Here is a 117,852-nt window from a genome sequence, read left to right on the forward strand (position 1 = left end):
GATGAAATTGGTGTTTGAGATAAATTATGGAGGTAGGTTCGACAGAGCATATGGAGTCATCTATTCGGGGGGTGAAATGGTTGTTCATGCTCAAAGTGTTGATCCGGATAGTTTTACTTTTTCTATGCTTGAGTCTATTGTGGAACATTATGGGTACAATCCGGGTGACTTAATTTACTTTAGAGACCCCAATAAAGATCTAGTTGTGGGTTTGCATCTAGTGTCCTCGGATTATGATGTGCATTTTATGTCATTGGTACATGTGGAGAACAATGTTGTTGAACTGTATATTGTTTCTTTCCAATATGATGGGGATGGGGAAAGTGGGGAAGGTGGGGAAGATGATAAAGAGTAAGATGTTCGAGGTAGGGTTGCTCTTAATGATCCATAGTGGGATGATAAAATTAGCGATGATGAAGACGTTTTTTAAGTTAATTATGATGTCAATAGGGCTGGCCCCTCAGCTTATGAGTATGTGGAGGGTGATGAGGATAATGGGGATGGGAATGGGAATGGGGATGGGGATGGGAATGGGAGTGAGGATGGGGATCAGAGTGGGGATGGGGATGGGAATGGGGATGGGGATGGAGATGGGTTTGAGGGTGGTGCTGGAGTTGAGGGTAGGAGTGGGCCATCTACATCTGACCACGGCATGCAGTCATTTGAAGATGTTGAGGTGGTTGACAATGTTTCTGAAATGGGTAGAAGTGACATCCTGTTGTTACCACCTGTTAGTGATGAAGATTCTGGTGGGATTTCATCTAATCTTGGTTCGGAGTTCCATGCGATGGACCTTGTCAATCCAACCTTAAAGCTGAAGATGAAATTTTCTAGTTTACAGCTGTTCAGAGAAGCTGTTAAGCAATACAATGTACAAAGGGGCAAAGACATACAGTTTGTAAAAAATGAAAGAGCTAGATGTGTTGCTGTTTGTAGAGATCCCTCTTGTGACTACAGAGTCTATGGTAGACAGATGAGTGATGAGCAGTCTTTCGAAGTAAGGTCATTAAGACCTAAACACTCTTGTACTTGTGTATACAAGAGCTCAATTGTAAATTCTAGGTGGATATTAGATAAGTTGTTTGACAAGTTTAAGATTCAACCAGACATGCCACTTGAGGTGATAGAAGTGACCAAGAGCCAAATGTATAAGGGTCGAAGAAGGGCAGGAAAGCAGATTTTTGGTAATCTGGGTCAACAGTACAGCAGGTTGTGGGATTACTGTGAAACTTTGAGGCAAACAAACAAGGGCAGCTGTGTTATGATGAAGGTTGAGAGACCTACCTCTGCCTCGGAACCTATGTTCCAAAGACTTTATATGTCCCTGGCAGCCATGAAGTAAGGGTTCTTGGAGGGTTGTAGGCCTGTTATCGGCCTAGATGGGTGCTTTCCGAAGGGTCCATACAAGGGAACACTACTAGCTGCAGTTGGTAGAGATGCCAACAACAACATGTACCCTATTGCAATTGCTGTTGTGGAAGCTGAGATAAAAGAGAGCTGGACTTGGTTCTTGGAGTGCATTGTTTCAGACCTTGGGTCCCATGCGAGGCACGTTAGGCCTACTTTCATTTCTGATCGGCATAAGGTTAGCTTTATTACTTACATAACTTTTTTTTTTAGATTTTTAAATAATTTTACATTTTATTACTTACATAATTTTACATTGGAATGATGCAAGGTCTTATTACAAGCTTTGATGTTGTTATACATACGGCAGACCATCGGATATGTGTAAGGCATTTATATGCCAATTTTCGGGATAAAGGGTTTAGAGGGTTGGCACTGAAGGAATTATTGTGGGCTGCAGCATCGGCTTACACTGATATTGAGTTCAGATATCACATGGAAGAGATTAAGAAGTTGAATCCTGCGGCCTTCGAGTATCTATAGAAGATTGACCCCAGTGGATGGTCAAGATCATGGTTCAATGACTATCCAAAGTGCGACCTTCTTGTCAACAACATCTCTAAGTGTTTCAACTCATATATCCTTAAGGCTCGTGAGAAGCCGATTTTGACAATGTTGGAGATGATTAGGAAGCAACTTCAAAGAAGGTACCAACTAAAAAGAGATGGCATTAAAACTTTGAAGGGCAAGTTGTGCCCTAGAATTGTTGACAAGCTTGAGGCGATTGGGGAAGAGGCAGCAAACTATCTTTCCCGTTATGCTGGTGATGACCTCTTTGAAGTAGAGCAGGGACGTAGAACGTATGTCGTGGATTTGGGGAAGAGGACATGTGGGTGCAAGAAGTGGGAGATGACTGGGATCCTATGTGCACATGCACATTCTGCAATTACCTTCCATGGACACAAACCAGAGGATTATGTGGATCATTGCTATAGCATTGAGATGTACAAGAAGGCGTATGCTCCCATTATATATCCAGTTCCTAGTGAGGAACAGTGGATTCAGACCAACCACGGTGTTTTGGAACCGCCTAGATTACGAGTGACCCCAGGCAGACCTCGAAAGGGTAGGACAAGAGCTCCTGATGAGTCAAGAGATCCCAAGAATCCTTACAGGAAGAGGAAGTTTGGATTGAGGGGTAAATGTGGTTATTGCAAAATGTTGGGCCACAATAGCAGGACTTGTCCAAGGAAGAAGCAGCCCGCGACAGAGGTTGAGTTGCCTACTCCACCCCCGGCCAGTGTGAGTTTACTACCCAATTGTATTGTTGTTGTTGTTGATGCTTACATGGTTTGGATTACTTACCTTTGGCATTTTTTTTTCTTCATCATGGTGGGGTTCAGCCCCAGAGTGAAGGATGCAGCAGTAGTATCAGGAGGGGCACAAATCCAGCGAAGAACAGTAAAAGGGGAGGTGCACAGCCACATAACAAAAGAGTAAGCATAGGGTCCCATTTTTTAGTAATATATTGCACACTTGCATGATATTGATTAATCCTATTTGTTTGTGTTTATTAGACAAGTGCAAGGAAAGGTGTAAATACAGGTGTGTCAACACCTGGTTGTAGTAGGAATACACAACAACCCACTGCACCACCTTTTTCATCTGTGCAAAGAGATGTGGTATTTATCTGCTACTTTACTTTATTCTTGTTTTTCTATAACTTCACATGTATCAGTCTTTTGACTATTTATTTAACATTCTAACTGGCACTAAACTGATGGCAGGAAAATACTAAGGAATTAACACTGCCAAGCTGGAATAGGCAACCTCCTGCACCTGCACCTAGACCACCTCTACCACCGAGGAGGATGTCAGGCAGATTGAAAGTTTCAATATATCCCAAACCACCAGTTTGGATTGACCTTACTGAAAGAACAACAGATGGATGCGGAGGGAAAGTGTATGGTAAAAACCCAGCAACCCCAGCTGTGATATCATCAACGGTTGCCAAGGAGAAAGGGAACGGTAAAAGAATGGTGCATTCGATTGAGAAAGGGATACAGATCATGGACTCAAAGATGAAGAAGAAAAGGCCAGAGTGGAAGCATTGATTAGCTCAATTTATTTTTCTTTTTTTGGTGTAATGTTTTATTTTGGACAATGAAATATATGTGTTTGGAGGTAGGGTTGCATGGTAAAAACTGCATGGTTTTTTGGACAATGAAATGTGCAAGTAATTATAAGGTTGGAGGTAGGGTTGCATCTTTTTTCCATTTCTATGTGCGATGTAATTATGTGTTTAGAGGTACAATTTGTTTTTAGGTAGTGCATTGTTGATTTGTGTGAAAAGCGTGATGCAATTGTGTTTGATACCAACAGTTTTGTTCTTAGACTGGTATGACAAATATGGAAGATTAGATGAGGCTAAGAAACTCTATGTTGAGACTAGGAGACGGATATTCTTCTACTTAATTCTATGATTTACCTCCATATGACTGCTTGCAATAATGCAGGATTTCTCTTGTTCAAGAAAAATGAAAAGGGACTATGGGCTGGCTCCTTAACGCTGCCCTACTTGTAACACACATATTTATGCAATGGCCATTGGGGATGAGTAACACACATATTTATGCAATGGCCATTGGGGATGAGACTAAACCTGGCTTGTGTCTTGAGAATGGGAAAGTATGATAAGTTGATAACAAACCATAGCTAATAAACGTTGTCATTTGGTAAGTGATGTGTAAAATAGTAACAAAAAATAACCAACTACCAAATCACATACATCCCTTCATGTTTAGGTTACAAACTTGTGTCCAAAAGATCAACAATTCTAGGGCACATACAAAAAATAACCAACTACCAAATCACATACATCCTTTCGTGTTTAGGTTACAAATTTGTGTCCAAAAGATCAACCCTATACACATACAAAAAATGGCCTACATTACAACATAAAAATGGGGCCTACATTACAACATAGCATGGCATACATTACATCGAAAAGGTCTACATTACAAAAAAAAAGGCCATTGTCTTTAGGGTAACAACATACGACCACGTCCAACTTCAAACGCACCCTTTGAAGTTGATCCTGCCATTAAAAGATACGCCACGATCAATATCCATGTACAAAGAATTATAGTCCTATAATTTTTCTTCATTGCTTGATACTTGATTTGCCCAATCTCGATTTCTTTACGAATGACGGCATTTTCAATCTCCATCTTTGCCTCCGCCTTTGCAAATTCAATTTCAACCACTATACGACATTGTTCAGCTGCTTCACTCTCCATCTTCTCCTTAAACTTTGCAACTTCGGTTTCAACCATTGTACGACAGCGGTCGGCTTCTTGAATCAAACTTACATGCTATTCCCGCAAACGGCCTACTACCCTCTCTCCATATTGACACATTTTAGGATCAATCCATTCCCAAAAACCACATGCCCGATTTATCTACAAAACTCCCCACAAAAAAAAAAAAAAAAACAGTAAATAAAATAAGAACATTCCCTCAACCCAAAAAATAAACCACAACACCAAATGTACCTATAAATTAGAATAAAATTGCACTTAAAATGTTAAACAAAACTGCACTTAAAATGTTAGAACCATTTTAATAAACTACATTTTAAATAACTATAACTGCTAAGAAACCTCATTTTCAATCATCTCTATTCTTATGCATTAACGATCATAATTTCATGCAAAAACTCATACCTACATTAACAAAACAGTGGATTCGGACAGTTCATTAACAACTCAGTATTTCCCAAGAATCTCCATCAAGCCTCCCATAATTCGGCAGATTGGTTGTGTGCGTATTTTAATTTTTGTTTCCTTTAAACAAAAACTCATGAAAGAATTGATTTTCATTGTTCCAAAATCAAGCAAACCCATAAATGCGAATTAATTTTCCAAATCCAAAAGTCATGAACTCTTCCCACTTTAACAATGGGCACAACCTAAACCCTAATTTTCAAAATAATGAAAATCTGCAACATCCCCATCATATAAATTTACAGTTAATGAGAGTTTTAGTTAGACTTCTATCTTGTAATTCTCGCATTTTCGAAACCTTCTACCGAATTTATTTTCGGTGTACGAGGTTAACACACAAGCCGGACGCTCGCAATAACAAAGTGGCTTCACTGCAGATGCTGCCTAACTCATTGAAGAATCCGACTCTGAGGTAGCAGTCCCCGACGATCGAGACGGTTGCATATCGGCAATAGCAGGACTTCGAAACCTAATTTCTCCAACTCCTACGGTCTGTTTCGGTGTGGGAGAAGACAAGAAATAAGCCAACAAGTCCCCACAATGGCTCGACAATATAAGTGATATTTGGGTTGAGTAGGTTAGATGATGTCGGGGGTAATTTGGGGATAGAAACTGTGTTAAACGTGACTGTGCACTGCACGTGACACGGTTTCCGTCTACAATGACGGGCATGTGGACGGAAGGTCCATGGTGACACACAGATACAACTTCAGGGGGGTCATCTACCAAAAATTAAACATTGGACATCAAATTGCTAATGGGTGGATACATAGGGGGGTAAAGTGTACTTTCCCTTTTTTTTTTTCTTTCATTTTTTTAAAGTTTTTAATACTTTTTTTTTTTAATGTTTTATTATTTTCAGTTTTTTTTTAAAAAAATTTTAAATTTTCAAAGCTTTAAATTTTTCAATGTTTTAATTTTTTTAATGTATATGACACATGTCAACTCCTAAGAGTAGACACGTGGCCTACTATTAGTTTTTCGATGGAAATTTGGGCGGAAGTACCATCTTCGTATTTTTTCAAAGCCAAGCTATCATCTGTGATACAAACCACATGGGCTAAAAAATAAAAATATTAAACCCCAATGGGCAAAAAAGTGTATAACCCTAATAATAATATAATAATTTTATTTATTTATTTTTATTTTTCAATTTGGAACAATATAAAATTTGCCAAACCAACCAAATGTATCATTACTCTTTATAAAACAAAAAAGAAAAACTGTACTTAATTTTATTGAAGTTTCATCATTTTTGAAGTGTCTTTCATAAAGTTCAAAAATTTTCAATTTAGTGTATTGCACTTTAAAAAAATTTCAATCACTCATCTGTTAGACTTTTCTATTAAATTCTAACCTACTGGATGCCATTGAAATTATTAAAATATGTAATTTTATAAAGTTTTTTTAGGATATAAAAGTTATTTTATCTTTTGACAAACTCTTTTAACTTCAAATCCTCATCATGGAAAGAGGTGCGATTAAAAAAAAAAAAAAAAAAAAAAAGTTAGATAGATTAATTAAGGGTTTTTAAACTTGAAGGGACATTGAAAAATGATGAAAGTGAAAAGTAGTTTAGAAGAAAAAGAAAAAAGAGGCGAATTCCTAAAACCCGACCCTTTGCTTTCATGCAATCGTATTCTACCGTGGCATGGACACCCAGGACCAGGAGATCTTAGAGGAGCTGCTTCACGTACAGGTTGAGATTCAAGATGTACAAGGTTCCTTTCCTCTCTATCTCTCTTGGATTTTACATGTTCTTTATTTATTTATTTATTTATTTTTTTGCTTTACGTTAAATTTTGTTTTTACAGCTGCTTTTCACTTTTGTTCTTAATGTTCTCTGGTTGCTTCTTAATATGTTTCTGAACCTTCAGTTTTCTGTTTAAAAAATAAAAGTCTTTGGTGTAAAATAAAAGACTGATTGAGGAAGATAACACATTCACTGTTTTGCTTGAGTTCAAAAATAAAAATAAAAGAAATTCCATGACAATGATCGTTATATATATATATAAGTTTGTGATCATTAGATCATAGGCATTATTTAATTTAACGATTTGTCAAGACAGAATTTGTTTGATTTAATATATTAAGCAATTATATTTATTTACAGAAAATGAGAAAGAAGAGATAGAGTAATAATCCCAGAATCCATAGACCACAATAATGGAGCTCCACAAGATAAAAATGTATTTGTTTTGTTTGCTCAAAAATACAAATATTCGGGAAAGGTTTATTCGTCTGAAGCATTTCTTTTGGCTGTATCTCTTCTCTTGCTTATTGTTTATTTCTTCCTACTTGTTGATTTGGGAAAATTGCTGAAGAAAGGAAAAAGTGTGGGTTAAGCCCATGAATCTCACTTGGTTTTCATAAAATAAAGAAGTTGTTGACAATAACTTTGAGTGATCAATAATATCTATTCATTCTTAATTCATTTTAAAAGAAAAACAAGTACTAGTGATGAGTTTTTTTTAAATTAATATTGATGATGCTGAAATCCACACTACCAAGTCCACGGAAAGGAACACTTGAAATCACGAGACAAATTAGTTCAGAGGCATGCTGGTGTGAGTCGATGGAGATACCTTTGATGCCTAAGTCAGTAAGTTGATTCTACTGAAGAAAGGTTTCTCTTTTAGGAAAAAAGTGATCGAGTATCTAATAGAATTTTTTTTAGCAATAAATGGGGTGAGTGGCTTACCTTCCTTTTTGGTCTTCTCTCCTTTCAATCGAAGGCCATTATCTCCAAGTACAATTTTGCCAGGTGTCACCCCTTGAATGGGTTGTGTGTGGGTTGTCCATGATTTGTTGTTACCAACTATTTCAAGGGACGTCCTCGATAGGGAAAAAGAGAATTTTTTTTTGATAAGTTGAACCTTAGAATATTCACTTACCAAAAAGGAAAAAGAGATAGAAAGTGATCCTTAGCAGTTTACAATTAGGGAGAGGATTTTGTATGGAATTTCCTCATGGCCGCTAGGCTTTAGGGTGGATCTGTCTTGCTAATTCAATTCTTTGATATTTAGTCAGTTGTAATATTTGAGAATGTTGGGTACGTTTCTAAGGTATTGTCACATGATGGTTAGCAATTAATAAATCCAACAATCACTAGATAAGAACCTCAACACTCAAATAGAGAACAAAAATAATGGAAATATTACAAGAGGAACTTTGTTTTTTTAAAAGTTTTTTCTCCAATTTCTCACAGAATCTCATTCTTCTCATTGTGTGTGGATTGGTTCCTCATTTCTGCTGATATTTTTTGAAATAATTTTGAAAGTGGGAAGACATGGCTTGGTGGATCAGTGGTTATGCTGCCATCTCTAAGGAAAATCTGATCAACGAATTTCTGTTTTGCAATCATTATCTGCTCTATAAAATGTAGACATGATTTTTTTCTAGTTTCTTCATGTTGCGTTCTGAGTTTCCTTTGTGTCATTGTCTAGACCAAATACAGATGTTGCTTGAACAGCAAGAGAAGTTGTATGAAAGACAGTCTGAACTGAAGGCCCTGTTGGAAGCATGTAGAGGATCAGGAGACCCAGTTACAGATGATACTTCAACTACTGTTGAAAACTGGTCTGGGCAATTTGAGTGGGATTCTGAAGCTGATGATGTTAGGTTCAATGTTTTTGGCATATCCACCTATCGTGCAAATCAGAGGGAGGTAAGTTCTCTCTAGGGCATATTTGTTTTTATGTTAGCTAGTTTGTGCACTGCTCCGTCTGTAGTCTAATCCTATTTAGTTTTCAGCTAAAAAAGGAAAAAAAAAAAGGTAATCCTATTTCAGCCTTCTTTTTTGGTGTCACCTTATCATATAAAAAATAAGTGGATGGTATATAACCTCCTGATTACTTCGTCACATCTCCTCTTTTGGATGAAAGCTTTTTGAGTTTGAAAGGAATTTGAAATTTCTCAAAAGACACCAAAGATGCGGTACCCAAGTGCACTAGAACTGTATGGCCTTTGACAAAAAGAAACAAAAGAAGAAAAAATTGAAATGAAGATCAAGAGGTGTAAACTGGAAACAGTATTAGAAGTGGGAGAATGTATGGCCGTGTGATGTAGGATGCCCATCTAATTCAAAGAGAAGGGGTTACTTACAAATACTATAGGTGAGCTTAAGGCTTTAATTTTATGTTTTTGATAAAGAAGGCTGGTTTAATATTATGGATGGGAAAAGTGTTTAGATGAATTATGTATCTAAGCTCTTTATAGATTGAAAGGGTTGAGTGGGTTATGCCGCGAAGGGTGCTGGAATTGTTGACTAGTTGGGGTGATTCGTTTGGGTGTGGTCCAGCTAAGGAAGTTGGGTGGTTAGTTCCATTGTATTTAATGTGGTGTCTTTGGCGGGAGCGGAATGCTCGGCACTTTGAAGATGTAGAGACATCGATGTTGGAGTTAAGGAAGCTTTTGCTTAGCACGTTATATATTTGGAAGCAGCACATCATAGTTTGGGTGTTTTTACTTTTTCAGATTTTTTAAATTTATTTTCTGTTCTTTCCTATTAGGGGTTTTCTTGTATACTCCTTGTGTACTAGGGTTGCGCCCCTCTGCACTCTATTAATGAATTGACATTACTTGTATAAAAAAAAAATTGAAAGCTTTAAGTTCACAGCTTTTTTTTGAGGAAATGACTAATTAGGGTTTTAAGGAAGCTAAAATTATTGTTTGATATGGGAAAAGGTTAAGAAAACTTGTTGGTTTTAGGGATTTAAAAGTTATAGCAAAAAGATATGATTTGGGGTTTATGCAAGAAAAAGCTTAGTTTAGTAGTGATATTGTTTTAAGGCTATGGATACACCCTTAATATTAATTTGAATATTCGTTTGGGCTTTGTAATGCTATTGGTGGTGCATTTTTTTGGACCAAAAGGGTAGCGGGTGACCAAAGGTTGGAACTCGGGTTTAGGGTTTCTTTTGTTGGTGTTTCTCTCTCTCTCTCTCTCTCTCTCTCTCTCTCTCTTCTTTTTTTTTTTTTTTATTTTTTTATTTTTTAACTTTGATATTCTTTTGGGTATACTTCATGTGTACTTAGGGATGTCTCACACTTTTTTTTTCGTATAAAGACTTCGTACTTTTCCACATTTATATCGTATCTAACGATTAGGTTCAAATCCCCATTTTAAACCCTATGACCTTTATCAAACCCTTGAATCCTCAAACACCTCAAAAATCCTCAAGAAAAACCCTAATCTTTCTATTCTAACTGAGCTCGGTCGACCTAGGATCGACAGAGGGTCACTGGAACCCTATTAGACTTTCAGCCTCAGGCTCAGTCGACCAAGGCTTCTCCCGAGACAACATGAACTTTTTGTAATAGGCTTACTCGACCGAGGTGCTCCAGACAACAACCGAAATTTTACAAATTGTCTCAAAACCTTGTTTTTCGACCTCTTTTCACGTCAACGACTCCATTGCATTGTATACAACATATGTACAAAGAAAATTACTGATTGAAAACGTTAGAAAGTGTCTAACTTTTATATCTAAAGACAAAAACCCTAGTTTTGTAAAAATAACATTTTTATGCTTTGCTTTTATCCTAACAAGATTTGAGGAGCGAAATGACGTGTTTACGTACGTAATCAAAACGTATGCAAGCCCTTTTTAGGTGGGTTTTAAGAAAATAACTATAAAAACTCCTTTTATTAAAACTATTTCTTAAAAAAAAAAAAATAGTTTTTATTAAAAATAAGTACAATAATACAACCACTTATGTGGTTATCACAGTATTGTCAATATTCTTATGTGATTATCACAATATTTTCAATATTTCTATAGTATAACTGTATATACATAATATATTACGCCTCACGAGCATCATAATTATGCTTTAATGACTGTAGCATATCCACATATGAATTCATATGAGCATTACTACGGTACTATAACGACATTTCATTACTGCGTATTTTTATACGGGCATTACAACTGCGCTATAATTACGTGGTTAAGCCACGTATAACCTTATACAAGCCTTACAACGGCGTTCTAACAAAATACACTAAAATGAAAAGCTAGAGTTTAGTCATTATACCTCAAGAACTTAGCTTTCCAAAGAACTCCTAAACTTTTTTGATAGGTAAACAAATTGCATTAAAAAAGCGTAAAGGCGCCCCTAAGCATACAAGGAGTATACAAAAAGGACACCAAAACAAAAGAAAGAAAAAAAAAAAAAAAGAAGAATAAAAAAGAAGAAGAAGAACACCCGAAAAACCCAAAAGACAAAAGAAAAGTTACATCAAACCCCCAGCTTCTTGCCTCTAACCCTACTGGAACCCACACCCCTAGCATCGAAATTAATCGAGCATTCTAAATTCTTGACCTCTCTTTTTCCCTTTTTCCTTTTTATCTTCTTTTCCTTCTTAGGAGGGGAATCAGAGTCATAGCGTTGATCCTCAGTCCAAGTCAAGAAGTCCAAAATACCTTTCTCATAAGATCCCAAGAACGAAACCCCCATCGTTCGAAAACAAGATCTAGCATCTTGCACAACCCTGGGGTAAACCACATCTCTTTCCTCCGGACCGGCCCTCTTTGAAGATTCCCCCACATCAAAGACTCCCGACGACGCAAACTGGGGACACCCATACACAGGGGAGAACAGCCTTGGCCACGGAGGAAACAAAACCCACTGAAAAGGAGGAAAGGTAGCCGAAACCCCAAGAGGACCTCCAAACTTCCCAAAGTGAGGACCCCCACCAAAAATCCTTACCAAGGCAGGGGCATCCGAATGCATCACTGCCTGTCGAAGGAGAGAACCTGAAGGAGTACTAGAAGCAACACTGCCTACCGAAGGACGCCCAAACTCTGCATGCTCAGCACCGCCAGACGAGGCACCATGCTTACCATCGAGAATCCACTTCTACATCGAGAATCCACTTCCGCAAAGTTTTGCTACTCAAGAACCCTTCCCTCACTACTCACATGTGTATGAGAGATTCTAGAGAGAGAAGAGAGATTTTGGTGTAAAAGTCAACTGAGCTTCGGCCTTTATTTATAGGTTTTTTGAGTAGCTACAATGCTCGGTTGACCAGGACTTAGAGCTCGGTCAACCAAGCCTTTGATGAGTTGGCTCAATCACATCTCGCCATGTGTCCTAGTTAAATCAAGTTTTGGATAAGTCTGACTCCACCTGATCTTAGTCAATAGATATGTGTCTCCGTTGATTGAGGTCCAAAATATCATGTGTCACTTGTATTCAGCCCTAAGTTTCAAAATCCTTCTGCCACTTGTCTGTTGTTGGGCTCTCTGGGTTGTTTCCGTCTGATGTGTTGCCGGAAGTCACACCGGAAGGTGTTTCTCGTTCTGATGGGTTTGGTTTGTCTCTGGCGATTCTGTCAGCTGACGTTGGTGGGTTGAGCCTGCGCCGGTCAGCCTTCCCCTTTTATCGTTGGAGCTAATGGTGGTCCTTGATTAGCATGGGGTTCAACACGAGGAGTTCGGGGTTCAGCATGAAGGGGTATCCGAGATTGTGCAACATGGGGTGGAGATGGGCCCTTTTTTGGGGATTTCTTGTGCAGGTGATGGGAATTAGTTACTGAATCTCTTGACAACCCTTGATAAGGACCATTGTTAAGAGGTCTCAGCTACTCCTTCTAAACGTGGCACAAAAGGCAAAAGGGAACTCAAAAACTTGAAATGTTCCATTAATTTTGAAGGCTCTAGTCATGGCAAAGGGAAGAAGGCTCTGTTTGTTTTATGAGGTTTTGGGTTGGGTTGTGTTGTTGGGGGTGTCTTCTTGTAGTTATACTGGGTTTCAAGGGTGAGGGTGGGGGGTTGCATTGTGGGCTTTTGTGGGTCTTTGTTTCCTTTTTGTTTTCTCTTTCTAGGTGTTCCTTTTGTGTATTTAGCGGCGTCTCCTGCTTTTAATAAAATTTGACATTTTACTGATAAAAAAAAAATAAAAATTTTGTAGCTCTACTAAATAACATCCAATGGCCTCTTATTTTGTGTGTTTTTCCACAATGTTAAATTCTGATGAAATGTAAAAAATATATGCACTAATTTGCCCTATAAAAGATAGGGGTAATTACCTTTCCTCCCATGAACTATCAAAAAATGCGCAATGCCCCCATGAACTACCAACTCGACCAAAATAGAGCATTCAACTACCAAAGACAACCATTTCCCCCCCTTCCGTCAGTTAGAGGGGTTAAAAAAAAAGTCAACGGGTTATGTGCCGTTTTACATGGGGGCATGTTGGAAGATAGTGGTAGTTCATGGGGGGAAAGAGGAAGATGGTCGTAGTTCATAGGGGGAAAAGAGGAAGAAAATGAGGGTAAAACGGCGTGTGACGGTCACGTGACCCGTTGACCGTTTGTTTTAACCTCTTTGACTGACGGAAGGGGGGAAAAGGGTTGTCTTTGGTAGTTGAATGCTCTATTTTGGTCGAGTTGGTAGTTCATGGGGGCATTGCGCATTTTTTGATAGTTCATGGGGGGAAAATGTAATTACCCCAAAAAGATATGAGTCCATAGGAATTCTAAAAAGTTAAATGTTAGGATAGGAAATTCCATAAATATAAGTTTTATTAAAATTTCATATTCCATAACAACAGGAAAACCTTTTAGCACATTTAACTTAATTTTTAGATTTTACACACTAGTATATAGTTTGCAATGTTAGGATTTCTCATTGTAGAGCAGCATATCGCTTCAGTTTGGTTGATATAAAGGTCAAGTTGTTGCCTTTAGAGCTCCGAGTGGCTTGCGTCGATGTTGAAAGTGTTGTTGGGTTTCCCGGAAGAGCAAGATTTTGTTAAATCGTTCAAAGAAGGATCGGAAGTTCTGATTGCTCGGAGAGGTGGGAATAAAATTGGGTGCTTCTTAGAGGCGACAACGTTCGGGTTGGGCGATCGGAAAGGGTCCATTCTTATCCCCGAGGGCCGTGAAGGGTGGGGATGGCTAAAATTCTTCGACGAGCTGAGAAAGGTTTTAGATTTTCTCTATGTCTCGGTGGGTTGTGGGCTTGGTTCCTCATCTACTTCGGAGAAGAAGGTTGTGAAGGGTGTTTGGCCGAATCTGGGTTTGGCTCCAAAGTGGACGGGGCCTTCTTTTGCAGAGGTTTTGAGGTCGAATTCGATCACTACTGTGAAGGCGTTGCCCATCGTGGGTGGTGGTCGTTCCTGGTTAAGGGCTTCGTTGGCAGATCCTTGTGAGTTTGATCTTCTTTTGGCGGTGTGGCATGTAGAGGCTGATCCGAGATCGGCGGTTGATTGCTTCTCTTTGGAGTCTCATTTGCTTGATCTGTTGGACAAATACCAGCATGTTCATCCGCAAGGTAAGAATTCTCGTTCGAATTTGAATTTTGAAAATTTGAGACTACTGATGTGGGGTAAGTTGGGTCCCGGTTTTTATTTGGCATTGGGTCGGGCTGTAAGGAGACTTCTGGACCGATTTGCCGGGTCGGGGTTGAATCGAAAACCCTTAGGTTTCCATGTGGCCTGACTCATGCGGAAACCTAAAGTGGAGACGACACCGGAGGTGTCTTCTGTGTTGGTTCTGAATCGGCTTCCTCCTAGGGGTTGGAGATTCCAGCTTCGTCGGTTTTTGTTGGGGATTCTTTTAGGTCAAAGCCCTCGTCGGCGGCAGTTACAAGCACCGCTTCGTTTATGTCTTCTTCCGGGGGTGAGTCGAGCAGTTCCCAAGTGTTTTTGATGTCTTCTAGCTGGACTCCAGCCTCTAAAGAATTTTGTTTCCCTCCTTCGCCAGCATCGGATCTGGGTTTTTCGACGGATCCTGCTCCTTCTTCGGCTCCTATCTTTAAGTTCACTCCATTGGGGACGCTTCAGATTCCTAAACCTTGTTTTGCCCCTCCGTCGCAGCTGTATTGGGAGAGAAGCTGCGTTCTCCCCTCCCCGTGGTGGTTTCTTAGCCTTTTCAGTGTTACTACAGGAGGACGAAGAAACTGAGGGAAGGGCAATATGTGAAGTGGAATGATGTGCTACTTTCTGAGTCCCTGGAAGCTGCGAAGATGTATGTTGGCTATGCTGATAAGAGGGTTACGGTTGCAGAGCCGCCAGTGGAGAAAGTGGCAAAGCTTCCTGCAATGAAGAAGACAGAGACGCCAGTGAATCAAGGCTTTTTTAGGAAGTGGTTTCTCAACCTTCCCCTGATAGTTTCAGTCCCTCCCGCGTTGCTTCAGGAGGTCAACAATGGTGGGGTGGTAGGTCCTTCTTCCTCTTCGAGTGGTTGCTTAAATGGTTTCTCCTAATCCTGGAATTGGCCAGTCGATTTTGATCATAATAGGGAGATTGTGGTGTGGGAGGAGGAAGAAGATGATTATTGGGATGGATTGCCCTTAGATTGGGCGATGGATGAGGATTTTGGGGAAGAGGCCATGGCTATTCGGGATGCCATGGAAGAGGAATTTTAGTTGATTGCGCGCCAGAAGTCTAAAGGAAAAAGGGAGCTTCTAAATTTGCATAGCTCCATCAATTACGGCGACGCGAAAGATCCCTCTAGGAGTAGGAAAGGCAAGGCACACATGTTGTAGGTTTGTTGTGCCTTGGCTGGTAGTGGGTAGTCTTGTTCTTAGTTGGGTCCTTTTGTAGTTTGTTTTTGGTTTTTTTTTGTTTTCTGGGGCCTTTGTGTTGTGGGTTTTTGCGGGTTAGCTTTGGTTGTTCCTGTGTATACTTCCTCTGTACTTAGGAGCGCTTTACGCTTTCTTTAATAAAGTTTTCTTACTTATCAAAAAAAAAAAAAGTTCTTGCCTTTAGGGTAGCTTTTCATATGTTGGGGCATTGTATGATGTCCAATTGAAGCAAGAGCTATAAACTTCCAAAGCTTATTATACATGTGTCCTTGGGTTAAAACTAATTTTTAACTTGAGTCACTAGTCTATAAGTTATGGGCGCGTTTATGTGCAGGAGCAGATCGAATTTCATAAAACTCTTGCGGTAACTTTATTTTTGGAGTTATTTTCTTAATTGTGTTTGATCTAGATTATTCTAGAACTTTTAATAGAAGAGTTAGGAGTATTTTATTGGGTTTTCTTAGGCATTAGTTTGTTGGTCAAATTAGGAGTACGAATGTTACTAGTACAAGAAAGAGTTCTTATATATTTGTTATTAATGTTCTCAAAGGATTTAGAGATTTTGTTTTATTGAATATTAAGTGATTATATATTTGTTATTATTGTACAAAATTTTCTCTTTTCTTCCTTCTTTGTAGCCCCAAATCAAGCCTTTTCCTTACCTATCAAAACCCTAGAACACCATAAATTTTCCCCACCTGTCAGCTACCAAATAACTCATCAAATACACAATAAAGTACCAAATTTGGCTGCTGCTTAGAATTTCTTAAACCTGTTATCTTTGTTTCAGCTTCAAAATTTTGAAAGTCAGATTCAATCTACAAACCTTAAACCTTTTTCCTCACCATAACAAACCTCAAGACCATAGGTTGGTGTCTAAGGAGGTGGGGGGACCTTTTGGAGTTGGAATGTGGAAATATATAAGGAGGGGATGGGGAGTTTTTTTTTTACATTTGTTAGATACAAAGTGGGAGATGGAACCAAGATAAGGTTTTGACATTATTTATCTTGTGGGGCTCAGCCACTGAAGGAATCTTTTCCAGAGTTTACTATTGCTTGCTGTAAGGAGGCGTGGATGGCGGATCATTTGCAGTTTTCTAATGGAAATCTTTAGTGGAATTTATCTTTTATCAGACCTTTGCAGGATTGGGAGGTTGACTTTGTGGTTGCGTTTTTTAGTGTGTTGTATTGTCTCAGAGTGAGACATGGTGGTGGGGGACAGTATTTGGTGGATTCCATTCAAGATGCGGAAGTTTGAAGTAAGGTTGTTTTATCAAGCGTCATCTATTCCGGCTACTTCATCAAGGAAGAAGAGTATTTGGAGAGTCAAGGTTCCATTGAGAGTTTGTTTCTTTGTATGGACAGCGACTCTTGGGAAGATTCTGACTTTGGATAACTTGAGGAAGAGGAAAGTCATAGTGATGGACTAGTGTTGTATGTGTAAAAGGAGCGGGGAATCCATAAATCATCTTTTTCTCAATTGTGAAGTGGCAAGAGAATTATGGACTTTGATTTTTTGTCTTTTTGAGTAGAATGGGTCATGCCTACAAAGGTGATAGAGTTGTTGGCTTGTTGAAGAGGTCAGTTGGGAAGTCATTCTGTTTTAGTTGCTTGGAGGATGTCCCATTTGTGCTTAATGTGGTGCATATGGAGAGAGCAAAATGTAAGGTGTTTTGAAGATCGAGAGATTTCGGTGGAAGAGCTAAAGAATATCTTAGTCAAATCGCTTTATATATGAACATGGGCGTTTGGTGATTGACGCCAAATTTGGGAGCCTAAAGGGTGGGTGGTGCTCTATTGAGGTGTCGGGTTCCTATGGAGTAGGGGTTTGGAAATATATCAGGAAAGGGTGGGAGAAGTTTTGCAATTATGTTCGGTTTGTGGTAGGGGATGGGTCATATATCAGTTTCTGGCATGATCGGTGGTGTGGGGAGAAATCTTTGAAGCTTTGTTTTCCAGTTCTGTATAGTCTGGTGAGGAACAAAGCGGCTATGGTGGTAGATAATATGGCTGTTCATAATGGCAATATTCATTGGAATGTTCTCTTTACGCGGCAACTCCAGGACTGGGAGATGGAGATGGAGATGGTGCTCTCTTTCTTCGAGCGGTTGTACTCCACTCCGATTCGACAAGGAGAGGGTGACAAGTTAGTTTGGAACCTCTCTACAAGGAGCTATTTTGAAGTAAGGTCATATTATGAAGCACTTAGTAGGAAAGAAGGTCCATCATTCCCGTGGAAGAATATATGGTGTGCTAAGGCTTCGACAAGGGTGGCGTTCTTTGTATGGTCTGCAGCTTTAGGTAAAATTTTGACTCATGACAATCTGCGAAAGAGGAATATTGTGGTTATTGAGTGGTGTTGTATGTGTAAAAAGAAGGGGGAGTCTATTGATCATCTGTTACTTCATTGCGACACCGCCCGTGAGCTTTGGAGTTTTATGTTTTCTTTATTTGGAATTGAATGGGTCATGCCACAATCGGTGCTGGGTTTGTTGACTACTTGGGGTGCTTCTCAAGGGCATGGCCTAGCAAAAAATGTTTGGCGTTTAGTTCCTCACTGTGTTTTGTGGAGCATTTGGAGGGAGCGGAATGCGAGGCTTTTTGAAGATGTCGAGACTGTAATGGTAGTATTAAGGAAGCGTCTTCTTAACATGCTATATCTATGGATAGCACCCCATCTTTGCCACCTAGGTGTTTCTACTTTTGTAGACTTTCTTAATTTATTAGTTGTTCCTCCCGTTTAGGGGCTCTCTTGTATACTTCCCGTGTATTAGGGTTGCGCCCCTCTGCGCTTTTTATTGAATTTTAAATTACTTATCAAAATTTTTTTTTCTAACTCTTCTGAATTTGTGGATTTTAGTTCTTCTTTTTTCTCATTAAAGGGGTTTTTTCTTTTACACTTCCTATGTACTAGGGTTGCGCCCCTCTACAAAATCCAATAGTTAAATTTTCCTTCTTGTTCATCAATCGGAAATCAAGACAAACCGGGCACTCTTTTTTACAGGTGTTCTTGGATTTCTTGTTTGGGCGCAAAATACCTTTATTGTAAGTTTCGACAGAGAAATCCGTGCCTTCTTCGCCACAACTACCATAATGGTAGCTGTTCCCATTGGAATCAAAATCATGAGGTGGGCCCTTGCTATTTTACGAGATTCTAAAGAGTGCCATAACCTAATTCATTCTTCCTTTTTATGTTTTTTTGTACTTTTTTGCCTGGTCCTTTTGGACTATGCAGGAGTTATAACCTTTGTGGTCATTAAAAGTGTAGAGAGGCCCAACCCTAGTATACAGGAAGTATACAAAAGTGCCCCCTAAAGAGAGGAAACAAAAGAGCTAGAAATTAAAAACTCTGCAAGCGTAACACGACTTGGGCTATGATGAGCCGAGACTCATATAAATAACATATTAAGTACATTTCGACGCAATTCCAACACCGGCATTTCTACATTTTCAAAATGTCGAGCATTCTTCTCATGCCAAAGACTCCACATGACATATAAAGGAACCTGCTTCCAAATTTGTTGAACTTGACCAAGACCCAACGAATTGCCCCAACTACTCTACAAATCCAGCACCCGTCGCGGCATGGCCCACTCCACCCCAAACAAACTATAGAAAAAACTCCAAATATCCCATGCAACGTCACAGTGAAGTAAGAGGTGGTCAATGGATTCCCCACTCTTTTTGCACATATAGCACCACTTAACCATTACTATATGACGCCTACGCAGATTGTCATGCATCAAGATCTTTCCTATGGCTGTTGTCCACACAAAAAACGACACCTGCGACGGGTCCTTAACATGCCAAATACTCTTTCAAGGAAAAAAGACAACCTCTGGACTAGCTAAGGCTTTATAGAAAGACTTCACTTTAAAATGCCCCCACTTAGAGAGATTCCACACTAACCTGTCAACCGCTCCATGCCGAATCCGATGAGAATACAAACGCACATGTAAGGAAAGGACCATCTTCACCTCCCAATCTTGTGCAAGGCGCGTAAAGACAACATTCCAATGTGCAACTCCATCTAACATAGACAAATTATCTACTACCCAGGCGTCTTTAAAACGAGCAATACTGAACAAAATTGGATAACAAAGCTTCAGCGGCCTATCTCCACACCAAAGATAATGCCAAAACAGTACATTATACCCATCCCCCACCTCCAAGCACAAACTTATAAAATCCCGTCCCCTTCGAATATACTTCCAAGACACTCACACCATAAGACCCCACAACCGCTAATGAACACTAGCCACACCTCAAACTCCCATACTTAACTTCAATCACCGATCTCCATAAAGCTCCCGCTCCTTAGCAATTCTCCACATCCACTTTCCCAATAAAGCTCGATTAAATTGAATCAAATTTCGAACTTCCAAACCACCTTCCTTAATTGGAGTACAAATTGTGTGCCAGTTTACTAAATGAAATTTTACCTCATCCTCAATGCCACTCCATAAGAAATCCCGTTGTAGTCTCTCAAGTCTCTAAGCCACGCTCAGAGGAATGGAGAACAACGACAAATAATACGTAGGAATGTTGGATAGAGTACTTTTAATCAGAGTTAACCGACCACCCTTAGACAAATATAATTTCTTCCAACTAGCTAACCGACGTTCCACTTTCTCAATGACTCCATTCCAAATAGAAGTAGATTTAAAAGACGCTTCCAACGACAAACCCAAGTAAGTCATCAGCAAAGACGCAACTCAACACCCAAGAAAGTGAGTCAAATTATCAACATTTTCCACCTTGCCTATGGGAACAAGTTCTGATTTTCCTAAATTGATCCTCAACCTTGATGCGGCCTCAAAGCATAAGAAAATACACCGCAAATTTTGAACATGTTCTACTTGCGCACCACAAAAAATTAAAGTGTCATCCACAAACAACAGATGATTCACCACTAATTCTTCATTATCCTTCGATCCGACGGAAAAACCTGTCAATAATCCTTGGTTCATCGTCGCATTCAACATCCGGCTTTATGGCTCCATAACCACCACAAACAACAAAGGAGAAAGCAGATCCCCTTGCCTTAGTCCACAAGAACTCTTAAAAAACCAGGAGTGCCATTCACCAAAATGGAAAATCTTACCGTAGATATACAAAATTCTATCCAATCCCTCCACTTCTCCCCACCATATAGAGCAAGAAATCCCAATTAACATGATCATAAGTGATGTAATGTTTTCTTATTAATTAAGTTAGAGACTAATAAGGGGTAAATCTCCATTTATTTTGTAGTCTAGTCTAATAAGGAATATATATTCCAAATAAGGTTATAGGCTATTCATGAGTATTCTTTCTAATTAGGGTCTAAGTCAATGACGACTAAACCTAGCCTTGTAACATGTAGCTATTATTCCTCTAGGGTTCTTGCATGATGTAAATGATGGCTAGACCTAATGGTTATGTCTTATGACCTAGCCGTCTACTATTTAAGGATAATCCTAATGATTAAAATATCATGTTTGAGTATCATCAAAACCTAGAACATTTTTTGGTGTCTTGGAGGTCACGGCTCTCTCGAAGTAGCCCATATCATTTTCCTTTGTTATTTTACTATTTGATTGCATCAAGTGGTATCAGAGTTAGGGTTCCTCTTTGTTAACAAGCAATTGTTAATCATAGAGGCCCGATTGATTGTTTTCTATAGCAATCACCGATCTTCACCATTACCATGTCTTTCCAAATCTTTTTGGGTGCAAAGCAACAAGTAAGGCTAGAAAAGATGCGATTAGATTTCCTAGTGTGGAAAGATAAATCTAGCAAACAGATGGATGAGCATATGAGAAGAATTAAAAGTTTTTCTCCACCACTCACCTCTCTAGCAAGCCAATGCCCGCCTATAACACCTACCCCACTGGCACCACCCTCAGTCGTAGATCAGTGCTGTTCAGTCCACCAACAGCCACCATCGTCCTAGATGCACCGGCCTCCACATATCCGCCGTTCCTTTCACAGACTCGCCATAAAATACCGCATCAAGCAGCCACTATGGTTTCCTTGTCAACCTCGCGTAGCCCACTCAACCGCACATCCAGAAATCACCAACCTGGGCTTCTAGATGCGTCGTTAACCACCACGCCGCTAAAAAGTTTCTCATTATCAAGTCTTTCGCCATTGCTGGCCACCCCACATGCAATAGTTATTGCATCACAGCCCATCCGTGACACTCTTAGAAATAAAAGAAAGAAGAGACGTGTTTTTGCTTGGTTGGGTTATTTTTGGTGGGTGGTGGGGTGTATTGTTCTTAGGAGGGTGGTGGGTTGTTTTGCTCTTGTTGGTTCTATTGGGTTTTTGTGGGTTAGCTTTGGTTGTTCCTGTGTATACTGTCTGTGTACCTAGGGGCGCCTTACGCTTTCATTAATAAAGTCTTTTTACTTATCAAAAAAAAAAGAAGAGAAAGAAAAAAAAGAAAAAAAAAAAAAGAAGTTGGTCAAAGACTTAAAAGAGAAATTGCATACTATGCTGTTCATTGAAGCCGACAAAGGCTTGGGTTAGTTTTTAATATTTGTTAAGTGATAATTTTAGAAGGGGGTTACTTTGTATCTTGAGTGTTTGTTGGAGGGTTTCTATTGTATCTTGGGTTTCATGTGGGTTTTGGGTGTTGTGGGTATGTAGTTTCTTATGGGTTTTTTATGTGGGCTAGCTGGGTTGCTCCTGTGTACTTAGGGGTGCCTTACGCTTTTTTAATGAAATTTTCTTACTTATCAAAAAAAAAATTTAGAAGGGTTTTAAGTGATTTCAAGAGTAGTTTTTAGAATTTTCCTTGGGGACAAGGAAATTGTTAGGGGAAGGGAATGAAGTAATCTTTTCTTATTAGTTAAGTTAGAGACTAATAAGGAGTAAATCTCCATTTATTTTGTAGTCTAGTCTAATAAGGAATAGATATTCCAAATAGGTTTATAGGCTATTCGTGAGTATTCTTTCTCATTAGGGTCCAAGTCAATGCGCTAAATCTAGCCTTATAACATGTAGCTATTATTCCTCTAGAGTTTCTGCATGATGTAAATGACGGCTAGACCTGATGGTTATGTCTTATGACCTAGCCGTCTCCTATTTAAGCATAATTCTAATGAATAAAATATCATGCTCGAGTATTATCAAAACTTAGAACATCTTTTGGTGTCTTAGAGGTCACGGCTCCCTCGAAGTAGCCTATATCCTTTTCCCTTAGTTCTTGTGCTGTTTGGTTTGCATCAATAAGCTTTCTCCAAGTCCAATTTGCACAACAATCCAGCCTCCCCCGACCTAATTCGACTATCCAAGCATTCATTTGCTATGAGAATTGAATCCAAAATTTGCCAACCTCCAATGAAAACATTCTAAGAGCTGGAAATAATCTTGCCCAATGCTGATTTGAACCTGTTAGCAAGTACCTTGAATATGAGTTTGTAGACCCCTCCCACTAGACTAATCAGCCTGAAATCCTTTACATCCACAGCTTCTGTCTTCTTTGGAATTAAAGAAACAAATGTTGCGTTAAAACTATTCTCAAACTGGCGTCAATTATGGAATTCTGAAAACACACCTTAAATCTTTTCCCTCACCATAGCAAACCTCAAGATCATAACTTTCTCGTCCTAAAGCTCTGGTTGGCACACATGTCAGATTTCCTTAATTTGTCCTACATCAAAGAGAAAAAGTCCTCAATTTTACCTACCTATTATTTCTTCCTTGGTAGATTCTTTGCATTAACATTCTTATGGGCCTATACATTTATGGATTAAAAAAAAAAAAATCGAAAGCACAAAAAGTTGTCATATCTCTTCTTATTGATAGCCAATATTTCTTCCATTGTGGATTCTGGGTATAAACATTCTTATGTTATCCATTCATGGATAAAAAAAAAAAAAAAAAATCCAAGAGCACAAAAGTTGTCATTTCCCCTCTTATCGACAGTCTTTTAATATTGCTATGATGCTATCACTGTTCTCTTTTAATTGACACTGCTAGCTATTACTGTCGGCTTCTAGAGTTGTTAGATATATGCTAATTTCATAATTATGATTATTATTTTCTTCAAAATTGAGATAGAGTTTGAATTATTTATTTCTTTGTAAGAGTACCATGGATTATAATTATTTTCTGAAGTAAAGAATATCAGTGCATGTTGATGCCTCTTGTTTACGTGGTGTTTGTAGCTTAAAAACTTTTTCTCCCATCCCAATACATATATTTTTACTAATCAGTAATCAGTGGATGCCAGATTGTTAATGCAATCATGAGCGGAAGAGATGTTCTAGTGATTATGGCTGCAGGTGGTGGCAAAAGCCTGTGTTACCAGCTTCCAGCTGTTCTTCGTGATGGAGTTGCTCTTGTTGTCAGTCCTTTGCTTTCCTTAATTCAGGATCAGGTGCCCTTTATTATATACTATTCTGCTTTCTAACAAATGTGCTACATGGAAAACCCCTATATGAATATAATAGCTTCTTTTGCAACTGTTACTTCAGGCGATGGGTTTGATTGCTTTAGGCATTCCAGTGTATATGTTGACATCAACTACTGGAAAGGAAGATGAGAAGTTCATATACAGGGCTCTTGAAAAGGGTGAAGGAGATCTCAAATTATTGTATGTCACACCAGAAAAAATATCAAAGAGCAAGAGATTTATGTCAAAACTTGAGAAGTGTCATCACGCTGGTCGTCTCTCTCTAATTTCAATTGACGTATGTTTGTTTTAATATAATCTTCCTACTTGGTTCCGGAGTCAGACCATGCATCTTGTTTCCATCTTTCTCTTGGCTGTCAATAGTTGTTGATTTGGCGGTTCTCATTCAAATGTGTTAAAATGGATGATTGCCCAACCTTCATTAGCACGTTCTTTATGGACCTGATAACTTATTTGAGAGGCAGTAATAGTTTTTAGAAAATTTATCCTTCATAGTTTGGGGGATAAACCATAGACAAAAGAAAATATAAAAGCAAAGTACACCTTTTTCATGCATTACAAAGTATGTAATGTACAGATGTATATGTGTATGTATCTTTGTATATACACGTACATGTATTTTAGATGAACACTATTTATTTGTTTTTTTCTGAAGTAATTGAAAGAAAGTAAATGAGAGCCACTATTTTCCTTCATTTAATTGTACGTCATATGATGCACATTCTTATTATTCTCATGTACAATGTGTTGTAATGGTGATCTATGATACCAAGAATCATAATTTGACAATTGACTATGAGGTAATCAAAGCCTTGTTTGATATTAACCCTTAACCATGGTGTTTTCCATTTCATTTATATACTAAATGGTGTGACTCTTTACTGTCTGCTATTTGATTTACTTTGCAGGAGGCACATTGTTGTAGTCAGTGGGGTCATGACTTTCGACCTGACTACAAGAATCTTGGCATCCTCAAGACTCAGTTCCCTAATGTTCCTGTGGTTGCTTTGACTGTATGTCTTCATTCTTTCTTTTGTTCTTTTTTCTTAATTAAAGCATAACAACCAAGGTCAGTAATTCTTATTTCTAATATGCCATTTTTGAGGCAAGTTGATGACAATGCCATATCTTTGTCAGGCCACTGCAACACAGAAGGTCCAGACTGATCTGATGGAGATGCTGCACATCCCAAAATGTGTTAAATTTGTGAGCACAGTCAACAGGCCGAATCTCTTTTATATGGTATGATTTTTAGTATAATTTGTTTGCCTTCGATATTTTCTGGCTTATTAATTTATGAGCTAATATTATATTTTCTTAAACTGCAGGTGCGAGAAAAGTCGTCAGTTGCTAAGGTGGTTATTGATGAAATTGCTGGATTCATTCACGAATCTTATCCAAATAATGAATCTGGGATAGTTTATTGCTTTTCTAGAAAGGAATGTGAACAGGTCTGTCTTCTAGTTTTTTGTGTCCTTGTCTTCATTTCATTAACTGTTATTTTTTTTATAAGTAAATTTATAGCTTGATTAGAAATTGTTTCTTGATTGAATTACCATGTATTTTTATTTTATGTTAGATTAGGAGATGTTTGGATATCTATCCAATTGTAACGATGTCATAGTGGTTTAGATTGCATTTGTGCTCGAAGTTTTTTACAAAAGGTTTTATTACCAAAATAATGATAAAAACAGATAATTGTTAAAATCTTGAAATGATTGTGGCTATTTTTTTTAACATCTATTTTTTTTTTCCTCAAAACAAAAACATTAACAAATAACCCAAAACCCTCAAAACACAAAAAACACTTTTCACATTTATGTCACATCTAAACACTTTCAAATCAAAAACAAAAAACATCTCTCAAAACACATTAAAAACATACCTTGTATTTTCACTAGTTCTAAGCAAATTGAATCATTATATTTTATGAAAAGGAAGTTTTAGGCACTATTTTTTTTTTTTTTTTCCATCTGTTGCTAACTTTATCAATTATTGGAAGGCTAATAGAATCTCTTGAAGTGGACGCTTGTCCCCTAAGTATCTAAGATGTATAGTTTGGTTTGAATTTGTTTTTACCAGATAAATAATCATTCACTAAAAACAAATCAGAAGGGACAACTAAAGTACATCGAGTTGAATAATATAGAAGAGAATAAAGGGAGGAAAGACTTGGGGAAAATTGGGGAGTTTTTTCCAATTTTGTTTCCTATAAGGTTTGGGGATGGTCTTCGCATTCACTTCTGGCAAGATATTTGGTGCGGTGATAGTGCTCTAAAGAGTTCTTTCCCTGAATTCTATTCCTTAGCACGTAACAAGGAGGCTTTGGTGTCAGATTACATGGATATCTCCAATTCCCACACCCTTTGGAATCTTAGCTTCACTTGAACGACTCATGATTGGGAAATTGAATCTCTAGATTCTTTTCTTACTCTTTTATACTCCCTAAATCCCCTTCAGGGAGTAATGGGTAGTATGGTGTGGACTCCTTCGAGCTGCCATGGTTTTGCAGTGAAGAGCTACTACATTATGTTACAAATAGGTAAGCATAATTCTTTCCCTTGGAAAAGCATTTGGAAGGTGAAGATCCCTCCTCGCATTGCTTTCTTCTTATGGGCAACGACTTTGGGTAGAATCCTCACAGTGGACAATCTTAGAAGGCAGGGGTTCCAACTGATTAACCGGTGTTGCCTCTGTAAGAAGGATGAGGAAACTATTAATCATCTTCTCCTTCATTGTCAGTATGCCGCTGACATCTGACACTTAGTTCTTAACAGATTTTGGGTCTCTTGGGTCATGCCTGGTAACATTCTTCAGCTTCTCCATTGTTGGAAATTTCTTGGGCAGGGACATCCCAGCAGAGGTGTTCGGTGATGTGGGGAAGAAGAATGAGGAGTTATTGGAAGGTATTCGAGAATTGGAGTGTATTGATGAAGGTCACGGGTGCGGAAGACAGACATGATTGAGGAGTTGGAAAAAACTCTCCTCTTTGAGGAGGTAAATTGGAGACAGAAATTTCGGGCTTTGTGGTTGAAGGAAAGGGACAACAATACTAAATTTTTCCATAGGGTGGCCAACTCGCATTGTAGATACAATCATGTGGGAGCATTGAGGATAAATGGGGCTATGTCTAGTGATCCTGTGGAAATCAAGGAGCATATTGTACAATGCTACGACAAATTGTATATTGAGCAGAGTACGTGGCGGCCTAGGGTGGATGGGCTCTCTTTCTCATCCATTGATGCGAAGGAAAGTATTTGGTTAGAATGAGAATTTGAGGAGCAGGAGGTGTGGGATGTGGTGCGGGATTTGAATGGTGATAAGGCGCCAAGTCCAGATGGGTTCACTATGGTTTTCTTTCAAAAGTGTTGGGGGGTATTGAAACAAGATATTATGGGTGTGTTTTCAGAATTCCATAATAGACGCCAATTTGAGAAGAGCTTTAATGCAACATTTGTTTCCCTAATTCCTAAAAAGGCAGATGCTATGCATGTAAAGGATTTCAGGCCTATTAGCTTGGTGGGAGGGGTATATAAACTCATTTCTAAGGTCCTTGCTAACAGGTTCAAATCAGTGTTGGGAAAAATTATATCTAGCTCTCAGAATGCTTTTATTGGAGGAAGGTAAATATTGGATTCAGTTCTCATAGCTAATGAATGCTTGGATAGCCGAATGTGGTCGGGGGAGGCTGGATTGTTGTGTAAATTGGATTTGGAAAAAGTGTATGATCATGTTAATTGGGACTTCTTGCTCTACATGCTTCAAAGGTGTGGTTTTGGGGAGAGGTGGAGGGATTGGATAGAATTTTGTATTTCTACGGTAAAATTTTCCATCTTGGTGAATGACACTCTGTTTGGTTTCTTTCAAAGTTCTCATGGGCTTAGGCAAGGTGATCCGCTTTCTCCTTTGTTGTTTGTGGTGGTTATGGAATCGCTAAGCCGGATGTTGAATGCGACTATGCTCCAAGGTTTGTTGACAGGTTTTTCTGTGGGAACCAGGAATAATGAAGAATTAGTGGTGAATTACTTGCTGTTTGCGAATGATACTTTAATTTTTTGTGTTGCACAGGCAGAACATGTTCACAATTGTTCCCATAGGCGAGGTGGAAAATGTTGATTCTTTGGTTCATATTCTGGGGTGTCGAGTTGCGTCGCTGCCGATGACTTATTTGGGTTTGCCATTGGGAGCATCTTTTAAATCTATTTCTATTTGGAGTGGAGTTCTTGAGAAAGTGGAATGCTGGTTAGCTAGTTGGCAGAAACTTTATTTATCCAAGGGTGGTCGGGTGACTCTAATTAAAAGTACTCTCTCTAGCATTCCTACTTATTTATTGTTGTTCCCCATTCCTATGAGTGTAGCTAAGAGACTGGAGCGACTTCAACGAGAGTTCTAGGAAGCAGCCCACAGTCTCCCGGTCATCCACAGAAGCGGAATACAAATCCATAGCCAATACTGCAACAGAATTACTTTGGATCCAATCTCTCCTGCGGGATCTCGGATTGAAACTATCTTCTCCACCAAAACTATGGTGTGACAACATTGGTGCCACCTATTTATTAGTCAATCCCGTCTTCCATGCATGTACAAAGCATGTGGAAATTGAGTTCCACTTCGTTCAGGAATTAGTTGCTGTTAAGTCATTGGAAATCCTCTTCATTCCAAGTTCTAACCAGCTAGCCGATGTACTTTCCAAGCCTCTAGTCTCCAAAAGATTTCATCTCCTTTGTTTCAAGCTCAATGTCCGTTCTCCCTCGCTGAACTTGCAGGAGGGTATTAACGCACAACATGTTGAAGTGTCCCACATTGTTAAGATTTCCTTCACCTGGGCACTTTATAAGCCATGGTGTCCCCTCCTCTCTTATTGCGTCTTTTGAGGGTGAGTAAGGCCCATAGACTTTTACATGGTATCAGAGCCACAAGTTTCTTGCGATGATGGGTCTTTCCCTTTTGTTATTGTCCACGGGTTTGGCCATTAGTTGCCACACGTGAGGGGGCGTGTTGAAGTGTCCTACATCGCTAAGATTTCTTTCACCTGGGCACTTTATAAGCCATGGTGTCCCCTCCTCTCTTAAGGTGTCTTTTGAGGGTGAGTAAGGCCCATGGACTTTTACACAACAGACTTCTAGTATGTCTAACTTACTTAAGAGTCCAAGTGAAACTCTTGCTGGAGGATCCAGTTGATAAGGATGAGTAGATAAGTTTAATATGTAGAGTTCTAGTTGTAATCAGAATCCTATCTAAGTTTGTATCAGATTTAGTGTTATCTAATCTAGTTTATGTCTGAATTAGAGATAGAGTTAGCTTGTAAACAATTATATCTTGTAATCTCTATATATATATCAATACAAGCTCACTTAGATGAGCAAGTGAGTATACTGATTTATCAGCAGAGTATTGTGAGTTTCTACACTCATGCATTCATTCCATTCATTCAAATATATAGGACAATACCACTCATGAATTGACAACTAATAGGACACCTCACTAGGGACACCTCACCTATAAGTCTAGAACCTTCTAGTCTTATCCTTCTAATAGGGTTCTTACTCTACTTACATTTCATTTATACTAGCGTCAAATAATAAAATTACATAAATGCCCTCCAGTTTTATAATAATATAGAAATAAATGTAGCACATCAACGCATAGGTGTTATCCCAAAAGACCTCCCTCTCCCTTCCCCCCAATAATTGCAAATACATTGTAAGAAATCCAAAAAATCTGAAAAGATGGAATGCTTCCATCAACGGGCATCAAGCAAAAAGCAACGTTGAAAAGAAAAAGTTTGAACCCATTTGGGACTGCTCAACACCATCAAAAGTTTGCCTCTTTCTTTCATGCCATGTTGTCTCTCTTTTATACTTTTCTACGACTTTGCCTGTTCTAATATATTATTATTTTTATAAAAAGAATCACAATGGCACTACATTCCACTCCGTTAGGTTCTGATAAGTTAGTGTATATATATATATATATATATATATATATATATATATATATATATATATTATCATGTTATAACTTATGTACTACCTCTGCATTATTTCGCTAATAGTTATTTATGCTAGTCCTTGTGTCATGGATATGTGGCTGAAGCTTCTAGTTTTTGGGTCCAAAAAAAACCCTATGCTTTTCTTATACTGCCAAGAGACGCAGGTTGCAAAGGAGTTACGAGAGAGAGGAATTTTAGCTGATTATTATCATGCAGACATGGATGTAAATGCTCGTGAGAAAGTACATATGCGGTAAAGTCATTGTTTTAAGATGAAAAGTTGTGGATTGTAATGTGTTAAGTGGTCTGTACCTTTGTGGTCACAAATCACCTATATCTTTCAAAAAAAAAGCGATCACCTATATCTTATATTTCTTAGTTTCCTTCAAAATACCTTGCATGGAGTTGAATCTGGTAACACATATTATTATTATTTTTATCGTTCTCTTTTTCTTGGCAGACTGGAATCAAGTATGGGGGTGGGTTTTTGAATTGATTGTGATCTCTATCTTATTCGTCTTGAAATTACAGTTGAACAGTGTTTTGGGTTTCTTTTTTGTGAATTGTCTCGTGTCCACTTAAGTTTATGCTATAGAATATCAAATGACCTCCATTGGAAGGGTGCAATAGTATGTCGAGCATCACCTTTCCCTTCTAAAATGGCTTCAAGGCAGTCTAATTTGGGATTTAAGGGATCAAAATTCCCAAGTCGATGACTAGGTAATTTAGTGTTGAAGGGCCAATAGAAATCCAAGAAGCTTCAGGTTTGTATAACTCAGAAAAACACCTAATCATAAGAAGAAAAAAGATCAAGAAATTAACGAAAGCTAGAAAAATGAAAGCAATCTAGGACAACAACCCATTGGTAAAGGTTATTGAAGGAAAAAGCTTTTAATTCCACCATCGTCTTCTCGCAGTCTTCAAACATTTCTCTCTCTCTAGACACCATAGTATGGTGGACCAATCACACGTGTATGGACGCCGACGTCGGAGGATGGCCCAACCTATTACTTTGTGGTTGGGTGATTGAAAGCCAAAGATTTTGTTATTGGCACTTTTGTTATTTCACATTTTATTGTTTGTTATTTATTTTTCAGACTTTGGGTTATGTTATTTTTTTGTACTTTGTTATTTTTAGTGGGCTGTCAGCCCAAGTATGATTAGGGTTAGGGTTTCTGTCATAGTCTATTGAAACCTAATTTTGTATTTTTGTTAACAACTTTTGATGAATTACAGTTTGACGACTGTTTCTTTCCTCGGTTTTCTCCCCTTGCTTTTTCTCTTTCCTCCCGCTTCTCTTTTCTCTCTTCCCCACTTCTCTCTTGCTTCAACTTTCTCCTTGACTTCATTGTTGTTCAGCATCAAATTTGGCTTCAGAGCCTAACTTGATTGATTCCTATAATAATCGTGTGATCCACGACTGTGCTACCCCAATTGACCCAACACCATGACAACCACCATTCCAACACAATTGTTGTCTGCCATCCCCAGCCTCTCTATTGTCGGCCAAATCAAATTGTAAAATCCCACCAACTTCCAGACATCCACGACAGAGAGAGTGGCACAGGCCCTTTCATGAACATGCTAGGCATGCCCATGTGAGGAGGCGTGCATGGGCAGCCCCATGGTCTGGCCATTGAGCTGCTTGCATGCCTCCCTAAAGATCACTTAGGTCCATTTCTCATCTGGCAAGAGGAAACATCACTTTGTTTGAGGAAACATAAAGGCATTTTTTGATGAAATCCTTGTGAGTTTTGATGAAATGTTTTGCAGACATGCTTAGAAAAATCATACCTTCAAGTAAGGGCAATTTCATATTTTTCTGAAAACCGGAGTATTTTTTAAATTGTGAATGGGAGTTGAAGCATGGGAGACATTCCAATTGTCCTAGAATGAATTTAGAAGCCCAATTTGGGTGCTACAACACATCTCAGAAAATTCCCAAACATACCTTTGCGACCTGCACTACAACCATCAACCGACAGTGATCCGCTCACCCCATGCTACCTCATCGCCGCCACCCACCACCGTACTGCAGCCAATGACCTTGACAAAGTCCTTCGCATGACCTAGAGCACTGCCACCCAAACACCCAACATCCCACCACACCTCAGACCACCAAACCACTATTATGCCATCCCTAGGCTCGATGATATGTTGGACATGATGGCAGGAGCCACGATCTTTTCTTGGGGTGCAAAGTCGGCTAGTAACTGGGTACCAACTGGTAGCCAGGTTACCGGCCAACCGGTTTGGTATCCGGTTGGAAATAACCGGTATCTAGCCCTACCGAAGCGGTTACCGGTTTTAGAAAATATTGAAACCAGTTATAACCGGTAATCGGGTACATATATATAAAATACATATTTAAATGTATTTATTTATTTAAAAAAACTAAAATAAAAAAATTTAGGAGTTTACACTTTTACTTCCATTCTAACTTAGGCCAACATATTAGGCCAAAAAAAAGTTAAAAATGTTTTTTTAAAGGGCTAAAAAAGTCTAATTAAGCTCAAAAAGTAGGCCCAATACCCAAATTAGGCCCAAATGACCTCATTTTTTAAAATTTTAGTTACTGGTCCGGAAAACCGGGTACCAACCGGTAACTGCCGATTATTAAATAATTGATTAACCGGCTACCTGGTTACCGGAGCCGGTTGCAAATTTTGGCCAACCGGCTACCCCGGTTACAGTTACAAGTTTTAGCCAATAACCGATAATCGTAATCGGGTTTTCACCCCTAATCTTTTCCAAGATGGATCTAAAGAGTGGGCAACATCAGATCAGAATTCACCCCGGAAATGAATGGAAAAACCACCTTCAAGACAAAAGATGGTTTATATGAAGGGATAATTGCAAAATTAGTTTATGTGGTTGGCCTAAATTACAAATCGTTTCTTGTGTTATAAAAAATAATTCAAAGGTCCTTGAGGTAAGCCAAAATAACAATTTAGTCACTGCAGTCAAATTCCGTCACACGTCAGCACCAATAGAATGATGACACGTGTTACTCTTAATAAAAAATATACAAATTTATTAAATATATAAATATATAAAAATTAAAAACTTAAAAATATTACTTTAATTTTTTTTTTCTTAAGAAAAAAAGAAGAAGAAGAAAGACAAAAAGAAAGAAGATAGGGGAAAGGGGGTGGCCTGCGAGCCACCTCCAGAGGTGGCTGGGGGTGGCTTCTCGCCACTCTAGAGATGGGAGTGGCCTTTGAGCCACCCCCAGAGGTGGCGCCGGCCTTTTGACAAATACATCATCTTCCATCACCAAATAGTGCTTTATCTTCTCAATAATGCCATTCTAAATAGTTATTTCCTAAAACGAAGCTCCTAGTGGAAGACCTAGGTTTTTCATAGACAAAGAAGACACCTTGTAACCCAAAATACTAGCCAGTTCATTAACATTATTGACATTGCCAACATGGGGACTAATTCTAATTCTGCTATGTTAATCTTCAAACTTGAGATAGCTTCGAATCATAAGACAAGCAATGCAAGTAATGAAGGCCAGCTGAGTTTGCACCACAGAAGTTCAAGGTGTCGTCCACAAACAAAAGATTGGAGATTTTAAGCGTACCGCCCCATAGAAAAGCCTGATAAAAGACCCCGTTCAATGGAATAGAAATCATTTTACTTAAAGCCTCTATAACGAAAACCATTAGCAGCTTGTTTGAGTGCAAGGTAGTCTTGCATTTTCTTCAGACTTGAATTACTCAATATCTAGGTTGTCATGCTCCTTTGTGTGATTTATACAATATTGTAATGGACAATTCTCAGTTCCTTTAATGGGTTGGATAATTTTTTTTTGAGGTTTTTCTCAATAATTAATACTATATTTAATGGAAATTGAGAAAGATCTGGCTTTTTTTTTTTGGTCGGCTTATTTTGATTCGTAAACCCTTTAAGACTAAAAAAAATGTGGTGATGATGCAGTTTCTTTCATACGTTTACATTCTAAAGCCTCTTGTGTATGTTTGATGACATAGGTGGAGCAATAACAAATCGCAAGTTATTGTTGGTACGGTATGTATGACTTCAATGCGCAATTCTTTATTTGCTTAATGCCGTGTTATGATTGTAATACCTTCACTTGCATTTCCAGGTGGCATTTGGTATGGGAATCAACAAACCAGATGGTTAGTATTGTGAAAGTACATGTTTGTCAGGGATAGCATACTATAGATTCTTTGATTGCAATAGTAATAATGAGATTAATTAGTTCATCATACCAAAGTAGGTGGACTCTTTTTTTTTTTTTTTTCCAGTAATTAAAGTAGCGTGGACTCAAACAATATATTGTTGCTATTTTTTCAACCTCCCAATACTGCCACAAGTCAACACTATTTGAATTCGCTCAACCACCATGCAGCTCATCATAAGCACTCAGACAAGGGCAGGGTAGTGCCAGCATGTGGCCACTGCCTACAGCTACTAAGGGACCAACCAACAGCAAAGGAACCAAAGGGCTTGGGCCAAGCCACAGCCCACACAACATCAATGCCTCAAGGTCAAGCACTTTGACAGTTATTGGGCCAACACCAACTGAATCTGTCAAGCCTTCCAGCAACACCAATCTAGGCCAAGACATGTCTCCCTCATGCCTGGGCATGGTGGCAAGCAAGGCATCCCCCCTGCTGCCACCATTACATCCATTTCACAGTTGTGCCACCTACACCACTTGAAGTCAACAACCTTGTCGAGTAGGTAGCCAAATAATCCTGGTCTTCATCTTCAAACTGCCACAGGGTGGTATCCCTTTCCCATGTAGCCTTTGCAGCAGGAAGAGTATTCCAGTGAACCAGAAAATAATTCCTCCAGTTATTCTTGTGCTGGCCTTCCCTCTTGTGATCCAGAATCTTCTCAACCTTTTGCTCAAACTCCTTCTGAACATTAGGTGGTGCCCTCATTGGTTTATTTCAGGCAGGATCCTCAACATCTTCATGGTGAGGTTTGAGGAGGCTCACATGAAAGATGGGATGCAGCTTCAATCTCTTAGGTAACTTCAACTGATAAGCCATCTTGCCCACTCTTTTCACTACCTCAAAGGGCCCATCATACTTTGGAATCATCCCTTTGTGGATCACACCTCTACGAAATTTCCTTAGAACTTTGGTTGGCAATTTTAGCATCACCTTATCACCAACTGAAAATTCTAAGGACCGCCTCTTTTCATTAGCAAATTTCTTCATACGACGCTGCACCTTGGCCAAACTATTATTGGCTTGTTGCAGCAACTCCTGCCTTTCTCTTGCAAAACGGTAGGCAGCAGTGCATTTGCCCCCAATCTTTTGTGCAACAATCTCATGAGGGGCTAATGGTTGCTGACCAAATACCAGCTCTGAAGGACTCATGCCAGTTGCAGAGGACTTGTGCGTATTGTATGCAAATTGGGCAACATCCAACAGCTCTAGCCAATTCTTATGGCTAGTGGAGGCGTAATGCCTTAAATAATCTTCTAGCAATGCATTCACCCTTAGTTTGCCCATCTGTTTGAGGATGATAGCTTTTGGAGAACTTCAAATCAGATCCCATCATATTGAACAAGGTTGTCCAAAACCGTCCAGTGAACTAGGGTCACGATCACTCACAATGTCTTCAGGTAGGCCAAAAATCTTCACTACATTTGCAAAGAACAGCAAGGTATGTTGAGTAGGTGCTTTGCACAACAGTGAACACAACATACTTGGAGAATCTGCCCACAATCACCGTTACAGCTTCCATCCCTTCCACTTTAGGGAACCTCCCAAGAAAATCCATGGAAACCGAAGGCCATGGCCTGTTTGGTACAAGAAGAGGTTGCAGTAATCCTGCCTCCCTCCTTTTAGTCTTTCCTTGGCCTGGCCAATTATTACCGAAAATTTATAGCTGCCTATTCTAAGAAGGCTACTCCTCTTACTGATCTGTTGAAGAAGGAAGTGAAGTGGCATTCGACAGAACAGTGCCAAGCTGCATTTGAGAAGCTCAAGTTGACTTTTGCAAGTGACCCAGTCCTGCACCTATCTAATCTTGAGCTGCCATTTGAAGTGCATATGGATGCCTTAGACAAAGCCATTGGTGGAGTCTTGGTGCAAGAAGGCCATCCTGTTGCCTATGAGAGCAGGAAGCTCAAGGAAGCAGAAGAGAGGTATTATTCCCATGAGAAAGAAATGTTAGCAATAATTCATTGTCTACTAGTGTGGAGGGTGTACTTGCTGGGGACGAAGTTTGTAGTCCGCATCGACAATGCTACCAACATTTATTTCCATTCTTAGAAGAAGTTGTCTCCAAAGCATGCTCGATGGCAAGAGTTCCTGCACGAGTATGATTTTGTGTAGGAGCACAAACCAAGAATGCATAATCAGGTGGCTAATGCACTCAGTCGCAAGCAGATTGATGTGGTAGTGGCTAAGCTGTCTCGGGTGGAAATTGACTTTCTGGATAGAATTTGGGAGTTGTCCAAAAATGATACTGCCTACTTGAAGTTGGCAGACCTTGTGAAGGAAGGTGTTGTGCGTCGGTATTGGTTGGAGGATGACTTGTTGTATGCTAAGGGTCGTCAATTGTATGTCCCTGCTGGTCCTATTCGACGTGAGCTATTAAGAGAGTCCCATGATTCCCAGTGGGCTAGACATCCTGGTAGAGAAAGGATGTTTGCCCTCATGTCCCGATCCTATTACTGGCCCCATATGAGAGATGATGTGGAGCTGTATGTGAAGACTTGCTTGGTATGCCGGCAAGATAAGGTGGAACAAAGAAGGGAGGCAGGATTACTGCAGCCTCTTCTTGTACCAGACAAGCCATGGGCTTCGGTTTCTATGGATTTTCTTGGGGGGTTCCCTAAAGTGGAAGGTATGCTGTGTTCACTGTTGTGCCATGCACCTGCTCAGCAGACCTTGCTGCCAGGAAGTTCTTTGCAAATGTAGTGAAGATTTTTGGCCTACCTGAAGACATTGTGAGTGATCGTGATCCCAAGTTCACTGGATGGTTCTGAACAACCTTGTTCAATATGATGGGATTTGATTTGAAGTTCTCCACAGGCTATCATCCTCAAACAGATGGGCAAACTGAGAGGGTGAATGCATTGCTAGAAGATTCTTTGAGGCATTATGCCTCCACTAGCGAGAAGAATTGGATAGAGCTGTTGGATGTTGCCCAATTTGCATACAATATGCACAAGTCCTCTGCAACTGGCGTTAGAGCTAGTATTTGGTCAGCAACCATTAGCCCCTCAAGAGATTGTTGCACAAAAGACTGGGGGCAAATGCCATACTGCCTACCGTTTTGCAAGAGAAAGGCAGGAGCTGCTGCAACAAGCCAAGGATAGTTTGGCCAAGGCGCAGCGTCGTATGAAGGAATTTGTTGATGAAAAGAGGCGGTCCTTAGAATTCTCAGTTGGTGACAAGGTGATGCTTAAGTTGCCAACCAAAGTTCTAAGGAAATTTCGCGGAGGTGTGATCCACAAAGGGATGATTCTAAAGTATGATGGGTCCTTTGAGGTAGTGAAAATAGTGGGCAAGATAGCTTATCGGTTGAAGCTATCTAAGAGATTGAAGGTGTGCATCCCACCTTTCATGTGAGCCTCCTCAAATCTCACCATGAAGTTGTTGAGGAGCCTACCCGAAATAAACCAATGAGGGCACCACCTAATGTTCAGAAGGAGTTTGAGCAGAAGGTTAGGGAAGGCCAACACAAGAAGAACTGGAGGAATTATTTTCTAGTTCAGTGTAAAGGTCTTCTTGCTGCAAAGGCTACATGGGAAAGGGATACCACCCTGTGGCAGTTTGAAGATGAAGTCCAGTACAATGGAATTGTGACTCTCTCTCTCTCTCTATCTTTTAGAGAGAGAAGCTCTCCACCCTTTTTTCAAATTCCTTTGCTTCCCCCCTCTTTCTCCTCCTTCTGTGGCTGTTCCAGTGGAGGAGGGAAGAGCTTTGTCTTTCCCCCTCCTCCCTTTTCTCTTCTTTCCTCACGTCTTCTTCTCTTTCCCTTTGCCTCTCTGGGTTCTTAGGGTTTTTCTTTTTCTTGGGTGTACTTCTTGGTGGTTGGGTCTTCTCCGGCTCATTCCGGTCTCTTCCGTCGACGCTGTTTTCGTGGTTGGCCTTTGTGCTGTCGTGCATGAGTTTTGGTTCTTTTACATCATGGGTTGTAGATCTACTGTGTTTGGGTCCTCCTACCAGTGCACGTGCTTCACCGGAGGTTTCGCTGTCATGAACCGGCTTTCCCCGTCGTTGGCGCTGCTGCTGGTGGACGCCACGAGCCGTCCCAGCGAGCGTGGCCGAGGGTTTTTTTTTAAAGTTTGGGAGTTAGATCTACAGTGTTGGGGACCTCTTCACCGAGCACGTGCCCTTCCGGCGGCTTTTCCAGCAGATTCTGCGACTTCCGACAGTTTTTCCGGTTGGTTCAGAGTCGCGTTGGCAACAATAGCGCCACGCGCCACCGACTGTAGTTTCTTCTTTTTCTTTTGTACTTGGGGTTTGATTTGTATTTTGGGTTTGCTTTTCAAATGTAATTCGGGCTTTTTTGTATTTTTGGGTTTGTATTTCTGCTGGGTTTGGGTGCTTTTGGGCAGATTTGGGTGAATGTTGGGGGGCTTTTTTGGTTTTTTGGGTTTTGGGTTTCTTGTGGTTCCGGGTGTTGTGGGTGCTGCATGCGGGTTTTAGGGTTGGTTCTTATGGATTTGGTTGGGTTTTTCTTTTTATGGGTTAGCTTTGGCTGTTCCTGTGTATACTTTCGGTGTGCTTAGGGGCGCTTTACACTTATATATAAAGTTTTATTGCTTATCAAAAAAAAAAAAGAAAAAAAAGATGAAGTCCCAGATTATTTGGCTACCCACTCAACGAGGTCGTCGGCTTCAAGTGGTGTGGGTGGTTTGTTACAACCGTGACATGGTTGTAATGGTGGCAGTAGGGGGATGCGTTGCTTGCCTCCATTCTCAGGCATGAGGGAGACATGCCTTGGGCCAGATTGGTGTTGCTGGAAGGCTTGATAGATTTAGTTGGTGTTGGCCCAAGAACTGTCAAAGTGCTTGACCCTGTGGCATGGATGTTGTGTGGGTTGTGGCTTGGCCTTGGCCCTTTGGTTCCTTTGCTGTTGGTTGGTCTCTTGGTTGCTGTAAGCAGTGGCCACGTGGTGGCACTGCCCTGCCCTTGTCTGAGTGCTTATGATGAGCTGCATGGTGGTTGGGGCGAATTCAAATGGTGCTGACTTGTGGCAGTATCCCAGGCATGTGGTTGGCTGAATTCAAATTATCCATGTGGGCATGAACGACGTGATTGACTTGGTTGGCTGATGCTGAAGATTAGCTGGGGAAGCAAAACAGGCAGTTGGTGCAATTCAAATTGGCCCAGGTGCTGAGGACATGTGGCTTGGCTGTAGGGGCTGATTGTTGGTGGCTAAAACTGTTGAGTTATTGTAGCTACAGTAACGGGTTGCAGGAGATTTGAACTTACTGCAACATGGTGTGGGCCAAGGCCATGTGGCTGCCCACATTGCCAGAGCTGAGACTTACTGGTTGCCTATAAAAAGCAGTTGCTGGAGCTTCAAAAAAGGGGTTGGGTGAGTCTTGTATGAGAGCTGCTGGTGAGGAAACACTGAGTACTTGTATTTTGTGTCACTATTGTAAGCCTTGGTGGCTGTTCGACTCTGTGTTCCTATTGTAAGCCTTGGTGGTTGTTCGACTTTAGTGCCATTGTGTTGTAAGGGCCCTTGTCATTCTTGTGTACATTCATTGAGATAGAGTGTAAGGTTGGGATTGTTACCCTGTAAAAGCTGTGTGTGTTGTGGTATGAATATCCTTCCCTAACCTCTGTTAGTGTTGTTGGCTACCTAAGAAGTACCTTCATTATGACCATCACGTGGCTGAGTTGTGCTTGCAAGCAAGAGAAAGTTTTTACCCGTAATGTTTACTAGTCTTTTTACGATAATAGTGTAGATGCAGTTAACACTTCCTTGAGTCACGACAGTTTGGGCATGTGGACATGGGCAAAGGCGTGCGTGAGCCTGTGTGGGTGCATGTTTGAGTGCTATTGCTTGTGTGTGTTTGCACACGTGTGCACACGTGCGTGTGTCTCTTTTTCTAGATGGAAGGGCCGCTGCAACTGCACAAAGCAATCATCCCATCCCCAGTGCGAGTACTGGTGGCAGAATTATCAGTTTGAGGGCTGTCCTAGTTATGTGTTGGCATAGAAATTGAAAGCTTTGAAAGGTGATTTGAGAAAATGGAATGAAGAAATCTTTGGGGATGTAGGGAAGCGGAAAAATGCTTTATTGGAGGGTATTCAAGAGTTAGATGCCACTGTAGAAGGGAGAATGTTGGTTGAGGAGGTGAGGAAGGAGGAGTTTGCTAGGGATTTGGAGAGGTTGCTCTGTGAAGAACTGAGCTGGAGACAGAAATCTTGGGCTGCTTGTCCGGCCAACCTGTTAGGATCAACCCGAACCCGACACATTTAGCTAAATGGGTCAAACGATTAAACCCGAACACAACACGCTAATTTGCAAGGTAACCCGACACAACTCGCCTGACATGACCCGTTTCTTTCACCGAAAATACTGAGATAAAGCCTAGATGCAACACTTGATTCATTAGACTCTCTTACAGGTTAACTCAATTTTTGGCTCACGAGAAGACGTGGACTTGGATTTCCTTTTTCGGATATCACCAATCTTGAGCTTGTTTTCACGTTCAAAGGCTTTCAACCCTCCAGAAAGGACATGGTTCCACCCATGACTCATATAATTCGCTTCCCAAGATTTATCTTCTAAATTCTTTAGAACAATCTTTGCCATGCCTTGAGGAAGGTGTTCTTTAGCAAAAACAGCTGGGACTCGTTGCATACAAACAAATAAGACCCCTTTTGTAAATTAGCTTATACAATCAAATATCAACAGAAAAGAGAAAGAGAGATCTGGTGGTTCAAGCCCCAATTTTTTTATTTTTCATTTTTAAAAAAATAAAAAATAAAATGACCAAAAGCAAATTAAGTTGAAACAAGAAAATATGCTCTTAAATAATGGCAAATTAGCGTTTATAAGGGTTAGGTTTGTAATTTTTTTTTTTTAAAAGGTTGATGGGTCAACCCGCGGGTCAATCGGGTTGACCCGTTTATGACCCAAACCTTATAACTTCGTGTCATGTTCATGTAGGATTCGTGAGTCATGTCACAAATTCTCAGCCCTACTTATCGTCAAATTCTACAGAGATAAGGTTTCATATAGTACATTTATTCAAAACAGTATAGTTGGAGGCCAAAGATGAATGGACTCTCTTTTCAAGCCATTGGTGAAGAGGAGGGTTCTTGGTTGGAAAGAGACTTCGAGGGGTGAGGTTTTTGAGGTGGTTATAAATCTGAATGGAGATAAAGCCCCGGGGCCTGATGGTTTTTTTTGGATTTTTTTTTCAAACATGTTGGGAGATTTTGAAAGAGGATATAATGGTAGTTTTTATATAATTTCATAGTAAAGGACAGTTTGAGAAAAATATTAATGCCACTTTCATATCTCTCATACCAAAGAAAGTTGGTGCGGTGGATATTAAGGATTTTTCGTCCTATCAGCCTCATGGTTGCTATATACAAAATAATTTCTAAGGTGCTAGCGAACAGATTGAAACAGGTGTTGGAGAAGATCATGTCAAATTCACAGAATGCATTTATTAAGGGGAGATAAATTTTGGATTCAGTTCTGATTGCAAATAAGTGTATTAATAGTCGACTCAGATCAAGAGTATCAGGTTTCTTATGCAAATTGGATCTCGAAAAGGCATATGATCATGTAAATTGAGAGTTCTTGTTATACTTGTTGGAAAGGATCGGGTTTGGGGAGAAATGGTGAGCATGGATAGCCTTTTGTATTTCTACGGTTCGCAATTCAATTTTAATAAATGGAGCTCCATGTGGAGCTCAATTTTGTCCTAAGGGTTTAAGACAAGGGAATCCATTATCACCTTTATTTTTTGTAGTGGTTATGGAGGCTCTGAGTAGGATTATGTCGACCACAGTGGATAGGGTTCTTTTGGATGGTTTTATAGTGGGATTGAGTGCTGTAGGAATGGTTGTCGCACTTGTTATTTGCAGATGATACTTTAATCTTTTGTGAGGCTAATGGTGAACATCTTTGTAACTTGAGATGTCTTTTTTTATGTTTCGAAGCGGTCTTTGGGTTGAAGATTAATTTGTTGAAGTCAGAGATTATTCCTATTGGCGAGGTGGATGATGTAGAAAGGTTGGCTGGTATATTTGGGTGTAGGGTGGCGGTGTTACCAATGAAATATTTGGGACTTCCTTTGGGGGCGCCATACAAGTCAGTTATGATATGGAATTGTACTTATCAAAAATGATATGGAATTGTATTGTAGAAAAAATGGAAAGGCAATTGGTGGGTTGACGTTGATCAAAAGTAAATTATCCAATTTACCCACTTATTATCTATCTTTTTTTCCTGTTCTTTTGGGTGTGGCGAATGGGATTGAGAAATTGCAAAGAGATTTTTTATGGGGAGGTATCAAGGATGAGTTTAAATTCCATCTAGTTAAATGGTTGACCATTTGTTCTCCTATGCAATATGGTGGTTTTGGAGTAAGAAGTTTGTTTAAGTTTAATCAAGCTTTGTTAGGTAAATGGTTGTAGTGTTATACTACGAAGAGGGAGGTATTATGGCGGGTGGTTGTGGAAGCAAAATATGGTAGTTTGAGTGGTGGTTGTTGTTCTGAGGTAGTAGGGCCTTTTGGTGTTGGAGTGTGGAAACATATTAGGAGGGGGTGGGATGTTTTTTCAAGATATATTAGATATGAAGTGGGCAATGGATCTTAGATTCGTTTCTGGCATGATGCTTGGTGTGGGACCAGCCATCGAAGGAAGCTTTTCCGAAGTTATTTAGTATTACTCATTGTAAGGAGGCATGGGTTGTGGACAACATGATGTCTTCCAATGGAGTTATTCTATGGAATGTGTCTTTTGTCAGATCTGTACAAGATTGGGAGGTAGGTCTAGTGCTTGCATTTTTTTGGTGTGTGATATTCACTCAGATGGAGACAAGGTAGTGAGCATTGTATTCGGTGGATTGCTTCAAAGAGGAAGAAATTTGAGGTGAGATCGTTTTTTAATGAGTTATCTACTTCGGGGGGGTTCTTTTCCTTGGAGTGTTTGAAAAGTTAAAGTCCCTTTGAGAGTTTTTTTTTTTTTGTGTGTGTGTGTGTGGGGACAACAGCTCATGAGATGATTTTGACATTGGATAATCTGAGAAAGAGAAGAGTCATAGTGGTGGAATGGTGTTGCATGTTTAGGAGGAGCGGAGAATCTATTGATAATCTTTTACTCTATTGTGAAGTGGCAAGAAAATTATGGAGTGCGATCTTTACCCTATTTGGAGTCCATTGGGTTATAACTGCAGGGGTGGTACATGTGTTAGATTGTTGGTGAGGTTAGGTGGGTAAACACTCAGTTCTAGATGTGTGGAGGATAGCCCTGTTGTGCTTAATGTGGTATGGAGAGGGTGGAATGCTAGCTGGTTTAAAGATCATGAGAAGACGAGGGAAGAGCTCAAGACCAGGAACACCTTGGTCAAATCACTTTTTAGTTGGACTTTGAAGTATAACATCTTTCAATTTTCTAACTTTTCTGAATTTGTGGATTTTTATTCTTCTTTTAGCATGTAAGGGGGACTTCCTTTGTATGCATCATGTGTATTAGGTTTGCGTCCTTTTACGCTCATCAATGAAATGGATTATTAATAAAAAAAAAATTATATATACATATATATTCCTCTTTCATATGCCATTTATATAAATTTGCAGTTGTTTAGACCTATAAGTTCTGACATTTAATACTTAACACCTGCTTGTAGTCAGGTTTGTCATCCATCACAGCTTGAGTAAATCAATGGAGACATACTATCAGGTTTTTCCCACTTTTTTCTCCCAATGTTCACCTTCTTCCTAAATGCTGTTCTTTCTGTAACCTCTCTTGCTACAGGAAAGTGGTCGAGCTGGACGAGATGGACTCCCTTCAGAATGCCTACTCTACTTCAGGCCTGCTGATGTTTCTAGGCAGGTAAGATTCGCTTTGACATTCTTTGTTTTTTATGATGTGTTTTGATAGATACTTTTGCAGACTATTCTGTAATCTCGAATTTGAAATTGTCTTAGCAGAGTTCCATGGTCTTCTATGAGAATTCCGGATTGCAGAATCTCTATGACATAGTACGATTTTGTCAGGTACTGTTCTCTATTATTGACATCAACACTATGTTTTGTTAGGAGGAAAGAGAGAGGGACAGGAAGGGGGAGGGAAAAGAGGCAGGAAGAAGGTTTTCTCATATTTGGTTGGGGGGAAATGGGAGAGAGGAAGGGATGGGGAGGGATCTCTTTCCTTCTAGGCCTATCATTTGGCTTCCTCCCAATTTTCCAAAGAAAAGGGAAGGAAGGAAGATGCGAGAAAGAAATATGACACATTATCTTGAATTTTTTCATTACAGAGGGATCCACTTCTATAAATCCTTTTCGTGGATTTTCTCTAGCCAACCTAACAAACTAAGAGAAAGAGAGTATTTGTTTCCTTCCCTTCCTTGACACTCTCTCTTCCCCTCTCCTTTTCCTTTCTCCCTCCCTCTCTCTGTGTTTATGAGTGGTCCCTTTGAAATTTGCTTGAGCCTTAATGTTTTGTGAAAGATCAATCTGACTCGAAAACTCTTAACTAAAATAGATTTTCAAAAACTTTTTTTGCTTTTCAAACGCTGAAAACTCTTCTCAAATATCAGTTATGAAATGGATTTTCAAATGTGGCCTCCCACTATTAACACATTTTTCAAAACAATTCACAAAACTCTTCTAAGAAAGATAAAACACTTTTCACAAATCACTATTCAATAAATAAAACACGTGACATTTCTCAAAAAGTAACTATACACTCATTTTTTCATGTGTGGACTATCCTTATTACATATTGAAAAGAATTATTATTTTTTTAAAGGAAAAACAGCAGCTAGCTGGCATGGTGGCTGTCCACCCAGTGGTGGCCGACAGATCACCACCGCGGTGGCTACCGCAGCACCATTTTTTTTTAATTATTATTATGTTGAATTTTTTTTTTTCAGTTTTTTGTTTATCACAATTTTTTTTGTGGGCCCTACATACAACTATTTTCAAATGTGGCCCCCACCAAATCAGTTCTCAAATTTTACCTTTTTGTAAACTCTTTTCAGAACCCAAAACACTTACCAAAATTTTACCAAACCAACCCATTTCTCTAATTTTCCCTTTTGAAGATACTTTCTGCATTAGTTTTTCATGGCAAAATATATTTCTTTGGAATTGCTGGACTGAAAACCTCAATCTCTTAAATTTTTAGACATACTCCAGGAAGTGGAGGAGAGGACAACTATTTGCAATAGACCCTTTTCCGTTGATGTGAAAGTTTTCTCTAAAACTAGTATTGTTTTATTAGTTCTCCATCTCATCGATCTAAGGACAGCTGCCAGAACCCTGTTCTGTATTTAATATTTAAAGTAACTTAGTTCAAAGTACAATTTTGATCATTGAATTATGTATAAAAAATGTCAATTGTGTCAATTTTGTTTTGGATCTTATGAGAACGCTTCAATGTTGCTTTTCCGACCTATCTTTTTATATATTGATATGACATGTTTGTCACAACAGTAGGGCTCATGAACTCAGGGAGGTTGACGCAATGCGACATGCACGTGATACTACATCACCATTAGCCCTAAGTGAACCGCGTGCATGTCATGTGACTTTCCCTTTCATCTTGTGAGCTCTACTGTAGCCTAACGTGCCATGTTATAATAAAAGTACAAGTGAGAAAAGAAGTCTACCACATCAGCAGTCGTCATTTGTATAATGACAACAAGACCGGACAAGGGTAATATTGAAGTGTTTTAAAAAAATCAAGTACTTAATTGAAACAATCTATAGTTTATGGACGAAATTAGAATCTAATACATTGTTCAGGGACCAAAATTGTATTTTAATCAATAACTTGCATTGCTAGCAATAATTTAGCACAAGATTGCTTCTAGTTCATTTCCAATTTTATGTTTAGTAATGAAGCCTGGTTGAAGTGCAAATACTTATAATCAGCCATATCTGCTCTACTGATTATTGAACTAGATTGATGCCTTTTATGCAAAATTAGACCAATTTTTGGCTTTTATCCATTACCTATTGGGGATAAGTAAGTGGAAAAATCTGCCTACAAGGACCTTCAAACCTTTATCATCCCTCTCCGATGGGCAAACCAAAACTTTGAGCCTTTTCTTCTCTCTGCAGTCATACCAGCTCTTTTAATGTTTCTCAACACTCCTGGCCTAGTACCCAAATTTGATTTTGTTTGATACCAGACATATGATTAATCTGCATGTGGAAGACATCTTAATCAATTCCTCTTTTTAATTGCAGTCTAAAAGACAGTGCCGGCGGGATGCCTTTTTCCGACATTTTGCTGAGCCATTACAGGATTGCAATGGTACCATTTGGTGTTTGTTGTCGATATTAGAATTGCTTTTCATCCAGTGTGCTGTACTGATTCTTAAATAATGTAAAATTTAATTTATATTGTTCCAGGGATGTGTGACAATTGTGCATTCTCAAGTGAAGTTAAGGAAATGGACGTCACTCGTATGTTCCATTGACTTTTGTTCAAAAGAACATATTGCACTATTCTGTTATTCTCAATCAATTTTGGTACTGTTTTAAGATATTCTTGTTTTGTCTATGTAAAACAAGGGTTATTTGATATACTTCACTCCAAGCGGATCTTCCACAGGTCGGATTCGTTACTTGTCTTACAGCCCACGTCCAATGCACAATCTCATGAACTAGAGCTCTTCTTCGTCACATAGGAGGCTACTAGAGTCTCCTTAGAATTTCCACACTTCAAATTCTAGGGCTTGTGATGGTTAACCTAGAGATTATGGATGTAGAGAGAGGGACATAATTTTATTTTATTTTCAATTTTTTGAGTGTTCTAATGATATGCAGTTCAGTTTCTTTGAAAACCAACATAGTGTCTCTCTACTAGAGTCCTAAGAAGGGAGAAGTTCTAGTAGCGAGAGATATATCAATTCATGATAGTAGAGTTTTATTCCAATCCAAATTGGTTGGGAGTTATCAAATAACCACCTCACTTACTCTTTGGTCTCAATTAGGATTCTACTCTACTAACCCATGTGGATGTTCCATTAATTTCCATCAGCCTCATTGTGGGGTTTCTCCTTACACAATTCCGTCATCTTTCCCCATTACATTTTGACTTTGTGCTTGAGGTACTCGAATTTTCTTCAATAGTAAATAGCATCTCTTTGACTTGATTCTTACTCATTATTAGACCCACTCATGGCTGGGTGGCCCATTTGGCCCATCCTGGCCTCTTCTTATCAACCACATTAACAGGCCACCCCACACAAACCACTCCTACCTTATCATATACCTTCTAAGCAAACATAATCCTTCCGCACAAAATACAAATGAACCATAGTATTCTGGACATTAACATGGATTAGTTTTTTTTTTGATAAGTAAGAAGAACTTTTATAAAAAAGCGTAAGGCGCCCCTAGGTACACAGGATGTATACACAGAAACAACCAAAGCTAATCCAAAAAAACCCACAACACCAAGGGCCCAGAACACAAAAGAACCAAACAAGATACAAAAGAACCCAACTAAGAACAATAAAACCCACTACCCGTCAAGGCACAACAGACCTACAACATATGTGCCTTGCCTTTCCTACGCCTAGATGGATTAGTTGAAAGAAGAAAGATTGTATTCTTCTTGATGATTCAACCATACGATATCTACAAGCTTAAATAGAAAAGTAATTCAAATTATTATGAAAATATAGTCAACTCATATTACAATAGTAATGACAATAACTTAGAGAATAAAATCAGATCAAGAATCACATGAGTTTTTCTTCATCAACACTCCCTCTCAAGTTGAGGCAAAGATATCTCACATGCCCAACTTGCATTAGTGTAACACCCCCGACCAATTTAGGTCGACATAATATGTTAGAATATGTTTCCTATATTGAAATTATTCTCCCATATCATTGTGATTGAATGATAGAATATATAATATGATAGTATACTTAACTTTTTATAAGATTGATTGTAATAAGGTTTGATGGTAATCAAATCGATTGGAAAAAATAAAATAAAATAAAAAATAGAAGGCCCAAGTTGCCCATATTTTTGACCATTTGTTGGTCCAGTTATTTGGTTTATTGTTGGTCCTGTTGTTGACTCAGACCCATTTTTGGCCCATCCTTTAGCCTTTGTGGTATTGTTTGATGACCTACGCCCATGGTTGGCTTCATCTTTTGGCCCAATTTTGTTTGGCCTTTGTGGTATTGTTTAATGCTCCAGGCCCATTTAAGGCCCATAGTTGACCTCATTTCAGCCCTTTGTTGGATCTAGTAAGTAAACACAATCCCAACTTCAGGAATAGGGGATGCTTCTGGGGGCTATGGTTTTGCTTTGACTGCTTTGGTGTAAACTAAATACAAAACTAGGAAAAGAGCCTTAAGCACTTGATGCTTAGGGTTTTGTATTGATCTATATTTATAAGGATTTACAAGTACATGTATGCCGTGTACACTGTCATTTACATAAGGTAAGAATCATTCTATTCTAGGAAGGTAGATATGGTAATATAGCCGTTGAGGTACAATAGGAAAGTTGCAAGAGAATAATGCTAGCTGTAGGTTTTATATGGAGAGAGTATCCGAGTGTGTGATTGTTGGAGAGGATTGCCTTGATTCACGGCTGATTGATCTAGGATTTGTGTGGCGGCTGCTAGGGTTTGTGTGTTGACCATTATATCCTTAACACCCCCCCGCAAACTGAGGGGAGGGACGACCGGAAGTTTGTCACGCAAGAAGCAGAAGCGATCGGCCGGGAGGCCTTTAGTGAAGATGTCGGCAAGCTGGTCGATGGTGGAGAGGTAGCGGAGCTGAATGTCTTTGTTGAGAACCTTGTCCCGGATAAAGTGGACATCAACTTCGATGTGCTTGGTGCGGGCATGAGAGACCGGATTGGAGGCAATGGCAAGAGCGCCAGAGTTATCACACCAAATTGTGGGAGGAGATGGCAAGGGAAGCTGTAATTCTTTGAAGAGCATGCGGAGCCAATAGAGGTCAGCAGTAGTGATAGCCATGGCACGGTACTCGGCTTCGGTGCTGGATCTGGAGACGACAGTTTGTTTCTTAGCGGACCAGGAGATGAGGTTGGAACCAAAGAAGATGCCGTAGCCAGTGGTGGAGCGGCGATCGTCAGGGTTGCCAGCCCAATCGGAGTCACAGAAGCCGTGGAGGGTGAAGGAGCCTTTGGTATAATGGAGGCCAAAATCGAGGGTGCCTTTGAGGTAACGAAGAACTCTTTTAGCTGCTGTCCAGTGCACGGAGGTGGGAGCTTGCATGTGCTGGCAGAGTTGATTCACTGAATAGGCAATGTCCGGGCGCGTGAGAGTGGCATATTGGAGGGCCCCAACGAGTTGTCGATAATCAGAAGGGTTGGGAAGGGGTTCACCATCATTTTTGGACATCTTGGAACCAGAGAGGCAGGGGTTGCGGTATGGCTTGGAGTCAATCATGGCAGCACGGTGGAGAAGGTCCTGAATGTATTTGGATTGCCGGAGGTGTATGCCAGTAGAGTCCCGGGTGGTTTGAATGCCAAGGAAGTAGGAAAGAGAGCCAAGGTCCTTCATGGCAAAGTCAAGTTGGAGTTTGCCTATAACCGATTGCATGGAGGCGTTATTGTTACCTGTGATAATAATATCATCGACATACACTAAGAGAAAGATGTGAGATCCGTTAGTGTGAAAAGTAAAAAGAGAAGGATCAACTTGAGAAGTAGAAAATCCAATTTCTAAGAGAGAAGTAGAGAGCCGGGTGAACCAAGCCCGGGGAGCTTGTTTGAGCCCATAGAGAGCTTTATGCAGCTTGCACACATAAGTAGGGAACTGAGGGTTTAGGAACCCTTGAGGCTGTTCCATAAAGACATCTTCATCAAGGTAGCCGTGAAGGAAAGCATTGGAGACATCCAGTTGTGTGATGTTCCAATCAAACTGAACGGCTAAGGCAATGAGTAACCGAATGGTGGGAGGTTTTATGACTGGGCTAAAGGTGTCATGGTAGTCAATTCCAGAAAGTTGATCAAAGCCTTTGGCGACGAGACGGGCTTTGTAACGGTCAATGCTGCCATCTTGTTTCCGTTTGAGCTTGTAGACCCATTTGTTGCGGACAACATGTTGGTGGGAAGGGCGGGGACAAAGAGACCAAGTGTTGTTGGAGAGGAGTGCTTGGAATTCAGCAGTCATAGCAGCAACCCATTCAGGTTGGGATGCAGCTTGACGGTATGTTGAAGGTTCGGGTGGAAGGACGACAGAGGTATAGGTGAGAAGAGGATGTTTGATAGCATGAAAGGTGGTGAAGTTAGGATAAGTTCGAGGTTTGGAGGATCCGGTTTGGGATCGGGTGATAGGACGGTTGCTAGGGGCTACTAGGTGGGTAGGGAGAGGAGGAGGGAAGATAGGGGAGGGGAGAGGTGCGGGAGTGGGGGTGGGGGAGGAGGGGAGAGGTGCGGGGGTGGGGGATGATGGTAGAGGTAGAGATGTATGGGATGCTGGGGATGGAGATGCGGAGGGAGACAGGGGAGTGGAAGTGTAGTTTGTAGGGTCAGGAGGTGAGGATGTAGGTGAAGGGAGAGCAGTAGAAAGAGAAGACGGAATAGGGGAAGAGGGTAGGGGGAAAAGAGCAGCAGGTTGGAAGAAGACGGGAGTATTGGGGGCTGTAGTGATTTTACAGGACCCGTGAGAGAGAGATGGTGTTTTGGCTGGAAATTTGGTCTCATCGAAGACAACATTGCGGGAAAGGTATATTTTGTGAGAGTGAGGATCAAGACACCGGTAGCCACGTTGGTTGGCACCATAGCCGATAAATATGCAGGGCTTGCTTCTGAAGGATAGTTTATGAGCAGCATAGGGACGAAGCAGGGGATAACAGAGGCAACCAAAGGCACGGAGCAGTGTGTAGTCAGGTTCTTTATTGAAAAGTTTGAAGAAAGGGGAAGTGTTGTTTGTGACTGGTGAGGGCAGACGATTGATAAGAAAAATGGAGGTAAGGAAGGAGTCTACCCAGTATTTAGAGGGTAAACCGGATTGAGCAAGGAGGGTCAAGCCGGTTTCAACTATGTGTCTATGTTTTCTCTCAGCAATACCATTTTGCTGAGAGGTGTGTGGACATGTGAGTCGGTGAAAAATGCCATTTTGGTCCAAGAATTGTTTGAAGGTGGTGGAGGTATATTCTCCACCATTATCAGTTTGAAAATATTTAATAGTAGTGGAGAATAGATTTTCAACAAGTAATTTAAATTTAATAAAGCACTGAAAAACTTCACTTTTATTCATAATAGGATACAACCAAGTAAACCGGCTGTATTCATCAATAAACAAAACATAAAATTTGCACCCACTCAGTGATGGAACCGGAGAGGTCCATACATCGGAGTGGATTACTTCTAAAGGACTCGAAGAACTTCTAATGGACTCTGAAAACGGAAGTTGTTTAGACTTGCCAAGTTGACAACATTCACACACAGTGGACTGATTGACTGAATCGAGAAGAGGAAGGTGCTGATGACGAAACAGATGCTGTAAAATAGAGAGAGAGGGGTGTCCCAATCGTTGATGCCAAACCATGTCAGTGGTTTTGACACCAAGGAGGGCAGTGAACCCGGATGTTTTATTCAAGGAGTGAGGGTGCAACCGGATGGGGTACAACCCATTTTCACTGGGTCCGTGGAGCAGAATTTTCCCTGTCAAATTGTCCTTCACAGTAAAATCAATATCAGTTAGAGCAAACCAGCATTTGTTGTCTTTACAGAATTTGTTAATAGAAAGTAAATTGGCAGAAGCAGCCGGGCAATGTAAAATTTGTGAGAGAAGAAGTTTAGAGGATGCAGAATTAGGGGATTGAACAATAGAAGAACCGGTGTTGTGAATAAGCAAACCTGTGCCATTACCGACGCCAACAGTTTCGGAGCCATCAAACGGTTGAGATTCTGTGAGGAGAGATGAGTCGGCTGTGATATGTGTGTTGGCACCGGAGTCGGCAAGCCATTCTTGATTAGTGAACTCTTCATTAGTCTGAGCAGTCATGGCAGCAAGTTGCATTGGTGGGTGACGGCCTTGGTAGGCGTAGTCCATGCGATGATAACAGTCTAGGGCACGGTGGCTGGTTTTGCCACAGATTTGGCAAGGAGAGTACTGACGCGGGGGCTGAGTAGCACCATTGGTGGGGTGATTGCCAAAAGAAGTATTGGGTGAGGGTGGAGTTGGATGTCTTGGGGAGTAGTGATTAGGAGGGGTTGACTGGCGGAATTGACCAGGGGGACGGGGGAAGGGTTTTGGTTTCCTGAAGTTGTTGGGGCTGGGACGAAAGTTGGGAGGAGGACTATGAAAATTGTTGGGTTGCTGAGGTGGTCGAAAGCGGTTGACATGAAGGGCAAAGGATCCTGCTTCAGGGTTAAGGGTTTGCTGCTGATTTTGAAGGAGAATTTCATGGCTCAACAATTCAGATTGGAAGTCATGAAAGGTGGTTTCACGATCACGTAAAGTAAAGGCAGTAACAAAAGAGTTGTAGATAGGATTAATACCATTGATAACATAGGAGATGAGATCATCATCTTCAACGGGTTTTCCCACTGCTGAAAGTTCGTCAGACCAAGTTTTGGCTTGGCTGAGGTATTCAGTGCAAGTTTTGTTCCCCTGCTGCAAGCGTTGTAACTGGCGCTTGAGATGGGAAATTCTGGACTTTGATTGTGCGCAAACCGTGTTGCCAAACTGCTCCAGGCAAGCTGCGATGTTTTTAAACCGTACATCGAAGGTACCAATGGAGGAGCAAGAGAGCAGATAATAAGATTCAGCAGTTGCTGATCTCTTCGCAGCCATGAAACATAGGCTGGATTCGGAATTTCACCATTACCATCTGTATTGGTAATGAGTTTCGGGGGGCATGGATCTGATCCATCCAGTAGACCTTGGAGTTCATAACCACACAAGATAGGTTGAAATTGAGCAACCCATCCGAGATAGTTAGGACCTTCTAATTTGATGCTTCCAAGTTGGGTGACATTGGGCATGAGATCTGAAGTAGTAGGAGCGGCGGCGGTAGGAGTGGCCATGGATGAGCGTTGGCTGTTGGTAGGCTCTGATACCATGTAAACTTAATACAAAACTAGGAAAAGAGCCTTAAGCACTTGATGCTTAGGGTTTTGTATTGATCTATATTTATAAGGATTTACAAGTACATGTATGCCGTGTACACTGTCATTTACATAAGGTAAGAATCATTCTATTCTAGGAAGGTAGATATGGTAATATAGCCGTTGAGGTACAATAGGAAAGTTGCAAGAGAATAATGCTAGCTGTAGGTTTTATATGGAGAGAGTATCCGAGTGTGTGATTGTTGGAGAGGATTGCCTTGATTCACGGCTGATTGATCTAGGATTTGTGTGGCGGCTGCTAGGGTTTGTGTGTTGACCATTATATCCTTAACATTTGGCTGGGACGGATTTGAGGTGCGATGGGAGAAATGAAGATGTGGAGCTTTTCAATGGGGTGGAAGCCTCTTTATCCACCCCTCAAAGCTCTTATCCCCTTATTGTGTTGGGGAATTCGGGTGGCTCAAGTCTTGAGTGCTCAGATTGGGTGGTGCAAATAGCAACGAAAATCCATCAGCTTATGGGGGTCTCATGTGAGGGTTTTGAGGAGTAGTTTTTGGCTCTTTTGACACCTATTGAAGTTGAAGCGCACTATAAGCAGCCGGGAGTTGAGAATGTAGAGTGTTCTATTATTTATGTTTCAAAAGGCGAGAGCCCAAGCCGTGGTAAAGGTAGGAAGGGGGTTATCATTTTCTTTTATGAAGCCTAAATTGTTATCATGGAATGTGAGAGGGTTGAATGAGTGGAATAAATATCTGAGGGTGAGGAACCTACTTAGAGAGTGGAAGGTTGTGACGATCCATTTTTTTTTTTTTTTTAAATACAAAACATTTCATAAATATTAATCTCTTAAAATACAAATGGATCTTCACAGTGGTACGACGATATGTCGCAAAGCCAACATATGGTACATACCCCATAATATGTACCTGGTAAATCAGAGTATAACATCTAACTATGCAGCGGAAGACATAAATCTAATATCGGAATTCATATCTTAAACATCTATCACAAATTAACTACAATAAGAGTCATTTAACATCTATCTGTTTAAGTCTTTTCTCAATATAAATACATAACAGAAATGACTTTATACAATAACAAGTGACATAGGCGTCACAAGCCATAAACAAAACCTATAAAACAGAGGACGTCCATGGTCTCGCAATTACGACTGTCGCGGCGAGCTTTGGTCATAATATCCCAAGTGCACATTTACGAGACCATTTACGACGACTGGAGTACCTGCAGCCAACAACAGAATCTGCACGGTTGCGGGGGTTGCCGCATCCGCACAAGTGGAATTATGAGTCCACCGTCTCAGTATAAAACATACCAAGACCTCAGTGATATTAAACTAATTGAGTTTTCGCAATGAACCAACTTTTCCTTTTTAATCTTGCGTACACTATAACAGCTACTAATTTATAAACTTTTGTTTGAAAACCCCCATAGCTGATATAGCAAACACCGACTAATAGAAAACATTTAAAGCATACTATGTAGCTGTGAATATATATATAGAAGTTCCAGTCATCCCACCTTGGAAGCTTCTACATATCGACTCATCTACAATAATACTTTTATGTTGGTAGCTCAAATGCACAAAGATCTAACGTCATTGACTGTGATATCACCGTGCCTCTAGGCATTACAACTTCATGTCTATGGCACATAGTTGTCCATGCGGTTACTAGAGTAAAACTCTGATATCCAAGCACTTCTTATTGATGTACCACGACAATCCATCTACCTACTCCCAAAACACACTGATATCCCAACCAATAGCGTCACATCCAAGTACACCAAGCTTAAAACATGTCATTTCGCTCTTCAGTACGAGCATACTATTATCCCCCAAATAAGGGTAACACCGAATCCTAGGGCATTACAACTTCATGTCTATGACAATCCATCTATCTACTCCCAGGACACTGTATTACTCATACCCAAACAATGAAAATACTCTTGTACCTCCAAGCTCAATGTTTTTAAATCATGCAACTAGACGATAGCAGTATACATATGCTCTTTGCTATTAAAACTCTTAGGCATACTAAAACGTCTAGCAAACTACACATAGTAATTATGAAAACCACACACAATATAAATCATGCTATATATGCTATGCATGTTGCTGAGCTGCTGAACTGGGCTACTGTTGGGTTTCTGGCTTATTGCATGCTGTATGCTCTATGCTCGGTGCCTGACTAGTAAGTATTGCCTTACTGAATCATGCCGTTAAATCATATTTTTCTAAATATTTTAATATTTCATCCAAAACATGCAACACACTATACTATACTCTGAAACTATCCTTGATATATTTGAACATATTCTAAAGTACTCAATCAAGCAAAACAGATATATTAATATACAGTTGGTTCGGATTTACAAAACAATATATATTTTGCAATTCTATAATACATAAAAATAATAGTTTCTCAGTGAGTAGAATATCACTTGGCTGCATTGGACTCACGACTCGAACTCAACATTGGAAAACCCATTGAAGTCTCCAATTATGACACGACCCTGCAAATACTAATAACGTTAGACTATGCTATGGAACTCATTCTAGGATACTTAAACTATCCGCGCGCTCACCCGTTGCGTTACCCGCTTCTAAGACTAGCTAAGTATCCTAAACTATTATTAGGTTAGTCATTGGTTTTATGTTCATATCCTATTTGTTTATTAACACCGAGATGTATATACTATTTTTATTAGCTTATTTATTATTATTGTATTACATTATTATTGCTAACCCTTTTTATAGTTTGTCATTCATTTACTAAGTTAACAATATATATATTTTAGTCATATACATGTATATGTATACATATACACATACAACACGTAATCCTAATCCATTAATGCACATAAATATCATGTGTGCATGGATAGGTGAATTAATTACTAAGTTGTCACATAATGGACTCATATTATATTTATGTGTTTCTATAAGCGTATTAACTTCTACTTTTTAACTTAAGATTATATTGAACATCACCGCTCTAGGTTCTTTTAATCTTAACGGCTACATTTAATACTTATTAGTTTCTAACATTCCAAATAATTTAGATTATAGGATCTAAACTTATTAGCTATTACTTACCTATTTTCCTTATCTTATTTCTCATTTCTCATTTCTCATTTCTCATTTAGTAACAAGGTGATGACTTAAACACTAATTGACAATTCATTCTCTTTAAACTCCAAATGAAACATAATAAGAATCTAACTTTAATCAATTCAACTTTATCCAACACATAGCCAAAATCCTTATTTACATATCAAGACTAACTTCTCTCTCAAGTGGGAATACCCCATATCTTCAACCCAAAATCTCATAGCAATTGTCACCATTAAACCACCATTTACTTCCAAAATCCATATACCCAATACCAATACGACAATATCCAATGAAAAATAATAAATATCATCTCAAAACTAATTCCCAAATCAAACACTACTCGGCCAAATAGGACTATAAACACCCATAAAAGGATTTACTACACAAAATCACTCCAAGACTTCATCCTATTCTCTCCAAATTAAACACCAAAGCCTAATACCAATTCATAATCAACATACCCATACAAGCATAACAAAAATCCAAACATTAATCACAATTCACATTTGGCTATAACAATCTCAAACAATAGGGAATCCAACCAATAAATTCCACCAATTGAAATAACCCAATCAACTAAACTCAATCTCTAAGACGTAAACATAAACCAACATCATTACCCAATTTACAAATCCCAAAACAAATTCGGTTTCCACTAAAACACTCACCCAAATCATCAAAGATTCCAAAACTTACCCAATCCAAACAACTCAAACATTTAATGAAAACAAAGAACTAAAACACCAAAAATTCCCAAACATAAACCATATTTTCGGACCTAAGTAGAATCCCCCCACAAATCAATATAATCTCAAGCAATAAATCCAATGAGTATGATGAAACTACAAAGAAAGGCTTCAAACCTAATCTTATAGCTTCTATGGACGAAATCTCCACACAATCAACTCAAAAAATCACCTACAAACTCTCAAAACCGAAACCCATTTCACCACAAGAATACCCATTCGGTTATCCCCAAAAATCAATACTCAAATGAAAACCTAAAATCAATTTCCTAAACATTAATATGATTTTCCTGCTTAATAATCAATGGGTAAACGAAAATATGAAGGAAAGTTAGGTATTTTACCTTCTTGATGTACATGGCCGAAGATCACCATTTTCTTCACCAACGGTGGGGTCTCTCCTCACGGACAACCTCTCACAATCTCTGTATTTCTCTCTTGGAATCTCTCTCTGCGTCGTGTGTGTGCTAGGTGAAGAGAAGAAAATGGAAGAGAGGGGAGAGAGAGAGAGATCGTTCGTGAAGAAGATAGGGGAAGAAGAAGAGAAGTGAGGAAGAAAAGAAAGAAAAGGGGAGAGGGGCTGCTGTCCACTGAAAAGGGAGGGGAGAAAAAGGGAAAGAGAAAAAATAGAGGAAATGTGATAAGGTGACATGTGGCACCTTGTGATTGGTTGGGAGAAGATAATGAAATCCACCTCAACCAACCGGATTGTGACACGTGGCAATGTGAGATTTCTTTTATTTAAATGCCCAAACTTTTATGAATTACACTAGGACCCCACTATATTAAAACTCTATTTTTAACAATTAATTTATAACCCCACATTTAATTTAGGGTTAAATAGGCTAGACACTCCTGTGCTTTACGAACTTTATTTTTTGCCCTCTCAGTTTTGTTTTGTATCAAAATTGGTACCTATGGTATGGAAAAAAACGGAAATGGTACCTCCGTCCAAAACTAACGTCCAGCCACGTCATCCTACAGGTATCGGCGTACATGCGCGACACCTGTCTCCGTGGCACACATCAGCGCTGACGTGGCTACCATTTTTTTTATTATTATTTTAATGATTTCTTATATAATAATGATAATAATAATATATATAAAAATAAATAATAAATAATAAATAATAAAATAAATAAATCTAGGGTGGCTGCCACCCCCATTTTGGCCAAGGGGGTGGCTGAGCCACGCTCAAGGTACCATTTCTGATACTTATTCAAACCATAGGGGGCACTCCATGAAATTTATAAAACCACAGGGGTAACAAACATTTAATCATTTTTTGGGTTATATCAATTGGCCACGCATATAATTTTGTGTTTCCAATTGTTACACATGACTGATTGTGTTTAGTTTTGTCCTTTTTTTTTTAAGGGTTCAATTCTTGTCAACATGTTATTTTGATACACGATAGGCATACATGTTACTTTTTGTTCAAAACAGGCATACCAAATATACCAAATATTATTTGTGTATAAAGTATCATTTATGATATAATTACAAAACTAAAGTATCATTTCTGATACTTATTAAAACCACATAGGGCACATCATGAAATGTATAAAACCACAAGGGTATATATTGGGAAAAAAAAATTGTGGATTTTAATTTTAAGGTTTTTTTCTTTTTCTTTTTGAAAAAAAAAATAAAATTATAGCGGTGGCTCAGCCACCCCTTTGGGCCACATGGGGTGGTCGAATCACCCCCTTGGCAAAAATGTGGGTGGCCGGCCACCCCCAAGGGCCAAAGTGAAAAAAAAGAAAATTAGGTTTTGGCCCTTGGGGGTGGCCGAGCCACCCCCATTTGGCCTGGTGGTCGTGGCCCATGGGGGTGGTTCGGCCACCCCCAAGGGCCAAAACCTAATTTTTTTTTTTTTTTTCACTTTGGCCCTTGGGGGTGGCCGACCACCCACATTTTGGCCAAGGGGTGATTTGGCCACCCCATGTGGCCCAAAGGGGTGGCTGAGCCACCGCTATAATTTTTATTTTTTAAAAAAAAAAAAAAAAAAAAACCTTAAAATTAAAAACTACAATTTTTTTTTTCCAATATATACCCATGTGGTTTTAATAAGTACCAGAAATGGTACTTTAGTTTTGTAATTATATCATAAATGGTACTCTATACACAAATAATATTTGGTATACCTGTTTTGAACCAAAAGTAACATGTATGCCTGTTGTGTATCAAAATAACATGTTGACAAGAATTGAACCCTTCAAAAAAAAAAAAAAAAAAAAAAGACAAAACAAAACACAATCAATCATGTGTAACAATTGGAAACACAAAATTATATGCGTGGCCAATTGATATAACCCAAAATGACTAAATGTTTGGTACTTAAACACATTTTTTTTTCTCATATATACCCCTGTGGTTTTATAAATTTTATGATGTGCCCCCTGTGGTTTGAATAAGTATCAGAAATGGTACCTTGAGGATGGCTTAGCCACCCCTTTGGCCAAAATGGGGGTGGCAACCACCCCAGATTTTTTTTTTTTTTTTTAAATTATTATTATATATAAGCAATCATTAAAATAATAATAAAAAAAAATGGTAGCCACGTCAGCGCTGAAGTGTGCTACGGGGACAGGTGTCGCGCATGTATGCCGACACCTGTAGGATGACGTGGCTGGACGTTAGTTTTGGACGGAGGTACCATTTCTGTCTTTTCCCATACCACAGGTACCAATTTTGATACAAAACAAAATTGAGGGGCAAAAAATAAAGTTCGTAAAGCACAGGGGCCAAATATGTATTTAACCCTTTAATTTAACTACATTCTACCCATACAATTAATTATTTATTGCACTAGGACCTATTATTATTTTCTAAAGACCCATTAGAAATCTTTTATTATTCTAATTCCAGTATTTACTTTGAACTAATTTTATTTCCATAACATAAATATTGTCACTTAAAATCTAATTATTGGTCCCATTTAATTAATAAATATAATTTATTAATTGCTAAACATCCTATTTATTTTCTTGGTCTTTACAAAGGTTGACATTGTTTGTTTCCAAGAAACCAAACTTGAAGTCATGTCTCATAGTGTTGTTTGTAGTTTGTAGGATTTCCATCATGTGGATTGGTGTTGTTTAGACTCCACAAGGGCCTTAGGTGGTGTTTTGATTATGTGGGATAGGAGGGTGGTGAAGAAGATCGACGAGTGTGTGGGGGAATTCTCTTTGGTTGTCACCTTTATAAATGTTTAGGATCATTTCACTTGGGCTTTTGCTGGTGTCTATGACCCTAATTCCGAAAGGGAGAGAAGGCTCCTTTGGGATGAGTTGGCTGGTTTGCTCAGCTAGTGGGATTTGCCTTGGTGTATTGGGGGTGATTTCAATGTTACCAGATTCCTTAGTGAGAGATCGGGCGAAGCTCATTTATGTCATGTTCGATTCTTGGGAACCATCACAAGTACGACCAACCTATATTTGAACGAGAATGTCGTGTTGTCCAGCAGAGCCTAGAAAAAGGTGACTCGGAGCCTTCCAGCTATGATGGAGTTTTCTGATTTCATTTTGGATGATGGACCTCCCTCTTGTTAGCGGTACTTTTACCTGGTCTAATAATCAAGAATCCCCCTCTCTTGGTCCAGAATTGATAGATTCCTGGTATCTCTGGAGTAGGAAGCCCAGTTTCCTGATGTGTTCCAGAGGAGGCTTTGCTCGAATCATTTCCCAATACTCCTTGGCTGTGATGAATTTCACAAGGGTAGTAGGTCCTTCAAATTTGAAAATATGTGGCTAAAGTCTGAGGGCTTTGTGGACATGGTGAAACAATGGTGGGACTCTTATCTCTTCCAAGACTTGCCGAGCTTCATTTTAACTGGCAAGCTAAGGCTTTGAAAGTTGATTTATAGAGATGGAATGAGGTGTTTGGCAATGTAGAGAGGTAGAAGATCCTCTTGGAAGAACTGCGTGCTTTTGATATCATACAAGGGAGGGTTTTAGGTGTTGAGGAGAGTATGAAGAAGGTAGAAATTGTTAGCGAATTAGAAAGATCCACTCTTATGGAGGAAGTGAGTTGGAGGCAAAAATCGAGGATCTTGTGGCTCAGAGAGGGTGACAAGTGCACAAAATTTTTTGCATAATGGCCAACTGCAACAGAAGAAGGAACTCCATCGACTCCTTGTATATTAATGGTACAATTTCTACCAACTGATCGGAGATCAAGGAGCACATTATCCAATTTTATAAAAAGTTGTACACCGAGCAATCCAGTTGGAGGCCAGGGGTGGACGGTCTTTCTTTTGATTCTATTGATGAGGCAAAGGCCAGTTGGTTGGAGAGAGATTTTGTGGAAAGGGAGGTGTGGGAGGTTGTGAAAGCTAAGAATGGTGACAAGGCACCAAGCCCTGACGGTTTCTCATTGGCTTTCTTCCAAGCTTGTTGGGTTGTTTTGAAAGAGGACATCATGAAGGTTTTTCATGACTTCAATGCTAGTGGTAAGTTCGAGAGGAGCCTAAATGCGACATTCCTTGTCCTCATTCTGAAGATTTCAGGGGTTGTCGACCGCAAGGATTTTTGTCCGATCAGTCTAGTGGTTAGCATCTACAAGATTATTGCTAAGATCCTAGCAAACAGGCTCAAGATGGTGTTAGACAAAATTATGTCTAAGTCACATAATGTGTTTATCCGAGGCATGTAGATCTTAGATTCTATTCTTATTGCCAATGAATACCTTGATAGTAGATTGAGATCCGGGGGTCATTTGTAAAATGGACTTAAAAAAAGCTTGTGATCATGTTAATTGAGTTTTTTTGCTGTATATGCTGAGAATGCGTGGGTTTGGGGGGAAATGGTGCTCTTGGATTGCTCATTGTATCTCCTTAGTGTTGGTGAACATCTCTCCCACGGGCCTTTTTAGCAGTTCTCGTGGTATGAGGCAAGGGGACCCTCTATATCCTCTGTTGTTTGTCATTATAATGGAGGCGTTGGGTTGGATGATTTATGCTGCAGTGGGTGGATGTTTGTTGTCAGGCCTCCCTATGGGACAAGGACTAACATCTCTCACCTTCTATTTGTTGATGATACTTTGATTTTATATCTACCCTAATCATCTACGTAATCGATGGGGCTTACTCTTATGTTTTGAAGCTGTCAAGTTTGAAGACGAACTTAGCCATCTACGCAGATGATTTGGGGGGAGTTTTCAGGTCATATTAGATTTGAGGTGGGAGATGACTCCAAGGTTAGATTCTAGCATGATCTATGGTGTGGGTATATGGCCCTTAAAGAAGCCTTTCGGGGTTTATTTGGTATTGCGTGCACAAAGGATGCCTTTGTTGCAGATCACAAGGAAATTCCTGGAGGCTCCGTTAAGTAGAACGTCAACTTTGCTAGAGTGGCACATGATTGGGAGATGGATATCTTTGCCTTGTTTTCCAAGTGTTGTATTTAGGGAGAGTGAGACGGGAAGGCGATGACAAACTATGGTGGGTCCCTTCCAAAAAAGGGTTGTTTAGTGTTAAATCCTTTTATAGTGTCATTAGTTGTAATGATTGTTTTCGCCTCCCCTGTAAGAGTGTTTGGCAGATTAAGGCTCCATTAAGGGTGGCTTTTTTTGCTTGGTCGGCGGCCCTAGAAAAGATCCTTACCCTGGGCAGTCTTCGGAAGCGGCACGTCATTGTGGTCAATTGGTGTTGTATGTGTAAAAGGAATGAGTCTGTGGATCTTCTTCTTCATTGTGAGGTTGCTTAGGCTATGTGGAATGTTTTCTTCAGTCGATTTGGGTTGTTTTGGGTTATGTCTAGATGTGCAATCGACTTGTATTGTCGGCAGCACTCGGAGTGTTGCGGTGTGGAAGATGGTACCTCCATGCCTTTTGTGGTGTCTTTAGAGGAAAATGAACGATAGAAGTTTTGAGGATCGTGAGATGATTTTGAAGGAGATTAAGTCTTTATTTTTCAACACCTTGTATCTTTGGACAACTGCATTTGTTTTTCTTTTGGAGATTAGTTATCATGATTTTCTTATTCATTTTGCTCATATTAGTTAGGTGGCTTCTCTTGTATACTTTCTGTGTACTAATGGGCGTCTTACACTTTTTATGATATCTTGATTACTTAAAAAAAATAAAAAAATAAAAGTAGTTTTTGTCCTGCATCCTAGTTTCTATTGGGTGTATAATGTTTTTCATCTAATATTCCATTCTTGATTCTCCTCAATTTCTTTTCATCATTCTTTGAGTTGGCTGTATTTGTTTTATCTTTTATTTTGCATTCCCTTTCTATTTTAGTATCTGCTTTAGATACACGAGTCTAGCACAATTGTTGATTCTAGGTCTTTATGTACAATATGAGCATCCTTTGCAGGTGATGCACAACTTATGGTTTCTTTGCTGCAAGATGTGCAAGAGAATGATCAGAGATTGACGATGTTACAATTGGTTGACAAAATGAAAATAAAGCACAAACAAGGTTGGTTTTATGTTCTAGTTCATTCTCCTCCTTATCAAATATGAGTGGGCAGGATATCGTGTATATGCAGAGCAAGACACCTGTAGATGTCGTTTTGTCTATATGTTTGTATTACCTGTATGTATTACTGCTGCTAGTTGCAAATGAAAGGTTTTTTATTCATTTTCGCTGTACATTGTATTGATTACCTAGTGGAAAGGCAAAAATGAATCAAATAGTCATTTTACTGTACCTACAAGGATTTGCTGATTATTAGGTCTGGTATTGTATTTGCTTGATGCATGACCATGTAGATGCTGATGAAAGTTTTGGTTTTCAAATTAGATTTTATTTGTTATAAGAGATGGGTGCCTTGCATACAACCCTACTAATGAGGATGGCTCTTCTAGCAATTATACCTATAGACCAGCAGGTATATGCCAAACAACTAGATGAGATTTACCAAAAAAAAAAAGATGCTGTGCAATCTACATGATGGGCTGGTTTTATAGATAATGCTATGGTTCTATTGTTTTAGGCACTGGTAACAATATTTTGAAAGACAATTCATACATGATAAATGTTGAAAAAGCAGTGTTCGGTCCTCCCTATATATCTGCCAATATCTTTTCTGAAGATGATATTCAGGATGTCATCACTTGGCTAAGTAGATTTAGGTGGTCAGTGTTCCCTTTAATGCTTTGACTTACTCACTGGGTTGCAATTGGATTAGTATATGGTAAATTACCACTTATCTCAAAAGTTTAAGTTGATAGGAAATAGTTGATTTAATCATTTTATTAATATTCTAACACTCCCTCTCACATGTGGGTTCAACCCCTCCCCCTTAGTAAGTGAGGCCAAACATGTGGAATATTTAATTGAAATAGGAGGTGAATGGTGGAGATAAGATTCTAACTGAAGACCTTTACTTTGATACCATGTTAAATTGCCACGTATGTCAAAAGTTTAAGCGGATAAGAAATTGTTGATTTGTTCATTTAATAAATATTCTAATAGTACACTTTGTTGGCAAGGAGTCTTTCTAATCCTCCTTTGGTCTCAACATCAAAAGAAGTTAGAGGTGCCCCATTGCAGATCAGTGTGACGTATTAGGATACAGTTTGTTTCGTCGGTATCGTTAAATCACCACTAATCCCAAAAGTTTAAATTGATAGGAAATAGTAAACTTAATCATTTAATTAAATACTTTAACATTCCCCATCACGAGTGGGACCAAACAACACGTAGACTATTTTAACTGAAATTATGGATAAACTGTAAAGTCAAGATTCAAACTCAGGACTTCGGCTCAGACATCATGTTGTAGAGTTTGCATGAAAACTTTAGAGACAAAGAGGAGGCACGGTACTACTCACATAACCTACCTCACACTTTATTATATAGGTAGAAAAATATTACAATGACCAAAATACCCATGTACACCGAACCCGAACAAACTCTTCTAACATGCATCAAGCAGCAAATCGAGAGTTGTTGACTGTCTACATGTTGAAGTATTGCAATTTGTACTATTGGCGTCAAACAGCTCATAAATGTAGCTTCCTCAGTTGAACTTGAATTTCAAATTGAGAAACCATAAAGATATTGGGAATTTTTTTTGTTGTTAATAGGTGAGCAATTAAACTTCAGCTTTTGGGTGCTATGCTCCTTTGATGCATCAAATTGCACCATTCTTTCTTGAGGTGGAGACAAGTTTAGAGCTAAGGTAAAAAAGGATCAAGAAATTTTTTTTTCCTTTTTGGGCTAAAAGGTTGTCCCACTTACAGTCTTTTAAGAGTTAAGTGCCACTTCAGACCAATGAGTTTCCCATCATTGGGAATCTCATCTTCCTTGCTTGAAGGATCTCTGTTCCCACTCCACCTATATATGCTTCCCCTCAAATACATCATTTTATTTGTGAAAATAGTATTCCCTTTAAATGGAGGGGAAATTAAATGAAACTAATTTAAAATGCTTGTTATTATTGATCATAACCAATACATGAGACCCTCTCTCTTTCTCCCTCCTACTCCTTTTTTTGGTCTCAATAAATCATGTGATTTTCCTTAATCTATTGCATCTTTTCTTCTCTTTCTTAATGCACTTCTAGGAGCTAATATATTTCTGTTTATTCTATGGTAATTTATTTTTCCTGGTAAAAATTTACCCTAGGTTCTGAACTGAAGAGAGAGGAAAGAGAACAACTTGTCATACAGCTCATATTAGACCGTGTATTGGTAAGAACACTGACTCTATTGACCTCGACTTTGTTATATAAAAAATTAAAAAATAAAAATAAAACAAACTGCTTGTTCTCAATAACTTTTCTTGGTGGATTGCTAAAAAAAAAAAAAAACTGAGAATTTTTTGTAAATTTTATTTGTTGATTAAATTAATTTGCTTCAGAATGTGGTAAAGTTTATCAATTGCTAATTTGAAGTTTATTTCTGTACTATGTTCTGGAAAAAAAAGTTTGAACATAATAGCCCTAGTTCATTATGCTACATTTCATTATGCTCATAGTGTTGCATAACTAAGAGATAATTTTCAATATTTTAAGGGAATTTCACCTTTTTTTTTTTCAAATGAGAATCACTATAGAGTAGTTTTTGAAGCAGAAGTGACTAACCAATTGCAATATGGGTGTCAGTAGAGAAAACATTATTCATCCTTGTAGCAAATTCATTAGTTGGCAAAATAAATTTCTGAAAGGAATTTCCATGGTATTAGATGTCCATAAAATGTCATCTACTTTACAAATTAAATGACACACATTAGTTCTGCAACTTTTAATTATGGAGCATAAGGAATTGGGAAATTTTAATGTTTATTTCATAATTCTTCTCGATTTGCATGATAAACATAAGATACAGCGATGAGGTGAAAAAAAAAATGCACAAACACAGACACGTGAACTCACACAGATGAGCAGTGGAGTGGTCAAATCACACAAAAAAGACAATGCTTACTTTCAGAAGTTGCAAAGAGACATGCAAGCACAAATACACAGACAAGGGCAAAAGTACATTCATTTTTACAATATTTGGGTCCATGATCTTTGGAGTTGAACCTTGGTCAGGTTGAGTTCCAACTTTCTATTAAACAAGTGTACCTTAAGGCTTTAGCGCCACTTATTAAACATAAGAACCAAGTTGTGACAAGCCTTAGCTGAGTGGTTTGCCAGCAGTTTGTGAGAAGCTCGGCACTTTCACCCTATTCTTCCTCCTTGGTCTTTTGAAAACGAAAAAGGGTATGGAATGCAATTAATTAACTGGCTAACCAATCTACAAAACTTGGTTGTTTTTGGTTTCCTTGCTTGTCCTTGATTTAGCTCATATCACTAATAGATGTTTGAGCTGATCTAAGGAATCCATAAGTGATCTATTACAGTCCTTGGAAAATCTAAACTAACCGCCCAATGGGACTTGTTTAGGGATTTCCAGATGTGGTAAAACACCTCGCGTAGCGGAATGATCTCCACACACGCGCGTGTTAGTATTTATAATTAATAAAATACATATTTCTCTTCCAATTATCCATATTAAAGAGATCTATGATGTGATAAAATCTCTTTTTTAAAACTTTATTCTTTCTGTAGACCGATTGAACTTTTGTTGTTAGCACAACTCTGCATTTTTTTTATTTATCAGTATGTTAAAGGGACCAATCCATTCTTGATGCAGAAAGAAGAATTTCAGCATACAGCTTATTCCACGAACGCTTATGTAACAATGGGGCCATTATCCAAGCAACTGTTACAAGGTAAAGGTGCTTGTTTTTCAAAGAAAATGCTAGCCTATTGTTAGAAAGGGTATTATTGTAATAAAGGTTGAAGGGGTTTTCTGACAATATTGTATTCTTAGTAGAAAAGAGAGAAAGAATTCTCTTATTCGAATAATTGTTCCATACAGTTACATTGGTTTAAATAGAAAAGACCTAGAAAATAATATGGAAAGAAATGATGAAATATTACATTCAGATCAAATCGCATAAAATCATAATAATACTGGGCCTAAATCAAAGGGAAATGAAGGGCACTACTTGCATTCAGCCTCAAGCTGGGGTGTAGATGTCTCGCATGCCTAGCTTGCATTAGGCTAAATGAAGGACACTACTAGATACTCCATTTGTTAAGAAATCTGTAAGTTCTCCAGTCTTCACATATGGTGTACAGATGATACCTTCTCGGAGTTTTTCTTTAATAAAGTGTCGATCAATTTCAACATGCTTGGTTCGGTCATGTTGAACTGGATTATGAGCAATATTGATTGCAACTTTATTGTCACAATACAATCGCATAGAGTCATTAGAATCAAACCCAAGTTCTTTCAAAAGTATTTTCAACCATAGTGTTTCACACACTTCATGAGCCATAGCTCTGAATTCAGCCTCTACATTGGATTTGGCAACCACCGATTGTTTATTGCTAGGCCATATAACCAAATTACTTCCCACAAATGTGCAATACCCTAATGTGGACCGTCAATCCATAATCGAGCCAACCCAATCTACATCTGTATAGGCTTCTATTTTCAAATGATCATGTCGAGAAAACAACAGTTCCTTACCTGATGAGGATTTTAAGTAGCAAAGGATGCGGTAAATTGCTTCCATATGAAGCTCTCATGGAGAAAGCATAAATTGACTTACCACACTAACCACATATGCAATGTTTGGCGGGTGTGAAATAAATAAATCAACCATTCAACCAATCGTTGATATCTGCTCTTATCCATCAGAGGGCTCTCGCTATTTTCTCCCAACATAACATTTACCTCTACTGGATTATCTGTGGCTTTGCATCCAAGCGATCATGTTTCCTTGAGAAGATCAAGTATGTATTTCTGTTGGGAGATAAATATCCCATGTTTTGACCTTGCTACCTCAATGTTGAGAAAGTACTTCAAACTACCCTTGTCCTTTATTTTAAACTCGTTAGGAAGAGAATGTTTTAAGCTCTGTCTCTCCCCATCATCATTTCATTTTAAGACAATATCATCAACATGCACAATCAAAGTTGTTACCTTTCCTTGAGTGGAATGCTTAATGAAAAGTGTATGATCAGCTTGACTCTGCATATAACCAAATCTCTGCATAGTCCGGGAAAACCGCTCGAACTATGCTCTTGGAGATTGTTTGAGGCCATACAAAGCCATCTTCAGTTTGCACATTTTTCCCAACGAGGATGAATCTTCCAATCCATGAGGAATTTCTATGTATACTTCTTCTTCTAGGTCTCCATGAAGAAATGCATTTTTTACGTCAAATTGATGTAGAGGTCAATCCAAGTTTGCAGCTATAGAAAGCAAAAACTCTAATGGAGTTCATCTTTGCTACTAGAGCAAATGTTTTCTCATAATCAAGCCCATAGGTTTCTGTAAAACCTTTTGCAACAAGTATGACCTTGTATCATTCCACAAAACCATCTGCCTTATGCTTGATAGTGAGCACCCACTTGCATCCAACATCCTTCTTTTCGTTAGGTAATTTAATAAGATCCCAAGTCTTGTTTTTGTGAAGAGCTTTCATCTCTTCTTGCATCGTTGTCCTCCACTTTGGATCACTAAATGCCTCCTGTAGGTTTCTACGGAAAACAAAGATGACAATTTGGACAAAAATGAGCTATATGATGGAGAAATGTGTTGATAAGAAACAAAATCAGAAACGGGATGGTGGGTGCATAACTTCTCCTTTGCCTTGTGCAATGGGCAGACTCATATCATCAACAAGTATTACAAAATTCATATCAGAACTAGTAGTGTAACCTGAGTCAGGATCATATGTTTGTCATGTAGCATCAGAAATGGTCTTATGTTTCTAGCGTCTTGAGTAAACTCTCAATTCTTCGACAAGCAGCACAGATGACTTATCAGTAGGTTTAGTAGGAGACTTGTTATTAAGCTGTAGTTTCTCCTGCTCAGGCACAGGAGTAGGACTAGGTAACGGAATCAAAAAATCCTCTTCAATCTGACTCCCCCTGAAGAGGAGTTTGGGATGAAGAAAAATAGGTTTGTGTATCAAAGAAAGTGACATCCATTGAGATAAAGTTTTTTCTTGATGGGGGGGGGGGGGGGGGGGGGGGTGATAACATTTGTACCCCTTCTGCGTAAGAGAATAGCCCACAAAAACACATTTGAGGGCTCGAGGGTCTAACTTACCCCAAACAAAACCATGAATATGGACAAAGCAAACACAACCAAAGACTTTCGAAGACACCTTTTGAAGTAGAGAAAGGTGGGGACAACACCTCAATGGTTGTTTGAAACTCTAAGACCGAAAATGGATCCTATTAATGAGATAAGCAGCGGTGAGTAAGGCATCCCCCTATAAGATTTGGGAACATGCATATCAAGCATTAAGGAACGAGTTACCTTTAATAGATGTCAATTTTTCCGTTCAACAACACCATTCTGCTGTGGAGTATCGACACAAGTGGTTTGGTGTATAATGCCTTGCTCATGAAAATACAGTCTCAGATCCATGGACATATATTCACCTCCATTGTCAGAATGGACAATTTTGGTATTGGTATTAAATTGGGTCTGAAACACAGAGGACACATCACTTTTTTTCTTTTAACAAGTAAAACCATGTAGTCTGAGAAAAATCATCAATAAAAGAGACAAACCATCAATAACCAGACAAAGAAACCACCCGTGAAGGGCCTCACACATCAGTATGAACAAGAACAAAAGGCTCATCACTTTTATTGATACTAGGAGAAAAAGACACACGATGGTATTTAGAAAGTTCACAAGTTTCACACTAAAACTTAGAAACATTATTATGCATAAATAAAGAAGGAAACATGTGTTGCAGAATTGAAAAAGATGGATACCCTAATCTCTGATGCCAGAGCTAGATTCTAGCTGCAAAATCATCTACCGAAATGGTATAATAAGCATGTGTGAGCTGACCTTGTGTAGGGATGGAAGAGGTTTCTATTGAAGACGGAAACTACCAACATACTATGATGGAAACTACCTCTTCTGCTCCCTCTCTTCAAAAAAACCCTTAGCCTTCTCTGCTTCGATTGTGAGAGAGGGAGGGCACCCTCTCTCCCTCCTCTTCCGATTCCTTTCCGGTCTAGGTTCTCTAAGTTTTTCTTCTTCGCTTGGGTCTTTTAGTTTTCGGGTTTTCTTCTGTTGGGTGTAAATCTCAGTGGTTGGGTATTATCCGGCGCGCTCGCTCCTCGCTCGTGACCTCGCCGACTTGTTTCGGTCCTTGCCAACGTCGCCGTTTCTGTGGTTCCCGTTGCGCCGTTGTGTGTGGTTGTTTGGTTCATGCGCTTCTTGGGTTATAGATCTACGGGTTTTGGGGCCTCCTCGCCATGCACGTGCCTCTCTGGAGGACTCTCTGTCATGGTTCGGCTCTTCCCCGCCATCAGCATTGCTGCTGGTGGCCGCCACACACCATTCCGACGCGCGTGGCCGTGGGTGTTTCTAATTTTTGGGTGCTAGATCTGCGGCGTTTGGGACCTCTCCTCCACACGCGCACCTCTCCGATGGCTTCTCCGGCAATTTTTCGCTTCTTCTGGTGGTCCTTCCGGCGGTTTTCGCGCCGCAACGGTGCTGCGTTGCTCCATGCTCCGATGCGGGTGGCTCCACGCGCCACCGCCTATCTTTTTTTTTTTCTCTTTATCTCTAGCTTTTCTTTGTATTTCGGGTTTGCTTTCTTGTATTTCGGGTTTGCTTTGTATTTTGGGTTTGATTTTCATATGTATTTTGGGTTGTGGGTGTCTTTTTGGGAGGGTTGTTCGGGTTTTGGGGGATTTGTTGGGTTAGGGTGCTTTCGGGGTAGGTTTGGGTGTTTGATGGGGGCTTCTGTTTTTTGGGCTCTTGGTGTTTTGGGTGCTCCTTGTGGGTTTCAGGTTTTAGGGTTGATCATTGTGGGTTTATTTGGGTTTTTTCCTTTTGTGGGCTGGCTTTGGTGATTCCTATGTATACTCCCGGTATACTTAGGGGCGCCTTACTTTTTTTAATAAAATCTTTTTACTTATCAAAAAAAAAAAAACGTTATTTTGATTGTAATATTGTCTTTATTTTCTTTTCATATTAGTCTATAGGTTTCTTCTATTTAAACCTATGAAATTGTATGAAACAATAATAACTGAATAAGAATTTCTTCTTCCCTCTCTCAATCTTTCTTTTCTACTTGGTATCAAAACAGAATTAGGGTTTTTTTTTTCCTGCACATGGTCGTGCGACTGGTGTACCCACGTCTTTGTAATTGTGGGAGTCTTATCGCTTTCAAGGCTCGCCCAACTTTATCTTCTCTCAAAAGCTAAAGGCTTTAAAGAATGATCTCAAAAGATGGAACGAACAGGAGTTTGGTAATGTGGAGCTCCGCAAAAAAATGCATATAGAAGAATTGTGTGCTCTTGATAGTTTGGAGGAACAACGTGGTTTAACTCCCGAAGAAAAGGTAAGGAAATGTGAGATCATCAGAGATCTGGAGAATTCTATTTTACAGGAGGAGATTAGATGGAGATAGAAGTCTAGGGTTCTTTGGCTTAAAGGGGGTGATAAATGCACTAAATTCTTTCATCGGGTAGCCAACTCGAATAGGAGGTCCAATTACATAGAGTCACTCTCAATCACTGGCTCTACTTCTTTAGATCAGCAGGTTATTAGGGATCATGTTGCTCAATTTTATAAGTCTCTTTTTGCAGAACCTTTCTATTGGAGGCCTAGGATAGATAACCTTACTTTTGACTCTTTGGATGCGAGTGAAGCCTCTTCCTTAGAACTTCCTTTTGAGGAAAAGGAGGTTTTAGAGGTGGTTAAAGGGTTGAATCATGATAAGGCTCCAGGCCCTGATGGGTTCACTCTTGCGTTCTTCCAAGACTTTTGGGATGTGATCAAGACTGATCTCATGGGGGTTTTCCAGGACTTTCACACTTATAGCAGGTTTGTCAAAAGCATTAATGCCACTTTCATAGCCTTAATTCTGAAGAAGCTTGGGGCTGTGGATCTTAAAGATTTTCGGCCTATTAGTCTTGTTAGTGGCATTTACAAGATCATTGCAAAAGTTCTTGCTAATAGACTCAAAAGGGTTGTGGAGAAGATCATCTCGAATCCCCAAAATTGCTTTGTGATAGGAAGGCAAATCCTTGATTCTGTTCTTATAGCTAATGAGTGTTTGAATAGTCGCATCAAATCAGGTGATCCAGGGTTTCTTTGTAAACTAGATATTGAGAAGGCTTATGATCATGTTAACTGGGATTTCTTATTGTATATGTTGAGAAGGTGTGGCTTCGGAGAGAGATGGTGTTCTTGGATAGCGCATTGTATCTCTTCGGTGCGTTTCTCTGTTTTGGTGAATGGCACCCCTTCTGGTTTTTTCAGCAGCTCTCGTGGTTTTAGACAGAGTGACCCTCTGTCGCCTCTCTTGTTTGTCATAGTGATGGAGGCCTTTAGTAAGTTGTTCTCTATTACTATTCAAAAGGGTTTCCTCTCTGGCTTCTCTGTGGGCACTGGCAGCAATGGAGTGATTAATATTTCTCATCTGTTATTCGTAGACGATACTTTAGTTTTTTGCGGGGCTAATCCTGATCATCTTCTCTATCTTCGTATGTTATTACTGTCCTTTGAAGCTGTTTCAGGTTTGAAGATTAATTTGGACAAGTCAGTTTTGGTTCCAGTGGGTCATGTGGATAATATGGATGATTTGGCTGGCATCTTGGGCTGTGGAGTTTCTTCTCTTCCTTTGAAGTACCTTGGACTTCTGTTGGGGGCCTCTTTTAAGGCTAAGCCCAATTGGGATGAGGTAGTTGGTAAGATTGAGAGGCGGTTAGCTAGTTGGAAGCAGTTGTATTTGTCGAAGGGTGGCAGAGTTACCCTTATAAAAAGCACTCTCTCTAATCTTCCTACATACTTCCTTTCTCTATTCCCTATTCCCTCCAGTGTTGCTAGTCGCATAGAGAAGCTGCATCGAGATTTCTTGTGGGGAGGTATAGGTGAAGAATTTAAATTTCATCTGGTTAATTGGTCCAAGGTTTGTTCTCCTATTTCTAATGGTGGATTGGGCATCCGGAATTTGAGGATCTTCAATAAGGCTCTTTTAGGGAAGTGGTTGTGGCGTTATGCCCATGAGAGAGAGGCTTGGTGGAAAGTTGTTGTGGATGCAAAGCATGGTTCTACTAGGGCTGGTTGGTGTTCTTTAGACCCCCCTGGGTCACACGGAGTGGGGCGTTGGAAGAATATTAAGAAGGGGTGGAGTTTGCTTTGTAGCCATACCAGACTCATTTTGGGAAATGGATCTAGGATCCGTTTCTGGGACGATGTGTGGTGTGGCGAGGTGCCCCTTAAGGTAGCTGTCCCAGTTTTGTATGACATAGCGCGTGACAAGGATGCACTTGTTGCAGACCATTTGGTTGTGGGGAGTGGATCCTATCAGTTCTTTTGAGCGGCCCACGACTGGGAGGTGGATATCCTGGCCTCCTTTTTCTCTTCGCTGTACTCAACTAGAGTGGATGGTGATGGGGAAGACTGGCTCTGGTGGTCTCCTTCTCATAAAGGGAAATTTGATGTTAGATTTTTCTACAAGGTTCGAGCTTGCAAAGAGGTTATTCATTTTCCCTGGAAAAGTATATGGCGGACCAAGGTTCCTTTGAAAGTGGCTTTCTTCGCTTGGACAGCAGCGCAAGGAAAGATCCTCATCTTGGACAATCTCAGAAAGAAGCGTGTCATTGTGATTGATAGATGTTGTATGTGCAAAATGAATGGGGAGTCAGTGGACCATCTTCTTCTCCATTGCGAGGTTGCACGCGCTCTATGGAACGCTATCTTCAGTCGCTTCAGTCTGTCTTGGGTTATGCCTCTTCGGGTGGTAAATTTATTCGCTTGCTGGTGGACGGGTGGTCGCTCTCGGAGTGCGGTCGTGTGGAAGATGGTCCCTTGTTGCCTTTTGTGGTACCTGTGGAGAGAACGTAATGATAGACAGTTCAAGGACAAAGAAAGAACTATTGAGGAACTCATTTCCTTTTTCTTTCATTCTTTGTACTCTTGGTCGGCTGCGTTCCTCGCACCTTTAGTGTTTAGATTTAACGATTTCTTTGTTTTGTTTTCTTCTTCCTCTTAGATGCATTTCATGTATACTTCTTGTGTACTTGATTGCGCTTTGCGCTTTTTAATGATATTTCTCTTACTTATCAAAAAAAAAATTATCTAGGTTGCACAACCCCATAAGGTACCACCGGCGTTCTTTGGGCAATTCCTTCGATGAACAGTGGCGATTTGGTGAACACTCGATCCATCACAATACTAATCAATGTGTTTGATGCATCGATTGTGAACAATGTGGTCTTCCCTGGTTTGTTCGGCGGTTTCTAGGCAGCGGCGCATGAACCTCCAGTGACGGCAAAGGCAGTTTTATTCTACATGACTAAACGACACGTCGTTCCGTGACTGGTGTAGAACGACATATCGTTCAGAAGGGTGGCATTGCTCTGTCATTCAGCCTAAAGAAAATGACATGTTGTTCAACCTAGAGAAAACGACATGCCATTCAGCAGTGTGCCAAATGACAAGCCCTAAACGACCTGTAGTTTAGGAAAAAAAAAAAAAAAAGGCAGATGTTGATTGCAAAATAATCAGTATTTTTTTATGGTTGAATTTTAATATTCTCTTTTATTTGTAATTTTCCTTGGGCCCACGTGGTGTGTCTTGGAACAATTTAATGGATTGGATGTCTGATTTGAAAATGTTGGAGACAAATTAGAAGAAACGGGTAGAGAATCAGGTGACCTCCCATGGTGAAAATCCCACACTCCAAATCACCATGGTCAAATTGGATGGGCTCAACTATTTTTCTTGGTCACAGTCCGCTCGTTTGTATATTAAGAGTAAAGGAAAAAATGGGATACTTGAATGGCAAAATTCAAGAACCAAAGCCAAATGACCCGACATATGACAAATGGGAAGCATAAAGTTCTACCATTATGTCATGGTTGTTGCATTCAATGCAACTAGAGATCAGTTAGGAATACTTGTTTCTTCATACAGCAAAAGAGGTTTAGGAAGCAACTACTTAGACGTATTTCAAAATGGAGAACACTGCACTAAAATATGACTTGAAGCGTCGGATACATGGACTAACCCAAGGTGATTGGTTAGTAGCCACTTATTTTCATAAACTCCGTAATTTGTGGCAAGAGTTAGACCATTATCCGAACTTGCAAACTTAGTGTGCAGTTGATGCTCTTAAAATCAAGATGATTGACCAGGAACGCATTTATGAGCTCTTGGGTGGATTGAATTCCGAGTATAATCCCATACGGGTTCAAATTTTTGGGAAGGACCTCTTCCATCACTACAAGAGGTTTTTTCATATGTCCAGAATGAGGAGAGTCGTCGCAACACCATGCTTCATGCACGTTCACAGACTCAATCTACCCTAGTAAGTGCCACTCCATGCACTTTGATGGGTGATTTCTGAGGTCGAGATGGGGGCAAAGTAGCAGATGCGACTTCCAATGACAAGGACAAACTATTTTGCGACCACTGTAATTGGTTGCGGCATACTTAGGAGACTTGTTGGAGATTTCATGATCAACCTCCCCGAGGTCGTTGGGGTCGCATAGGTGGAGGAACCAAGCCTCGAGCCAATCATACTTCCATAATCGAGATGGACGTTTCCACACCAGATACACATCCCGCTTCTACTGATACAAGGGGCCTGAGCAAAGACGAGGTAGAAACACTTTGTCGACTAATGTCTCAATTGGACACACCTGCTACTGCATCCTCCTCCTTCGCTCATACAGATAATTTAGTTACTGCTCTAAATGCATCTGCTACTTAGATAGATGATCCTTGGGTCATTAACTCTGGTGCCTCTGATCACATGACCAGTATGTTTCCTTTGTTCTCATCATATAACCCTTGTTCAAGCAAAGAAAAAGTTAGAATAGTCGATGGCTCAATTATGGATAGATGGTCCACGTCAGGGTATTGTACATTTGTGGGAGGTAATTTGGTTACATGGCGTAGCAAGAAACAATCGGTGGTTGTTAAATCCAATGCCGAAGCAGAATTCAGAGCCATGGCCCATGGAGTGTGTGAAACATTATGGTTGAGAATACTTTTGAAAGAGCTTGGGTTTGACTCCAAGGATCCTATGAGATTGTCTTGTGACAATAAAGCAGCAATTAGTATTGCTTACAATCCAGTCCAGCATGATCAAACCAAGCATGTTGAAATTGATCTTCACTTTCTTAAAGAAAAACTCTAAGACGGTATCATTAGCACACTATATAAGACAGAAAAACAACTTGCAAATATTTTGACAAAAGGAGTGTCTAGTAGTGTTCTTCATTTAGCCTTATGCAACCTAGGCATTGAGGGGGAGTGTTGAAGATGGAAACTACCAACATGCTATATTCTGATTGTAATATTATCTTTATGTTCTTTCCATATTAGTCCATAGGTTTCTTCTATTTAAATCTATGTAATCGTATGAAAAATAACAATTGAATAAGAATTTCTTCTTACCTCTCTCGGTCTTTCTTTTCTACTGTTCCTTCCCAAAAATTTGAACCCGCACAGGATCATATATTTTGAATCCAATCCTCCCAAGAACTCATAAATGTGTTCCTCTTCAATCATCTTAATTTTAACGGCATCAGTTGCACACTCAGTTTGCAAGTTCTGATAGTTATCTAACTCCTGCCACAAACTATAGAGTTAATGAAAATAAGTGGCTATTAACCAGTCACCTTGGGTTAATCCATCTATCCAATGCTTCAAGTCATATTTCAGTGAAGTGTTCCCCATTTTGGAATACATCTAAGTAGCTACATTCCAAACCTCTTTTGTCATACGAAGAAACAAGTATCCCTGACTAATCTCCAATTGCATTGAATGCAACAACCATGACATAATGGTAGAATTTTCTACTTCCATTTGTCATATGTCGAGTCTTCTGGCTTAGGTTTTTAAATTTTTCCATTCAAGTGTCCCATTTTTCCTCTACTCTTAATATACAAAAGAGCGAATTGTGACCAAGAAAGATAGATGAACCCATCCAGTTTGACAGTGGTGATTTGGAGAGTTGGATTTTCACCATGGGAAGTCACCTGACTCTCTACCCCTTTCTCCTTATTTGTCTCCAACATTTTCAGAACAGACATCCAACCAAACAAATTGCTCCAACACACACCACGTGGGCTCAACTAAAAATCAACCATAATACTAACTCATAAGAACAAGTACTGCTTAAACAGCAATCTGCATCTGCTGTTTGTTTTTTGCTAAACTACATGTCGTTTAGGGCTTACCTTCGTTTGGCAGAATGTTGAACGGCATGTCATTTTCCCTAGGGTTGAACGACAGACTGCTATAGAACGTAGCACAACATGTCGTTCTCCAACAACTACAAAAAAAAAAAATAATCACCCCGCCGTTGCCGAAGGTCCATGCGCTGTAGTCCAAGTGCTCTGGTAGGCCACAAAAAAACTCAAACCCAGCCAGAAATCAGAAAGGGCAAGTTGTGTTCACGGTCGATGCATCAAAATACATTGTCTCATGTTTGTGACGGATTGGGCGGTCACCAATCACCACTGTGCACTGGAGGGACGTCCAAGAGGACGCCAGCGGTGCCTTATGTGGGTGGTGCGACCTAGATGGAGGATAACATCTCGTCGCAACTTCTCATGGGTGTTGCAAGACCATGGCATATGAGCAAAAACACAAATCAGAAAAGCCAAAAAAGGGAAAAAGAAAGCAAACCAGAAATCAAATTTGGCTTTGATACCATATTAAATTACCACTTATCTCAAAATATTAAGTTGATTGGAAGAAGTAAATTTAATTAATTAATCAATACTTTTAACACTCATGTAGACTCGAATTCATTTTTTGATAGGTGAGACCCAACACATGAAATATTTAATTTAAATGGAAGGTAAATGATGAAGTCAAAGTTCGAACTCAAGACTTTTGGCTTTGATACCAAGTAGGAAAGAAAAAAAGAATTCTCTTACTCGAATAATTGTTCCATATGGTTACATTGGTTAAAATAGAAAAGACCTAGAAACTAATATGGAAAGAAATAATGAAATATTACATTCAGATCAAAACGCATAAAATCACAATAATACTGATCCTAAATTAAGGGGGGTCAAATCGACGGTTTCCATCTTCAACATTCTTCTCTTTTTATAATAAAATAATGAGAGGGCCATAGTATGCTCTGAGCCTCTCTTTTTGTGCAAATCCTAATTTCGACTCCTATAAACACATAGAATAGAAAGAATTTCTTGCCTCAAAGAATGCTGTTACTTCCACTCTGTTTCTTGATATTTACAAGAATTATTTGCAGAAGGTAGGATAAGTTGAACCGGAAGGTTTTTCTGCTGCAAGTGCTGACTTTTTGAAACCTTGAGTTTCAAGCCTTTTTTGTGTTAGGATATTAATCTCATAGCTTTGACTTGTAAGGATCTATTTTCATTGTGTACGCATGTGCTGCTTCCACTCTCTCGTGATATTTGAAGTTGGCAGGGTTTTTTTATATATAAGTAAAGTAGGCAGGACTTACCTGCGCTACATAGGTGTTCTAGGAAAAAGGTGGATTTCTAATGGTTCAGATCATAGAACTTCTGGCTGATTCTTATATTTATCATTCTTAACTTGATTCCTTCTGCATGAGGAACCTACAGTGGGATAGAGACTTGAAAACTGTAATAATTACCCATGTTGGACAGGTTTGCTAACTGCCTCAGCTGATTATGTACATATTCCCTTAAAATGAAACATCTTGAAAGTAGATATTTATCTCATTGTTTCTTCCTAGACAGTCCTGAGTGCTCAACTGGACCCTCACTGTTGTTTATTATCAACTTCCTTTCCTCTATCCATCTTCCATTAACTACTTGTCCCAGTGATGTTCTTTAAAGAAGAAATTTTGTATTCCTGCTCAGGCCTAAGTTTGGGCATTTTTTGCTGGCTAGATGATATTCTTTGATGGAAATTATTCATAACTTCTTTCCTTTCTTTTTTTCATATTGCTTGTAGGAAAGAAAATTGTGAAGCTTGAAGTTTCTAGTGGGGAGAAGAATATGGCTGGTCTAAAATCAGCCAAACGCAGCATTTCATCCTCTGTTTTGGAGTTTCAACTTGATGAGATGCGGAAAGAACTGTCTTCGATCCATGGGGGAATATTCCCTCATTCTGTCTTGTCTACTCAACAAATCAGCACGATAAGTGCCCAGAAGCCAAATTCAGTGGAACAGGCAAGTTTTATCCATCATCAGTCCAATTAGTTTTGAGTAGCAATCCTTCAATTAGTTTGTTTCAAAAATGTCTTGGTTTCTCCAACTTGTAGCTTTTGCATCTAATAAAGTTGTCCTGAAGTAAGGAAAGCCACAAGAACATATTCATTTGCTTCTCCTCAACTATAGAAACTGCTGGGGAGGGGGAGAGGGAGAGGTTGGAAGGGGCATTGTGAAAACGGTGCCAAATGTAAACCTTATCAGAAAAAACTAAGTAAATGCTATTTTCACAGTTTTTTTTGTTCAGAAATCTTTCATACATTGATGATGTTCCCCCTTGATTGTGAAATTAAGTACAAATGTGATGACAGTGATGTGACAGAATGGTAGAAATCAAGTTTTAAAAATGGCATTATTCTTATGAATAGGAAGCTGTAGCAATTTTGAATTCTAGACCCTAGCAACTCAGCTGTTCATTCCTTGGTTGCTATTGGTTGTGATTCTTAAACAGCCCAGGTGGTAGCCTATCAACCTGAAACTTTAGTGTCATAACGTATCCAATTTTTCTTGCAGTTGGAGAAAATCATTGGAAAATTGAAGACGGAGAGATATGGGAGTAGAATTCTTGAACAAGTTGAGAAGTACTCCAACTCCGTGCAGACTGACAAGTTAAATGAAGAACAAGGAAGTCAAAATAGAGCTACCAAACGGCAGAAAAGCAAAAAGGCTCTCGTTCTTATTGAAAGCAGTGATGATGAGGCGTGAGTGGATTAGTAAATTAAAGGCGATTTTGTGATGAATATTTAGTTGAGACAGTTGGGGGGATCTTGACTGCTCTTAAACTTGATTTTCCTTGTTCTTCCTTTTCTTCATTCTTCTGGACCTGAAATGAATGAATCAGTAGCCACATTTTCACACCATTTCTTTAGAGATAAAAAGGTATTGGTAGTATAGCTAAACTATTAAGAAAATAAAAGGAAAAATTTTATCTAATGAGTAGCATTCCTGATTATCTACCAACGAGAAATCAAATAAAAGTGAACAATTCAGAGAAAAGCGACATTCAAATAAAGAAAAGTTTGAATCAATTTAAATTCCCAAAATGGTGCCGAAATTCTTCAGTCTCAAATCACAATCCCATTGCTCAGAAACCCTTTAAATCCGAACTAAAAAGAAAAAAGAAAAAAGAAAAACAGAAGAAGAAGATGAAGCTAGAAAATCAGATTGTTTATTTGAAGCCAACAATCCAAGAAATGTTTTAAGAACAATTTGAACATCAAACTCAAATTCCTCCCAAAACGGTGGGGGGTGTCCTTTGCAAATGAGGTTTCACCCTCCCAGTCGTATGCGCGTATGAGGAGGAAGCCAGTTACGTCCTCCAAGAAATACACGAGGGAGTTTGAGGTAATCACATTTGACGACAAATTTTGGCCCACAAAGCTGTCCAAGTGGCAGGGGCGGAGCCAGCTTTTATGTTTTGGAGGAACCAAAATGAAAAAAAAAATAATTTGGGAGGGTCAAAACTATAAATTTAACATTCAATTTTTATCACATCTAACATGTGTGATCAAGAAAAATAACACCATTAGTTTATATTGTTAGTTTAAAAGACAAATCGCTCTTTATGAATTTAAAAATCCTTATGGTTGACCTAATTTACAAATTACTCCTTGTAATCAAATTTTATTAAAAATGTTGACAGATTCCGTTAGGCGTCACGTCAATGCCAATAAGATGGCGATATGTGTCATTCTTAATAAAAAAATATAAATATATAAACTTAAAAAACTATTTTAAAAAAAATGAAAAAAGGAAAGGGGTGGCCTGCGAGCCACCCCCAGCCCAAGGAGGAGGCCAGGCGCCACCCCAGAGGTGGCTAGGGGTGGCGCACGGCCACCCCTTTCCTTTTTTTAATTTTTTTTTTTAAAAAACAATATATATATAATTTTTTAAGTTTCACATATTTATATTTTTTTTTCAATTATTACACAAGGGCATTGGGGGTAATTATTAGGTCTGATGACCCGAATACCCTACCTGCTGACCATTAGACCCAGATATTGTCACAAAGTGTCATGTTGGATGCCATCTTTCAACACATCAACATTGGCCCCCGCGATCAAGGGCAAACCTAATTTTTTTCACCCTTTAGATGGAATATGAGTTTCTAGCAAATCATTTAGTAATTGAGAAAGAAATTGCTAAAAATTTCATTACGGAGATGTTAATGGAGAAAATTTATTCTAAGAAAGACCGTCATCAAGCATAATTCAAAGAATATGCCAAGTTCTTTTTTGGAATTTTTTTGGGTACATGTCTATAGCAAAATAGGAAGAAAAAAAAAATTGTATTCAAATGGGAAGTTCTTTTTTTTTAACAGAATAATTATCACCACTTTCATTACTCATAATAACAAAAAGTGATCCTATCAAAGCAGAGGATCTAGGGCCACAAAGAATCCCTAAAAACAATATCACGAACACTCCTTAGAGTCTCTTCCAACCAACATAAATCTACATTATTACTAGAGGCCTTCTTAGCTAAAACATGGGCTGTAGCATTACATTCGCGAGGGGTATAGGCAAAGCTCACCAACTGGAAACAACCCTTCTCAAGATGGATATTTTCTAAAAAAATGGCCAACTCGTGAAACATAAGGAGGAGCAGAATTTATTTCTTTGACCACTTGGGCTGCATCACCTTCAAAAACTACATCTAAGAAGCCCACTTCTTTGCTGAATTGCATTGCTAATAAAGCCGCAATAACCTTAGCTGTCTTGGGATCTACCTTCACTTGCTTTGTCACACTCCTAGCCCCCAAGCATACACCATTGCAGTCTCTGACGATCACTCCAATCCCAAGCCATCCTTTTTGCAAGCTCAATGTGGCATCCCAATTTATTTTGAAAACACCACTAGGAGGTGGAGTCCATGAAGAAGGGCGAAAGAGAGATTATGTACCCCTTGGTGAGAGTTCTATACATTCATTCCCATTGCATCTTTTGAATTCAATCAGTGAGGTTGCCCCTTCTTTGTACACAGTATCAGGGTGGACAAAAGTTCCCTCAAACACCAACGTGTTCCTCCGAAGCCATATCCGCCGGGTTAATACTGCCAAAAGATCGAGGTCCTCCTTGCTCATTTTTCCCATACAATGCTCAACTAAAGATCTAAACGTAGCACCTTCACAATAGCATTTTTGAAACACGAACAGATGACTTCCCCAAACATCCCTAGCAGCAAGGCAGGATTATAGGGCATGAGAAGTAGTCTCCTCTTCTAAAGTGCAACATGGGCAATTCTTATCTTCTACTACCTTTCTTTTAAAAAGGTTGGCCTTGGTTGGCAATAAATCGTTACAAGCCTTCCACATAAAAAGCTTTACCGAGTTTGGGACTTCCAAAGATCAAATAGCTTTCCATACCTCCCGTCCCTTGTGCCAGTGAGAACATTGGCCTCCTTCTTGATCTTGTAGCTCCTTTCCCAAGTGATACGCACTTCTAACGGTGAAAACGCCATTATCTGTGCCCCTCCATATAAGTCGGTCTCGTGCTAACATCGGACTAAGAGGAATATTAATAATAACCATAGCCTCTTCCTCCCCAAAGACTGCCCTTATTAGATCAACTTTCCAACCCTTCGTCTCTGTGTCTATCAGTCCAGCTACAAGAGCATTTTCATCTAGCATTCTTGGAGGGGATTGAACGGTAAAGGTGGTTGGCCTAGGTATCCATTGCTCCCCCCACACCTTAATAGCTTTTTCATCTCCCACTCTCCACGCCAACCCTTTGCTCGGTAATGATCGAGCATTAAAAATACTCTGCCATGCAAAGGAGGGCCTAGCTTATAGACCCCAATGATGCATGCAAGAAAGAGGCCTTTGGAAAGTATTTTGCTTTAAGTATTTGTGCCGCCAGAGAGGAAGGCTCCTGCAAGATTCGTCATCCTTGCTTGGCGAGCATGGCTTTGTTGAAAAGCACCAAGTCTCTAATTCTTTTTAAATATGATTGTATAAATATGTAACTTTTGTATACAATTATAAATTATGACAGACTTGTCTGCTCTTATTTTATATAAACGCACGTACACGCACACATATATGAACTATATATATATATATATATATATATATATATATATATATATATATATATATATTTGTCGCTTTGGACGCCCCCCCCCAAAAAAAAAAAAAAGAAAGAAATAAAAAATATTGGTTCCACCCTTGCCCACGATCCCAACGGCAAGTGATTGTTTGCAACAGTCACAGGGCTTAGGAAGTGCAACAATAGGAAAGATTCCAATTAGTGTGTGCCATGGTTGGCAACTATGACAAATTGGCTATAAAAGGTCGTGGAAACAAGGTAAAAAGAGGACTTTCGTCTCCTTCTTTTGAACCATACACTCTACATTCTTAACTATCTTTTTAGGTCATACTAACTTAAGCATCAGAGCTATTCTTCGTCAGCCTGCTCCGGCAATTTCTTGGACTTATATTTTTCCTTTTTGTAGGTACCTTCCTCATATTGCTACCTCGCTCGACAATCAACCGTTCTAACAATGGAGATCTTTAAAAGAGTTTAATTTAAGGTTACGTTGGTTTTTCCAATATCTATGGCAAGTATTTATTTAAAAAAATTAAATAAATAAAGGCGCTCTTGAATTATCCGCCGATTTTAAAATAGCTTTCTGAATTTTCAAATGTGCTAATGTGACTCATTAAAATATAAAGTGTGTCCAAAAAAAATGCTACTTTTTTATTAAATTCCTATAATACACTTATTCTCTTATAAACTAAAAAAAACAAAAAATTAAAACAAAAATAAATTAATTAATTAAAAAAACTATTAATATAAAACTGAAAAGTTAAAGAAATTAAAAGCTTAAAAAAAATAATAACTTTTTAATTTAAAAGAAGAAGAAGAAGAAGAAACTAAGGGGTTACCACGCGCCACCTTGACCACCTATGGGGTGGCCCGAAGACCACCACAAAGAAAGCCGGAGATGGTGCCCGCCACTGCCCGCTTATGGGGATGGCCACGGCCACCCCAAAGCCACCACGAGGGTTGGCTCGAAGGCCTCCACCCCCCCTTTCCTTCAAGTGGCTCACAGGCCACCCCAGCCACCCCTTGGTTTTTTTTTCTTCTTTTTTTAATTAAAAAATTTTAATTTTGAAGTTTTTAATTTCTTTAACTTTTTAGTTTTATATATTTATATTTTTTTATCGACAATGACATGTGTCGTCATGTTATTAGTGTTAATGTTGACACTAACAAAATTCGTAAAGTAATTTGATAGAATTCGAATACAATGACTAAATTGTTATTTTTTGCCTACGTTGAAAACCTTTGAATTAGTTTTTACTAGTACAAAACCCGCATTATGCGCGGGATTCTTCATTGTCATTTAATTTCAAAATTTAAATTTAATTTCTATTGTAATTTTCATTATAAGTTAAAAAAAGGCGTGCAAAATAATATATAATATGATTCACTTGAAATACATGGACCGGTTCAGTTTTACTTAAATGACCCGTTTTCTACTTAAATGATCGGTTCAATGTTTAAAAAATATGAATTCACACCACGTGTCATAATTCTATGTTAACTCTAAGTTTGAACTCAGCTTATATATATATATATATATATGATGTTTTACTAAAAAATTAGCCAAGTGTATGTCATAATTATAATTTTTTTTAAAAAGTCTCAACACTTAATGCGGCTATAATGACATTTTATATTATAATGCAAAAAAAGTCCTTATTTTAGCCTTACGAAGTTTCACACCCATGATATTTTTATTAAAGCGTAATAAATTTATTAAAATCATGACAAAGCCGATTCAGCCTTTAAAATTCATCAGGTTTTTTACTTAAAAGAATAGTTCAGTGTTTAAAATTATGGGTTCACGCCACGTATCATAATTCTATACCAATTCTAAATTGGAACTCGGCTTTATATATATGATTACACTGAGCGATTTGTAATTTAAGTCAACCACATAGATATATTTTTCATTTTTTTTAAAAGGTTTTAAGAGAATAGAAGTATTATATAAATATATTAAAAAAATGGTCTTTTTGGCACACTTTAATAATTTGATGAATCACTTTAACAAAAGGGAAGTACATGTTTATTGCGCATGTATTCAATCACATAAAACATAAAATCAGAACAAGTAACGAGTATATATATATTTGGATCTTCTTTTTTTTTTAACATAAAATTCATTTTTTATAACGTGTAACATGTGTGATCAAAAGGCTGAAAAGATATAAATATGGTAAAAAGAGGATTTTTTAAATTAGGAAAAATAACCCCATTAGTTTGTATTGTTGGTTTAAATGATAAATCGTTCATTGTTGATTTGTTGTATTAAAATGAATTCAGAAATCCTTATGATTGACTTAATTTACAAATTGCTTATTGGAGTCAAATTTCATTAAAAATGTTGACTGATTCAGTTAGGCGCCACGGCAATACCAATAAAATAGCGATACATGTCACTTTAAATAAAAAATATAAATATATGAACTTAGAAAAATTATTTTAAAAAAATGAAAAAAGGAAAGGGGTGGTCTGCGAGCCACCCCCAGCCCAAGGAGGAGGCCGGGCACCACCCCAGAGGTGGCCGGGGGTGGCGCACGGCCACCCCTTTCCTTTTTTCAAATTTTCTTTTTTTAAAAAAAAATATATATAATTTTTTAAGTTTCACATATTTATATTTTTTTTTTATTAAGAATGACATTTGTCGTTATTTTATTGTCGTTGATGTGGTACATAACGCAATTTGTCAATTTTTAATAGAATTTAACTTTAGAGAGCTATTTATAAATTAAGCCAATTACAAAAATCTCAAAATTCATTCTAATATCTTAAGGAGAACAATTTATCATTTAGGCCAGTCACGTAAAGTAATAATCCAATTTTTCTAAATTTTATGTAAGGTTGGCAGAAATTTTAAATATGTAGAAAATATTAGAATTAAACGGAGATTATTAGTTTGAATCATTCACCTCTCTTGTGTGAACATATCAAAAAATAAATAAATAAATAAATAAAATAAAATAAACGGTCGGCTGAGCATAAAGAAAAAAAAATGAGACCTTTTGGCCTCGGGCATCCAACATCATGAGTTAAGTAAAAAAGGTGTTCTGTCAACGGCCCAACCCAACTTTTATCATTTATTGTCTCTCTCTCTCTCTCTCCCCACTATTCCATTGATAATTGATTGCGAAAGTCCAACCATAACTTTTTGGTGTGATAGTGTCCCCTCGTGATTTAATTATAAATCCATTTTTGTATTTTTTTTTGTGATCTGCAAAAGGGAGACTGGAGAGCCTGTCTAGCTGTGGGTGGGTGAGTCATGAGTGAGTGGGTCAAACATCCTTTCGAGTTTTTGTTATTTTTAAAATAATTTCTTACAAGCATAATTTTTCATGGTTATGCTGCGTCAAAGCATCATTGTTCTAGGAAAGTTGTAATAAATGAGCCTCCAAAGTTGTGCGGTGCTCACGAGAGAGAATTAGCATTCTCTCCGGTTGTAGTACAACCGGAGAAGATTCAATTGGTTGCAAGTAAGGATATTTTGGTAATTTTATATCTTGTGTATAACTAAATGGCTCCTCTCCGGTTGAACCCAACTGGAGAAGATCCAGGTCCACAAGAGATGGTATAATCGGATACAAATTTTGATAAAACTCACACTTAATAATTGGCTAGCAAATGAAGAGTGTCGAAGAGCTTACACGCACTTGGTTAATATTAGATTTAACTCATGGGAGACATAAGAATCGTAACATACCACTACGCTTTTGCAACAGACGTTCACGGTTGCCTATTTTATCAACATTGACAAATGGTTATCCTTTATATTTTGGCAGCTCCACTCATCTATTACTATTTTAATCTGGCCAATAGGCAGGACCGGCTCGATAAATTTTGAGGCCTAAAGTGAGAAGTTTAAGTTATGCCTTTTTAATTAAATTAAATTTATTTTAATATTTATATTATGCTTTTTTATTTATTTAATATGTCAATTAAAGCATTTTTTTTTCTATTTGTAAAATGTATTTTAAAACTTTTTTTTTATATATAACTTATTAGATATAGAATGACTTATCAATTGCTTCATAGGCATGAAATAATAATAAGATTTAAATAAAAAAAATTTAAAAAAATTAGAAATAATTTATATAAAGATTGATTTGTAATAGAATATAATGCGAGAAAAAAATTGTTGAACATTGAAGACTAGGGCTATGCAGAACCCGCAAGACACGATCCGACCCAATGAAACGGCACCGACCCGTCCCGCAAAAACGTTTAACCCGCACATTATAACCGGTTTTCGTTCCTAAATTTCGCAAACCGTGCGGTGCGCTGCGATTTGCGGGTTGGGATGTTAAAAAATGTTGGAGACCCGACTCGACCCGCACCGCATGAAAAAGAAAAAAAAAAAAGAAAAGAATAAAAATACCCTTAACCAGTTAACCCTAGCGTTTCCTAAACCCATCTTCATTTTTTCCTTTCTTTTCTTCTAGCGCCGCACTCCCCCTCTTCTATTCATTTTTCATTTTTTCTTTCGGTGGTACTCCTTCCTCTGAATCTTCACGAACCTCTCAAGATCTCCGAGTCCATGGCGAGCATTGCGAACGTTGCGGGGTGGTCAAGGTTGCTGGAGGTCCACAAGTTCGCGAAGTGGTCAAGGTTTGAGTCAAACCGTCTCCTGCTTCCCTCAGATCCACTGCATTTCGCTTGAAAACACTCAAAATAGTTGCTTTTATTATTCTCTCTCCCTCAAATCTACTCAATTTCAGTTCTCGTCAATCTTTGCTTTTTTCTTGTTGCTCTCATATTCAATCTCATTCTTGGTTTTAGTTGCTAATGGCATATCTAATATTAAATTTAACTAATGTAGAACACAAGAATCATAACACAATCGTTAGAAGGAACACTCCCCGATGGCATAATCTGCATTTGGTCTTTTGTTAAAGAATTACTGACGATTCTCACAAACGACATGGAACTGTAAGACAGTTGATTGCGTGCACATTGAGTTTCTACTGACAGCGCCAAATTATTATAACAGTTGGTCATTTCGGTTATTGAAGCCTCTTCTTACCCTTTTCTTTAAAAAAAAAAAAAATTGGAAAAATACAAAAAAGAAATGGGGAAGGGGGTTTAAATAGCTAGTAGAACCCAAAATATGGGAGTAAAAAGATCATTCTCTAGCCGTTAGAATTAAAATAGCTATTTAAAAAAGTATCAATTTTTACTTTAGAGTCATGATATCACAGTCGATCGAGAGGCATATCCGATCAGTCAAGACTCATGATACTGTTACGTCAATCCAATAAAATAGAGGTGAAATTAAGAGTATAGTATTTAACATTATTCTAAAATAAGGTCTATTCAAATATATATATATATATAGAGAAATGATCCCTACACTCATTTCTCACAACAGCTCCACAACAAGCTGATGTGGCTTGTAATATTTTATTATTTTTTTTGTTTTCTTTTCTTTTCTTTTTGTAAAAAAATAATAAAATATTACCAGCCACATCAGCTTATTGTGAGACTGTTGTGAGAAATGAGTGTAGGGATCATTTCTCATAGGGGTGAAAAGGCGGTGGCGGTTGGCGGTTATTGGCCAAAACCGCCAACCGTAACCGCCTAGGGCGGTTACTGAAAATCACAAACCGCCTCCGGCAACCGCCTAGGCGGTTGCCGGTTATGAAAAAACCGCCGGTTGGCGGTTAAAAACCGGCAACAAGCAACCGGCAACCGTTTTTTTTTTTTTTTTTACATTTGGCCGTGCGGAAATCGACCCCTCCACCGCCGACGTCATCCTCTGCCTCTTCGTGGACCGAGCCACCACCACCACTTCAGACTCCGATGAGTCCTCATCCAACAACAATGACCACTCCAGATCTACCCAACCACCACGACCGCTCCAGATCTACCCAACCATGACCACCACTCCAGATCTACCCAACCACCACGACCGCTCCAGATCTACCCAACCACGACCACCACTCCAGATCTACCTTCACTCTCACGTGCTCCACCGCTAATCGTCCCTCCAGTGCAACTAACCGTCCTCCAACTCCTCTATTGTTCCGATCTCTCCAATTCCATCAATAGAGCTTCCACCGCCCTCGATCTCCTCCCCATCACCCTGGAGCTTCTCTTCGAAGATTGCGTTAAACGACTGGAGAGGGAGACGAGAGAGAATAGAGATGAGAACCATGAGAGAGTTGAGAGAATGGAGATGAGAATCATGAGAGAGTTGAGAGGTGAGGGCACTGAGGGGCTGGCGGCGTGGAGAGGGAGACGAGAGAATGTGATGAGTCTAGGTTTTTTTTTTGTGTTTTTAATGTCTAGGTTAAAATTCCAAAACGATGTGTTTTGGTTTTGGTGTTTTTATATCTAAAAAATAATATATATATACTAGGTTAAAATTTCAAAATGATGTGTTTTTGATTTTGGTGTTTTTATATCTAAAAAATAATAATAAATATATATATATATATAATAATAATAATATTATAAAGGCGGTTAGCGGTTATAACCGCTAACCGCATTTCTAAAAACCGCTAACCGCCTTTATAGGGCGGTTTCCGGTTAGCGGTTACCGGTTTTTAGGCGGTTTTAACGGTTATACGGTTAGCGGTTATGGACGGTTAGCGGTTAGCGGGCGGTTATTGCGGACGGTTATTTTCACCCCTAATTTCTCATATATATATATATATATATATATATATATATAAAGAAACAAGTGAGTGTGTCACCGTGAAAGAATGCAAATAAGTTACTCCACTATATGATTTGAAGTAGGAAGTCTTAGAAAACACATCACCAAATGATAGGGAAAAAAAAAAAAGGCAGAGTTGTTTTTGTTTTGAACGGATCTTGTCATGGGCATCTTTTTCCAAATCATTGCTATGAGTCACGCCTAAATCATCACAAGCTTCTCAAAAATCAAATCATCATGACAAGAAAAATATTAATGTTTTGTACAAGTAAATGTTGGTAAATATTATTTTAAACCGCTAAAGCGGTTGTTTTTTTGCCCTCTTATTACTCAAATGGTAATGACGAATTTGGCTACGATGCGGTAAAAAAAAACTACAATATTTTTTAACGGTTTATATTTAATTTTATTAACTCTTTCATTATAAAAAATGGGATACAAAAGAAATCATTTTGGTTGCTAAAGCAACGCATAATGGAGGCATGCTGCAGCCCGCACGCAGAGGAAATGATCTTCTTCATTTCAAATGAAATAGAGAAGAACCAGTTGATATTAAAAGAGGGACAAAATTATCTCAAAATTAATATTGAGACAATTTTACCTCTCATGTTTGCCTAACTGACTACTCTTCATTTCTAATAAAATGTAGACAACCGGTTTCGGCACGCGGGAGGATAGATTTGGGCCGATAAGGGTCATTTATGATAGAATAACAAGCACTTTTGTATAATCAAAAGAGTTGTGAAGTAGGAATTGACATGGAGTAGTATTATATATTGCAGTTTTATTTCATAATTATTTTATAATACTGACTTGATAATTTTAATTAGAATAATATTGATAATTAAATGTTAGTAAGTGGGACATGTGTACTTTTTTTTCTTTTTTCCAACTAATCATATAACTTAGATCTACATTACTCAAAAGAGTGGTGCCCTATGTTCAAATTGAGGAGGCTTGGCAGTGGTATCCATGCTTTGTTGTTGCCTTGTACAGTTGTACTTTACTTTTGGGCCTGACGCTGCCACTTCTCCACCAATAGAGAATTGAATTCTATATTCTTATTCTTTTTCTTTTTCTTTTAATTTTTCATAAAATAATAATAATAATAACGAACCCACTACATACGTTTTGAACTTTTTAAAAGCTAGGCTGGGTCCAAATTAGAACATAGAAGAAGCCTGAAACAGTACCCCCAAATGGCGAACGCCAACAAATGCAGAAAGCAGATGGATGACAATCACCATCCGTCTCAGACTCAGTCTCTGCTTCCAGGACTCCCCGACCACATCGCCGAGCTCTGCCTTTCCCTTATCCACCCCTCTTCTCTCTACTCCGTCTGCCGCTCATGGCGTCGCCTTATCTACTCTCCTTCCTTCCCCCCTTTCCTCTCTTTATACGTTCTTTTATCTTCTTCTTCTTCTTCTTCTTCTTCTTCAACGTCCTCCCAGTCCCACCTCCACTTCTGTACCTTCGATCCCATCTCATCCACTTGGCATCCCCTCCCTCCGCCACCGCCTGATCCACCGCTCCGTGTCCTCCTCCATCACCCATCTTTCATATCCCGCAGCCTTCCCATTCAATCGGTTTCCGTCTCCGGCAACCTCGTCCTCCTCGCCGCCACCGCCCACAACTTCACCCCCGCACTCTCTCGCCCTCTAATTTTTAACCCGCTCTACAAAACCTGGGCCTTCGGCCCGCCACTCGCCAGGCCGCGCCGCTGGTGCGCAGCCGGCGCGGCGCGCGGCGAGGTGTACGTGGCAAGCGGGATGGGATCCCAGTTCTCCATCGCTACGGCTCGGTCGGTGGAGAAGTGGAAGTTGGGAAACCAGCGCAACTGGGAAAGGAAGAGCGGGCTTAAAGATGGGCGGTTTAGCAGAGAAGCGATTGACGCGGTGGGGTGGAGAGGGAAGCTTTGTATGGTGAATGTAAAAGGCGATGCTGCGAAAGAAGGGCTGGTTTACGATGTGGAGAAGGACGCGTGGGAGGAGATGCCGGAAGGCATGATAGGCGGGTGGAGAGGGCCGGTAGCGGCCATGGATGAGGAAGTTATGTACGCGCTGCACGAGCGCAGGGGCGCTCTGAGAAAGTACGACCCGGAGAGGGATGCGTGGGAGGAGATCATGGAGTCGGAAAGGCTGAGAGGCGCGCTGCAGATGGCTGCCGGTGGTGGCAGAGTGTGTGTTATTTGCGGTGTTGGTAATCAGATTGTGGTGGTGGATGTGGTGGCGCCGCTAGGAAGATTGTGGGTCGTAGATTTGCCGACGGGATTTGAAGCGGTGGCAGTTCATATCTTGCCCAGGATGAGCCGGCTGGAGTTTGGATTTCCATCCGTGGAATGATTTTTCTTTTTTATTATTATTATTATTTTTTTGTTTTTATTTTTCTTTCTTGTGAAATTGTATGAACGAGGTGCATTTGACGTTTTATGTGCATTTGACTTTTTATTAACATTTATATTTTATCTAAATTTTCTGAATCACGGAAACTTGAAAGTGAAAATTTGTCCGTTTTATTCACAAAAAAATAAATAAAATATTTGTCCGTTTATGGCAAAGAATATCTTAGCAAGATATGGGTTTTTTTTTTTTTTTTTTTTTTTTTGGGAACGATTTAGCATGTGCTAAACAATGATACTAAAAAGCCCTAAGACATACAAGATGAAAAATGAGGGACAGACCCCTCACACTCTAAGGCCTCGTTTGGTTTGTAGAATGTCTATTCCATTAGGAAAAGGAATAACTATTCCTGGGAATAGATGAAGGTGGAATGGAATAACTATTCCTATTCTTTTGTTTGGTTGTAACAGTGGAATAAAACATTGCATATGTATTCTTTTGTTTGGTATAGTGCAATACATTGGTGAATGGAATCATATTATAATCAAATTTCCTAAAACACCCTTATAATAAAAATATAATTTATATTCTTAAGGACATTTTTTTTCTTTATTTTAGAAACATAAACAATCATACTATGACCTTTTTTTTTTTTTTTTTTTTTTAATTTCATAGAGTTCATGGCTTTTTTTTTTTTTTTTTTTTCATATACAATTACGCTACAAAATGATTTGTAAGGAAAAAAGAAAAGCACACACACACACACACACATTTAATCATCATATCACCATCATAAAAAAATAAAAAGAAAAAAAATAGATCATCTGCAAAGCCCTTTTTATTTTATTCTTTTTTATTTGTTTTCTAGCAACAAACATTCATTCTTTGCTTATAAAGTAAAATGATTTATAAGAAAAAAAAAAAAAAAAAAAAAAAAAAAAAAAAAAAAACATAATCATCATAAAAAAATAAATCATCTGCAAAGCCCTTTTTATTTTATTATTTTTTATTTGTTTTTCAGCAACAAACATTCGTTCTTTGCTTACAAAGTTTTTCTCAAACCTCCGCCAGGCAATTGGAGTCCTCCCGATATTAAGAGGTACTCGTTTTGCTACGTCTAAGTGCATTCTGTAGGCTAAATCATAGGAGAAAAAAAAAAAAAAAAAAAAAAAAAAAAAGACTAACCCACAACAAATTAAGTTGGGTTGAGAAACAGAGAGAGGGGGATGAGAATATAATTGCAGAGATGGAGAAAGATACTGATGGTGCATTTGAGTAATTAATTTTTGAAATCAGAATTAAATTCTTATTCTGTTTGCGAATTTTGAGATTTGACTTTTTAGAAAAAAAAAAAAAAAAAAAATTGAATAAAATATGATTTGTTTATAAAAAGTTGAATAAAATATGATTTGTTTTTGAAAAAGTTGAATAAAATATGATTTATTTTTGAAAAAAGTAGAATCAGAATTATATTTTATTTTCAAAATTTCGTATCCAAATACACCATGAGTTGAGAAACAGAGAGAGAGAGGGATAAGAGACTTGGATGTTGAGAGGGTTGGGGTTTTTGGGCAAAAGACGAATTTTATTTATTCACACAGGAAAGGAATAGGTATTCCACTCCTTTTTGAGTGGAATACATATTCCTCTTCGTAAGGGAATAGTTATTCCATGGGAATAACTATTCCCTTAAATAATATACAACCAAACAAAGGAATAGCTATTCAGTAGGAATAGTTATTCCTTTCCATGGGTCTAATCCGCAAACCAAACGAGGCCTTAGGCGCCTAAGCAGATTCTCAAATCTCACTAGAATTACAAATAAGCCCCTTTACAATAAAAATTCCAATAAAATTTGAGCCACACATAGATAAATTGTACATAGAAACATGAGAATACACAACATAAAGGCAGAAAACCTTAAAAAGTCGCCGGCAGTAGAGTAGGGAAGTAGCTTCACCGGAGTGACGGCGCGTGTAGGACACGCGTCGCATCTGGACGCACCCAACAGTAGATTCGTCACCGTGGACTCCAGGCGCCGCCAAGCACGGCCTGAAAATGCGGAGCGTGGCCTACACGCGCAGTCAGAGAGCAAAGGCACCTTGGCGCGTGAGGGCCACGCGCCGAGCTCCGAAGACCGACACGACCGAAGCTTCCAGCATCAAGGGCGGAAAACGGCAGGGAACACGGCTTGGTGGCGCGTGTCCACCAAAAGTCGACGGACGTGCGTAGATCTGGCTTCAAAAAACCGAGGAAAAACCATGAAAGTCCGGCCAGAACACACCGTCGACGACACTAAAGTCGGCCTCACCCCACCTTAGACTTCTTAAGAAGAGTCGTCCTGCCAAAACGGAAAGAAAAATAAGAAAAAACAACAACAAAACAACACATCCACCATAGCCCAAAGAGCTAGGGGAAGAAACCACCACCGATACAACCGGGGGGAACAAAACTCTACAGTCCTAAAGACTGAGAGGACAAAAAAACACAGCCGGGAGGAGGGAGGGGAGGCCTCCCTCCCCGGCTAACCAATCTCTGTAAGGGGGAGGCTTTTCGGCTTTTTCTCTCGGGAGGGAAGACGGGGAAGAAAAAACAACGTTAAATGCTTAGATGTGAGTAGGTAAGATATGGGTTATTTAGGGGCCTAGGGCGGTAAGGAAGCAAAACTGTCGTGAATATTTTTGAGATCGGTTTGGATTAGCTTTGCTCGGAATCGATTTGTTTATTAAATAAATATAGATAGAACAAAAAAATTTAGGCAAGTATTAGTTCATATAAATTTATTATATATTTTTTTTATTGTAATGAACACATGTCGATTTTTTATTAGGTATGACGTGTCAAATTAACGAAATGTATTAATTTGATGGATGGAAAACAGGTTCAGAGAGTAATTCATAATTATAGTTTATTACAAGGACCCTCTATGAACTTTTTGTATCATAAAGAGTGATTTGCAATTTAGGCAAACACCATGGACCAGTGGTGCAATTATCTTTTTTTTTTTTTTTAAAAGAAAAAGTTACACAATCGCGACATTTATTTTATATATATATATAGAATAACTAAATAAATTGAATAGCTCATGAACAAACTTGAGTTTGTTAAAAAAATAAATTGAACATAACTTGATTAAATTATCCGGTTCGGTGATAAGCTCAAGCTCGGCTCGTATTCGAAAAAAAATTAAACGAACCAAGCTTGAATATTCAATACTCGGCTCGGCTCGGTTCGATTACAACCCTTAGTGTTAGTTATACACACACACTCACATTTAATATGAGACTCATGCATATAAGATGAGATGTGTTATTTGTACATACTTTTTTGTACATATTTTGTACACACTCACATTTTGTACGGGGCCATATATATAGAAGAGACATGTTATATGGACATATCTTATATATGAGGTGGGTCTCACACCAAAAATGTACAAAGCATATGCAAATATTATTTGTCAACTAGCAATATACAGCTGGCGGTTGAGCTGTCCCTCCATTAAGAAGTCCCGAAAGCTAGAATTTGGATTATACAATGCACCAGAAAGGTTGAGAAAGCACCCTTTTTTTTTTTCTTTTTTTTTTTCTTAAATCATTTTTGTAAGCATTGAGAAAGATGATCTTAGCAGGATGAAAGAATGTTTGTAACGCTATGATGATGATGTCCATCAGCCAATCAGATTCCGATGCCGGTTGGTCAACCGGCCGTAGATTCATCGAGTATTTAACATAATCCAATAATGGCCATTCGCGAATCACATTGTAATTCAAAATCGTACGGATGAGAAAAATAGGATCTTTGCCGACTACGGAAGATGAAATGGGAATGCTTTCAGAGAATCGTTTCTCACAATGGTTCATTTGGCGAGATCGTTGCGTTATTGAGGAGAAAGCAGCAAAAGGGTGTCGGTGCAAACTGCAAAGCCACGTAAACTTTGGAACAATAAAAAAATGTCTTTTAACATTATTTAAATGTGTAATGACCGCATTAAAATTAATTGGGTCGTAATTCAACGCAATACCAAATAAATTATTTGGTTTCAAAAACTATCACAAATAGTACTTGAATATATCCAATAAACATAGATGGTATTTCTATTTATGTTTCGTCTAATTATTTAAAGGCGTGTTACGTTAACTCTTATCAGAATGTGACATCTGTTTCATACACCACATTATATAGCCTATTTGGTAGGGTCTAAGCCGAGTCACTGACATACATTTTTATTTTAGGAGAAAATATTTTTACACAATAAGATTGTACAACACATACACAACATAAGACATATGGGGTGCATAAGACCTGTATGAGTAAGATCCACTGCATAGATTTCACCCTATATATCTTGTGTTGTATATGTGTTGTGCAATTTTATTGAGCACCAATCACAACTTTTATTTTAGTCCACGTTTGGTGCCATACGTACAAGCAAAATTACTGTGTCAAATTTTTTTCCTAATAGAATTACCCTTCCCCTTTTTTCCACAAATTTCTCAAACACATTCTAACTCTTGGTTTCCTCCCAAAACTATGAAAGACTTGGTCCCCCAGTTCTTCAACGTCTGTAAATTTTTTTTACCTAATTACTGAAATGACAAAAAAAAAAAAAAAAAACCACATAGGGCAATGGGTGGTCAAACTTGCCCTTTGATGAATTTCTAAAAGTAAGTACCCAAGGCATAGGGAGAAATTTTACTATAGGTATAGAGAATTGTTAGAGCGAGGGGCGGAGCCAAGTTTTAGATTTTATGGGGGCCAAATTGAAAAAAAAAAAATTGAGGGGGCTAACTTTTTTTTTTTTTTTTTTTTTGAAAAAGCTTGGGGCTTGGGGGCCATAGACCCCTCAAGCCTTCACCTAGCTACACCCCTATTAGGAGGTGAGGGGGGCATTTGACACCCCCTCAACCCCCTACCCTTTTTCCCTGTCCTCCATAGGGGTGAGCAAATTTCCGCCTACCAACCACTTATCGAACCGAATTGAACCGTCATTTGCCGTCTACCGACTAATTTCAGTTCGATAGTCAGTATAAAATTTTGTTCCGAGAGCCGGTTCGGTAACCGAATCGAACTGAACCGTCTTTTAAGCGGTAACCGAACCAAACCAAACAGCTTTTTAATCGGTAACCGAATCGCTTTTTATTTCGACTGATTAAACGAATCGACATAAAATGAAACAAAATCATTTTTGTAAGAATGAAATGTTTGATATTTTTTCTTTTTTTTTTTTTTTTTTTTTTTTCCCCCTTTAAAAAAAATCAAAACGACGTCGTTTCATTATCCATGTTAACTGATTTAACCGACCGCCTATTAACCGTTTAACCGACTTAACCGAAATAAATTCACCGACTGCATTTCGATAAAAGTCGGTTAACCGACCGAATTAACCGACTTAACCGCCTACTGAACCAATGTCCACCCCTGATCCTCCACTTCCGTTCGAATCTGGTACATTTTTCCCAAAGAATCAAACTTTTGGCCAATTCTACTTGTCTGCACACCGAGAAGCAAATGGATTTGCAGTCATCGAAGCCCATTTCCCACACATCTACTCAAACTCAAATTTAAATGTAACACTCCAACTTATTAACAAATAGCCAGTGTAAAATATATTGATTTTCCACGTGACGCTACTTCATGATATAATATCATAAACCTCACAAAAGAAAACAATCAATAATAAATTTTGATTCTCTTTTGACACCACAAACTTATCTCAGATTAAATACGCTAAAAGTTCTAGATAAACATCAACTTTATAAAACATCAACAACTTTTTACAACTTTTTACAACTTTAATATACATAATTAAGAATTGTTTATCAAAATGTGCCACATGCGACACATCAAAATATAACAAACTGACTAATAAAAGTCAATCTTTCAAAATACTGAGTTTTCATGTTAACACATTACACACATGAAAACCATTTTAGAATATCATTCATATTTGTTATAAAAATAACACGATTCAACAAATTATATATCTCATGCTTTTGTAAAATAGTGCAAACCTGCAAGGTCAGTAAATTCATACTTAACACAATGGCTTATATTCTGGTATCGACTCCTCTAAACAAACTTTGTACTATATATGCATTTCATATTGTTTATAGTAGTTAGACTCTCACCATTTATTTTAAAACCCTAAATCTTATTCAAACTCTTATTCAACTTCCTGCTAGAAGCTCGATCGACCAAAGATAAAACAAGGCATCTCTCGAGAAACCTTAAAGTTCCAATGATCATCTCGGTCGACCTAGGCACCCAAACAATACCAATAGCCATGCAAACTATCCCGAACCTCGATCCTTTAGTCATATCTTATGTTAACATTTCCTTAGTTATTGTGTATATCACATATACAACAAAACTAACAAGTTTAAAACATCAAAAGCGTTTTATTCTTAAAACCTAAAACAAAACTAGGATTTTATAAAACATCAATTTTAAGTTGTTTTCAAATTTTAAAAATACACGGGCAACATAATGATGTGTTTACGCTTGTAAACCAATCACATGCAGAACTACTTTTACGTGACTTTCTAAAGTTAACATCAAAACTATATTATTACAAAACTACATAAAATAACAATATTTCTTTATATGTTTGTCAACTTGGGAAACATTTCTACATTGTAAGCTTGTTAAACTATTTACAATGCTATACGAGCATTATAACAATAATGTAGTGTAGCCACATATAAAATTATATGAGCATTACTACGCCAATATAGAAAATCTAATTATTGCACATTTTAAACTCATGCATTTCACCTTCACTTTTAAACATATTATTTAACTATGCAACATCAATTTTTACATTATGACATCATAACAAAACTCTACCTAAAAAAGGCCATACCTTTAACTTACATAGAATGTTCCAAGGCCACAACATACTTTTCAACATTGTTTTAAGCACAAATTAGAAGAATCTAATACCAAAGTTCAAACCTTTCTATAAAAAATTCAACATTTCTTCCAAATACACAATGCAAATTTTAAAACAAATTCCAAAACACAAGGATCTACAAGTACATATCCACTTCACTCTAGTACGCTATCTTAACTAATCGTAGTGGATACCGGTTAATTCCCCTTCAGTCCCTCCCCATCGTCCGAGACTTACGGGCCCTGTGATTGCACTAGCGTGCAGCCACATGGATCGACGGAACTAGCCATGCTACCCTTTTCATTTTTTCAATTCTTTTAGTATATTTATATATTTTTTTTAAATGACAAGTGCCGTTATCTTATTGACGCTGATGTGGTCTAACAAAATTTGACTTTAGTGAGCAATTTGTAAATTAGACAAATCACAAAAATCTTAGAATTCATTTTAGTATCACAAAAAATAATTTATCATTTAGGCCAACTACAAGTACCAAAGACACCGTTTTTCTTATATTTTATTTTATTATCACATCAAGAGTGGGCAGTTCAAAGTTCATGTAACACTCCTCCCAAAGAAAAAAAATAAATAAATAAATAAATACTTACAAAAGCACTCAAAGTGGTGCACGTGGCAAAAATGGGTAGGAAAGGCAAAGCCAAAGGCAAATAGGCGATGGCCTACGCAGCTGGCTGGCGCAGAGATAGATCGTGGAAGACGACTAGACAAGGACAGTGGGTCCCACCGCAATACACGCAAAGCATTCCATGTCTTCCGTCTTTCCGTCTTCCTTCCTTCCAGTCAGCTGATTAGTCATACCGGAGTCCCAGAGATAGAGAGAGAGCTCAGAGAAGAGGATGACGAGGGGAAAGCAGAAAATCGAAGCGCAGAGACGAAATGCGGAGAAGAACCAGAAGCCAAAGGGGTCTCAGATTGAGGCCAGAGCTGTTGCCCTTAAAGTCAGCTGCCCAATCTGTAAGGTATCCTCTCAATTTGTTATTTTTTTTTTCTTGTGCATTTTCAAAACCACTTCCAATTCCCTTTCTGTTTCTAACTTCTCTTTGGAGGTATTCTCTTTCAATAATTTAATTTAGTGTTCATCGAGTAGGCAGATCTGGCTTAACATCGATTATTCTGCTATGTTTGTTATATTGTCGAGATTTTCATGATGAATTTGGTAGATTTGATTGAGATGCGGTTGTCTTCCAAAGTAAAATAGGTCGTTTATTATTTTCATTAGGATCCTAAAGAGATGTAGTCTTTTCGAAAGGGAAAGTAAAGTAATCAACTTGGCAGCAGCTATGACCTTGCTTGTGAACTTGATTAAGAAAATGACCTCTGACTTAACAACAATGTCGAACAAAGTCCAGTAGATCTTTTTGATTTACAGAAAATATGGTTTACAACACAAGTAGATTAACTGAGGCCTGCACTAATCCAGCAAGTAATTTCCATTATAAGGGAAAATAGACAATTGTGGGTATCTTTTGTTGACATGCAAATTTTGTGTAATAGACATAAGTTTGTGTTATTATTGTTTTCTGCCACATATAGAGATTGAAATTGGCTTTTATTTAGGGAAAGATTTTTATTATGGCATTAATAATTTCATGCATCTTTCTTGTTCATCATAGCATTCTCATTTTGGCTAGCCGTGTAGCAAAAATGGGCAAAAAAAAAAATAGCTTAATCCGGCTAGCCATTTTAACTAAAAATGCTGAATACGGAGTAATACATTGAAATCAGAACAAACCAGTAGACCAAGGAAGCTTACAGAATTCAGGGAATCAAAACTCAGAATAAGCTCTTTTGACCAATTGGCATGTTTCGTAGCCAGAAGAGGATATCTTAGAAATCATTATGTTCTATGAATGGACTTCTAGCCACAAAAGGAAACACTCGTAATCTGCCAAAGTAAGCCTTACCCATGGAATCTAAGAGCCTGTGAGGTAAAGAGAGACCTTCCTTATGTTCTCTGTTTTCACGTCTCTTTCCCATCAATTTTCTTCAAGGGGCGCCTTACGCTTTCAATAAGACTAGATTTACATATAATATATATATATATATATATATATATATATATATATATATATATATATATATATATATATATATATTCTTCAAGGAAGCTAGCTCAAGACCCCTCAGTTCAAGATTTCCAGAAGTTCAAACTTGGCAAGAAAATTACATCTAGTGCATGCAAACAAGTTAAACAACTTTGAATTTGTAGTCCTTGCTTTCTGTGATTTTTATTTTTATTTTTATTTTTATTTTTTTTTATTTTTTTTTCTATTTATGGTTTAAGGGGTCCGATGCATCAAGTATGGCCTCTAAAATGTGTGATAATTGGCTTGTTCAGTGGCATTAGTTAACTGGTTGGCTGTCTAAAAGTAGTGATGAATACGTTAGCATTCCGGTGTCAATAGTGTCACTAAAATCGTTGTTGGAATTGCAGGTGGTGCTGCTTGATCAGAGAAGTATGACTTCTCTGTTTTAGCTGAACTAGGTTTATTGATCAAAAAAAAAAAAAAAAAGAAAGGAAGAAAGGGGAGAGACATGCATCTTTTTGTTTAATCAATTAAAATAGAAGAAATTGAACCTTTTCTTTTCATTTTTCATTTTTCCTTTTCCTTTTCCTTTTGGTTCAATGGTTAAAAAGTTTAAAAGATGTTAAGGATATGGTATTGCCATTTGTTATTGTTAAATCATCATTTATCTCTAAAACTTAACTTGATAAGAAAATGTGAATTTAATCATTTAATTAACATTCTAATGCTTAACATCACGTGTGGGCTCAAATTCTCCCTCCACAAGTAAGGTCCAACACATAAAATATTTAACTGAAATAGAAGGTAAACTGTAAGAGTGGAGTTTGAATTTAGTGCCTATGTCTAAAAATCACAGTGAATGTCTCTTACCCTCACAAGGCAAATTAGTATTTATAAGATCAATTATACCATTCTACAATAGGGATACCTCATAGGAACAACTATAATTGGATTGCCTTGTTGGGACACCTCATACATCTAGAATAGGGACACATGTTCCTTTCCTTTCCTACAGATATAAGGCCCTAGGAGTTCTTTTCTGTTAAGCTGTCATCTCATTACCTTATCATTAGTTATGATGCCAAAATAATTCAATGGCTTTTTTTGGATAGATCTTTGCAATATTAACTCTATTAACAGAAATCATCTTTTGCAGCATGGTTTGCCTATTGTCAAGTGCTTAAAATTTTGGAGCACACTAAGAGTCATGTATATTCTTGGGTGACGGGCAAAAGAAAGTATGTGTCATGTTGTGTTACACATCTATTGTCGTGTAGTTGCAAGATTTTCTACATGTCTTAGATTTAGATGATTCAAAGTTTAACATAGCAAGTGCTAAGTGTACAGCCAGACCGGAGTTTACCTACATATGTTTTCATGAAAATGACATCAGAATATAATTAAGCGTAACCATGTGCTTGTTCTCCCTCATACTTGTGGTTGTACCATTATGTTAACATATTTTTACAAACTTTTACAAGTGATTTGCACATGTACTTGGAATTCTTGTTTGTATTATTATGGTGAGCTACACTTTTGCCATGAATCGTATTTTCAGGTTCAACTAGCAAATCAGAACCAACTTGGTGATCACTATTCCTCCAAACATCCAAAGGAAGAGCCTCCAACTGACTCAAGTTGATTTTATCTCTTGTCGAAAAAAAGAAAAAAAAAAAAGTGCAAAATTGAGAAGAGAAAAAAAAGAGAAGAGATGCTCTTCGAGTATGCTTCTAGAACTTGTGTGTTATATGAACCAAAAGCATTTAATTTCTTTTTCTTTATCTCTTTATGGTTGGATAATGTCTGAAACATAATTATTGCACATATGCGGTTTACAGACTAAAGCTCGTTGAATCTGGTTAGCTCCTCGTCTGTTTTAATGAACAACTGTATTTTTTTTTAGTTGTAAAATGATGTTGTATTTTGGAGATTATGTTGTATCTACACCCTGGAATATTTGTAGCATTGCCCCCACTTGCGTTGTGAATGCTGTTTCATTTGTGGATCTCATTTCTTTCCTGAATCTTGCAATAACAATGGAAGTATTATTGGTACTATCCTTGTCTTCGATGTTTTCAGCTGAGGTGGTTGTCCCCAAGAACAGCTCAGTTTGATGATCGATTGCATGCTGTGGAGGAAGTTTCTTAGCAGTTCAAAGAGCATCAATCTTCCTCCAAAAGGTCCGCAACGTCAACTGGATTCTCTTATTCCTAATCAACGCTTTTTTCTTTGCAATGCTGCAAAAAAAGTCTATTCACCTTTCTTAAGCTCATGCTCTACTTGCATGGCTAAAAGGATTCTCCTTCCTTGACTCGGTTTTGTCTTGTCACTCAAGGCATGGACAAAACAGGGGGATCGATCCTAAGCCCACCCACCCAAGAATGGCAGCAGTCGATCTTTTCCTAAATGTAGAATTCCTGTTCGAGGACAACGTCAAAGTCATCCAAAGGTATTGCCTTGAAGTTAACCTTTCGTTTCTACTCCCCAACCTTGAATGAAACACCCAAAATTGGAAATTTGGAGCCAGGATTTTGGTTAAAAAAAAATTAATTAAAAAAATTAAAGAATATAACTAACAAAATAAATAAACAATTTCACAAAGTTTAATTATCATTTCAGATATACCTTTCAAATCGGGGAAGTGCCTATGAATCTTGTCGACCAAGATAACAGGAGTATTGGACTTCTTAATGGGTTTGTTTGTTAAGGTACAAAACATTACAGAATAATGCAAGTCACTATTCACATTTTTTTTTTTTTTAAATTTTTTATTTTTACATTTTTCAATAACAATCAATATCAAAACATTATCATTTTTTTCACTTTTTATATCACATCAATAATTTTTTATTATTATTCAAATAAAAAAATTCACTACAATACAAAACTTTTTCATTTTTTTATACAAATTCTTTTTATTTTATATCACATCATCACATTTTACTAATTCTAAAACTAGTAACCCACTACTCTGTTCTGTTCTGTTATTTGTCAAACAAACCCAATGTGACGGAAGTCTATTTGGTTGGAGGGGTTACTTGATTGGACAGTAGTTGTCACAAATGACAATGACAATGTCCCGAATGAATAAACTAATAAATATGCAATATTGTTTTTTAAGAAATGTTAGAGTTCTTTTTAGCATCCTTCGGGGTTTCTTCCGGATGATGTGGCACATGGCTTTTATTTATTTTGGTTTAAAAAATTGCATTTCACGCAAGCTGTGCAGCAGATAATCTTTTGAGATAATTTTTTTTTAATTAAATTTTTTTTTTTTTTTACGGTCAGTTCACCGCGGTTTCAAAAAAAATTACTTAATCACTCTCTCTCTCTTTAGCTTAAAAAAGTAATACCAACAAAAAATTACCAGAAAAATGTGGTGTTTGACGGTGGAGAACGGAAAAGGGGAGAGAAAATAGGATATGAATCAAATTTGGGTTTTGATTTTCGGGTTGGAGGAAGAATAAGAGAGAGAGGAGGGAGTCAGATATGATATTTTCTGTGTGAGAGAGAGTGAGCTGTATTTTCATGGAGGAATCAAGAGAGAGAGAGATTCAATAATTTTTTTTAATAAAAAAAATTATTTTAAAAGGTGACATGCTGCACAACCTGCGCGAAATGCAATTTTTTAACCCAAAAAAAAAAAAAAAAAGGCCACGTCAACCGGAAGGACCTTGCTGGAAGGAGCTTTACCATTTATTTTTTTTATTTACCTTTATCTTGATGGGCTTTTATCATCTTTTAAACACATTGTCCAATCCCTTTTTGAGTGTTGCAAATTATTCTCTAGAGTACATGTCAAGTATGTTATGTTTCAAGCTGATTATCCAATGTGATAAATTAAACTGCTGAAAAATCATTCGGATAAAAATGAATAGTCCAAATTAATTTCTCCTCGTTAAAAGCAACAAATGAGTTATTTGGTCTCAAGCATGCAACACAAAGTAATAATTCCGAATTCAATTGATCAAAACGTTTGTTAAGTTTTTGGAGTTGCATATAAATTTGTATAATATGCACAGTAATTATGTGAATTTTTCATGCTTTGAGTTTTTCGTCGTGATTGTGGTTGGCATGGATCATTTATATTGAAATCAACAATATTATTTTTGGCACAAAATACATAAACTTCTTCAAACAAAGAGTTCCATTCATTATATCTCATAGGTTGTAAATGTTGTTTTGAAAGTTCAACCAACTTCATTGCATTCACAATATCTTGGTTTTTTTGTTGTAATGCTGGAAATAATTCATATGTAATCCCCAAATCACTTTTCATCAAATGTAAATTGAAAAGTCTGGAACAAATTGATTATTGTATTTGTTTATGCTCTATTTAGAATATAGATCATCTTCCATAATATCTTCAATCACATCAATGACAAAAGAAAACATGTAAATAAGACTAAGTACACAATAATGAAAATTCAAATGCGTATCTCTAGGTCTCGTTAGATTCAAGTCATAATCATTAGAAATGTCATTATTTCATAGTGCTTTCACAACTTCAACAATTCATTTTTCACTAAGTATGTCACGACATTTGCATGAGACTCCAACAACATTGAAAAACAATGATCCAAACTAAAAAAATGTTACAATTTGATATGACTATTAACAACTAATGTTAGTTGAAGTTGATGTGCAAAGCAATTTGGACAACAATTCATAAAATAAAACACCAATCTCCAGACCAAAACACAAATAAATAACTAAATACAACCTACATGCTTATCATACTCAACAATTCATAAAATGTTCTCCATTCTTTCCTAGACCGGCAGAATATCCTTGATGAAGCAAGTAGAAAGTGGAAGACTAAGAAGATGCTGGGCGTTTTATGTAGATTGGTTCTTAGCTCTACCGTGTATCATATATGGAGGGCTAGAAATGAGATTAAGTTTCAAGGCTACCCAAAAACGGAAGCAGATGTTATGTCTGATTTTCTGGGAAGTCTGAAACAAAATTTCTGGTAGAGGCAAGTTCATCAAGAATGGGGAGAATATGGCTTTGTGTCGTCTATGGAATATTGATGAAGTTATCCTGGTTTGATACCAATGTGTTTTTTTTTTCTTCCTGTGTCTAGTTGTTCACAGAGATTGCTCTGTATTTTGTTGGTTTGTTTGGTCTGTTTAGACCTTTGCTTGTAAGCTGTTGTTTGGTTTGAATAAAATGTTCACCGACTCATCAACAAAAAAAAAAAAAAAAAAAAAACAAACAAACAAACAACTAAATACAACCAACATATCATACTCTATCGTTTTCTCCGAAGGAAATAAGCGCACACAGCGAAAAGAAATGAAACCCCCCAAAGGAAAGAAGGGGGAGGAGAGGTTTTAACTAATGTTCTCTATTTCACAAGGCATCGGCCCCGCTGATTAAGCAATCCCTTGAAGTCGAAAATTGTCTTTGAAAGAATATCCGAAAACTGAATGGATGTGAAATTAGCAAATAAAGGGCCTTTGTATACCTATATTAATCACAACTGTCCATGTCTATCCTGTTAATATATACCCCCTTTTTCTTCTTTCTATCTTTTAGTATGTCTTTCTTCAGAAGCCACCAGGTTTCTCCGTTCATGCCTCACAGGTAAAATCATAACATTTGGAAGCAATGAAGAGATCAATGAGAGAGAGAAGCTCCACCTCAGAGGTTATTTTCATGGATAAGTTTGTTCAAGAGGGTAGTCAACAGGGCATCCCTCCTCTCTGCCCGGGTCTCTTCTCTCATTCTCCTCTGTTCTTCCCTCTCCCTCCAAATCTGCTCTGTCGTTAGCCTCTCTCTCTCAAGCTTCACCATTGTCTGTCGCCATTCCTGCTCAAATAACTGCCGCTCTTGCGCGCGCCTCTCCATTATCTCCCTCCACTGCATCTCCATCCTATGTTGCTGCTGGAAAAAATCCTTCAGCAATTCCCGAGTGTTGGTTACTTTTGCAGACTTGTCCATTGTGAGTCCTTCAGCCTTCCTTTTTCGCAAATTGCTTCTAGCAGGCTTCTCCCCCTCGCTATCATCTTCATCCTCATCTTCTTCATCTGAGAATTCATCTGATGATCGATCTCCAGTCAATCTCTTGACCCTTTTCTTTGACTGGGAAGAACCTCCCTCAGATACAATAAGTAATCGCTGCATGTTCTTTGCTCTTTCAGTAAATACTGCATGGAGCTCATCAAAAAATGGGCATTGCCGCCCAATCTCCGGATCAGCAGTTTCCTTCCCCTGTACAAGCAAATACAAGATTATCGTAATATGAAGGAGCAAGCAGTGCATGTCATCCCTATAAAATAATTTTACCCTTCATTCTTTTCCGGGACCTAACCAAATAGTTGTGGAAAAAAACAAGTCGATATAGTGCACAAGTATACTGAAGTTGCTTCAAACCGGGTACCTTAAGTATGTCATTCTTTCTTTTCTTTTCTTTTTTCTTCTTTCCCCCCCCCCCCCCCCCCCAAGCTTATTGATACAAAGGAAACTAAAAATAAACCTATTTACTAGATGGGCACAAATTTTCTACAAATCAATTTGTAGGAAATTTCTTACAAATTAACCTTTGAAAGTGACATGTGTCCTTAACATGAGAAGTACATGCTTTATTAATGAGAAATGCTATTTAGTATTCTCTCATCCTTCTCTCATCTACGTCTTTTAAAAATTAACTATTGAATTTGTAGGATCCACTGATAAAAGTGTGAATCCAACTAATCTAATGGTAAATTTTAAAATGGGGCGGATGTGGGAAGAATGGGAGAATACTAAATAGCATTCATCTTTTTTTAATAGTTTAAAAGATACACGTCGCTTTTAGAGGTTAATTTATAAGAAACTCCCACGAGCCAGTTTGTAAGAAATTTTTGTTCTTACTAAATTGTTATACTATGAGATGAGATGACGTGTCAGTAAAAATAACCTTTAAAATACGATAGTCTAATAGCATTACTCATAAACAAATCCCCAAAGTTCATATATTGCTCTATTCTAATCCATCATAGCAATAGATGGACAGGGCTCATCTCAATCCTCACAATCACATCATAACTGTTACACAAATACTTTATTCCAAAAACCAAGGTGCTGTATTAACAGCATTCCTCACTTGAAAACTCTTCAAGTAAAAGTTTTAACAAATAAAAACTGTGCCTTTATGACAATCAGACTGAGATTAACACTTCAAACTCCCTTCAAAAAAAAAAAAACACTTCAAAACTAAAAAATAAAAATTCAGGGGTTTAAAAAAGAAACAAGGAAATTCATACTTAACCCAATTTGGTGAAAAGTGAAAACCAATCAGCACACGTTAATATTCACAGGAATTCCTTTTCAGAAAATAACAATAATAATAATAAATATAAATCACTTTGATGTGCAATTTTGCAGAAAGTGAATCAGAATCGCAAATTCAATTCCGTAATTCCCAATGGAATTTGATTCATACACAACACCTTCACAACAATTATACAAAAAACTCCTCACATGAGAGTGGGACCCAATGTGTGGGATCCACCCTCATGTGAAGGGTTGTTGTGTGATTGTTGTATTGGTGTTGTAAATTTAACATTTTCCATTCCCAATAGAGCCACGAGAGAGAGAGAGAGAGCAACCTTGTAGCGGTTGAGGAGGTTCTTCCACTTGCATTTGCACTGCTCAGGTGTCCTCTTGTACCCTCTCTCCCCCATCCTGGCACTCACCACCTCCCAGAGACTGGTGGTTTTGCTCCTCTTGCTGCTTTTGGACGCGTTCCCGGTGGTGCCCCTATCCCTCTCCATCTCCGCCTCCGCACGGATCGCGATGAAATCCCTCGTCTCCTGCTCGCTCCACTGTGCTTGCGCCTGCATCGCCGCCTGTGCTTTGGGACTCAGCACCGCCGCTGCCCTCATCACGCCCATTCCGCCCAACACTTCACCATCTCCTCCGCCACCAAACATCATCCCTACGCGACTACGTGGCTACACCCCGTCGCCTGCTTCTATGGCTTTCTTAGTTTCTTTTCCGTTTCTTCTTCGCTTTCTCAGCGCTCCGTTTCTATACGTTTCTGTTTTCTCTGTCCTCTCCACTCTCCTTTCTCCTTAACCAAGAAATCTATTTGTTAAATTGCCAACGGGTTTTCGTGGATTTACAATGGTGCCACTTGTGCCTTTTTTTTTCTTTTCTTTATCTTTTTTCAAAGGGAGCCCCACCCTTCTCCTTTTTTTCTTTTTTTTTTTCTTCTCTTTTCTTTTTCTTTTTTCAACGGGAGCCCCCTTTCTCCTTTGTTTTCTTTTTCTTTTCTTTTCTTTTCTTTTATTCTTTTTCTTTTTTCTTTTTTAAATACATGGAAAAATGTTACATTGAGAAAAGAAAATACAACAACAAGGCCTAAGCAGCCTAAAATTAAAACTAGGAATGAAAGTACGCAGAGTTAATGTAACGACCGACCCCCAATGACACAATATTGTCCGCTTTTGACTCCCCAAACTAGACTTCCCAGGAGGTCATCCATCTTGATACTACTCTCGCAAAAGCACGTTTAACTGCGGAGTTCTGATAGGTTCATAGGTTCATGACCATCACGGCTTTATAACGCGTTATGTCATAAATGATGCATTTATATATATAAGCACATCCTCATTCCCAGGCGATGTAGGACGTCACAATCACCCCCTCTTTGGACCCAGCGTCCCCGCTGGCGTCCCTCATTGGACTTGTGCACGCTCCCACCATCTCAGGTTGGGCAATGGCTCTGATACCATTTGTAACGACCCACCCCCAATGGCACAATATTGTCCACTTTTGGCTCCCCAAACCAGACTTCCCAGGAGGTCACCCATCCTGGTACTGCTCTCGCAGAAGCACGCTTAACTGCGGAGTTCTGATAAGTTCATGGTCATCACGGCTTTAAAACGCGTTGTGTCATAAATGATGTATTTATACATATAAGCACATCCTCATTCCCAGGTGATGTGAGACGTCACAGTTAATGTTTCTGAAGATGCGAGTCTATTGGTTCATGACACAGATGCCAAAAATCGAGGCCACCAATTAAGGTGGTTTGGTGTACCAGGAGGTTACCCATCCTGGTACTGCTCTTGCAGAAGCACGCTTAACTGCGGAGTTCTAATAGGTTCATGGCCATCACGGCTTTAAAATGCGTTGTGTCATAAATGGTGCATTTATACATATAAGCACATCCTCATTCCCAGGTGATGTGAGACGTCACAGTTAATGTTTCTGAAGATGCGAGTCTATTGGTTCATGACACAGATGCCAAAAATCGAGGCCACCAATTAAGGTGGTTTGGTGTATGTAAAGAGTCATGAGGATCTAAACACTGGGACAGAGATAAACATGGAGAAGATACAAAAACAGAAAAGCCTAGAAAAACACAGGAAAGAAAAGCAAGTACAGTAACATAAACAACAGATAAGCGATTATAGATGGTGGAGTGGGAGTCATCACTGACGGCGCGTGAGGACCAAGCGTCTCCGAGGGGTAGCCTCTCAGCAGCAGGGAATACCGATTCCGCTTGGATCCACCGATAGCTGTGGCGGAGGAAGGCAGGAGAGGCGAGCGTGGTTGCCACACACCGAAAAGGGAGAAAATCTCCCTGGCGCATGTGGGCCACGTGTCGGGATGTGGGCGACAGTAGAGGATGCGGCAACTGTCGGTGGAAGCGGGGGACGTCGGGGAACCCACTGATGAGGTGTGTGTCATGCAATAGTGAACAGATAAGCGTAGATCTAAATTCAAAGATTTCAATCTAATAACCTATCCAAAAATCACAAAAAACTCAGTGGAGGAAGATGGGGAAAACCGGTATTATCTATTGTGTGGAAACGAGGTACTGAAAAAACATCAATTTTGCTAGAAATAGCTCTAGCAAGATAGTCACCTCATAAGAGGCAAAAGGTTCAGCAAAGATGGGGAAAGGGGAGTGTTTGGCTTCCCTTCCATGGCCTTTGATGCAGGGGGAAAGTAGATGATTGGGTAGATGGCTAACCTCATAACAAGCAAAAGTTACAGGAAGGGGAAGGGAGGGCTTCCCTCCCAAGTCGGTTTACGCAGAGGGGATTTCAGGGGTTGAGGAGAGAGAACATAGTGAATCTCAATCTCATCGATCCCCCCCCCCCCCCCTTAAACTTGAAAAAAAAAAAGAAGAAGCAACAATCGAAATTGCAACAAATGAAAATTTTAAACTGTATAACATTTTCCGTTTGTCCTCTTCATTAATTCTGTTAAATTAATAAATTAAAAAAAAAAATATTGTGTCAAGTGACCCACACTAAAATTATTAATTATTTTACTATCATACGTGTGGAAAATATGATTATGTCCATTAAATTAAAAAAAAAAAAAAAAAAACAAACAAAGTGCGGGTTTCTGATCATTAAGATCTCTCAATGAACTCTTTATATTTGGTTTTTCTCTAAATTTTTAATAAAATCCACAAAATACCCATTTAACAAACTCTTTATCAAAACTTAACATTTGTCATAATAGACTTCGAAATTCTTTGTGTAAAACCTTCTTTCTTGCCAACCACTAAACATGGTTCACATTAATATATATATATATATATATATATATATATATAGGAATTTACAAGTATAGTTGTTATAGGAGAAGAAGTCTACAACCGTGTCTGTCAAGATGACAGCAACCTTATGGAACACTAAGTCAGTAACCTTATGGAACACTACATCCATGATAGTTGATAAGTTTTACATACATGATAGTCTTTACATACTATTAGGAATAAAACTGTGAATCAACACAAACTCTACGACACACTACTTATGATTTATCTACTTTAACATGTCAGAACATCTCTTTTTAAAGAGCCAAAAAGGCAACGTTGTAATTTTTTTAATATTACTTTTTGCAAACCGTGCTAGACACTCTCCCTCTTCATGCTACAATTGTTTTCACCTCAGGCCTCCTAAAATCTCTCCCTCTACAACATACCATGCATAGAAATGAAAGAGGGCTATGAGCCAGAGAGAATGAGAACCCGTGGTTTGCTTCGCATAGCTTCTTAGTGCCCAACGATTGTTTGCAAGGAGGTAATTCTCTAGTAATCTCATTAGCCTAATATTGTTAGAGATTGATGGGTTTTCTATTTATATGAGTTTTGATGTGATTTTATGATAATTGAGATTGAAAGTGATGTGTGTGTGGTTTCAGTAGTCGAAGGTTGATTGTTTCATTTGGTGAAATATATTCAGTTGTTTTGGGTATTCCTAGTGCATGTATTGATTCAAAATTAAGGGTTTTGCTATTGGGATTAAATTATGGTGGTATAAAGCTATTAAATGAATGGGTTCTTCATTTTGGTTGTTTGGTAACCGATTGGAGAATTTTGATTTATAGGGTATTTTGATGGAGTTAGAACATTCGGCGTTTTTGGTTTGTGTTGTATTCTTCCTATTAGCTAGTGGGTTGGATTTGGAGGTGTTGATTTTAGGTGTTATTTGTTAGTTGATTTGAGAAATGGATTTGATATTATCAATTGTAGCTTGAGTTGTTGAGATGAATTCTGGAGTACACAAGGACTACATTAATAGTTTGTAGGCTTCTTGATACGCTGATGTATGTTGTATGTTGTATGTTGCCTTCTTGATATATTGGTCATTCTTTGTTAAACAGTTCTATATTTTTATGTTTCGTAATTGGGTATTACGTTTGGCTTAGCAGTTGGTTGTTTATTTAGGTATTTATGGTAGTTAATTTTATGATTAAAAAATAGTATTTATTTAAAGTAGATAAACATTTATAAAGTTTGGTGTTTAATGGTTTTAAAAAGTGACTAACTAAATCAATAAAAGTAGATTTTTAGATTTAAAAATAGATTTAAAAAGTGACTAGCTAAATCATAGGTCTCCTTTTATGGAGATGTGGAGACCCTTTCATGGTGTTTTTTTTTTTATTATTATTTTTTATATGATATAGGAAGAAAATGGACAATTTTCAGTCAGGAGTGGGTCATGTGATGCATATGTCGTTCAAATTTAATAGAAGATGCTAAAGGAGATAGGAAATTAAAATTGCTAAAGAATTTTGGGTGGTCGATTGTCACTTTCTAAAGTTTAGTGAGGTGATATATATTTTCCGTTAGAGTTAACAGAAAATGCTAATGGAATGAGAAAATTGAAAGTATTGGGTAATTTAAGGGATTGATTGTCAGTTTTAAAAATTTAGTAGGGTGATTATAAATTAAGTACTAGTTCGAAAATAATAAAGCTGGGGTGTTAAAATCTTGAGATGACTCTCTCAAACCCAGTGATGCATACTCATTAGAACCACCAACACTCTTCACAAAGGCGGTGAAGGCTAGAAAATTCATTTTCTTGGATTGAAGTAAAGACAACTCATAAGTTTGAAGAGATCTTACAAGCTCATCTACTTTCTTAGAATTTAGGTCCTTGCTATTTTCTATGACAGTAACCTTAGGTCTAAATCTCTTAGGTAGAGGCCTCAAGATTTTCCATACAGTTTTAGAGTTATAAAGTTTCTCACTAATGTTGAAACTATAATGCACAAGATCATTCAATTTAGCATAAAATAAATCAAACGTTTCATCATCTTTCATCATAATCTCTTCAACTTAGAAGTCAATATTGAAGCCCTACCGACTCTTCTTTGCCAAAGGACGCCATCCATTGCATCATCATGTGCCGATCTGCCCTCGATTGGCTTTCCTTCCTTCTATTGGGTGCCACCGTGCCCGTGCTCTTGCTCCCATGGCCTCACCCACTTGGTCCACCAATTGGCCAATCCTTTACCGAGGAGTCCATGACCACCACCTTCGAACATGGCTAGCCTTCTTCCAGCCTACTTCATCAATGCTTTGGTCTATTTTTCCATTTTATGTTTATAGGTTTTTCTTTTCTTTACAATTATTGTTGAGTTACGATTTTATCCATCCTTTTTTGTTTGGTATCTCAATGATTGGTATAACTTGATACAACATATGAAGATGGTTTAGTTGGAGGTGGACCTCAGCGAGAAAAGGAAGAGAGAGTGTGATGGAGATACAGAAAGTGAGTGTGCAAGAGAGAAAGGCAATATAAAAAACGCCCAAAAAAAATTATTGAGGTAGATATGGGCACCATTGAGGGCACAACGGGCTAACAATCCGACGACCCATAAGCCTAGCCAACTACAAGGTTCCAAGTGCACCTTCACCAAATGGATGCCATCAAGCAGGCGATTCCCCCTCCGCCATATGAGCTAACCGAACGCACATTGCATGTTGCCCCTCCTAACATATTGAGTGTAACAAATTCTTGGCATGAGTCTCTCAAACCCCAGGCGGGCTTCGACTTATATAACGAGCCTAGGCAAACTTCATAGGTATGTAATCTGACCCTTGGCTAAACTCTGCCAAAATACCTATTCGCCATACATTTATTGACTTGAGGAATAGAGTGGCCTCACCGGATCCCACATGCGAGCCCTTCTAATCATATCTTCCTATTACAGAGCTCTTCTTTGGAAGACGGTCTTGAGGTCGTTGTAGGTCTTTATGATGTGATCATAATTATTTGGTATTTAGAATCTAATAAGGAATAAATCTCCAATCAAGAGTTTCAACCTGATTCTTCTTAGTAGAGTTAGAGTCCTAGTTTAAAGTTAATAGAGTCAGTCTTAACCGTAGTCGTTTAGTTAGATAGTTTAAGAGTCTTATTTTGATTACTAGTTATCTTTGTAATTTATCAGTATTGTGTTGGAACTAGTGTTCAAAATTCCAATTACATTAAGTTGCTTTTCTATAAATTATATAATATTAAACATTGGACATATATATTATTTCTTTATATCATGTACATTTATGTTTGAATATATCATATAATATACATGTAAGGTCCCTACGTTACATTATATTTGACTAAGGTGTGAGCAATGAGATTATTACACAAAAGATTATAGGCATAGGTCCTTGTAATTTATAAAGGACTGTTCATAGTTGTAAATGGAATCGAGAAATCTATCTAGATTATAACATGTCAACCTTAACGATCTATTTTGATTAGGAGAAGCAGGAAAGGCTTTGGTTTGATATGTTGGTGTAAGTGCAAAGTAGTGTCATGCACCGAACGGACTACGTGAGTCATCATTATTTCAACACTGCGATTAAGAATGATGCACGTGCATGACCGACTTATAACAATTACTCTAAATCCTGAGAAGATTGCGAACTTAGATGTGAAGTGTAGGTTTCTTTAATGCACACGAATGATATCAAATCACTGGTTAACACTTATGTTCGTTGGGTAATCACATGTAACATTATGGGAACACCTTCTTCAAGAAGGAATCCAAATTCTTTGTTATGAAACAAAGCGATAAAGAATATTCCACTTGATGTAGATTTAATGGAATTGATTATTCTAGAGCTCGGGCCTGAGTGTTTCAGTGGTGTTTACTGAAACGTTATTTTATGCAATGTGAGGTGAAAAACTCATAAGGTACAAAAAAGATATATCATGTAATTAAATCAGGAGTATTAAGGAAAAAGAGGTAGTGAATTAAGTAACAATGTATTGACTTTGGTTCAACTACGGAATGATTCCATGGAGGGATAATATGTAATAAATAAGTATATCGCGGAAATGGATTCATTAATTTGAAAATAGATATTAGAGTGCAGTCTCAATTGTTTAGTGGAATTACTTGTGATTAAATAGGGTCGTGTGATACTGTACAAATCTATTTAAAGGTAATTGTACTTTTTTTTTTCTTCTAGGTCCCTCTTTGAGCTAATGTAAATTGACTACATGCTATAAGCCTCGATTATGTATTTATTTATTTTGAATTATTTTATTTGATGAAACATGGGCCAAAGGAATATGATTCCTAAGTGACTCATTACTTAGAGATGATTGAGCTTGAGAATTAATTTTTTATGGGCTTAAGCAATAAATAGCTATGAGTTCCTATGAGCTTAAATATTTAAGAGCTATGGGCTCTTGGAATTAAGCTATGTTTGTTTTCCACACTTAACAATGGAGTCTTTTCCACACTTAATTATCACTTAAGCTATGTTTGTTTGGCTCGTACGAAGTGACGACAAAAAGTGATCGGCAACCACCGGTAGCGGTACGAAAATTCCAAACTCAAAAAACAATTTACAATTTTAGAAAAGAGAAACCATTATTACAGAAATTAAATAAGGTTTTTTTGGTCAGCCGAAAACATTTTTGATTTATGCTCCGTTTGTTTCGACGTAAAATGGTTTCCGTCGTAAAATGGTTTCAGGGAAGTCATTTTTCTGGAAAATATTTTTCGCCGAAAGCATTTTTTCGGTGTTTGGCGCGTCCAGAAAATCACAAATATTTTTCATATTTTCATTCAATCATATTAACCTATAAAAATTAATTTTTATTCAAAACATATAAATATTAATATAAAATAATATAAAAATCATGGATGACGAGATTCGGTCACTGACCGACAAGATTCTGACCATTTTTACCTGATTCCGGTTAATATAGCCAGAATTCGAGATAAAGGCCGAAATCCGGACAGTTTCGTCGGAATTTGGGATAGCCAGATTCTGGAGAAAGTAGCAAGATTCCGGCTAGATCCGTCTGGCTAGCCGGCCGTTCTGGCCTGCCGGCCGGGATCCAACCTCTCTGGCCAGATGGTCGGAATCCGGCCGGTCTGGCCAGATGGCCGGATTCCGGTCAGATTGGTCGCCGGAATCTGGCTGACCGGATTCCGGTGAAGGTGGCTGGATTTCGTCGCCAGATTCCGGCGACATTAACCGGATGTTGTCGGATTCCGATACTGGCAATATTTTGATGGTGGTCGGCTGCTTGAACATGAAGGTCGACTGTGCCGTTTAAAATAGATCGACCGCGTCTAGCGTCTTCGGAAAATGATTTACGCTTTTAAAAAGCGTAAATCATTTTCTGAAATTTACTAAGCATTTTTTGTCAAACATAAATCATTTTCCGATTGATTATTATTTTCGCCCCTACCAAACACCAGAAAATGTCGAAATCATTTTACACCGAAACAAACGGAGCATTAAAAACGATATTTTAGTCAT

At 38.4% G+C, this 117,852-nt stretch overlaps 3 protein-coding genes across 4 annotated transcripts; 2 read left to right on the forward strand and 1 right to left on the reverse strand.

Annotated features, from left to right (window-relative positions):
• Positions 1-6,671: 6,671 nt before the first annotated feature.
• Positions 6,672-80,705, forward strand: LOC133854363 (ATP-dependent DNA helicase Q-like 2). Of its 2 annotated transcripts, XM_062290535.1 has the most exons (20): positions 6,675-6,853; positions 8,579-8,799; positions 23,889-24,035; positions 24,133-24,348; positions 24,980-25,084; positions 25,209-25,313; positions 25,400-25,522; positions 30,228-30,316; positions 34,059-34,095; positions 34,175-34,208; positions 43,891-43,943; positions 44,019-44,096; positions 44,195-44,260; positions 46,460-46,526; positions 46,625-46,678; positions 63,489-63,593; positions 65,748-65,812; positions 67,259-67,337; positions 79,589-79,806; positions 80,359-80,705. In XM_062290535.1, exons 1-20 carry the CDS (start codon positions 6,784-6,786, stop codon positions 80,548-80,550), a joined length of 2,124 nt encoding a protein of 707 aa, XP_062146519.1. In that variant the 5' UTR covers positions 6,675-6,783; the 3' UTR covers positions 80,551-80,705. The 2 variants fall into 2 exon arrangements, with proteins under 2 accessions (XP_062146521.1, XP_062146519.1); XM_062290537.1 differs by lacking the exons at positions 67,259-67,337; positions 79,589-79,806; positions 80,359-80,705 and adding an exon at positions 65,207-65,301 and having other exon boundaries at positions 6,672-6,853.
• Positions 80,706-91,701: 10,996 nt separating this feature from the next.
• On the forward strand, positions 91,702-92,997 carry LOC133855078 (F-box/kelch-repeat protein SKIP25). The gene has a single exon (XM_062291379.1). The coding sequence runs from the start codon at positions 91,746-91,748 to the stop codon at positions 92,886-92,888; it is 1,143 nt and encodes a 380-aa protein (XP_062147363.1). The 5' UTR covers positions 91,702-91,745; the 3' UTR covers positions 92,889-92,997.
• Positions 92,998-107,058: 14,061 nt separating this feature from the next.
• On the reverse strand, positions 107,059-109,888 carry LOC133855092 (trihelix transcription factor GT-3b-like). The gene is made up of 2 exons (XM_062291395.1): positions 109,424-109,888; positions 107,059-108,044 (listed from the first exon to the last, which is right to left on the reverse strand). The coding sequence occupies exons 1-2, from the start codon at positions 109,748-109,750 to the stop codon at positions 107,475-107,477; spliced, it is 897 nt and encodes a 298-aa protein (XP_062147379.1). The 5' UTR covers positions 109,751-109,888; the 3' UTR covers positions 107,059-107,474.
• Positions 109,889-117,852: the final 7,964 nt, after the last annotated feature.

The sequence above is a fragment of the Alnus glutinosa genome, chromosome 13, assembly GCF_958979055.1.
Source record: "Alnus glutinosa chromosome 13, dhAlnGlut1.1, whole genome shotgun sequence".
NCBI lineage: Eukaryota > Viridiplantae > Streptophyta > Magnoliopsida > Fagales > Betulaceae > Alnus > Alnus glutinosa.

Excerpts from the sequence above, each read along its gene's own strand:
- LOC133855092 (XM_062291395.1), bottom strand. The coding sequence starts at position 109,750 with ATGATGTTTGGTGGCGGAGGAGATGGTGAAGTGTTGGGCGGAATGGGC. Across the intron at positions 108,045-109,423 it reads ACCTCCTCAACCGCTACAAG|GGGAAGGAAACTGCTGATCC; the intron begins GTTGCTCTCTCT and ends TTGCTTGTACAG.
- LOC133854363 (XM_062290535.1), top strand. The coding sequence starts at position 6,784 with ATGGACACCCAGGACCAGGAGATCTTAGAGGAGCTGCTTCACGTACAG. Across the intron at positions 46,527-46,624 it reads GCCATTACAGGATTGCAATG|GGATGTGTGACAATTGTGCA; the intron begins GTACCATTTGGT and ends ATATTGTTCCAG. Across the intron at positions 65,813-67,258 it reads TCATATTAGACCGTGTATTG|AAAGAAGAATTTCAGCATAC; the intron begins GTAAGAACACTG and ends TTCTTGATGCAG.
- LOC133855078 (XM_062291379.1), top strand. The coding sequence starts at position 91,746 with ATGGCGAACGCCAACAAATGCAGAAAGCAGATGGATGACAATCACCAT.